Source organism: Podarcis muralis, chromosome 5 (genome assembly GCF_964188315.1).
Source record: "Podarcis muralis chromosome 5, rPodMur119.hap1.1, whole genome shotgun sequence".
Taxonomy (NCBI): domain Eukaryota; kingdom Metazoa; phylum Chordata; class Lepidosauria; order Squamata; family Lacertidae; genus Podarcis; species Podarcis muralis.
The window spans coordinates 30,003,259-30,147,437 of record NC_135659.1 but is presented as its reverse complement, the minus strand read 5'-3'; the positions used below and the strand labels follow the sequence as shown (position 1 = coordinate 30,147,437).

At 42.4% G+C, this 144,179-nt stretch overlaps 1 protein-coding gene across 13 annotated transcripts; it reads right to left on the bottom strand.

Moving 5' to 3' along the window:
- Nucleotides 1–47,932: 47,932 nt before the first annotated feature.
- On the bottom strand, nucleotides 47,933–108,715 carry ZNF644 (zinc finger protein 644). Of its 13 annotated transcripts, none has more exons than XM_077928481.1 (9): nucleotides 108,608–108,714; nucleotides 107,375–107,434; nucleotides 93,314–93,370; nucleotides 88,309–88,452; nucleotides 65,033–68,042; nucleotides 64,232–64,834; nucleotides 61,651–61,773; nucleotides 50,757–50,859; nucleotides 47,933–49,618 (listed from the first exon to the last, which is right to left on the bottom strand). In XM_077928481.1, the coding sequence occupies exons 5-9, from the start codon at nucleotides 68,004–68,006 to the stop codon at nucleotides 49,426–49,428; spliced, it is 3,996 nt and encodes a 1,331-aa protein (XP_077784607.1). In that variant the 5' UTR covers nucleotides 68,007–68,042; nucleotides 88,309–88,452; nucleotides 93,314–93,370; nucleotides 107,375–107,434; nucleotides 108,608–108,714; the 3' UTR covers nucleotides 47,933–49,425. The 13 variants fall into 13 exon arrangements, with proteins under 13 accessions (XP_077784607.1, XP_028588659.2, XP_077784609.1 ...); XM_028732826.2 differs by lacking the exon at nucleotides 88,309–88,452 and having other exon boundaries at nucleotides 65,033–65,579; nucleotides 66,006–68,042; XM_077928483.1 differs by lacking the exon at nucleotides 108,608–108,714 and adding an exon at nucleotides 108,398–108,496 and having other exon boundaries at nucleotides 107,379–107,434.
- Between the last annotated feature and the right edge of the window lie 35,464 nt (nucleotides 108,716–144,179).

Here is a 144,179-nt window from a genome sequence, read left to right as displayed (position 1 = left end):
TCTCTTTCTCTTTGGTCCGAATCCCACATGTTTAGTCATCACTTACTTTCCCCTTTCCACATGTTCACATGCCCATATGCCACTCATCAAACAGGGGTGCCCACATGAATAAAACAGGGAGGGGCAAGTAAGCCCCACCCCACATAATCGATCTCAGGATGCAGTACACATACATAGGATTGCCGTATTTCCAAAAGTGAAAATCCAGACAAGGTTGTGGATCTTTCTTTGGGGGGGGGGGGATGTTTCTTTGCTTTTTAAAGAATTATTATTATCATCATTTTTTTAAAAAAAAAATCACCCTACTTGCCATACATTCAGGTTTCCCCGGACATTTTGCCGATTCAGCAAAAATCCGCCTAGACGCCATTTTGCTGGCAGATTCCCAGACATGTCCAGGAAAACCCAAATGGATGGCAGCCCTACACATCCACCATTTGAATGGCAATATCATCAGCTTTGGGGCGACCCACCCCCCTCAAATATTTTATGGGGGGGGGCAAAGAGACCTTGACCCCTAGGAGTTGGCTCCTATGTCACCAAGAATACAGAATACTTGATGACTGGCAGTTGAGTGTGTGAATTGACCCCACTGAAACACATCTGTGGCGATATGCTGTCTAAGTGGCGAACATATATGTGTGAGCCACTTCATGACAATTACATTCTCTTTTAAACGCACAGCAGATAGCTGGTTGCAGGCTTGTGTAATTGAATTGTATGTTCCTGGTAAGTTCCCTTTTTATCCCTCTTAAAAGAATAAAAACACGACAATCTTATTTGAAGTCAGTAAAAGAAGTTTACCCACATCATCAGTTCAGAGTTGGATCCCTAAAGGCAGACTTACGGTAGTTACAAGGTTGATACATGCGGATCTATCCCATATGGGGATCATCCCAGTGTCCTCTATTGGCTGAAAGCCAACAGAGCATTTCTAGCTAAAAAGCTGCTCCAGTGACGAAGGTAAGATGGAAGAGACAGTGTGGCAGCATGCCTTGCCCCTTTGTTACCTGGACAGGTAAGGTCACACCCACCTCTAGTCACATGCAAAGGAAGTATGTCCCAGCCAGGAGGAAACAGGAAGTTTTTGACTGACTGGACTAAACATTCCCCCGCATGTCCACTCTAGGAAAACAAGGAATGTTGTACTTGACTGCCACTTATGTATCACATCCCACAGTTTGGACAGCACAACCCAACGCAGAGTCCTCGCAAAGGACAGTCCCACTGAGTTCAATGGGAGTTACTTCTAGGGAGGTGTGTTGAGTAAGGATGGGAAAGCTTTGGCCTTCCAGACCAAAGGTTGGAATGTCACTCCCATCATCCCTGAGCATTAGCCATGTTGGCTGGGGCTGATGGGAGTTGGGGTGTAACAACATGCGGAGGACCCCATCCCTGGTGAAGGATGAGAAATCCATTTCTGCAATCCTCATGAAATTGCTGCTCAATGCAATTTTGGTGATGAGAGGCTCATCTTCTCTCCACCCTCCTCTCAAAACATGTCACAGAATGGGGAGACTGCAATGGGACTGCTATCTATTGTGTTTTATTCTATGTCATTCAACATCTCAGCACTTCTGCGTCTTGAATGGAAAATAAGAACTAGAGCACCAAACCTGCAAACACGCCATGACTGACCCTCACCTTGAGTTTGAATTTGCATGATAAGCCTTCAAGGAAAGGACTTCATGAAGAGCAGTACTGTGCCTGTCTTCTGAGACGGCACCGAGTCGTGTTTTCCTAAAAGATAATGTTTGTGTTCTTAGCCCATATATCAAGCCAAGGGAATCAGGGGGAGAAAGATTTTAAACCTTAAAAAGAAGTACTGCTCCTATTGTCATTGCAACTCTTGAGGCCAGCTATCATAGCCGCAGTCATTAATTAGATGAAATATTTCAATTAGCATGAATTATTAAAATCTCAGCCAATTAGCCAATATGGCTGCTTTGTCAATAGGGGATAGGAAATAAGCGACTCTCCAGGTTTTTGTCAGAATCCTGGGCTACGATAGTTTATCTGAAATGTTAAAAGCAGACATCTGTCTTGAGCGGCTTTCACGCCATCCATTTAAAGCGTATCGCTTCCCCCAAAGAATCTTGGGAACTGCAGGTTGTTTCTGGTACTGGGCATGTAGCTTTATGCGGGGTGAACTACATTTCCCATGATTCCTTGGGGAAGCCATATGCTTTAAATGGGTGGTGTGTACACACCCTGTGTGTGTATTCCTTAGCGCACTTGGAGTTGCTTCCTTCACTTCAGTCCAAAAACACAGGAACTCCTTGCACATACCGGAGTATCTGTGGACAGGAACATTGGAAGACACCTTTATGCATGTGCAAAGAGATGTTCTGCCCATGAAATAAAGGGCAGCTCACAGGACATTTGTATGTACTTTGGGAGCCTTTGCATCCGCAGGAAATTTGCTAGAACGGGGCAAAGGCCTCCAGGAAATTGCTGTTGGGAAGGGTAGGGAAAATTCACTGTTGTGGAGAAATATTTCCATACCTAATGGTGAAGGGCCAAAGCTTGGGGGCAGAACATCTGTTTTACATGCAGAAGCCCCCAAGTTCAGTTCCCAACATCTGGGAGAGTATCCTGTCTGAAATCCTGGAGAACTGCTGCCAATTAGATGGACCAATGGCCTGACTCAGTGTTAAGGCAGCTTCCTCTGTTCTGATGGCAGCACCTCAGAAAGCACTGAATAACATGTGATTGGTGGTCGACTGCAAAGGGTATTTATTTCTGAAGCAGCCTTGGGATCCCAAAGGGATATTTTGTTACTTGGAACATTTCCTGCTGCAGCAGTGGCGTAGCGTGGGTTGTCAGCACCCGGGGCAAGGCAAGTAATTTGCGCCCCCTAACCCGTGGATTTGCGCCCTCTAACCCGTGGATTTGCCCTAACCCCAGATGTTGCGCCCGGTGCGGCTGGCCCCCCCTGCACCCCCCACGCTACGCCACTGTGCTGCAGGGCTGGGGTATTGTAGCGGGGAAGGTTGATTTCTGGCAAGTTTATTTTAGATTTTGTTGTGAATTATGTGGAAATTTGTCAGTTTGGCTTTGTGTTTTCTAATTCTCCGTTTAGTGTTTATGACTGCTTCTGTTCCTGTTGTATTTTTTTCATGCTGGAAGCCGCCTTGAGCATGGTTTGAACTGTGGAAAGGCGGCATACAAATAAAATTACATATATTTTATGTAATTTGGATGCTTGGTGAAGTTGTTTCTGTGCAGCCTGCATGAGTTTAAAGCGTTGTTAAGAGTCCAAAGGCAGAGAATACAACCTGCCGTTCATCGCTATCTTGCCAGAGGATGATGAACTGCTGTTCCACTTGGAGTGAGGGACCTGCACTGTTCGTAACAGGAGGAGCAAGATCAGAGAATCTCCACAGCTGGAATTCTACAAGTCTTTGAAAGGAGACTAAAACATGGAAACCTGGGGGCAGACTAAAACATGAAAACCTGAGGTGCTGGTGTGGCTCCCCACCACATCAGCATTCACTTTCGGCAGCATACAAGGTGCCTGTATTAATAAATATAGGCGAGTTGAAGTTGTGATCTCTATTGTCTCATAGAGGGCTTGAGCTGGCTTCATTAAATCAGCCCGAGTCCGGCCACTGAATTCAGTGGATTAGGGACTGCTGGAACAACAAGGCCTAATCCTGGCCTCCCATCAGAAAGGGCACAAGGAGCAATGTATTTGTGCACATCTGCCAGAGATGGATTTAGGGCAGCATGACTGGTTCCGACGCAATGGGTGCCGAGCCTAAGGGGCGCTGCAGGGCATCGCAGCGATGATGTAGTGAATTGAGGCAAGAGGTGAGGGGGCATCAGTTGTTGGGCTTGCAAAGGGCACTGCTGAAATTTGAAAGACCAAAGTCTGTCCCTGCATCCACAAGCTTGATAAAGCCTCCATTAGGGGCTGTAAATTTATACAATACATTGAACATACTGACATTTAATCAACCAAGTACCTAGCTATTTACCCCAGGAAGTCCACATTCTAAGGCAGTGTATTCCAAATGCGGGTCTCCAGCTGTTTTTGAACTACAGTTCCCATCATCCCTGACTAGCTAGGGATGCTGGGAGTTGTAGTCCAAAAACAGCTAGAGACCCACATTTGGGAAACACTGTTCTAAGGCAAGGATAGAGGAATCTGTGGTCCTTCAAGAAGCTGTTGGGCTATGGCTCCCACCATCCCTGACCATTGACCATTGGGTGGAGCTGATGGGAGTTGTATTCCAGCTGCTTCCTCCCTGCCCTACGTTCTTTAACACAACTTTATAAAGCTTGGTTGGAGCCGTGGAGAAGGCAGCTGCATATACAGTTCCCATGAAGATTTGGGAACTTCGTGAGCCTGGTTTGGATGTCCAAGAGGTCTTCATTTCTCACCTCCGGAATTCGGCCCACCATCCAAGGAGCTCAGGGCAGCATCATACACAAACATATCACTTTGTGCTGACAATAGTCCTGCGCCAAAGAGAACCAGCCCGTGATCACACAGTGAGGCTGCGTGGTTTCTGGGAGATTTTGAAGTTAAGCCTCCTGGATCCAACATTCCTAGCTACCAATGCACCACAGCCATTTCCCTTGCCTCACGGTGAAGACCCAAGCAATGACGAAGTCACAGCAAAATCACAGGAAAGACTCAAACAATGATTTTTAAAAAATCAAGGCTCATAACAGCCCCTCCTATTGTCCCAGTTTCTGATTTGATCTCAGAATGTCCTGCTTTTCCTGTATAGGTAAAGGGCCCCCCACCATTAGTTCCAGTCGTGGCCGACTCTGGGGTTGCAGCGCTCATCTCGCTTTATTGGCCGAGGGAGCCGGCGTACAGCTTCCAGGTCATGTGGCCAGCATGACTAAGCCGCTTCTGGCGAACCAGAGCAGCGCACGGAAACACCGTTTACCTTCTCGCCTGAGCGGGTATTTATCTACTTGCACTTTGACGTGCTTTCAAACTGCTAAGTTGGCAGGAGCAGGGACTGAACAACAGGAGCTCACCCCGTCGCGGGGATTCGAACCGCCGACCTTCTGATCGGCAAACCCTAGGCTCTGTGGTTTAGACCACAGCACCACCCTCGTCCCTTAGGATGTCCCTATTTTCATCGGATAAATGTTGAAGGGTATGGATATATGCAACTGGCCGAGCCAAGGAGATAACTATACAACCGTTAGAAGACACCTGAAGGCAGCCCTGTATAGTGAAGCTTTTTAATGTTTTAATATATGTTGGAAGCAGCCCAGAGTGGCTGGGGCTACCCAGTCAGATGTACAGGGAATAATAATAATAATAATAATAATAATAACAACAACAACAACAACAATAATAACAACAACAACAATAGAATAGGATGTCCCTATTTTCATCAGAGAAATGTTAGAGAGTATGCCATAACAACATTTAAAACATTTCTCCAGAATTATGACCGAGTGTCAGATAAGGCTGACTGCATTAGAAAACTACAGAACAATGTACAAAACTGCAGGCTCTCCCTGTCAGATGTTATTCTTCCAAAGCAGACATGATGGGAGTTGTAGTCCAACCCATCTGGAGGGCACCAGCTTGGGAACTGCTGTTCTAATTCATTTTTTCCTCTCTTTATGGCTGAGGCCACCGGACCTCCCTCATTAACACCTCTCAATTCTGTAGTTGTTTCTGTTTAAGGAGTCTTTGGGATGAATTGTTTCTTTTGTTTACGATCTAGCAAACGAGCCTTGCTAATCCTTATATTTTATCTCCCTAACATATGGAAAAGCTATTTATTCCAGCCAATCACAATAAAGTGAAAGAAAACCCCATTTTATGGAAAGGTATATATCACAAGTTTGTTCATCATTAAAGATATGATTACCGGGGAAAAGCTTCCAAAAGTGGCACATTTATGATGCTGCGAACAGATGGGGACATCCATTTTCCTTGCAAATACTTTGGAAATTGCTCTACTGGTAGCCGTATAAAAATGATATACAGATGCAGCAGCCGCTGGGCTGGGACGAGAGCTCCAGATTTACACCGTAAAAGCTTCACATGCACCCTGTCAGCTTTGATTGATCTGTCCTCTACTGCTGGGGAAACTTGTTGACAAGGGGAAGAAAGCGGGCACATAATTCAAGGCCCCAAGCCAAAGCATTCACCTGACCAGGCTGGCTCCAGGCAACAAATCCTCATCCCTACCAACGGGCGGTGGCTAATTGTTCTCAGTAAAGGTTGAATAGTCAAAGGTTAATTTCTAAAGGGGGGGGGGGAATGTGGAATGCTGTGCCCTATGACTAAAGCCAGTAGTGGAGACAAAGCAATCTGCACATGCTCTAAGACACTCCTTTTTATCACCTCCAAGGATGAGCCTGGTCACTTAAAAACAACACCCCACATAGTTCTAGGCTCTTGGATGGTGTTTTGCACCAGGAATTGAAGCACTGGGAAATTTTGGTTGGTGCAATTGAAATTATTATTATTATTATTATTATTATTATTATTATTATTATTATTATTATTATTAATACCCCACCCATCTGGCTCTGCTTCCCCAGCCACTCTGGGTGGCTTCCAACAAAATATTAAAATACAGTAATGCATCAAACATTAAAAGCTTCCCTAAACAGGGCTGCCTTCAGATGTCTTCTAAAATTCTGGTAGTTGTTGTTCTCTTTGGCATCTGGTGGGAGGGCATTCCACAGGGCAGGTGCCACTACCGAGAAGGCCCTCTGCCTGGTTCCCTGGAACTTGGCTTCTCGCAGTGAGGGAACTGCCAGAAGGTGCTTGGCACTGGACCTCAGTGTCCAGGCAGAACGGTGGGGGTGGAGACACTCCTTCAGGTATACTGTACCAAGGCAATACTGTATACAGCTCGCTTCAGCGCCGCAAACCCACTTCAAAAAAGAAGGGGCCTTTTGCAGTTAGGCAAGCAATGAGAAATGGAAGAGGAAAGTGTGGAATGATGGAGGGGAAGACATTTAAACACCCCACAACATAATCAGAAGGAATGCTCCATAAAGGCCAGCTGTAATCTAACCTCTACATAAGGTGCTTTGCGCAAGCAAATCAGAATGAAAGTTCAATGAAACAGGTTGCCTGGAAGTGGCAGCAAGGAGGTTCTCAGAGCATGTGTGAAGCGCTCTGCCCTCACTGGTTGACTAACCACAGCCAGCTTCTCATCCAAGGGTTGCCAATGTGATGTCCTTCAGATGTTGGATTACAACTCCCAACATTCCCAATTGTGCTGGTTGAGGCTGATGGTAGGCTGATGTAGTCCAATGGCGTCAGGAAGGCGCCCATTGGCTACCTAGTCTGAGGGCAGGGGTGCCAACTTGAATAAAATATTGTGGGGGTCCAGGTAAGCCCCGGCCCGCATAATCGATCACATGATGCAGTGCACGCACACCATTTGAATGGGAATGTCCATCAACTTTGCGGGGACCCTGCCCCCTCAAATATTTTATTCTGGGGGCCAAAGCCCCCACAGCCCCTCAGAGATGACTCCTATGTCTCAGGGCATAGCATTCCATATCAAGTCTCCAGCCTCCAGAGCGGCAAAAGTGTGGCAGTTCCATCACCCCCTGTATGAGAAGCCATCTTCAAATATCTCAAGGGCTTTCACACGAAAGATGGAACAAGCTTGTTTTCTCCTGCTGCGGAGGGTAGGACTCGAACCAATGGCTTGAAGTTGCAAGAAAGGAGATTCCGACTAAACATTGAGAAAAAACTTTCTGACGGTAAGAGCTGGTTGACGATGGAAGAGACTCCCTCAGAAGGCCGTGGACTTACCTTCCTTGCAGTATTTTATGCAGAGGTTGCATGGCCGATTCCTGCACTGCAGAGGGTTGGTCTAGATGCCCCCCGGGGTTACCTTTCAACTCTACAATTCTATGAAAATCTGGGAGAGCCACACATTTCGTCTGGAACGAAATGCTCAAGGGCATTTCAGGAGCGTTTTCGCTGCTACGTTGCCTGTGCCAAGCCTGAAAATAAGGGCGGCCAAAAAGATTCTTTCCAAAATCACCAAGGAAGGGATCTGGTGAAGGGGCAAGGACACCACCTCCTGAAGGGAAAAAAACCCAAATAAATAAAAACCAAGAAAGGCAAGCTAAGCAGAAGTTAGCAGGAACAATAAGTACAAGTCACTGTATCTGGTTTTCACAATGCACGTTCCATTCTCCTATGCATGCACAAAAACCATGCGCATACATCCAGGACGGCTATCGAGCCCCAATTGTCATTATCATATTGATGAAGTTCATCAGAGTGCAATTTTGGGTTTAACACCAACAGACTGGGGAACAGGAGCAAAGAATTATCTAAGAAGAGCCCCGCATTCTTACCGCAGGGACGCTTCCCTGTTCCAGTTCATTGATGGAGTTGATTAAGTTTAAATGAAGCAGACACTGGATAAAAGTAAGGGTATTGACCACTGGGGCAGCGCCGGGCTGTGCTTGAAAAGGCCTGATACATGCAGAAAAGCAAGATTTGCTAAATGCTCTAATCTTCAATCAAATCTTACATCAATACAGACAAAGTTTGGTAATGAGAGATTCAATGAAGCATGCGGGAGAAAGAATTAATCCTCTTGGTCTAAACTGGCTTCAACTTTGAAGCTTGCTCCGAAAGGCAAGGCAGTTATCTAAATGCTAAATAAGAAACTTATTGTACTTTTCAGGGCAGGCCTAATCTTTTGTCTATTTCATCTCCATGATTTGTATGCTCATAGATGGCAAGTTGTCATGGTGATTATATCAAGCTTCTCTGCAGCCCAGAGGTCTTTAAAAAAAATAAAAAAGGGAAGCGAAGCACAAGGGCAGCCCATCTGGCCAATCCCTCGAGATCAGCTGAGGGGGGGAGGCGGGACTCTCTAATCACCACAATAGCTCCCGATACTCCCCCAAGACCACCATGTTGCCCCAAGGAGGGTATCAGTTGCCAGCCCACCCCTCTAGCCAAGTTCCTTTAGGGCGCTTCTTGTGTTTCTGGGGGTTATCGAATGCTGGCTGCAGGAAGCCGCTGGTTGTAGAAAGCTGACAAGAACCAGCACTCACCCTTTGATGTCACGGTCCGGATGCAAAGAGGAAGTCGCTCCACTTTGGACTGGAAGGCGATCCTGCCTCATTCGCGCTGCCCAGACCGACAAGCCGGCGAGAAACAGCGATCCCTTGAAACCTGGGCTTCACTGAATTTTGCATCGCGCTTCTCCGGACAAGTCTTGTGTACGTAAAGATGCATGTTCATAAAGTGTGCGTAAAACAGCATATATTTGTGAACTTAACATACCATTTGGCATTAGGCAAAACTACGCACAAATTGATGCACGTATTAGGATAATTTTGCAGTGAAATGCTGGTGAATTTTCCGGGTGTTTTTAAATAAATAAATCAGCAGCATTTGTTGTTGTTTAGTCGTGTTCGACTCTTCGTGACCCCATGGACCAGAGCATGCCAGGCACTCCTGTCTTTCACTGCCTCCCGCAGTTTGGTCAAACTCATGCTGGTAGCTTCGAGAACACTGTCCAACCATCTCGTCCTCTGTCGTCCCCTTCTCCTTGTGCCCTCAATCTTTCCCAACATCAGGGTCTTTTCCAGGGAGTCTTCTCTTCTCATGAGGTGGCCAAAGTATTGGAGCCTCAGCTTCACGATCTGTCCTTCCAGTGAGCACTCAGGGCTGATTTCCTTAAGAATGGATAGGTTTGATCTTCCTGCAGTCCATGGGACTCTCAAGAGTCTCCTCCAGCACCATAAGAGCATCAATTCTTCAGCGATCAGCCTTCTTTATGGTCCAGCTCTCACTTCCATACATCACTACTGGGAAAATCCTGGCTTTAACTATACGAACATTTGTTGGCAAGGGGATGTCTCTGCTTTTTAAGATGCTGTCTAGGTTTGTCATCGCCTTTCTCCCAAGAAGCAGGCGTCTTTTAATTTTGTGACTGCTGTCACCATCTGCAGTGATCATGGAGCCCAAGAAAGTAAAATCAGCAGCATACTGAGGAGGAAATGTGAAAAGCTGACCCAAAGACTGGAAGAAAAAGAAAGAAATCTGAATTTCCTGATTCGCCCATTCCTAACTCATGGTCCTAGCCCACAATTGAGAAGGGAGTGCTAATTGCAATGGCTCTAGCAGTGAGTTCTCAGCCCCAAAGCCTCTTTTTACATCCCCAATTGCTGAAGACTGCAGCGGAGTCTAGAAAACTGCATCTTCAGAGCTATTATATTACATAGCAGCAGCGTTTTCCAAACTTGGGTCCCCAGATGTTGTTGGACTACAACTCCCATCATCCCTAGCTACCGGGACCAGTGGTCAGGGATGATTGGAGTTGTAGTCTAACAACATCTGGGGACCCAAGTTTAAGAAAGACTGTCAGATAGCCTCGTATTATATAGAACTGATGTTTTATTCATCCAGTTCATACACATACCCATATCAAGATTAAATTATCAAATAGCATCCAGTTTTAAGGACTATTTGTTATTTTGGGGAATTCGGTGGCATGGATAAGAATTCAACTGAGGTCAAACCAGTATGCCATTCAAACCAGTATGCCAGTTCACCAGCATTTTCTGACGTGGTTTTCAAGACTGATGTGTTTGGGAAAGAGCAAGTGATCTCTCCCCCAGATGTCTCATGTTTGCCTAGATGTTCTGTGTGCTCTTTTCTGATGAGAAGCTCTAGAAAGGCATTTTCCTTCCCGCTCAGGCAAAGCTAAAGGTTCTCAAATGGGAGAGAGAGAACAAGAGAGGGAACGGAGGATGGTGAAATCTCTGAGTTTTGGTTTCTTAAGTCCCATTCATCACATTTCAGCACCAGTTTGCAACATAGGTGAAAACCACCAGCATTTTAATGTGTGTTCCTTTTCATATAGGCATTTGTGCACAATTTTGTGCATATTTGCATGCATTTTAGTAGTAGAAGTAGTAGAAGAAGAGTTTGGATTTGATATCCCGCTTTATCACTACCCTAAGGAGTACTTGACTACTACTTATGTATCACATCCCACAGTTTGGACAGCACAACCCAACACAGAGTCCTCGCAAAGGACAGTCCCACTGAGTTCAATGGGAGTTACTTCTAGGGAGGTGTGTTGAGTAAGGATGGGAAACCTTTGGCCTTCCAGACCAAAGGTTGGAATGTGACTCCCATCATCCCTGAGCATTAGAAGAAGAAGAGTTTGGATTTGATATCACGCCTTTCACTCCCTTTAAGGAGTCTCAAAGCGGCTAACATTCTCCTTTCCTTTCCTCCCCCACAACAAACACTCTGTGAGGTGAGTGGGGCTGAGAGACTTCAGAGAAGTGTGTCTAGCCCAAGGTCACCCAGCAGCTGCATGTGGAGGAGCGTGGAGGCGAACCCGGTTCACCAGATTACGAGTCTACCGCTCTTAACCACTACACCACACTGGCTCTTTTAGTAAGCAGTTATCCAGACATAAGGCATCTCTGTATGCTGTTTTTCACACTTTCCCCCAATAGCCCCCTCCCCCCTTTTGGTACACATTACTTTGGACAGAGAAACAGCATTGCAAACTTCAGAGAAGCACTGCTTTTTAAGGACACCCAAGTTTTAAGTTTGTGTACTGTTTTGGGAAATGCACCCTGGAAGAAGGTGGAGCGCTTGCAGTGGTTGGAAGCAGGAGCATGTCAGAGGCATGGAGGAACTGCTGCAATCAGAGTTGCTGAGAGGCAGCGTGGTATAATGGATAGAGCACTGGACTTAGGCCACAGAGACCTGGATGCAAATGTCTGCTCAGGCATGCAGCTAACTGGGTCACCTTGGTAAGTCACTCTGTCCCAATCTAATCCACCTAACAGGGCTAGCTGCTGTGAGTCAGAGCAAACAGTACCAGGCTGCATGGACTAATGGTCTGGCTCCGTATGAGACAGCATCATATGTTCATAATTTTGCCACCCACAGACAATCTTCCACTGGCAAATAATCCCAAACTAACCAAGCACATGTTCTGCTTTAGGGATGGAAAGATCTGTCAATGTCAGTTCTCTCCTGTTTTCAATTTCTTTCTTAATTTCAGTTCACCACATTTTCTCGACGATTAGCGATATTTTTTTTTTAATTTAAGAAATCGCAATGAAAATTCATCAGCACTTAATATGAATTTCACCTAATAAAACCTGTTTTTGTAAGCACTTTCGGGTGATGTCCACATTTTTGCAAGCAACTTCTAATAAAATGCATTTTCATAGGTTATTTTCACTGATACATGCATTTTTACACCCCCTCCCCCTAATATATGCATTTGTTTGGTTGGAGAACCACATTGCACAATTCAGACAAGTGCGAATTTTGACGGATGGCTGCATTTTGCCCCTCACGTGGTTTCAGAAAGTGCAGACTCGATTTTGGTATTTCAAATTTCTCCAGCCATCCCTGCAGCACACTGCAAATCTCTGGATCCTGGCGTTATATCTTAGAGACCACTTGGGGAGGCACGGAGCCTGCCTTTGGCGAGTGTCAACATTTCAGGGCCTGGTGAGGACTGCTTACAACAACAGGCCTCGAAAACCAAATCTGAATGGAGGAGAAAAGGGGTTGGAGGTGGTGGCCAGGGAGATAACCACATGCAGAGAGCAACATTCCTTCCCTCTTTGCGTCCAAATTCCTTTGCAGCACAGCCCTCTCTTGGAGATGAGGAAATTCCTTCTTTCTCACACACCCATCATTCAAAGAAATCGATATAATGTAAACCGGACCCTCTCCTTCGAAACCCAATGAAAAATTAGCCGGCTAGACTGCAACGGGATCTTGCTTGGGGCGGTGGGGGCAACAGAGCCCCTTCCTGTGGGTCCGCTTGTCTCTGATGGAATCATTTGAGCACACAAAAGTTGCACAGGGGCTTTTATGTGTTTTACAAAAGTTGCCAAATTAAGCTCGGATTAAGGTCAGATTCCATCCAGAAGCCATCGCTCTACTAGCCAGGGGGACAGATCTGAAAAGCCTGACCAAGTTAATCAACGTTAGGGTTTTTTTGGGGGGGGGCAGGGGAGAGAAAGAGAAAGTAACATGTATAACTCTTCTTATTAAAAGAGCAGTGAGTGGGGCCCGTCGCTGTGAACTTGAATAACAGGTTGAACTTTAATTTGTTCATTAACAGGATTTGCCCCTCACTGCGAAAGTTATTAGTTCCCTTAAAAGCAGAAGGGACAAGCGGCAGAGCTGCGATGAAAGTGCCTGGCAAAAAGTTAAACGCCTCCTAATTCCACTCGTCGCCAAGCAAAGAGGCCACTGTGGTTTCTTTTCTCTCCCCCCCCCCAAAGGAGCCAGGAGGCCTCACCCCCACATCTCCGAGCTGAAAGCTTAAAAGGCCTCCCCCACCGGAACCTCGTCAGGGTTCAAAAGGAGCAGACAAAGTCAATGCAGAGAGAACAAAGGCTTTCTCCAGGGCAGGTGAGCTCTGATCACCTTGGCTATACAGAGACACGCAACGGCTCTATATATTGTGGAAAGTCACTCGCCTGCTCACTACACGTTTGGACACCTCGTAAGGTATCATAAGCATGTTTCGCAGGGTGGTTCCGGAGGTCAAGCCAGCAGGCTTTTGTCTATGTTTGGATACAACTGGACGCCATTTTGAATCAAAATGGCGGGAGGAACCTTTCAAAGCTGAGCTGATTTTAACCACCCATTTCAAAACTGAGCTGGCTTTGGGGGGTTTCTTAGAAGTCACGATCAACGCCAGATACAATGCTGCTAGAAATAAATATGCAAGGCCAATTGGGTGGGTTCTGATTACACCATTCAGACACCTTGTTCATATCTTCATTCTACACCATTAGGCGCCAGGCAAAACCGTTCCTTTAACCAAGCCTTTGAGCTAATAGATACTCAATGCCCTTTTAAAATATGTTGGGGAGGAGGGATTATTGAATTGCTTTTGTTTTTATTATGTATTTTGTGTTTTTATAGTGTTTTTATGTTGCGAACTGCCCCGAGACCTGTGGGTATAGGGTGGTATACAAATAATAATATTAATAATATCTTTATATGGCTTATTCATAGAGGCAAGTGTACACTGCGCAGCTGGGGTCCCCAATGTAACACCCATGAGTACCGTAGCACCAACATACACCCCATTTGTGTATACCAATGCCCTCTCTCCCTACTAATTTCTTTTTTTAAAAGAATGAGATTGGGGTGGTGGTGCAGGGTTTGGTTTACAGGGCTATTGTGTGCTTTTTTGTCTGTGTTTTAGGATGTCTTGCCAAGTTTGGTGGCTGGTCTGAGTATCACCAATTGTTTTTTCTCCTGTGAAGTGGGTATTATGTGGCACCCATGGCAGTTTCTTAGATTTCCAAATGTTCTTCCAGGCCCCGAACAATTGCAGATCAATGCTGTAAAGTCAAATGCACACATCTATAAGCACTATCACCTTTGTACAGGTGAACTCCAACTGCTTTTGCAGGTGGGTAAAAATAAAGGACCCCAGTCAAAGGCGACTATGGGGCTGCAGCGCTCGTCTCACTTTCAGGCCAAGCGAGCCACTGTTTGTCCACAAACAGCTTTCCAGGTCATGTGGCCAGCATGTCTAAACCGCTTCTGGAGCAATGGGACACCATGATGGAAACCAGAGTGCATGGAAATGCCACTTACCTTCCTGCCGCAGTGGTACCTATTTACAGGGAACCAGGCAGAGGGCCTTCTCAGTAGTGGCGCCCGCCCTGTGGAACACCCTTCCATCAGATGTTCAAGAAATAAACAACTATCTGACTTTTAGGAAACATCTGAAAGCAGCCCTGTTTAGGGAAGTTTTTAATGTTTGATTTTTCATCGTGTTGTTAGTATTCTGCTGAGAGCCGTCCAGAGTGGCTGGTTGAAACCCGGCCAGATGGGTGGGGTATAAATAAATTTATTATTATTATTATTATTATTATTATTATTATTATTATTATTATTATCATCATTATTATTATCATCATTATTATCATCATTATTATCATCATTATCATTATCATCATCATCATCATCATCTACTTGCACTGGTGTGCTTTCAAACTGCTTGGTTGGCAGAAGCTGAGACAGGGCAACACAGATTTGAACCACTGACCTTCTGATCAGCAATCCCAAGAGGCTCAGTGGTTAGACCACAGCACCACCCACGTCCTTTGCACATACAGCAGAGAGAGAGAATACAGATGTTTGTGGAGTGAGTGTATTTTGGGAGTTAATGGTCTTTTGAAAGCAATGGGCTAGCTTTTGGGGAAACTATTGATTAACACAGTAAGTGGTGGTTTAAATATCATGCTCATAACATTTAACATTACAGAGTTTTTTAGATTATAAATGAGGTTCACCGGATTTTAATGCAACATTTTACCACTTAGTCTATCGGGACCTGCCTCATGCCTTGATGACAGATCGTACTATTGAATAAAGGAAATGCTATAAAACTCAGCTCACTTTGTCTAACGTTTGTTATTTACTTAATACAGAAATATCTATAATGCCCTGCAATAAGAATTTATGCGTCGGGTTGTTTTTTTAAAAAATAAACAAAACAAAACCGCAGACTATCAGGGGAAAAAAACCATTTAAATATGTGAATAATAGAAATAAAAAATTATTATAAAATCACAAAGACTAAAAGGCAACATGGCATTATAGGTAAAGGAAGATCGTCATTTGGGTGTAAATTAAGGCTAAAAGGCCTGAGAAAATAAAGAGGTATTTGTCTGCTGCAAAAAGGACAGCAAGATATTTCTGCTGGCAGACCTCTCTGCAGAGAAAATTTAATGGCTGGGGCACCATGTTCTCTGCCCCACCTCAGAGCAGAAGAGCTTAATGCAGAGATGGTGAATACCCAGAAATTGCTGGACTCCAACTCCCATGGGCCCCAGCCAGCATGGCAAATGGTGAGGCATGATGGAAGTCGTAGTCCCAACATTATATGGAAGGCCGAAGGTTCCCACCTACAACCTTAATGTATGGGTAGGAAGGCACATCTGGAAATAGGCAATTCTATATAGGTACCCATGCTTGGCATACCCAAAGTCTTTGTGCCATAGGGTATACTTACAGCATTTTTCTTGCAAATGTATGTTGATAACAGAGCCAGCCCAAGACATTTTGCCACCTGAGGCAAAGGAGAAGATGCCCTCTCCCAATTGCATGTACAGCAATTGAATCTTATTGCAGTCCTGCTGACAGAATAGCATACTCAGCTGCAGATATAGGAAGCAGGCCATGGAGAACACACAGCCCTGTCTTCCAAATATCTCAGCACCACTCTCTGCCTACTGCTGTCTGAGGTCACCACCTCCCTCTGCCTAATGGTAGGGCCGTCCCTGCAGGCGGACACATTTTAGGTGCAAATGGCTTGAAGGCTGCAATCCTATGCACATTTTCTTGGCTGGCAGTAAGTTTCATTGAACTGAGTGGGTTCTTTGTGTAAACACACCTAGAACCAGCTGCTAGGTTGCTCTCTCTTTTTTAATGATCACAATCTTTCCCCCTTTCTCTCTGCCCCCCCCCCCTGTTTCCACAGCAGGAGAAAGCCTGTATTATTCCTGTTTAAAGTCCTGAGTGAAACATGATGTCAGATCTCTCATCTCATCTGCATGTTTATATCCTAAACTGGGCACATTAGCTTTTCTCTTCCCCCAGCTCCCTCCCTCCCTCTCTCTTGCCCATCACACAGACAGAAGATAAAACTCTGGAGAGGCAGAATAAAACAAACTCCTGCTCCCTACAGAAAGCAGGTGACTTTGTACTGATGTATTTGCCTGTTAGCTCAGCATTGGCTGTCTTTTCATCTGTCAGTTATTTCCTTCCTGGTTTTGTCAACTTCAGATACATATATATATATAAAATGCGCTTGTCATCGGCATCCTCCCTCAACAGGAACATACAAGCGGGTCGCAATTAAATATACAGATCTGTGCATTGTTAGCAAGATCTCACCCTTGCGTCCCAATCAGAAAGCCGCAGAGTTGGACGGGTGATTGCCACATCTCTGGGTTTTTTTATGTTTAAAGAATAATTCCCTTCGCATAGAGCGTATTTGCTATTCCGCTGCCTTCTTTTGTCGGCGTCCCTTCTGCCACCATCCTCTTCTGTGAAGTATTAAACTTTACCTTCTTCTTCTGTTCATAAATCTTTACAAATAAAAAATGAGTCGCAGAGCTTCCAAAGTAATAATTTTTTTTTGGTCTTCCAGCTGCTCATCCTTACTCCTTTTTTTCTTCTTTTTGCAATAAGGAAACAGCGTTTTCTCAGAATCAGAATCCGCACAGTCAGAGGCTGGGCACAGGGATGTCAGGATTCATGTCTGGCGCTGGATTTTATTTAGTGTTTGTTTTGAATCGGGGTGGAAGAAGCTTTAAGGCAAGCAGCATATGCAAAGCCACACACTGTGATACGCACATCCAGAATTGGGTGCATGGAGTGCGGCTCATCGTTAAAGAGTTTCATATAAATGTTGCTACCCAGATGGAATCCGGTGCGGAAACCAGCACTCCAGTAGGAGAGCCCCACAAACTAAGTTGGCTGCGTACGCTACTTTACAATGGACGGTCCTATGCCTGAAAGAGTCCTCTACTTCAAGGGCTGCCCATCAGATACAAGTCTGATTTAAAGATGAAGACCATAAGGAGGGAGGGAGGAGGTGCCTTGAAGTTCCCCATCAACTGTGATTGCTTAAGGCACCAGACTGAGCAGACACACAGGGAGGGCTTTTTTCAGCCAGAACTCACCATAGCTCAGTTCCGGCCCCTCTCAGGTGGGCACTATTGCCATTATAAGAGAACGAGGGAGAGGTTCGTGGTGAGTTCTGGCACCTATTTTTCTAGGAAAATAGCACTTCAGCCAGGTCACCTGGTCACAGTCTTCTCCTTGATGGTGAGATGCATTGTATATCCATTCAATCTATCATCATCATCATTTATTGAATTTATATATTGCCCTATACCCAGTGGTCTCGGAATAAAAGATCTCAAGAAGGTCTCAAAAAGGTCTCAAGATATAAAACCACAAAATACATAATAAAAATACAAACAACAACCCAATATCCCCCTCCACACCCCCACAAAAAGAACCACATTTTACAAGGGTACAGGGTGTCAATCAGATCAACCAAAGGCCTGGTTAAAAAGGAACATTTTTTTTGCCTGGTGCTGAAAGGTGTATAATGAAGGCACCAGGCAAACTTCCCTGGGGAGAGCATTCCAGACGGGGAGCCACTGCAGAGAAGGCCCATTATCGTTTTGCCATTCTCCAGACCTCTAGAGGAGGAGGCACATGAAGAAGGGCCTCAGAAGATGATCTCAGGGTCCGGATAGGTTCATATGGAAAGAGGCGGTCCTTGAAGCATTGTGATCCCGAACCGTTTATCTGCAATCTACTGTAACTGCTTTAAACTGACATATCAGTAGTGGCCCGACCTTGGCATCACTGCAGCTTACCTGGTTGAGTTTGGGAGGGTGATAGTGAGGCCTGCCCTGCTAACACCTCTCTGTACAGCTCTACCCTTGCTCAGGTTGACATTTGGAGTGAAACTGAGCACTGACTATCCACTGGAGAAGCACACTTTACCTGGGATATAATCTAATACTCCCGAGTTTGGGGGAATGAGGTTGTTGTTTAGTCGTTTAGTCGTGTCCGACTTTTCATGAACCCATGGACCAGAGCACGCCAGGCACTCCTGTCTTCCACTGCCTCCCGCAGTTTGGTCAAACTCATGCTGGTAGCTTCGAGAACACTGTCCAAGCATCTCGTCCTCTGTCGTCCCCTTCTCCTTGTGCCCTCCATCTTTCCAAACATCAGGGTCTTTTCCAGGGAGTCCTCTCTTCTCATGAGGTGGCCAAAGTATTGGAGCCTCAGCTTCAGGTTCTGTCCTTCCAGTGAGCATGAGGGGGAATGAGGAAGCTACATTTATTGCAAGAAATACGTGCTTGATAGGAAAAATCTGAGTTCTGACTAAGGTAGGAAATGCCTTGAGCCAGATGTCTCCTCTCACAAGGTTGGCATGGAGAAGAAGTGAGGTCACCACCCCTAAGTAGATCAGTCTAACACTGAAGGCAGTTTAATGGGGGGGGCAGCCCTGAAACACCCACCCAAGACACTATAATAGAGAGAAGACTTTTTTTTGGCAGCAGAGCATCAGCAGCTAAGGAAGCAGCTCAAAAAGTACAGAGCAGAGGGTCTGCTAGAGTAGCAGATGGTGTGTTGGAGCTGCGCTACTCCCCTGACCTCCCTCCCACTGGGATGCTGCGACACACCAGGATGGAGAGGGAGAGGTGGCAGGTGGCAGGGAGGTTGGCACGGTGAAAACTTGCCAGCGGAGCTGCTGTTGGAGCACTGGAACTACAACTTCACTACTGCCTCACTGCTCCCACTGTCTATCCTGGGTTGCTGCAGAGACACAGCCGGAGGGAGGTCAGGTGATCAGTGCAGCCCCCAACTCGCCATCTGGTACTTGGACTGGGCCAGCTAAGGTCTCCAACTCTGGGGCACCAGGAGCCCATCAATATTATTTATCATAAAGGTAAAGGGACCCCTGACCATTAGGTCCAGTCATGGCCGACTCTGGGGTTGCGGTGCTCATCTCACTTTATTGGCCGAGGGAACCGGCGTACAGCTTCTGGGTCATGTGACCAGCATGATTAAGCTGCTTCTGGCAAACCAGAGCAGCACACGGAAACGCCGTTTACCTTTCCACTGGAGTGGTACCTATTTATCTACTTGCACTTGGATGTGCTTTTGAACTGCTAGGTTGGCAGGAGCAGGGACCGAGCAACGGGAGCTCACCCCATCACGGGGATTCGAACCACCGACCTTCTGATCAGCAAGCCCTAGGCTCAGTGGTTTAACCCACAGCGCCACCCGCGTCCCATATTATTTATCATAATCATTATTTTTTAAATTTGTACGCTGCCCTTCATCTGTAGATCTCAGGGCTGTTCGCAACATAAAAACACAAGGTAATAAAAACAAGAGCAAACCAACAACCCCCTCCCCCAATCCATTCCCACAAACACATCTAAAAAGGTGTAGGATGTTAATCAGCCAAAGGCCTGGTTGAAGAGGAATGCTTTTGCCAGGCAGCTAAAGGTGTATAATGAAGGCACCAGGCGAGCCTCTCTGGGAAGAGCATTCCACAAACAGGGAGCCACCACAGAAAAGGCCTGTTCTCGTGTTGCCACCCTCTGGACCTCTCATGGAGGAAGCACACAAAGAAGGGCCTCAGATGATGATCACAGGGTCCGGGTAAGCTCATATGGACAGAGGCGATCCTTGAGCTATTGTGCTCCTGACTTGAGCCATTTAAGGCTTTGTGGATCAAAACCAGCACTTTGAATAGGGCCCCAAAACTAACTGGCAGCCAGTGCGGTCGGGCAAGGATCGGTGTAATATGCTCAAACCTCTGGCCCTGGTGTGTAACCTGGCCACTGAATTCTGCACCAGGTGGAGTTTCTGCACCATCTTCAGAGGCAGCCCTACTTATAACACATTGCAGCAATCTGACCTAGAGCTTACCAGAGCATAGATGATGGAAGTTAGGCTCTCCTTGTCCCAAAAGGGCGCAACTGGGCCACCAGCTAAAGCTGACAGAAGGCGCTTCGTGCCACTGAGGCCACTTGAACCTCAAGCAACAGCCAAGGGTCCAGAAGTAACCCCCAAGCTGAGTCCCCACTCTTTCAGAGGGAGTTGTAACCCCATCAAGAGCAAGCAAACTCCCACGCCACCCCACCCGGTCTTGGGAACCACCCACTAACAGTGCTTCAGTCTTATCAGAATGGAGCTTCAGTTTGTTGGCTCTCATCCAGTCCATTACCGAGGCAAGACAACAGTCCAACACATCCTCTGCCCCACCTGCAGATGTAAAGGAGAAGTAGGTCTGTGAGCTTCTCTGTTAGAGGGACTTTTCGTATAATACAGTGGTACCTCAGGTTACCTACGCTTCAGGTTACCTACGCGTCAGGTTACAGACTCCGCTAACCCAGAAATAGTGCTTCAGGTTAAGAACTTTGCTTCAGGATGAGAACAGAAATTGTGCTCCGGTGGTGCAGCGGCAGCAGGAGGCCTCATTAGCTAAAGTGGTCTTCAGATTAAGAAGTTTCAGGTTAAGAACAGAACTCTGGAACGAATTAAGTTCTTAACCCGAGGTACCACTGTACATGACACTGTGGCATTAAGATGGCGGTGAAGCTTGCAGCAACATACTGTTAGCTCACTTCTAGCCCACCAGCTGGGACTGCACTCTGCCTTAGGAGAGGAGGGGGAACACAGGCTGGGGACTCACCATTCCTGAATGAGGGGTCTGGAGGGAAGAGATCAGAGGTTGGGATGGGGATGAGAGAGAAGCCTGAATAATTTATTTCGAAGTGCCTGAAACATCTCCCAATCTTTGCTCCAGAGGGGAGGGGTGTGTGGAATAGCTTTCACTCGACGTAAAATAATAATCACATTAAAAAATCCTATAATTACAAAAAGAAATTTTAATGGCTCAGCGGCCAATTAAAGCAATTAGTTCCCATCAGCCGTCTCTGCTCACATCCATTAGGAAACGCCTGGAAAACAGTCTGCTAGCATGATACACCCCGCAGTGAACAACAGGGGGCGCCAGGGGTGCTGTTTTGTAGGATGAAAAGGCAGGCAGCCTGGCAGAAAAGCTGGGGTCTGGCTCTCAAGTTATAAGTTCTCTGGGGCTTTCTAGACAGCCATGGTCTCTTTCTGGCCAGGGGTTAGAAGAAGAAGAAGAGTTTGGATTTGATATCCCGCCTTTCACTCCCCTTCAGGAGTCTCAAAGCGGCTAACATTCTCCTTTCCCTTCCTCCTCCACAACAAACACTCTGTGAGGTGAGTGGGGCTGAGAGACTTCAGAGAAGTGTGACTAGCCCAAGGTCACCCAGCAGCTGCATGTGGAGGAGCGGAGACGCGAACCCGGTTCCCCAGATTACGAGACTACCGCTCTTAACCACTACACCACACTGGCTCTCAGTGTGGGGCACAGAGGGAGATTTCATATATATGTGAAATCTATCCCACCTTTCCAGGGCCTCTGCACCACTCAGGCCAGCTCACCACTCAGGCGGGGAGTATTTTGCAAGAGAGAGATCCAAGAAACTTCTTCCTTTATGGACTTTTTGCAGTTAGGAATGTGACAGGGAAATACACTGGGGAAAGTGTGGGATGAACGATTGATTGACAGTAAGATGTATCAGCACTGTGCAAGCAAAGAATCCAGGACAAATGTTCATGGTTGTACAACCTCCCCACAAAGCAATATGAATGAATGCTTAATAAAGTCTAACTTCTGTGTAAGCTCTGTGCAAGCAAACAAGAACAACAAAAACAACAATTTTATTATTTATACTCCACTCATCTGGCTGGGTTTCCCCAGCCACTTTGGGTGGTTTACAGCATATATAAAAATCAGTATGAATGCTTAATAGGCAGGTTGTCTGGAAGAGACCATTATAGCCTAAGCTCCATATAGTATGTGGTGGGGTCAAGAAATACTAAAATCTACATCAGGGTTGGCTAATCTAGTGACCTTCAGATGTTGATGAACTACAACATCCATCACCCCTGACCATTGGGCATGCTGGCTGGGGATGAAGGGAGTTGGAGTCCAACAGATTCGCCCTTTCTGCACCACCAATTAACAACCTGTGTAAGTTATGTGCATTTGGATAGCTTTGCTTCTTTTGCACAAATTATTCTGCTTCCATGGCTCATGGAAAAGGACACAGAGCTACAATAAACACTGGAGCTCCCCGATCCATAGAAAATCTTGATGCAATTTCAACAGAGCTTGGGAAGTTCATTTTTAGAAGGACCTTTTTCTAGCTCAAGTATAACATGAACCAAAAGGAACTCATTCCAACACACATTTGCAAAATGAACTAGTTCAGTGTACACACAGTTTATAGTTCAATTCATATTCATTCAAACAATCCTTGCCCAAATAAAAATTCCACCATTCAGAGCATTACAAGATGCTATGCTGAAGTATAAAATCTACTTAGGAAGACAAACAAAACATGAGCATGGAATACACACGTGGAATATTAATTGTTTAGTTTATTGTTCCCAGCTATTATAATCTTTAAACTTAAAGGCCCAAAGAACCTAAAGAGAGAGAAAAAATGTAAATTAATGAACTACTACAATGGGAGAGAGTGAGGCTCTTTTGACCCAAATATTTTCTTACAGGTCAACGACTTCTTACATGACCTGAGTTACAACAAATATTGGCTAGAGTGCCAAGTAATTTGTTTGCAGTGTACCAGGTCCTGCATTTTCTAAGGCAATTAACAATCCAAATTCCTTTTGAAAAGATAGTGTCCATTCACTAGGTAAAGGCCTTGTCTCCCAAATCTACAAAATATTACACTTTCTAATGCTGCCGCCTCTCGCATCTCTAAAGGCACGATGGGAAAAAGAGATGAGTGAGCCATTAGCTGATACATTCTGCAACAGAATCCGTTTCAGTAAGAATCTAGGAAAATGCACTCCAAGTTACATATTGATGGTATATATACCCAGTATTATCGAGAAAGGCAACTAAAAATGTATCAGCTATGCATTAGAGAAAATGTAATGTTACTATCTCATTAGTTCACATGTGGTGGCAATGCCCCAAAGTCTTTTTGTTTTGGAAAAAAGTTTTTCAAGAAGCATACCTTGTTACAAAACAAAGTATCTCTTTGGATCCTAAAATACCACTCCTATTGTACTATTCAGAAACTGTTCAACAACTTTCCCACAGGGATCTCATCACTCATCCAATGACTGCAGCACAGCTTACTATTGCAAGACTCTCAGTGCAGACCAGCTTGAGATCTGGATCTCACAACTTTGGGACTTAATATTAATATTGTCTATTAATATTATGGACAACTGACAACTCACGTCCAGGAGAGTTGGCCAGGTGAGAAAACCACTACTCAATCAACCTAGTGAAGTTTTGTTACATATGCAACATTGATGGCTATGCATCTCCAAGGGGACATGGCAACTTGCCTCTGTTTAAAAATTGAAATGAATTAAAAGTTTAATGTAATTAAATAGACTTTTGATGCTTCTCATAGGAGGTAGGGATTTCTGAATGTTGATTGATGCAATAAGTTTTGTAATCAAAACTGTGCACATGTTCAGTCAGATAGTTTTTACAAGGTCTTCTACAGTCCCTGGAGTATAAAAGTGGATTTGGGCTTCTGCAAATCTCTGGCAGAACAGAATATTCTCTACCAATTTAAAGAGGGTTGAAAACAGATTTCACTGTTGTGGCTTCCCACAAAGAAACAATGAACTGTAGTTTTGCAGGAGTGCAGAGAATTCTTTGTTAAGAGATCCCCAGGATATCAGCCAAACTATATCTACAATAGTAGTACAGTAGACATTATAGCCGTTTTCCAGGCATCCCCAACCTTCAGCCCTCCAGATGTTTTGGACTACAATTCCCATCATCCCTGACCACTGGTCCTGTTAGCTAGGGATCATGAGAGTTGTTGGCCAAGACATCTGGAGGGCCACAGGTTGGGGATGCCTGCGCTATACAATGCCTTTTTGGGAAATTGCACACCTATTTATTTATTTCTGGTTATTTCAATGTTTTAGCATTATTTTTCTAAATTTCAGATGCTCTCCATGTCATCGATATAACTGCATGTATTAACTAGCTGGTAAAAAAAATATAAGCAAGGGAGAGGTATAGAAGGTGGGGCAGAAATCTACTTCCTATTGGTGGCGTTGCAATAAATTTTGTGCTTATCATAGGATCTCCTGCTAGCTCCTACAAAATGCAAATTTCGAAGGATGCCTGTGTTTCACTTCACATGTTGTTTCATGAAAGTGTGAATTAGGTAGTGTGAATTGGGTAGATTTGCCTTTGAATGAGAGCAGAATCAATTTTCTGCTCCATCCCTACACAGGCATAACACCCCAGAACAATATTATGCCTGGGACAATTTGGAAGATGAAAAATGGTGGCCAAGTTACCAATAGAGTTGAGGCTTGTAGCAGCAGAAAAATAGTATCTTGGGAAATAAGAGAGAAGCTGTGATGCTGTGATGCACAATAGGTGGTCCTATTGTCAAAAACAAAACCTATTGGAGGTTTTCTTCTCCCAATGGAGAGTATTCAGAGAAATACCCCAACCTCACTGCCTGCAAACAGAATAGAGAATTTCAGAAGGCCATGTTCACTCAGTTTATATTGTAGCTTCAGTTATAATGCAATGAAGAGAAATGAGAGCATCTCCTTCCTTTTCCATTCATGCTCATATGCATATCAACTCTTAAAAGGTGTGATTACAAATGTCTAAGGCTGCAAACCTATGCATGCTTACATAGGCGTAAGTCCCATTCAACTCAACAGGGCTTACTTTCACATAGGATTTTATACCATAAGTCTTGATCTGCAAATCTATAGTAAATAATAATAGCAATAGCAATTATTATTGGGCTTACTCCTGAGCAGACACACTTAGGATTGTACCATAAGTCTTGATCTGCAAATCTATAGTAAATAATAATAATAATAATAATAATAATAATAATAATAATTGCAAGGTGTTATCCAACAAATATGAAATCATCCCTATCCTATAGATACAGATATAGCTAGATATACACACACTGTGTCAATATTAGAAATAGATAGAAATGTCTTGCTATCAGTTTCAATCAATCTATGAAACATACAGAGCTACATGGGTTCAATGACAATGCATCAAAATGCCTCCTGTCTCTGAGTGGGGAGAATCTACTGCCACCAATCCGATTTCTAAATTTCCCTCTTCTCCAAACAAGTCTCATTATGCTTACACACACACACACACACACACACACACACACCGTGTAAAAATGTTTGGATTTTGCAAATGCAGATTTGATGGCTGCAAAATTATATGCATATATGTCCTTTCATCTTCCGGGTATTTCACAGGCGTAAAACCCTGCAACCACTGCTCCGCTCTGGAGTTACTGCATTCTAGAGAGAATAATTTCTCATTAGCACAGCACGAATGATCAGAGATGGAATTATGTATCTTGACAATACATACAGATAACAACAGCCTTTTGACTGAAGTACATGTCAACACTAAGTCAACGAGCATGTCACCTGAGTGAAAAGAAGAACTAGCGATGCACTAAAGATTATCCCTACCAGCTCAGGCGGTCTTTTTTCTGGGTATCGGCTCAAACGTATAATATGGGTCTCGACGCATGAGAGGTCCTATCCTGATACTCAGCACATACATTCAAGTACGTGTGTGCCCCACTCCTATTTCTGCTGCAAAGAGTACCCTTTGTGTTATCCAAGAGAGTTGAGGGATCAACACACACACACAACCTCCCATAATTCAGGCACTGCTTTTCACCCCAAAGTGTGCAGGATTAGGCACCATGGTCTTAACAGATTTTCCTAGATGTGATTCTGGAGGGAGTAGGAGCAATGCAAGCAGGTGGCTGCAGTGGCAGAAAAAAACTTTTGCTTTAGCATCTGATTTGTTTAGGGAAAGCTATATGAAAAAGTCCTCTTGGGGGGTGGCAGAGTCTTCTACTGAATGTGGGTACCAATTATTATTATTTTTCAAATGGAAGAACTGTCTTTACAGGTACTTGCTTGCAAAGCTGTCTAAAACAAACGCCTGAAATATTCATTGGTCAACTTCCATCATCTCTAGCACACCAAAAACCTTCCACTTCATCCCTTAGCCAACAAAATAGTTCTTCTAATTCCAATATATTCTTCAGCTAGTAAAACGGGAGATAGACTAAATGTAAAACACACACGTATATCTGATAAATGTACGCTTCATTTGAAACAATATTTGCATTCATTTTGTGATTTTTCAATGAAATCCTAGGCTTCCCTACTCAGAAGTAAACCTTACTTGCTCCCAGGAAAGTGTGTATAGGATTGCAGCCTTAAGAAAGGAATGATTTCTCCTAAAGCCTTTGGAAAGAAGTAACTCAGCCCTTTTACTTTCTTTAAAGAAAGAAATTAGTTCTTCTGTACTAATAATACTGTTATTATTTTATTATTATTTAATCATCATAATAAAAGAGTGTTTGATGAATTACCTATAAGTGGAATACATCTCATCACGTTTTATTTGAGCCTTTGATCAGATTCAGACATTTTCTCAAAACATAGGCTGTTGGTTTGAACCAGGTCATATCTTGATGGTGTTGTTGTTGTTATTGCTGCTGTTATTACCATTTATAAAGAAATTAAAGAGGACTGGAAGGAAACAAAAAAACCAGTTTCTATTTAAAGGGCTTACCAGCTCAGGATTAATCTCTTACCCACTTGCCAGCTCTTTGATCGCTCAATGAGGAATTAAAAATTGAAGAAGGAAAAAAAATCTCATAAAAAAAACATTTTTCTATGTATTTTTCCCCCTCCTGCTAATTTATAAAATAGTGGAGCACAGCCAGTAGTCACACTGTCTTGCATAATCCAGCCCATCTACAAAAGAACCGGAATCTGATCAAGGTAGGTTTAAGCAGGCATGGCTTGCCAAAGGATGCAAATCGAGCGCCCCCTTGTGGCTGCGCGCAGATCCGTCTGAATAGTCAGATTAATAACAAGCGCATCGGATTAATGTGGTTTATTCGACAAAAGATGAACAAGAAGCGACACAGGCACCATTCTACAAAAATGAACTGTGATATCCTTTTGATGGCTGTAATTTATTCTGCATAGTCCCTGGACTGAAACGATCAATTAGCAGCCTGAAACACACTGTGAAGTAAATTGTCACACTCCCTATTACAGGGTGGTTATCATATATTTATAAGGTGCGTTTTCTGCAATCAGAGCCAACAAGGTGTTGAGTGATCAGTCATAAAAGAAATTCTTCAAAAAGCGGGCAGGGAGGGGAGAGAAAGCCTCGCATTGTGTACAGGCAGGCGAAATCTTTGTGACAGTCTGATATTACACCTTCCTTCCGTGGGTGTGAGATTTTTATCTGTGGAAGGCAAAAAGTGAACTCAAAATGGGAGCCCAGCTACTGCCAAACAGATAGTGTTGCCATATTTATTTCAAAAAGTGAAAACCAAGACCCCCCACAATAAACCTCGTTGAGCTTTTTTTAAGGAAACCATCCAAATTGTAAATTGTTGAACAACCCACAAGTTGTTCAGCATTTTTTAAAAGACAAACCCCAAAACGTGATTTTTCAATTGACACATTTCAGTAATTTCCCCCAGACATCAATCCTGCCCTTGAAATGCCTATAATGTCTGGGAAAATCCGGACGTATGGAAAAGTTGTTGCTTTTGGAAGAAGTTCAGCGGACCCATGCCTTCGGAAAAGCCTCTCTTGAGTGACTTAATACCCATTCTCTTCCTCTCCTGCCCTGGACCCAGCAACTTTGGCATCTATTTAGTCTTCTTTAAAAATGAGGCAAACTTGATTAACTAAGCCGTCAATCATTGGTTCAGATATTATTTTAAGTATTTATTCATCAGAAAGGTTAACACAATGCAGAATTATGCCAACAACAAAAACCTTTTTTTTTTTTTTTTTTAAAAAAAAGGGAAATAACTGTCAAAAAATAGTCTGTAATAAGGTATGATCAAACCTCTCCATTCTGAAGGAAATCAGCCCGGAGTGCTCACTGGAAGGACAGATCGTGAAGCTGAGGCTCCAATACTTTGGCCACCTCATGAGAAGAGAAGACTCCCTGGAAAAGACCCTGATGTTGGGAAAGATGGAGGGCACAAGGAGAAGGGGACGACAGAGGACGAGATGGTTGGATAGTGTTCTCAAAGCTACCAGCATGAGTTTGACCAAACTGCGGGAGGCAGTGGAAGAAAGAAGTGCCTGGCGTGCTCTGGTCCATGGGGTCACAAAGAGTCGGGCACGACTAAACGACTAAACAACAACAATTTGCAGCCAGCATAGGCTATGGCACTGGCTGCCAGTCTCAATCACCTTTGTTGCCATGATGCCCCAACAGAACCAAGCAGGGAGGAGGATGGAAACAAAACTAGAATTAGTTGGCTCTCATTGGTCTGGCAGTGCCAGATTCAGGGTGCTGCGAACACTTCCTCCTCAAAGGCTGCCAAGGGGGTACCTACTAAAAGTTGGGTGTGGCGCCAAATTTTGTCCTCACTCAGGACACCACATTACCAAAGTTCACCCCTGGCTCTCACTCTACCTACTATTGTCCTCCCTTCTGCCCTGCCACTCCCAATGGACACCAGCCACTACTGCATATGCATCATTTGAGATCAGCATCACGGCAACTTACCTGGATAATGAGTCCACCACAGGCCGAACATCACAGGTAGACCTTCCATGGCTGCTTCTACCCTGGGCATTTACTGTAGAATAGTCATGCTTTGTTCACTTACTTTTTTATAAGACATCTGCATGACATCAGGTTCAAAACATGCGCCTATGCTTTCTCTGTTCAGCTACCCTCCCGACCCCACAGGTAAGAAAATGTGGGCTTTTTTAGCACAACGGAACCATTGCATAATTTCCTCAGGTGTAGCTGATCCATTGTGTAGCTATTCAGCTTTCCTGGCTGGTTATGGCCAATACAGAATTTACTCTATCCTCTGTGGGTCATTCCTCCTCTCTAGGAATCAACTCTATCTCCTTAACTTTTCCCTTTCTAAGTAGCATTGCCATATCGGTTTCTATTCCTCTTCCCTAAATTGCAGTACAGGGGAAGAGTGAGAGGGAATATTGAACCCTCTCCTTGGGTCTGGGTAAGGGGCGAGTGTCCAACTTGTTACAGAATGTTATTTGGATTCCAGAAGTCTGGAAGCGAAGTTGCTATTCCACTTCCAACTTAAAGCAGAACAGCAACGGTTGGTCCATATAATCTCAACTCACTCTTCAAAGGAATGTGTTCGTTTAGATGAATCAGTATTCATTTTTCAGATGATGTAACCACAGGCGTGAGTGAACTGGTCCTAGAAGAGAACAAGGAAACTAGAGAACAGAAACTTAAAATGGATAAATGTGAAGTAATCCTGAGCACACAATTCACATCCTCCGTTCTTGCTAGACTTGCATTGTTCTCATTCAACAAGTGGTGTTGGCAAATGCCCAACTCTACCTTCATCTCTGATCTTGCAGGTAACTTAAGGAATAGCCAACTCCTTTCTGCAAGAAGTGGCATGCAGCACAAGAAGGGTCCTTGTGGACCAGACCAGTGGGAATCTAGTCCAGCCTCTTTCACAAAGTCACCAACCAGATCTCTCAAGGGTGTCCTCAAGTAAGGCTTGACAGCAAGAGCTCCCTCCTACTGCTGTTCCCCAGTGACTGCCATTCAACTGAACCCTGCCTCTGAACATGGAGCTTCTATTTAGCCATCATAGCTATTAACTATTGACACACCAATCCTCAATGAATTTGTCTAATCCTCTCTTAACACCATCTAAATCAGTGACTACCACATCTTTATATATGAAGGACTTCCTTTTGCCTCTCCTAAATACACAGGCATTATATTCCACATTCTCCATGGTATACATAATTTCATCAAACTATTTCCTATCCCCCAGAGCAAGAGACCCTCTTAGAGTGTCATGCTGGGAAACTCTCCATTGTAGACTCAGATATATATGTGTAAATAAACCATATATCATAAAGGCACCACAGTCTCTGCTGTGCCTCATTTCCAAAAAGGAGAAACGAACCCTGGGTAAGCACCTGGACCCCTGAAATCTCACACTGCTCAGAGATTGAAGTGGTGGGCAACAATATATTGTTGTTGGCATCCGTCTGTCTCAAGAAACAATGAAGGGCGTGGGGAGGGCGGGGGGAGATCAAACCACTGTGTTAGCAGCACCCAAGTGACAGTATGTACTGCATAAAACAATGTGTAACACTTAACTACATTGTGCCACATTGGCCATCGTGTTGCCCATTGACACGGAAGAAAAACTAAGCAAAGGAGAAGAGGCAACAAGCTGTCCGGCTACAATGCAGAAGGCTCAGAATTGCTGGTTATTCTGTGTACTGTTATGCCCCCTGGTGGTGGGAAGACCATGCTTTGCCACGCATGCATGGAGGTTACGTAAATAGTAGCAATGTGCTACCTACAATTGTACTACAAGTATGTTGTGATAACCCTTGGCGTGTACAATTGTTGTCATCATGTGCTACGTTGGGGGCGGGAGAGAGGGAGAATGTGTTTTTTGTTTCACAGAGTCTACTGATATTTTCTACACTTTTTTTTTTACTGAGGGAGGGAGGGTTAGCAGGTCCATATCATTAGCTATGTCAGAAGATACCTATGGCTTTCTAATGGATATGTCTTCAACCACAGTTTGCAGAGGTTCGGCAGAAATGTTATTAAATGTTATTTAACCAGTGTCACGGTTAAAGTGCCAGACTAGGAGTTAGAGGAGAACATGATTCAAACCCCCACTCAGCCACGAGACTCACTTAGCAAACTTGGGGCACTCACTGTCTCTCAGCCTAGCCTACCTCACAGGGTTGTTGTGAGACGTGGGGCAATGGAGAACTCTGTGTGTCACCTTAAGACTTGGATGAAAGGGTGGACTATAAGTGAGGAATTATAGGAAGGTGCTAACAGCAGGCATTGAGGGGACCCCAAGGTTTGCAGTTTGAAAAAATAGAGAGAAATCCTGAGAGGAAACCAGGATGGCTCAGTGTCCGTAGAATACTGACTAGTGAGGTGCTAGGAGAGACAACCATAAAGAGGGATAGAAGAATTCTGGAAAAACTGGAATCCTGCATAGGACCACATACCCTCCAATGTTTCTCCAGTGAAAATAGGGTCAAATCAGAAACAGGAACGGCTTCTCTAAATCAGGGACGTCCCTGGACACTTGGAGGGTCTGAGATCACTCCAGACTATAAGGTTTTGCTGCAGGCCTCACTTGTAAACTACTTGCAGCTGCTGTGAGGAACTCTCTGCTGAAGGTATCATGAGATCCTTGACCTTTCAATGTCCCAAGGCAGCTGTGCTACCTGGCCAGGCCATTGCTCTGCAGGACCTCTCACCACCCTCCTCCATGCCACAGCAGGCTGCGTAGGAAGCTTGGTGAGTTAAGACTGCTGAAGAAAGAGGCCCATGAGATGCTCCTTCTGAGGTTCATGCACCACCTGCAGGAAAGGGCCTAGTGAACCACCACCAGCGAACACATGAAGGCCCCAAATAATATTGCAGAGAGTTTCAAAGCCGGCTTTCCTCAGCCTGCTGCCCTCTGCAGCCAAAACGCTCACATCTCTCTCAAGTGAGCTCTCCGACATCTCTGAATGGCTACCAAATTACCTGCACCGTTAAACTCTCTCCTAATAGACTCGTAAAGAGCCGCTTTCCTGCGCTACCTTGTCCTCTCTCTCCCTTTCCATCCCTCCACTCCTTCCCAGTTACCCGCCCCCTAACTCATTTCTCTCAACTTTGTAATCAAGAGCCCAATTTTGTCATTTGGAAATACTAATTATCTAATCACGCCATGCTGCTGAAACGCACTTGTCTGCCCAATTAGCTAGGACAATTATTAAAATTCGGAGGCCTAATTATGTCTCAATTTAATGCTGGCAAAGCCTGGGCTGGAGCAGTAATTAAAATCCCTCTCTTTTGCCTCTGCCTTTAGGGCAGTGGCTGATTAGGAACCTGTCAGAGGCGGCGCTCAAGCAAACCAGTGAAGCATGCGGTGCAACATGACCCTACATTGTTAAGTGTGTCAACATATTAACCTGAATTCCCTTCAGCCCACAGACTCACATGGGAGAAGAGGAGGCGGAGGATAGATATGGGGGAGGTGGAGGGGGCGTCTAAACCGTGCATCATTTTATTTAAAAAAATAAGTTCTTTTTAATTAATGCTATGAGGGATCTGATAGGGGTTTCGAGCTACCAAATGCTGCAAGTCAAACGGCAACTTTTCATCTCATTATTATTATTATTATTATTCCCAAGCAAGGCGGCTTCACTCAGCTCTGCTTTTCCCTCTTTACCACAGGAAAAAAATTAAAATCCACAAGATTTCTTTTTGGAGGAGTCCGGCCTCCACCCCAGCTAATTTTGACTTCCAGTGATGACTAGGGAGTTGTGTATGCTTTTCCCCTCCCCTCCTGTTCCTGTTTCATGAGAGAACACAACTGAACGTTGAATTCTGGAAGAATCAAACAGAACCAAAGGCATAAATAATGTGCTAAGCCTGGGATTTAATACTTGAAAGGAGCTAATAAAAGGTTGAAAATAATTAATATCTTAATATTGGGATGATCTCTCAACATTTTTTAAAATGGTAGCTGAGAAGCTTGGAAGAGCGTGTTAAAGAGTGGGGCAAAAATTGAGATGTCAGACCTCATGGGCCTATGGCCTGCGGGTTCACTTGCTAGCAAATGTCTCTATTTGAATCTTAGCTCACCTATGCATAGCTTGCATCAGACGAGGATTTTATTCCCTAGAAAGGTTACACCATAGTCTCTCCCAGAGCAGAAACTCTGTGTGCCCTACATCTCGACAATGGCCTTGCTCTGAGCCTCTTTCGATGAAGTGCAAATCTGTGTTCTGACTTGTTCTATTGGCTGTCAGCATGTTTTCCTCTTGTCAGCAGCAATTGACTGGTCAGGTTCACCCTTGTACGCCAATTGTAACAGCTCATTGACAGACCAGTGACCCAGCCAGACCTGATAATGGAAAACTATTGATTTTCATGGGGCTCAGCAGATCTGAAACGAACAACCGATGTAATGTCATCAATTGCCTTGGAGTCTGATAGACAAGAGTACCAAAGATCTTCTGCCCGGCCTGACAGTTTGCTGGTGAAAAACACAAACTAGACTTTATCAGCTTGTCCCAGACGTAAACCACGAGCAATCAGCCCCCAGTTAAACAATCAGGGCTGAAGTCACACGCTACTTTTTGCAATAGGATAAGCAATCGAATAGCTGAGGTTTTTCCCATGTTACGTTTGGCAAGTAGAGACACGATCGCTTACTGCAGCAAGCACAAAGAGGGGTCTTTGGAAGAGCATAAAATAAGAGCGCATGGATCCCAAGGCCTATGCAGTCCACCATCCTGTTTCCAGTATTGACCATCAGATGCCCCTAGAAAGCCCACAAGGCAAGTGCCCAATAGCCCTCCTCTGTTGTTCTCTAGCAAGTTCTATTCAGGGACACGATACCTTTGATCCTGAAGGGAACGCATAGCCATCATGACTAGCAAGCCATTCTTACCCTCCATTAATTTGTCTAACCCCTTTTTAAAGTCATCCAAGTTGGCAGCCCCACCATAATAATAATAATAATAATAATAATAATAATAATAATAATAATAATTTATTATTTATACCCCGCCCATCTGGCTGGGCTTCCCCAGCCACTCTGGGCGGCTTCCAAAAAAATATTAAAATACTGTAATACATCAAACATTAAAAGCTTCCCTAAACAGGGCTGCCTTCAGATGTCTTCTAAAATTCTGGTAGTAGTTGCGGACTTCTTGCGGGAGTCTTACTTACATCTTGCAGGAGCAAATTCCAAACATTAACTCCATATTTCAAAAGGACACCACAAAAGTTGTTGCGCTTTTCTTAGGAAGACCACAACATTGTTGAGCTTTTTTTAGACAAATGCCAAAAAAAGTGCTTTTCCTATTGACTTGCCCGACATATGGCAGCCCTAGTCTTCATCAAAGAAGTCCTTCCTTTTGTCTCTTTCTTCACACCATGCACTGCTATCACATCGCCTCTCCCCCCGCCCAAACTCATCTCCCTCCCCCAAAACTAAAAAGTCCAAAACATTGTAATTTTGCCTCCCAAGCCTCCCAATCATTTCTTGGAAGTTTTATTCCTTTGCAAGTCCTAATCAAGTAATCTGTTGGATGGTTATGACACTCTACATTACCCTAGCTGGAAAAAGAGCCACATCTACTTCCTAAGGTCTGATTCCTATAGTTGCTGACATTTGCTGGTGCAACACCATGGCTCGCCTCATTTTCACCATGAAGCCAAGCCTTGCTCCGATAGGCTGCTTTGTTCCTGTGAAGAGGTGACTTGTTGCCCCCTGAAATTTCTGCCCCAGTACTCAAAAGAAGAAGAGTTTGGATTTGATATCCCGCTTTATCACTACCCGAAGGGAGTCTCAAAGCGGCTCACATTCTCCTTTCCCTTCCTCCCCCACAACAAACACTCTGTGAGGTGAGTGGGGCTGAGAGACTTCAGAGACTAGCCCAAGGTCACCCAGCAGCTGCATGTGGAGGAGCGGAGACACGAACCTGGTTCACCAGATTATGAGACTACCGCTCTTAATCACTACACCACACTGGCTCATGCTCAGGGCACAAGAAGTTAACTGCTGCCTCAGTAAGCCCCCCATCATATGCAGGTTAGTGAAGACTTTCAATGTTTGGCATTAAGGATCAACGTGAAACCTATAACCATACACCTGTGTGATCTATACAATGACTGCAAGTTGATAAAGAATGGTTTCTTGGGGGATTAGACGTTTAATGGAAAACAATGCCCGCACACAGCTGCACAATCTCAACTCTTATTTACAAAAGGAGGCAGCAATTCCTTGAGCAGGCAGACTCTCAGTAGTTACTTTTCTCTTACTTGTGGAAAATACCAGTCCTCTCTTCTCTTGGCTCCGAGGATTGGTAAAGGGATCAGATTCTAACAACATTCCACCATGTGGCCGTGGACTGCATAATACTGTCTTAAACTGCTTACTCTAGCCTCTGAGCCTTCAATTGCAGGGATTCAAGTTCATCTTTAGTACGCTCGACAGCTGGTGTCCAGCAGAGGATGAGAATCTAGGACAGAATGCTTCTTTGCATAGATTACCCCACAGAATGCTTCTTTGCATAGATTACCCCACAGAAATTAACAAACAGGATAGAACAAACAAAGAGGGTCCGTCCCCCCACCCTGAAACAATTGGCAACTCAGACCTTCTTGAGAAGGAAATTAGCCTAGGAATCTAAAACTACAGAAAGTACAATGACCTTTATCTCATATGCTATCCATCACTATTAAACTACATGCAAGAAATAAAAAACTTATTCATTGCTGTAAGGAGATTTGTGTCATACCAGTGCATGCTAAGGAATCAGTCAAATTCTAGCAACAAAGTTTAGGGCAGTTACCTACTTAAAATTTGAACATGTGTTACATATTTCAAGGAAAGATAGAGAGGTGGATTTGTCTGTGTTTATTATTCAGCCTTCAGCTACTGTCCCAGGGCAGGGTACATCAAAATCAGTAAGGTAGAACACACTGAATAAAACCACAATAACACTGTGAAAGTGTTACACAGTAATCTCAAGACATGTAAGGGAAAGGAGGTAGCACTAATCTTGTCCCGTTCCCTCTCCAAAGACCTGGCTAAAAGAGGTATGCCTTGACCTGCTGACAAAACAACATACAGTGGTACCTTGGGTTACATACACCTCAGGTTACATACGCTTCAGGTTACAGACTCCGCTAACCCAGAAATAGTACCTTGGGTTAAGAACTTTGCTTCAGGATGAGAACAGAAATCGTGCAGCGGCAGCGGGAGGCCCTATTAGCTAAAGTGATGCTTCAGGTTAAGAATGGACCTCCGGAACGAATTAAGTACATAACCAGAGGTACCACTGTACAAGGTTCATCTCTGACTAGGGACTACCACCATGACGGCCTACCCTTGTGCTCCCACCACTCAATTTTTGTTACGCAGCGGCACCAAGAGCAGTCCCAGCCCTCAGATCTCAACATTTGGGCAGGTTAATGTGGCAGAAGGCACAAGTCATTTAGGGCTTTGTGTATCAGAAAAATCTCATTGAATTGGGTCTGTAAACTAACTGGCTGAGAGTGCAGGTTTTTAAAAACAGATGTAATAGGCACTCCACCTGTGGCACTAGTTGGTATCCTGCTCGCCAACAGTTGTAGCGTCCAGTCTTCAAGGGCAGTGTAATGAGCAGAGCAGGTGGGAGATTTCCAGCGCTTGAATAGCCAAGCTTTCTCTGTCCAAGAAGGCCCATAGCTGGCAAAACCCCAACCCTAACCATGGAGGCCATCCAGGCCTCAAGTGGCAGCGCTGAGTACCCCCAAACTAGACATTGGCTCCTTCAGGCAGTGCAACTAGCTCCCCATTTCCCAGATCCAAGAACCCCAAACGGACAGCACCTGTCTTGCCTGCATTCAGCTTGTTTGTTGGCCCACATTCAGTCCACTACCACCTCAAGGCAATGGCCCAGAATATTTGGAGTGGACAGGGTTTTTACATACCGTATTTTTTGCTCTATAAGACTCACTCCCACCCCCCCTAGAAAGTAAGGGGAAATGAGTGTGTGTCTTATGGAGCGAATGCAGGCTGCGCAGCTATCACAGAAGCCAGAACAGCAAGAGGGATTGCTGCTTTCACTGCACAGCGATCCCTCTTGCTGTTCTGGCTTCCGAGATTCAGAGTATTTTTTTTCTTGTTTTCCTCCTCCAAAAACTAGGTGCGTCTTACAGAGCAAAAAATACGGTATATCGCTTAACTATTACTCATTTTTTAAAAAAAATAGTTGTAACCCACTCTGGGACTTTAGGATGAAGTGCAAGTAATAAATTCTAATGATAATGAAAATTTACACCTGAAAAACTTTATGGGTAGCTGTAGGTAGGTAGAACAGCTACCCGTAGTTTTTCAGAGGCAAGACTTTATGGGTAGCTGTAGGTTGGGACATGGGTGGCACTGCGGTCTAAACCACTGAGCCTCTCGGGCTTACCGATCAGGTCAGCAGTTTGAATCCCCGCGACGGGGTGAACTCCCATCGCTTGGTCCTAGCTCCTGCCAACCTAGCAGTTCGAAAGCACACCAAAAAGTGCAAGTAGATAAATAGGTACCGCTCCAGCGGGAAGGTAAACAGAGTTTCCGTGTGCTGCTCTGGTTTCGGTGCTCCATTGCACCAGAAGCTGCTTATGCTGGCCACATGACCCGGAAAAACTGCAGATAAACGCCAGCTCCCTTGGCTTGTAAAGCGAGATGAGTGCCGCAACCCCAGAGTCGTCTGTGACCGGACTTAACTTTCAGGGGTCCTTTACTACTTCTTTTTTTAGGGTGGTAGAAAGGCCATGAACATGGGTTACATTTATTTACATGAATGTTCTGGGTCTTGCTCAAAGAAAGGACCTGGGAGCAAACTCTCCTTGCTATTGTTCGTCCACATGACATCACTGAAGGGTGTGTTGACATTGGTCTCACTTGCAGAACGTTTATTATTTGTACCCTGCCCATCATCATCATCATCATCATCATCATCAATTACCTGTTCTTTTTACACAGAGCGCTTCTGCAGGAGCCACAGTGGTGCACAATGGAGATCCAGGAAGGAAGAAGGTATCCTTGAAGCATGGCAGAACTCTATGCTATGGGTTGCTTTGAGGGAAGAATCCCTGAACATGTGAATGGGCTACCACACACCAAACACAACTTGAAAAAAGAGACAATGCACGTACTTTTGTAAATCAAGAAAATTCCCCTTCCTCTTACCTATTTCAGAGGAAGGAAAGATTTTCATGGGGCGGGGAGAACACAAGTTGAGCGTAAACGGAGAATGGGAGAACCTTCCTGCATGAGAGCACAAACGAGGTGCTCTCATCTTGAAGTGGGTGGGCCAAGCTTTCTTTGGGAGCAATGTCAGGGCAGGTGCACTAGACATCCATTCCCCACGTCTGCCAGGAGAATACCAAGTTCTTTCCCTTCACAGGGTTTGGTGGGGTCCCCCCACAAATCTGTAAGAAATATTGTGTGTAATAGGGTAACTGAGGTAATGCTTTTAGAGTTACTAAGGGAATGTCAAGCAGGGAGGGAGCGGGGAAGAGAGTGAGTGGAATTCTCGTGGAGAGAGAGTAGATTGGAGGAGGCTTGAAAAGGGAGTGTGAATGTTGGGGAGGAGGCAATTGAGTCGGTTGAGAGCGGTGGGTTCGGGGGGGGGCACTTGGTGGGGGACTTGAAGCTGGGCTGGGCAGCTATTCAGCTTAGGATCATTAGGGCAGTCCCATTGCCCTCGTTTGACGCTGGCCAAAAAGGAATAGAGACGCAGAGAGGGACTGCGAGTCTCCTGTGGAGGTCAGGTCATGTGGCAGTCCCATGCCCAGCAAAGAGGGGCTCTGCCAGCTGCACGGGAAACAGAATTCCCTTGGTTTAGGTGGGTGACAGAGCCAGGGCTTGGTTAGCATTGCTAATGCCCAGATGCCTTGCACCACCCCTTCCAAGCACCTGAAAAGCAGCTTCACAAACCTGGGCTATGCCTGACTGTCTTCCAAAGCAACTTCAAAATGGAAAGCTGGTGGTCAACAAAAAAGGTTTAAAGATTCTCTTAAGGCAAATTAAAAAAAAAATAGTATAAATCCTGACAACTGGAAAACACTGGCCTGCAAGCGCTTCAGTTGGAGAACAGCCTTTACGAAAGGTGTCATGGACTTTGAAGACGCTCAAACTCAGGATGAAAGGGAGAAATGAGCTAAGAGGAAGGCATGTTTGGCAAACCCTCACTGTGATCGACTCCTGCACGGAAACCTACACCCCCACTGTGGAAGGACGTGTGGATCCAGAATTGGCCTCCACAGTCACTTATGGACTCACTGTTAAGACCATGTTCATGGAAAACAATCTTACTTGACTACAAGTGATCGCCAAAGAACATGAGAGATTTGGGGTCTACAGCCAATTTCACAGACTTCATTAAACTCTCTTGGGAAGGTGCCTCGCATATCCTTGCCTCCCCTCCCCCCAGTTGGTCCAACACTTCCACTCTTGTGTTCCCCGAAAGCCGGCACCCATCTGGCAGGTGGAGGGGCACCTTGGGGCAGGGAATAGTGTCATGGGACAGAAATCAGCTTCACCTGCTGAACAGCAGCCTTAAGGGGGAGAAGGGGGAGTGACTTCTCCTGCAGCTTCAAAGACTCCGAGGAGAAGGCGCTGATGAGAACCAGCTGGCTTCAGCCTTCTTAAGCAGAGCTCCCAGCAGCAGGCGGAGAAGGCAGAGAAGGAAAGAAAACAGCTCATTATTTTTATTACAAAATATTATTTGATTGTTGGCATATCGAAAGCAAACAGTTCCTCCACTTTCTTTATTTAGTTGAGTCAAATGGATAACTTTAAACACTAGAAAAGTGTTTTAATGTGATCAAATTGAAATATATATTAATCCAGGAACACTGTGGCTTAGGTTTAATGTACACTTCATCACTACCTGAGAGAGAGATATCAAAAGATGTCAAGGAGACTCAGGCTGAGATTCAACCTTCTCCAGCCTCCAGGGCAAAGGCTGTTGCACTAGTGTAAGCACAAAAATAAAAGGTTGTGCAATACAAAATGCTGCATGACAATGCTGCATGACATGGTGGAAGCTTCAGGACCACAGCAGCAACCTGTTGCACAACCAGTGACAAGAACCAGGGCGGTTTTCTGCACCTCCTCTTGCGCAAGACATTCTACTAGCTGCAACTAGAACACCACTAAGCGACTTTAAATTAGCATGACGTTGAATACCTCCCTTAGGCTCCTATCTGGGTTTTAAAACAACTCGGGCACATAAGGCCATGAATATTGCTTGACCATCTGCTCCATAAATTTCCAGTAAGGCTCCTCACAGCAAACAGTAAATGAACTGCAGTTGGTCAGCTGTTGCTCCCAGTCCTTGAGTAACTTAATACACAACGGCTTATTCAGCCCAAGCTATCAGATTTCATTTCCATGGAACTGAAACAAAGGGAACTTTAATTCCTCCATCACCTCTTCTTATTTATCCTAATTTATTTTTAAAATGTCAACAGATGCCTAACAAGAGCTGCAGTTTATTTTGAACGTTGTGTTAACTTTGTAGCAACACATCAGATTTCTAATTATTAATTTTAAGAGGGAAAATCCAAAGCAGTGTTAAAACAAAGCATGTATTGTTGGCGATTGTGATAACAATTAGGATAGGAAATATTTGTTGTGTTTGGCATTGCTTACTGGAATATGATCCACTTGAGGTGGATCTACTAAACTAATTCCCAAAATGCAGTTTTCAAGTTACAGAAAGTGTTAAACTTGCTTCCAGGGCAAAGAAACAAAACTCCCAAGTAGTTTCAAATATGCTCCTTTTGCTCAGGTTCATAACAATGGCTCTCCAATTCTGAGACTGGCCTCTCTTAAGGTTCTAAACCAGAAATGGGGAACCTGTGACCTTCAAGATGATGTTGGGACTCTGAACTCCCCAAAGCCTGAGTTAACATGGTCAGTGGTCAGGGATGATGGAAGCTGTAGTCCACCTTTTGTGCAGCTATTGTAAGTCTCCCTGGAACCATTACTGATGAAGGGCAGCAAATCAATGAGCCTCCATCAATTAGATCATACCATCAGTGGTAGACGTTTTTCAACTTCTGCTGCCTCACTGGTCCTATCTGCCTGCCAATTCCGTAGCTAGAGACCACGGAAAAGACCTGGTCTGCACCTCAACTTAGCGATCACAATTGGCCCTGTAACCTTGCTTACGTGGTTGGTATCACTGGCCATCTTTCAGACCTCACTCTAAAAGTGCAAGGGCAAAGCCAGCTGCTCCTGAGTGTGTTGGAGTCAGGTTGGGGGTGGGGTGCATAATATACTTGCATCCTCTGGCTAAGCAGAAACCAGAATCAACAGCAGTGCTATTCTTACCGAGGTGTGTTCTCTGGAGAAGTTTCATGGGTGTTTCAAAGACTCCAATGTGCGGGAACAACTAGATCAGTTTTGAGAAAAAATTCAGCAAATGATGCCCTTCAAGGATTTCAATTCAAGCTGTTAGGACTGCAAGCAACACGGAAATGCAGGCCAAATGCAACAGCATGACTATGCTGGAATTCTGCATACTGTGCATCTCTCAGGAGGAATTTCCTGCGCTAGGGAGACATGCACTAAGAATAGCATCTCTCTTTGGGACAACCTACTGCTGTGAAGCATCGTTTCCGAAGCTGACGCAGGCCAAGAACCATCTTTGTGACAGATGACAACAGAAAGGCAGCAAGAGTGACGTCAACATCCACACAGCCACGCTTGGCAAGGCTGGCAAAGGAAAAAAGGGTGCAATCAACATACTAGAAATAAAAGAGGACTGGAGGATAGGAGAAAATAAAACAACACAAAACAAGCATGTCCATTATTTGCATCAAAGGTGAGGATTTAAAATTTTAACCCACCCACTTTGCCTCTGGCCCTCCCATTTGGCCCCCAAAGGGCAACTTTGTGCATCTCTGACCCACAGGCTGAAAGATGTTCCCCATCTATCAACTTCCAGAACTGAAACCCATGTAAGGCCAGAGACTTGAGTTTTATATTCCTTCTGCTTGCAAGGCCAGAAATTTCCTCTAGCCAACAGCAAGGAAACCCCATAGGAGAACCCAGGGGTTCCCTTTCTCTGTCGGAAGGTGTCCTACTTCAACAGAAGAATGAGAAAACAGTGGTTTTTACTGACAAGCAAGGAATGCTTTTTTGGGTTTTGAAGAACACTCCCAACGCAATATAAAATTGGAGATGCGTCCAGGTTTTTATTATGAGCTGATTATATGCTTATGTTTAGGCAAATTTAGTACACCCCCCTGGGTTACATATCACTCACTGAACTGCGCTTATTAAATCTGGGCCAGATGGCTGATGGTAAAGTAGTTTGTAGGACTGTGTCTCCGTGGAGAATAATTTTACGCTGTACTTGGTGACCAGACTGTTGCTGAATGCAACTTCATCATGGTATTTAAATCACATTAAAGCCCTTTAAAATTTATATGCTGCCTCCCCCTTGTGATTTTTGTCTGACTACATGCTCACTGCTAGTTTCAGGGCAGTGGTGTGCTTTTACCAGCTTCCTTCTTTTTTGTTCTTGGAAGAACCCGACTATCTATTTACTGAAAAATCTCTTACAGTAGGCAAGACTGAGCGGGATGAGCCAATCACTGAAACGCCCCATCATCCCTGGCCATTGGCTTTGCTGGCAGGTTCTGATGGGAGCTGGAGTCTATCAACATCCGGAGGGCCACAGGTTCCCCACTTGTGGTCTACACTGAGCAGCATCTCTTTGTAGTTTGATAAACGAGTCCTATAGCAACCCAGATACGTCAGGGTTTGAACCTGTGACCTCCTGCATTCAATGTATGTGCTCTATAATTGCACTGTGGCTCTTTTCTGTTTGAAACAGATGGATAAATCTACAGGTACGGCTTCTCATTCACCCCCGGCAACAACGAACTCTCAGGGGCTTGAACTTGAGCATAACAGGCAAGGTTGTGTGGTTGCAGCCTTTCAGCAACTCTTTCATCAGGTATCTCCTCTCTCTCTCTCTCTCTCTCTCTCTCTCTCTCACACACACACACACACACACACACACACACACGATAAACTGCATCAGAAACTACCTAGTTTGGCATTTCATCAACAACACATGGATCATCATGTTAGATTTGCTCTCTATGGATGCAAATATTGCAAGAGATGGGTACAGTATTACAAATATTTCCCATGATCCCATTTTATGTTTGCTATCTGCATTCCCTGATCATGCGAATGATCTCCATCCAAAACCGATGGTTAATTCTGTTATAGTGGGTGCAAATTTAATCATAACTCAGAATCAGAAAGAGGCACAAACAAAACAAAATTGCACCTGGAAATGTAGTATAGAGAACATTATGGCAGTTTCTAAAAAATTACAAATCGCTTACAAAGTACAATGGGGAAAAGTTTGTATTAAAGATTTTGCTACTCTATGGCTAATCACCGCCCATAAGTCTGGTAACCCCCTCAACGCATAAGACACAGAGCTATCTGATCTTCTTTGGGACTATACTTACCTTAGCTTTCTGCTCAATAACTAGGAATTACCCCTGAACTGGATCAAACTATCATACTTTATATTACCAGATGTAATGAATTATTTTTTAAAGGATCTATTTTTACCTATGGATAATCCTATATCAACCTATTTTATTTTGGTACTGGTTCTATAGATATAGAGCATTATAGCAAGCTGCTAATGAAATATATGATCTACTCTCTCGTGCTCAAATGGAGCTGTGCAATGTAAAACAGCCTACATCCAGTGCAAAGACCCTTGCTGACTTGTATATATTGTACATTGTCTAAACCTGTGACTCTCCAGTGTTAAGACAAAAACCCAGCTGCCTAAGAGAATCTTCATGGTTCTCTGGATTGCACTGAATAAAGTAGCAACACTGGATTTGTAGGGATGGTGTGTGTTTTTTATGCTGAGTAGTACCATAGCAACACTGCATTCAGCACCCTGCAACAGATAGTCAGCACTGTTAGAGGGGACCACAGTACAAGTCAGCAACAGTTTTAGAATATGTCAGAGGACCTATGGCCCTCTGGATGCAGTTTGATGCCAACTTAGATCAGCCCCAGCCACTACGGCTGAAGGTCTAGGATTAGGGGATTTTCAGATACGCTTTGTAGAATGATGAAAGCAGCTTATGCAATCCACCCAAATCAAAGTGCTTCAGAATGTGTAACTTTGCAAGATAACCCCCCGGTTTGCTCTTTTTACTAAAAGAAAAGCTAAATTAGATTTTACGTCTAATAGCTTTGAAAATTTTGCTCCAAGAACTCTTACAGAACTGTGGAAGCAGCAGATCCTTGTGAATCCAGATGGCTTATAAACCATGGTGTCAACTAACTTCTATAAAACTTACTAAGGTGGCAAGTAGTCTAGACTAAACTACATAATTGCTCCTTTGGGCAGATTTTTTATTTTTTAGAGACATGTCTTCCCATTTTCTTTTTACTCAACACCAAGGTCTAAAAACGCATTAGTTTGACATCACACCATCCATAGTCTGCTCCATAGAACGAGACCTTAAAGCAAACTGAAATGTAAAGCCAGCACTTTTTTCACCCCTAATTAAATCATTTGCCATCTGCTCCATACTGTGAAGAAATCATGTTAGCCTGCAGGTTGCTTAATTTGTTTGCTTCTAGTGGTGGTAGTTTGAGCTTATCTGGCACGGTTCCAGTTAAAATCAGAAACTGCCTTTTAATTTTGTATGGAAAGTTTGGTGACATCTACTGCATTCACTATTAACCAGAACTCCCTGCAAGTTTGTACAGGAGTTGTAAAAAAAAAGAAAAGAAGGAAAGCATCTTACCTTCGTTATGGAACCTAACCAGCTGTGCACTTAAGGAGAAACACTCACGCCTGATGCTTTGTCCAGGGCAAGACAGATGCTCCAATGCTTTATTGCCCTGGTTCTTCTTCTCTTAAATCACGTCAACCAACATATTTGAAGCTACACGCAGAAGAGAGAGAATTCCCACTCACAGGCTTACTCAAAAATAAATACGTAAACAAGAAATTCTGCTTATCTGCTATTAAGAGTTGTTGCTACAATTTTACACTTTTGTCAACTCTATTGGTAGCCAACATCTTCCAGCAACTTTCAGCATTCACATTCAAGAACATTAACAAGAAGATGTGAACTCTATTCAGCAAAGAATGATGACAAATTGAAGAGGCTCCGAGGTAATAGAAATGCACACAGATCCTTATTTTCTGATGCCATTCTCGTTTCTTATACAGTTTTGAGCTGTGTTCCCTGGAGTTTCTACAACCTAGAAAGTAGATATGCTATTTTATACATTATTTTTACATGATATAATTGGCTTCTTTGTGAAAGAGGCAGATGAAAGGCATTTCGAGTGAGTGGTATATATACTATGTTGACATGCAGATCCTTACTCAGGTAAAATACAGTTTAATCTTGTTAACTCACACTCTACTTTGTCAGTCATTCTTTTTACACTCCAGTCAGAATGAAATGAGAAAAAATCAGATTGTAGCATTTGGTACTGCGGTACAAACTTAAGGTATAAACAAGTTGCACTGGGTTGCGTTTCACAGACATATAGACACATGATTTGTGTCTGTACCCGTTTTAAGAGATACAGCAGGAATACTAATAAATGCAGCTACCTTAAATATCCAAAGAACAATCACAATGGCAATATGATTCCAGTGCATATGTTTCCACTTTTATTCCAATTTTCTTCAGCACAGCATTTTGCAAATGCGAAAGATATAATTGAACATTAGTTGGCCCTTTTGTACATCTTAAAGCTTTGGAGTGTTGAGGAATCAATAATTCAGGTCCTGCAAATCGTGTATCTAAAGTGATGCATACCTGCTCTACGATGCATGCTTTATGTTGTGATGTTCTGTAGAACTCTGGGTCTTTGCTTCTTTTTAAATCCACAGCACAAGAGAGATGTTACAATAGGAACAATTACTCTAGGTTTGACACTGATCAGAAAGGCAATGATTGTTGAAGACTTGTCCATAGGATGTAGCATCTTAAAGAAATAAATCCATCACTCTACTAGCATATCATCTCAACTCACTGGGTATGTTTATTCAAATATTTGAATAATATCAAGTAGCCATTTCATAAGTAGAGAACAACTGTAGTTATATAAAAATTCAAATATGGACACTCCTTGTTGTGTAGCCCATGAAATGAACCCCCAAAAGGATTGAGCTGGGAGCAGATCTCATTATCTGTTAAGTCACCGTTCAAGAAAAACATTTATTCCAATGAACAAACGAAGGTTGAGTCTGCTGTGAGTCCATAGGAATAGGACTGAGGTTGGGGAATAACCATGGGTAAATTGCAGATAAGAAGCAGAAAGGCTGAGAAGAGGGACCTATGGGTCTCCAGCTGTTGTTGGACTCCAACGCCCATCAGTCTCAACCAGCATGGTCCATGGCAAGGGATGATGGGAGTTGTGGTCCAGCAACATCTGGAGGGTCACACATTTCCCATCTACTTAGAAAGAAAATGATAGGTACAAAGTAGAGGCCAGCAGTAATGCACAAAAACTTTATACCGCACCACCCACCTTTAGATTAAAAGCTCAAGATAAAAGTGTACAGTTGTGTAGTATGTTGGGCTTTGGCTAGGAAGTCTTGGGTTAAGAATCCTGGTTTGAAAACTCGGCAAGTCAGTGTCTCTCAGTCAGTGTCTCTTTTTGTATGTGACAGAGATGGTTGAGGAGAGCTCAGCAAAGGTGGTCTGCAGTCAGCGAGAGCAGGTTTCCTAATTGCTCAGACCTGCAAAAAGCAAGTCTCCCTGCAGTTCTTTCTTTGGGCCACAGATGGTTGAAAAGTAGAGACTGAACCTTAGTTTGGCATTCCTCAAGCTTTCAAGTGCAAGAATCACTGCAGGATTGAGTATGAATTATGGATTTTTAGGCTATTGAATAATCAGGTAGAACACTTTATCTTTACTTCTGCCATTTCTAAAAGAAACACCAAATGTTATACAGTTTTGATGAAGCATTGCCATCGAGAACAGGGGTGAGGGACCTCCCAGCCCATGGATTTAATTAAATCCACCAGGCCTTCCCATTGGGTCTATGAGGCCATTTTGGCCAAGCCACACTCACCTGCCTTATAGTTAGAGTCATGGCTGAGCCCAAAGGCGTTTTGGTGGAACCGCCCATCAGTTGATCAACATATCTGCAAAGCCCTCTGCAGTATTGAAGCCCTGGCTATCAGCTGATGACCAGTTGATTGTCACTGCTTGAGGAGAGCCCTGCACAACCAACCGTCAGCTGATTGACCAGGCTTTGTAGTACAGCTTCGATGATCAACTGGGATTGGCTGCATTAGAAAACTCAGTTTTGAGGAGGCAAAAACCATTTCCCTCCCTGGGTGCAGTTGTGGTTTCCATTTGCTTACGAATAAGATTTTTTTTGTTAAGTAATACCAACCATGTACAGTAAAGGAGATCCTGGTATGAATCTCTTCCGTCTCTATACATACACACAAAAGACTTGCCTGCACTATATTTTCCTCTGGTATTCCTTGACTGCTCTTGAAACCATTGCCAAATTATAGAAGTTTCTATGCATTTAAGTCAGATGCATTTTACCTGGGAACTAATATTACATTTTCATCACAGGTACTTTGCTTGAGATCCTTCAAAAGATCAAAAGAGAAAAATCAACTTTGTATGCCACACATAATGTAAAATAATAGTTCACATTACAGACATTTTAATGTTTTCTTTTAACCTTTTTATTTAGAGAGATATATTCTTGGTAAGGAGATATACCATGAGGAAAGCAATTTCACTGGCTGTGAGGTATGTATATTCTCCACCAAAATACTCCTCACATCTCAACTGCTTTTATAACTTTATTTACACGCAAAACAATATCAATGCTTTTCCTTGGCTTAACTACAGTATTAGTCACCCTACATGAATAAAATGAAACATTACTTGCATTACAGAACCAGTTTTCAAAAGAGGAATTTGCTTATTTGTTGAAACGTGACATTTCATTTTTGTGAACAGCCAATACTTATTTTGACCAAGACACCTGCACCATATTTTTTCCATCCTCACAGCACATTTATTTCAATAATTCTGTAAATAGGTCCTTAGCATGAGCATAGTGTTACAGTTTTCATACATATAATTACATCCAAAACAAGTTTTAAAATTCAAATTGTAAACATTCTCTTCATATGTAGAAACTTTTTTTTTTTTTTGTCCAAGGGTGTTATGATTTCTTTAAACAATTGTAAAATGAAAAGTCTAGGCTAAGTCATGTAGTGAGCAATGCTTCTTAGTACATTTCTACAGTATTAAATAAAAGAGGTGGCAAAAAAATGTCAAAAATGAACTGTAAGCAACTCATACTTAAGCTAGGCATAAAAAGAAAGACTTAACAAAATTGTGATTAAAAATAAAGAAAACTGTGAGTGCTTGATGCAACAAATGGAAAGGGGAAATACCATTACTGCTGACAAAGTTGGAGGTAGCATAGATGCACCATTTTATTGTCAGTGAGAAATGCAAGTGAAGTAAAGAATATTATTTCCTTACCACAAATAGTTTCCAGTACTATGTACATTATTTTTAGAAATTTGTTTAACAAGTTTCCCTCTACTTTTAGTACAAAAGAGTCTCGTGTGATTAAAAAAAACACTTACACAGCTAGATAAGAGTAGTACTAATTGCCCTATTTGAATGGAACAGTCTCTTGAACTATGAAGTACATGATATTTAATGCCCTAAATTGAGTTAATTGCATTAGCATTTCTTGGTATTGTACAAAACACTACATACATACAAACAAAATATAATATTTTACTAAGCAAGGGTTTTTTGTTTAATAAACAGAGCATTGATTCTGGTAACACTGTAAAGAATGTTTTCATTTCATAAAACCTATCTTAAGTACCCATGTGCAACATTTTAAAAACGGCTGCTTACGTGTAATGGGCTTGTATCAATAGTGAACACAGTAATTGACAAAAAACATAGTAAACTTTAAAAACACATCTTCCACCCTATATAAAATATAAAGACTACTTACGGTAACTGTTTTAAGTACTCAATTGTTTGGATGTTAACTGTCACTCTTCTCCCCATTTTCCGGCTTCAGATTTTATAAACAGATAATTTATTTTAACCTTAAAAAAACTAACAAAGATATTTAAAATGTTCATTCAATGCAATATGAAGTGTTTCCAACGTTCTATGAAGCTGCTTCCGCCATCAGGAAAGAAAATGAAGTTTCAGAAATTGAGGCAGGTTTTTTAAGCAGTGACGTTACTTCCACCATGCCAGCCCCAGTTCGAGGAAGATTTGCGTTGACAATGTGGCGCTGAAGGTGTTTTATCCAGTCTTCTTGAACAGACAAGGGCCCCCGAAACACCAGACCACAAAACCTGCACAGTTTTTAAAATCATCCAAATAAAGCACATTAGCATTGCAACTGAACTTTGTGTTAGGTGCAGTAGATTCACAAAATAACAACAGAAAAACTAAGCCTGAGTATGCATATCACTGATAGATTTAAAAAAAATCCTGGGTGTTAATTCAGCTATCGTTTATCCCAGGTATAGGTAACTCTAGATACAAAAAACAGAAGCATACAACTTTATATCACAAATTATACCTATAATTCTAAAATGACAACTGTGAATTAAAAACTGGCGTCTGTTTTTCTTCTTCCCTCCCCATCTTTCTTCAATTTGTGTTGTGTTTTTTAGACGATAAGCATGAGGGAAGGAATGATCTTATCTTTTAAGCCACCTGCTTTATGCTACTACTGCAAAGTGTTTTGTGAGTCCCAACTCATAATAGGGGGAAGGTAAATAATCTAATGTGAGGTTCTCAGTCCAGTTCAAGGTGCTAGTTATTACCTAAGTAAAGTCCTAATTAGGTAGTACAGTGGTACCTTGTTTTGAGTACTGGAATGGGTTACTTTCGGGTTTGCTGCTCGCACACGTGCAGAAGCACTAAATCGCACTTCGCACATGCGCAGAAGCACAAACTGCTCTATGCACGCGCAGAGAGCAGCACTTTGCCGTGCGCCCTTTTCATCTAGCATCCGGTGCTCCGGAACAGATCCCAGTTGCAAAACAAGGTACGACTGTACCTCTCCTCAAATTAGGTTACCCTTCCTTAAAATCCTAGAGTGTGGGGAAGCCTTGCTAATATTCACTTTCATTAGCAGTGACTTATTTGCTGGGATGTAGGGAAGTAATGAGGGCCTGGGGGGGGGGGGTCCAAGGAAAATAAGGCTTTCTCAGTTTTCCCCCAAATGACTTCCCCATTTCCCCCAAGGGACTTCTTGAATTATCAGCAACACAACTGGTTAGTTAGTTAAGTATTTTCATTTATTTACTTGATTTGGGGGGCAACTACCGGCTACACTCATGCATGGTGAGCATCATTAGGTCCACAGGTCACTAGATAACTATAATTTTTGTACATACATGACGCTCAAATACAATATGCATTTCTACAAATCAGAAACAAGCTATAGCTACTCCAAATGACCCAATGCAGTCCCACATATACCTGCACCGGAGTATGTAAACTTCATCAGCACCATGAGGTAATGGCAGAATTTTTTTCTTGCTCCCAGATCTTGATCTTGATTTTTTTTGCTTACAATCTATGGCTATGAAGAGAAAATAAAATCATGTAGATAGATATAAGTTTTGAGCACTTTACTGGATAATTCCCTCCCCCCGAAATATGTTAAAGGATACTTCTATTCTCACTTATTTTCTATACCATGTTAAATTATGTAACTTGAAAATATGCACTTTCCAATTCATCATAAAGCTGAAGTGTGCACACCATTTTCATGCACAAATGAGCTTACATGCTTGACACCTACAGTTTAAGTTTAATTTTAAAACATGTATATTTGATGACCAAACCACATTTCAGACTACTAAGTCATTCTACCTAACTGGTAACCCAAGCATCATGCTTTGCTTGTAAATTTTATCAATATAGAGGCCTTCAATATCATTTGTTTTCATCATGCAGCCAACAACCATAACTCAAAAGGACCAATGATTAAATATAAAGTATGTTTTGACAAACTTCATAACTAGAACTTTTGTATATATTACACTGAAACGTTTTCTGTTCTGTATGCTAAAGGAGTCTTATGATAATGGTTTTGTTTTGGTTTTAAGTTATTAAAGCTGAAGAGTATCAGGATCTCCAACCATTGCTGATTGACCCTTTAATAAGGTGTACTGGAATCAGATGTGCTACAGAATTATTACTGATTTGTGTCAGGGTGATGTGAATTCTTTTGAGGTACAAAAGGAAATAAAGCAATGTAGGGAATTCAAAAGGAAAAGCCTAGTCTGACAAGAATGCACTGTTTAGTTCCTAATGTAATTGAACATGAAACACTTAGGATATTTTGGAAAATGAATGCATGCCACTTTATCCAAGCACATGTGCCAGCAGTACAAAAGAGCTGGAAACAAAGCAAGAATTCTACTTGCAAATACCTACTTAAGTTTGTGATTAATGTAACCCTCTTCTACAGAGAAGGATAATGTCAGAAACTGTGTAAAGTAAAATGCTCTCAATATAATATAACCTCCAAATTCCTCATCTAAGCCAGTGTTTCCCAACCTTTTTTGGGCAAAGGCACACTTGTTTGATGAAAAAAATCTTGAGGCACACCACCATTACAGCCCCGTGACGTCAGCGCGCAGCGTCACGCCGGGAGGGAAGGGCGCCGGGGCGCTGCTGCTGCTGCTGCCGCCACCGCTCCCGGCAGGCATGGGCCCAGCTGAGGCGGCGGCGGCTGTTGTGGTGGTGGCGGCGATAGCGGGCGGAGGAGGGGGCGGCGGCGGGGCCGAGGTGGCCGGCGGCGGCGGGGGAGGCGGCGGCGGGTGGAGCAGGGCGGCCGAGGCCGGTGAGGGAGTAGGGTTGCCCGGGGCTTGAGGAGCCGTCGCCGGGAGTTGCTGCTGCTGTTGTTGCTGCTGCTGCCCGGACATGCCGGCCTCCTCCTCGTCCGCTGTCTCGCGCTCCTCCCTTTTGCGCGCGCTGCCCCGCCGCCGCCCCATTGGCCGGGTCCTGTCAGCTGATCCTGTGTTATTTCCTGTGTGTGTGTGTGAGGGGAGAATGGAGAGAGAAACCTCGGCACCACCACCGCGGAGCCGCCCCCGGCTCGACGCGGATCCTCGCCGCCGCCGCCGCCCCGCCTCTCGCCGCCCGACTCGCCCGCCTCCCTCCCACGGCACACCAGGCAACGCCTCGCGGCACACTAGTGTGCCGCGGAACACCGGTTGGGAAACACTGATCTAAGCTACTTATGGCATGAAGAAGATAAAAGGCAGGACAGCCTGCAGTTTCCATCTGACAACTACTACAACCTAATAATCAGAATATATGCTGGAATCCAGTGAGTCAAGGTAAACTTTAAAGACCTTAACAGCAGCAAGCTTTTGTCCATACCTCAAATCAAATAACATAACATTTTCAAACAAAAATCCACAAACTATAGGATGAGGTGTTTCCTCCTATCACCTAGATAATAATAATAAAATATAGAAATGGAAAATGTATTGTATTGCTGCACTTAAAAACCACTGAGCATCACCAAGGAAATTCTCTCTTCGGAATGAAACTATGATAATTGTATTGGTATTGGAGATGCCATACCATCCATTACAGCATTTTCTGGCCACTATTTAAAGGACATTGGCAAAAAAGGAAGAATGCACAGTTCCAAATAACACCTATCTCTGCATGTCTGTCTTGGATATATAAATGGCAAAACTAGGCTAAAGAATTATTAAAGACCACTATATGGACAGCAGGACCAAGAATAGCGAAAAGCTCACTATTGCTTAGTTCCTCACATTTTCTTAGATTTGATTTCCCAAGATAAACAGTTTTCAGGGGGGGAAATAAAATCTACCTCTCTTCCCAATTCTCAAATTCTTAGACCTGCCATCAGCAAATGCTCTAGGGGTCTGAGATTACACCAGCTATTTGCTCTAAAGCTAGCTCTTCTCTTGCACAGATTACTGAAAGCTAAAATAGTCCTGGGACTTTGATTTAGAATGTCCTCCTGGAGGCAAAAACTCTAGATGTCACAGCACACTAACCGTACCAAATGACTGAAAAGCTTACATAGGCTGTAGAAGAAATGCAACCATGATGTGGAAAAAATATATGCATCTGCTGATAAACACCCATTACAACCACAATAACCACTCCCTGGATTTCACCTTTTTGTAGCAGTCTGTATAACAAAGCATGGGCATAAGATTTGATCAACTAAGAGCTTAAACAAGAACAAAATAATATACTACAGGCATTAATATATGCAGAAATTAGATTAATTTAACAACTGCAGGTTAATATATTATTAAAGATAAAACGTTACAACTTCAAATGTTATGCCTTATTTCAACTTGGCATAATTGCCATGGAATGTGGAATGGAATATGGAATCTCCTTTCCCTATTTAACCTTCTATTTAAATTTAGGACTTAATTCCCCATCCTCCCTATACCAGCCAGCAGTCACAAAGGAAGACTAGCGTCCACAATGATATCTTCTCTCAGTTCCAACCCTCACTTTGCTTCTCACTGGCCTGATAAACGTTCATTCACAGCAAATATGCTTTTCTGAGGAAAAAGTTCTCACTTGAATCAGAACCACCATCTTAAAGATTCCAAACTGCCTGTTTGCTGGAGCCTATCTGCTTCCTTAAGCACATATCTTCCAGAAGTGTCTACTTCCAGCTGCTTTCTTCTTCCTCTTCTAGGATTACCTTAAGCTATGAGTCTTCATCTCATGACCACTTGGCACACCTCAACTCCACTAATCTTTATGCCATCTCTGCCTTCTCGTCTTTATCCTTCTCTGCCTCTGGACTTGTATATTTTGCTGGCCAGTCAATAGTGCTCCCTTCCATTGGTCTTTACCCAAGGACCAATATGAGTTTTCTGATGAGTAAAATTCTCCAATGCAAAGCCACATGCACTGAAGTTCCCAAGTTCCCAATAACCAGCTTGCCTGGGAAGTGCTGTGCTGTGACTTTGACAGGTGTGTTGTCTTGATTACGAACACTCCAAAATTGCTAAGTTTTTTTTTAAGAAGGCATTTTCTCCCGAAAAGAAAACATTATTTTTCAATTGACTTGCCTAAGATCTGGACAAAGCACCGCCAGCCAAAATTACTCAATGGGGATGGGGCCAGATGAGGTTCTGGCCTGCTGGGCCAAGATGTTCCCTTCCCCTGCTATAGAGTTTCCTGCATTGGCAGGAAATTGAACCGGATGTACCTTCCAACTCTCATTTTTAGAGCATTATCTAAGGAAGCAGAGTTAAATAAAAGAAAGTTGCAATAGAAGGTAAATGCTGGACTAAGGGAGAAGAATCTCCAAGAAACACAGCGAAGTACAACAGGGGAAAGATCTCAGAGAAACAAGAGAAGTCTCCTTGCCATTCCTGAATATGGCAGGCTGATGACAGCTTGCCAAGGAATCACCATTTAAACACTTTCTACCAAACTTGTAGAAAATAAAGCTAATTCCAATGGTAAAAGAATATAGCATGTTACCAGATCACCACTGACAGCGAGCCATATAAATTCTTACAAGAATGATAAAAGCTGCTTGTTTCACAACAAAGTTTTATGGAAGCCAATTATCAAAAATAAACAATACTGAGCAACATAAAATCTGTAAGCTTCTTACATAGCATTTCATGTGTTAGCTAATAATACTTGAACTCGGATTAACATTAAACTATTTGTTAACAGGAATGATCTTCCCTAGCTAGCAGGAGCCAACCCTACAAAAATAACCAAGAAATATGCCACAGAAAGTTTAAATGCTGTATTTTTCCTGTACTTTAACATGTGTGTCCAACACAACAGTTCTGCAACCTCAAGAAGTTATATGTAAATTTATTCTCCATCTGCAGTCATATACATAAACAGCTAATGTTTCACGGGCAAACATCAAACTTATGGTAATGTTTACTGGAAACTGTGGAAAGAAAGTTTTCCAACAAATGATCTGTGACCAACATAGCATGTGGCAATTTACTGACAGACACATACAAACAAATGACTCCACAGCAAGATCCTGCACATGACACTTGCAGGTCGTCCATGTGGGATGTTGCAAAACCTGCAAGAATTAACACTTGGTTGTAGCAACACCCTAATGATTTGTTTCTTTTCAAGTGAACATTTATGATCATCTGCAGGGAAGACAAATGTCAGGGAAGTCTCCTTTTTTAAGAAGAGGTTTTCATATTCAAAGATCATATTGCCCATCACTTGGCCGACAAATTTCCTTTTCAACTGCCCTCTCTCAAATGCAAAAATAATGAAGTTCCCAACTGACACCAGTACTTTGGTGACTCTTCCTGCTTCTGTGCTTTCTTTTGGAATAACATTTCCCATGGTGGCATCAGCCTAGCTAGCAGGAGCCAAGCAGGAAGGGCCTGATATACCTGAGTGGAAGCGGGTAGAAGCTTCTACATGCTTCGATAAAGTGGGGTGGGGGTCTAGTAGAAAAATATGTTTCTACACTTTTCGAAGTCACGTCCAAGTTGAGGTTACTGATAACCATTAAAATCTATCTATCTACTAAACATATTAATGTGCAATTCTATTATCTTTCTTCGAGAAGCGTTTCCGAGCACAATTCAAAGTGCTGGTGTTGACCTTTAAAGCCCTAAACGGCCTCGGCCCAGTATACCTGAAGGAGCATCTCCACCTCCATCGTTCTGCCCGGACGCTGAGGTCCAGCACCGAGGGCCTTCTGGCGGTTCCCTCATTGTGAGAAGCAAAGCTACAGGGAACCAGGCAAAGGGCCTTTTCGGTAGTGGCGCCTGCCCTGTGGAACGCCCTCTCATCAGATGACAAAACGATAAACAACTACCTGACATTCAGAAGACATCTTAAGGCAGCCCTGTTCAGGGAAGTTTTTAATGTATGATATTTTAGTGTTTTTTGGTTTCTATGGAAGCCGCCCAGAGTGGCTGGGGAAACCCAGCCAGACGGGCGGGGTACAAATAATAAATTATTATTATTATTATTATTATTATTATTATTATTATTATTATTATTATTATTATTATTATTATTATTATTAAAAGGTAAAGGTAAAGGACCCCTGGATGGTTAAGACCAGTCAAAGGCGACTATGGGGCAGCACTCATCTTGCTTTTCAGGCCAAGGGAGCTGGCGTTTGTCCACAGACAGCTTTCTGGGTCATGTGGCCAGCATGACTAAACCGCTTATGGTGCCAACGGGACACCATGATGGAAGCCAGAGTGCACAGAAATGCCATTTACCTTCCCACCACAGCGGTACCTATTTATCTACTTGCAGTGGTGTGCTTTTCAAGTGCTAGGTTGGCAGGAACTGGGACAGAGCAATGGGAGCTCACTCCATCATGCGGATTCGACCTTCCGACTTTAGACCACAGCTCCACCCACTCCCTGAAAGCAGTAATGTATGTTCAGCCTCCCCTTGTCTGAGGCTCCATCAGTACAGCATGAGACTCTTAATCTCAGGGTGATGGGTTCAAACCCCATGTTGGGCAAAAGATTCCTGCACTGCAGGGTGTTGGACTAGATGACCCTCCTGGACCCTTCCAACTCTACAATTCTATGACTTGTATTCAAACTGTAAGCTTCAGGAGGTCAGGAAACACTCTCTTTTTGTAAAGCTCTGCAAGTTACCCTACAGTGATGGTATAGTACAAATAAATAATCATTGAAGTTGTAGGGTAGGAATTGTGACAGTGCTGAGACAAGTTTAAATGACACACCTGACAACACATTTACACTACGCATTGTGGTGTCATGGTGGTCACAAGAACTGTTGTATGTGAAACCAAAATTTCAGCTAACATCACATTTTCTTAATGCTAATAAACTCAAAGAAGAAAATACATGCCCATTTAGGGCAGGATTCCTCTAACCAGCTCAACCAGCGGAAGCCCATTGCAAGAGCTTCTGCTTTTTCTTCTAGTTTTGCCACACAACCAGATTACACATCTTACACTAACTGGAAATAAATGAAAGATTACAAAAAATAAAAGAATAAACTTACACGCATTTTGATTCTAAATGATTTCTAATGACTTCAGAAAATAATTCTCAAAATATCAGTGCAATAAATTTTTTGGGGAAAATATTTAAAAATCCAGCCACAAAGTATGCTGTAATACTGTACCACAGATCTGATCAACCCACTTCAACATGCATAAAAGAAAGTAAAAAAAAGGTAAAATCAACCAAAATTATTTGGGATTCATAATGCCTTGCAAATGCAGTTAGAACTAGAAACAGCCCAATACGTTTTGGTGATAGGGGCAGGGAATCCAAATCCCTTCCAAAATATAAAGTTATTAACTATGCTGTTACCATCTGAGGTGACCCACCTCAGTTTAGGATAGTCCTGATCAGAACTTTAAATAAGCTTAACATTTCGGCCTTACTATTTTATCTTATCTTAGGCCATACAACCCACCTGTCTTTTGTGCTATAGAATCTAAAGACAGTTTGGAAACTTTGGCTGGAGCAGAATTCAGTGGTCAGGTTGCTCATCGGGGCAAGTCAGTTTGAGCATATAATGCCAGCCCTGAGCCAACTTCCCTGCCTGTTAGTTTTGGGGCCCTATTCAAAATGCTGGTTTTGATCCACAAAGCCTTAAATGGCTGAGGAGCACAATAGCTCAAGGATTGTCTCTGTCCATATGAGCCTACCTGGACCCTGTGATCATCATCTGAGGCCCTTCTTTGTGTGCCTTCTCCATGAGAAGTCTGGAGGGTGGCAACATGAGAACAGGCCTTTTCTGCAGTGGCTCCCTGTTTGTGGCTTACGACCACAACATGGTTCAACCTCAAGGAGCAGCTCTCCGCATATGAATCGACCCGGACCCTGTGATCATCATAGGAGGCCTTTCTTAATATGCCTTCTCCACAAGAGGTCCAGAGAGCGGCCACACAAGAATAGGCCTTTTCTGTGGTGGCTCCCTGTTTGTGGAATGCTCTCCCCAGGGAGGCTCGCCTGGCCCCTTTGTTACATATCTTTAGGCACTAGGAAAACACAATTCCTCTTCTTCTAGGTCTTCAGCTAATTAAATAATCTATATACTGTTTTTGTTTGTTACTAGGTTGTGCATTTTTGCATTTTTATATTGTAAACCGCCCTGTAATCCTTGGATAAATTTAATTAATAACAACAACAACAATAATAATAATAATACAGTAATAATAATAATAATAGAATGAAAACACAGTTTCTCTACGAGATGGAAAGCAGTAAAGAAGGTGCATTTCATTTAACTGGTAGACTCATGAATTAAAGGCTGTCTGTTGGAACTGAACATATTGCAGAGTTTAGGGAGCTAAAGCATTAGATAGAAGTAGATTATGTGTGCTCAGTGGATAATCCTGGTGCGAAACAGAATAGCATTACCTGGATTCTAGAGCCTATGATGACCTTCTAGTCTCTGACATCAAATATCAAGACATAATATAAGCATTATGTAAATAGTAGTACTAAATCTTGTGATGACTAGCCTCTCAAATTATATAAATTCAGTTTTAAGACATATATTTGCATGAAATTAAGACTTCATTTTAAAAGTGCACCTTGTTATAATTGAAACTTACTATATCTGATTTTTTTTTAAAAAAATTACTTTTAAAACCATGTCTTTTTATACACCTTGAAATTCACAGACTAAATACAATTATTAAGAAGATAAAGAGTATTCACTCTTCATTGTAAACTGCTTATTTACCATCAAGCGGTATATAAATTTTGTTAAATAAAAACTAGGGTGTCCCAGACCAGACTCAAGTTGCAACTGACAGTTAAGGGTAGAGCGATCTAATGATACCAGGGATGTCCTGGAACTAATCCCTAAGCAGTTTGGTCATGGAGAATGCAATGTTCCAGGCTGACAATGACCATCACTATCCTAAATCTTACCCTTTTCATGGTAGCATCTGTATCTAATCACTGGGCTCAATTGACCATTAGAGGAAAGGGCATGCTCGTGTTCTCCACAAGTCATTAAATAAACAAAGGCAGAGTAGTGAAAAATGCCAATGTCTTGACCAGAAGCTCATGTAGCCCTGGGAAAAACACTCCTTTCAGCTTCAGTGAGTTTGATAGTTGATAGTTTTTCTCCTATTCAAAAGTAAAATACAAAAGGTCCCATAGCAATTGTCACATATAAAAATAAAGGTCATTTATGCATACAATTATGCAACTAGGGCACAAAACTGAAAAATGCTCAAAGGAATTTATGGCCATGGCATTTCCTTCAAAAATATGTAACACTATGAAAAATACTAGTCCTAGGTATTAAAATTAAGCTGAAATGAAGAAAAATAATTACATAGTACAGCAATTAACATGACCTTTGAACACAGGGGCATTATATTTTTGTCACAGAAGAGTAACCATTTAATATATTTTCTTTCCCTAAAATGCAGCTTTCTCATCTAGGGAAACTGCTAACAGAAATAAGAGGAAATAATGAAATTTAAAGAAGTGGTGTCAAACTGAAGATGAACACCAGGATTTTGCGCTCAAATTCTATAGGAAACTTGGTAGTAGAATTCTTCAATCGAACTGACAATACTAAATAGCCAGGCACAGTCTACAACTGAAAGGGATTTATTTCCAGATCACACACACAGAGTTAGGAGACAGCCGTTTATGATTTGCAAAGCATAAAAAATTGTGACAATATCCATTGCAATCTCCAGGTTTGCAGATAAATTAAACATCTGTATGGAAATGTTGCAGGCTATTTATGTATTAACATTCCACCCCTTCAGTGTTGCCAGAAGGTAATTACACAATTAAACCTATGAAACTAAGCAATAAATTAAAAGTATTCCAATTCATTTTGAATGTGTATCCATTTGCAAGTGTTATGGCAAAGTATGACATTTACAATAACACAAGCCTGATATTAAGAACCTATCATACTTCTAAGGACTAGACAGTTTATGATTAAGTGCTTGATCATTTACAGTGTTTTTATAAGCCACCTCGGAGCCTAAGCCAATGTAATGTTACCACCCCATGAAGGAAGCAAGAACAGATCATGGACTGAGAATGCCCAGCCCCAACTCTTAAGCACTCCATTTCACTATAGCAGCCTTAATGGAAGTCATATTGGTGCAGACATTGGTCGTGGTGAGCATGATCTAGGGTTTGCTTTTGGCTAGGAATTGAAAGCCAGCTTCAAACCCGATTTCAAATTCTGGTATAAAATGAGCCCCGGTTTGTGCTATCCACGGATAATGGCAGTCCCAACATAGCTCAATTATGGGTTAGGAAAGGAGAGCACGCTTCCTTTATCACACTTAAGGATCACAACTTTATAGCCACAACAACTCAGACGGCTTGAAAGCTAGGAGACAGATTAGAACACTAGTTTGGTTGGCTGTTGAATGGAAATAGTAGCTATCAAGCTACTTTGAGGACTAACCTGTATTTTAAGGCTTTGACTTAGAAATAGTGGTTTTCTTAAATATCATGCTTCCATGTAAGCCATTTGAGCCCCACTGAGGAATCTGATTTTTCCTAAATTGTGCTGGCCTTGGGCACCTGCACATGAAAGGAGGGGATTGTTTATACACTGAAAGCTTGACTACCCCACAAGTAGTCTGATAACATCTCCTTTTGTTTGGACCAGCGGTCTTCAGCATTTTCAATATGAGAACCCTCATGCATTTGTGGGGCCCATTTCTTAAGTATTTGCATTGTGGCTGCAATCCACCTTAGATCAGACTGTGACTCAATAGTGGGTCAGGGCCCATCAGTTGAAGACCACTGGTTTAGACTACTGCAGTTGGGTGGATCTGATTTATATAAAAGTCCCATCACTGTCAAAATCCAAGTACAGTATAAAGCACCAAATGGATACACAAAACACAGCGGCACTTTGTTGTTACTATTTCATTTTGTGGAAGACCAAAGTAAAAAAAAAAGTAACTGATAATAAATATATGGGAGAAAATAAGAGTAGCTTTTGTTGAACATGATGTGCTGAAAATTGTACCACATATAATTGTCTATGTTTATCCGAGCTTGTTCTCAATTCACCTAACAAATAATTGGTGAAAATCTCCCTCATTTATAAAAGCAGCTCCTTTTGCATTTAGCCAGAAAACAAAAAGGCATTCCGCTCTCAACTATTTGTACACATGAAAATAATGCTGGATCTAAAATGAACCAATGAAAATAAAAACCAGGCATGGAAAAAAATGGACATTAGCAACGTAAGTTTACAAGTTGCTAAAAGTTCTGTTTCTCAAATTCAACTTCTGTTTCAGAAAATTTTAAATGTGAACTGAATTAGCATATGAATCTGTCAAGTCTGATGAGGAAAACGTATACAGACAGACTTGATTTTACATCTGTAACAAACATACCTGTCCCAGTCAAAAGTCCAGCACTCTTCTTTCGTGCATAAGCGCGCAAATGGTTGGACAGGCTAACAGCACTTGTAAACGCCGTATTGCAATGCACACACGTTCTAAGCTTCACAGGCATACCTATCATTCAAAAGAAAACTATAATCCAGTTCTCTCTTTAAAAGTGAAACTCTCAAAAGCGTTTTGGAAAATTCTGTATTAAAAGTTGCTTTTACGCAGGTTCACTAAATCATCAACGTAATTATATCATATACTAGAAAGAGCCAAGCTCATGGCAATTACTTCTGCATGTGACATTTAGCATGAAACATGCTATTTTGTACAAAAAAAATGGAAGGCATGATTTGAATTCCTAAGCTTCTTTGAATTATCACTTTCCTCCTTATCTTCACATTGCACAGATTATTTCCTAAACCCAAAATACAATTCTGCAATTTGAATAGCACAGTTCTGTTAAGAAGTTTCAAGGCTTCTAATGTTCCCAATAAAGAGAATTATAAAGTCTAGTTGACAAAGTGGTAATTAAAGTGTTTTACCCACAAGACTGTAAAAGGCTCAATACTAAATTAGGTTGCTGATGAAGGCTGGGAGGAAAAGGTGGTAAAACACACCACTGCACAGCTGTTAGACAAAACATTTTATTTGGTGCATTTTATCTTCATTACTCTGAATGCGCAATCAATAATGAAAGTTAATGATTTGTAGTTTTTGCTAAAATCTTTGTGCTAAATAAATGATCAACAAACATCGCAGGAAAGAACACACAGTCAAACCATACTACACTGTTTCAGACAAATAAACCAGTAAAAATGGTTTCTTCTCAACTCTACTTTCATAGAGGCACAAAATTTTCACTGTCCTCAGAAATATATTGTCTTAGACAACACATTCAACAAATAGGGAAAAGATTTTTTCATTTATTTGAAAGCTTTTTTATCAAAACAAGAATCCTGTCAGGTAAGAAGAAGAAGAAGATTTATATGCCACCCATCTGGCTGGGTTGCCCCTGCCACTCTGGGCTGCTTCCAACACATGAAAAAACCAAAGTTTAGATTTACTGCAATATACACTAAAACTGGGTTTCATAATATACTTGAGAAAATATTTTTTAAAAGACTTAAAATTATGAAAGTTTAAATAACTGAAGTAGGAGAGTGAGTTAATTGTCAAATGCTATGTTAACCACAATTAGCTTAAGGGCTCTATTCATGTAACTATTAGTATTATGCAAGCAGCTTTTTTTAGTGAAACCTAGAAGGTAGGCTACCTAACATTAAGTAGCACATGACTTCCAAATTTAACAAGCTGTAGTTGAACATCATCTTCCAAGTTTATGTGAAGCTTGTCCAAGAAATAAACTTTATTGGAGGAGCTCCGATCTTAAAGGAAAGTTTCTCCCTCCCTCCCTCTCTCTTTCTCTCTCTATATATAGTTAACTGATATTTCCAGTCCCTATGATCTATGACCATGGTCACCTAAGGCAAAATTTGGTGTGAAGACAGAGTGCCTAACCAGACAAAAGTAGAAGACAGAATTAGTGGCCTCATGTGCTGTACCTGTTGCCATATTAAGGAACTTCAGACTGCAGATAGATTCAAATATATGAATGCTTCCCCATGAAAAAAACCCTCACTTATCCAAGGTTTTTATATGGCAATATTAACATTCAGTCCTTTACCTACAGACACAGCAACAGGTCGATCACATGGGTCTGCAAATCAAGTAATGCTCAGTGAACAAGACTTTTATCAACCACACTGTAATAATTTTAAGTACCAGCAAAACGATAAAAGGGTATAAGACAAGATCAAGCACTTTCATCGCAGAGCAGTTTACATAAATCGTTCACTCAAACTAGACTGAGAAAAGATAGCTGCAATAAGGTCTGTGCAGAAGTGTTGGAGGAGATGAGCAGAGCTTTCCGGAGCCATGACAGCCAAGACTGAAAGACACCTTTCAGAAGAGCATTCTAAAACTATGCTAGAATAGGGGGGGAAGTAGTCTAAAGGAATAAAATTGTTGGCACGATTTCTAAGAGATGTATCTAAAACTTTTAAGGATTTTGTGTTGACGGCAACAGCTGTGTTCAGGGGGTATGGCCATCACAGTTACTCTGACAGGGTATAAAATCTAGGCATAGATCAGACAACACATCACCCGGTTAACCAGTAAGTCGTGCATTCACTTACACCAGATAAAAGAACAATCCTAACACTATGAACCGATTATATATCTGCAACACTTACAGTATAAGAAAGATCAAGGGGCTCTCCCAGATGTGTCTGCTATTTAAGTGATACCATATTTTGCTAAGTAGACGTTCTCGTTTCCTCTTTATATGCATCTTCAAGAGCCATTACAGAGCAAAAGCCACTCTCTTTTCAGAACTCAATTTGTATGCAGAAAACTAAGGCAATTTTAATGTTAAAACTAATTTCATTAATATTTCTCTGTCTAGAACCTTGCAAAGGGGAAAAACAGTCTCAAAGAAAATAATTACTTTTAGAATATTGGGGTGGCGGGGGGATTTATCTTGTAATGTATTTCCAAGTTATTAAAATTGTAACAAGCCTCTTACCTGACTGCATAGTCAAGTCCATTTTTTGTGGCTGATACATCAAAGGACTGTCTTCATCTAATGGAAGAACACATTTTTGAACAAACCTCTTTCTTGCAGTTTGATTATGGATCTTTTGAGGAGAGGTATCAGGGTTTCTTTCTTCTCCTAACCTCTTATTTTTCAAAAGTTCTATCAGTGTGACTGACTGGTTTTTTTTTTCATCACGTAGTACTGACTTTGCTTCATCACATTCATTGAGGAAACTCAGCCCTTCTTCCTCTGATGCAGATACAGATATATCTTCAGTCTTTAGGCCATTGCGGTATGCTTCAAGAGGTATAACATTTTGAGATAAAAACTCATTTGATGAAAGTTTCTGAGCGACAAACGGTCTGGGAATAATACGCCGACTGTTCAATGCCTTCAGGATTTTTTCATATTTTTCTTCATTTTGCATCATCTCATTCAGAACACAGATTGGAGATTTGTGTGCATCCCATTTGGTTTTGCCAAGCCTTTTCAGGTGTCCTCGAACATGATTAGATAATCCTATTTTAGTGTCAAACCAACCTCCACAGAGTTGGCATGTGTGTTCTGAAGAACTTTCTGATTTCTCAATAGCTAAAAAGAAAAATCATCCATTTATCAATTTGTCAGACACTAAGGACCCAGCTTGCTTAAACCGTAGACATTAAAAGTTTCTACCATGAATGGAGATAAAAGCTATTATGAGAGACAGGATGTAACATAGCCAGACCTGCAACCACATTATTATACACCCCGCGCCCCCTGCATAGGATAAGGAAAGAAAAATCTTACCTTTTCTAACGCGTTTAACGGGAGTTCCTGTTACAGTTCTTTTGAAATGCTGCATTTTGTCGCTTGTTGCTATCTGCTCAGGCGAGACAACATGACGGGCTTCATAACTTAACCCAGCTCTGTGAAGATGCCCACGGACATGATTAGACAATCCAACACCTGTTTCAAAAGTTGCTGGACAATATGGACAGTTTTTTTTCTCAAGCGATAAGTCAGTCCAATGGAAAACTGAGTTATGCTTTGGCAATGTTGTGCCTATGTTTTCTAAATTATGAGGGTCTTGAAAATCATGCAGGTAATTGCTACCTTCGCCATCTTCATAATACTCAAAATAAAATCCGTCATTTTGCTCATATCTAAGAGAGGATTTACCACCAGTTTCTTCCTCCATTTTACCTTTAAATAAAGGGAACAGGTTTACATGCTCCTGATTAATATCACTGTAAGAGTCATCCTCCACAGACCGTGTAGTGTAATCACACAGTTCAACATTATCCCATGAACTTTCATCCTCCGTTTCATAGCTGTCTTTTTTCCCAGCAAGTTTCTGCAAAACAACAACAGTCATTTTATGTAGAAAGTCTGGATAACTGTCCAAATCATCTCCTTTTACAGAGCCTTCACTTTTGGATCTTTTAACCAACCTTTTTACAGTTACATGCTTATCTTTATAGACTCCTGGTCTTTTTGCATCATAGTTAAGAGAATCCATAATAAATCTATGAGAATTATTTGTAGATAATAAAGGTAAGGACCTGACAGATCTTGCAGCTTCCCTTTTTAAGTGTAAAAGATAAGGGCTGCTAGATTTTTTAATCCTATTGTTTTCATGTTTGTATCTATATAAATAATTATTGCTAGCTCTGACGCTAGTCTTTTGCTTTCCTGAATGATGCAAATATTTAGGTTTTTGGCCAGTGCTATTTCTATTCAAAATAGGCTTGTCTGTAGAGCTATGACCATACACACTTACAGCTGACTGTGCAACGCTTTTCCGAGCCTTCTGTATCCTGGGGGGTCTCTTGTGAAGTTTTGCAAAGTTACTGGACTGGAATGCAGAGCCAAATGGTCTTTTTATATCTTGTTTTAAAACAGAGTTCTTTGGAAAGGCAGATGATTGTTTGATGAAATGTTTAGTCCTGCTACCAAAATCTAAAGGGTCTTCTATAATATGACCTTTTCTTTTTTCTAGTCTAAGTCGGCTACCGAAAGGGTCTATGCATGATGTTGGGTGCAGGTATTCCATGTGTTTTTTCAAAATGCTTCTGGCTGATGTAGTGAATGGACACATTTTGCACATATAGTCAGCTGGTTTTTTGGACGATTCCATGAAGGAATCTTTCGCTAATGCCTTTTTCTGTGATTTTCTCTGAGCTATGTCTGCAGTGATCATTGAACATTTCACCACTGCCCCATGAGCAATCCCTCGATGACATTCAAGTTCACTCTCTGTCACTGCCATAAAGTTACATTCTTCACAGCAGTAGTACCTTTTGTCCTTCTCATGGGTTTTAGCATGCTGCACAAAGGTTTTGGGACAATTGGTACCAAATACACATTGTGGACACTGTAACCGTGCACTCCTACCCTCGTCCTGAAGCTCTTTCAATTCACGAATTTCCTCCATCAGTTTCTGTCTTCTTTCCTGGTGAATTATCATATGTTTAAGAAGGGAATTGCGGTCTCGAAAGGTCCGACCACATTCCCTACATGCATAAGGCCTTGGAACATTTAAATGGCGAAAGTGGCTATTGCCATCCAAGTGATACATCATGTGCCTGTGCAGGTGCTTCTTTTCCCTAAAATTCACATTGCACTTTGTACAGGGATAAAATGAAGGCTCATCAGTACTGAAATTAGTTGGTGGTTCCAATTCATCTTGTTCACATTTGTTTAACAGAGTATTAGAAAGAAAAGTGCTAGTGTGAATAGGAGAAGTATCACCTGCACATTTATTACTTGGGTTATAAATCAACTGTTGGATGGCATCTACAACTTCCAATTCCTCATCTATTGATTCAGGTTTCACTTTTGCTAAAGAAAATTTATGAGATTCTATCACTTGTAGAGTCTCACTCTGCTCCAAAAACTCAGTATCTAGTGATTCTGAATTGTCATGAGTATAATTTGATTCATTAAAACAGTCCTCAGTGTAACGTGTGATTTTGCTAACATCCATCTTTCTTTTCCTCCTTTTTGGTACGCCCACTTTAGGCTGGACTGGTGACTTCTCTACAGGTTCTTCATTTGTCATGAGAAATTCTATAAACTCTTTCTGTGGGTCCCAGTTTGCATCACTTTCAGTTCTGAAGTCACCTGTACCTGAGGATGTGGCTGTTAGTGATTTGCTACCGCCATCTTTTTCTAGCGAGCTTTTGCTATCCTCACACATGTCTACTTGGCTTACTAAAGTGCTATCTGGTTTTATGCTTTTTCGTATAGATGGCTGTGTGTCACAAGCAACTGAAGCAGAGGGAGGTAGATTTTTTATGGAATGTGTCAGGTTCTTAGCATGAGCTGCTTCAGGTAACAAAAACAAATGTTGGTGTGGACTTGAATTCTGGGCTGAAGTCTTTGTGGGAAGTTGGTGATCATGTGCCACCGTCCCAGCTGAGCAAGAATCTGCTTGATGGCCCACAGTTTGTGCAGTGGTTAATGAAATGCTGCCTTTCTTCATAATGGAAGTGGAGTGTGAAACTGGTCCATTAACAGCAGTTCCTGTAGGCAGAAGAAAGTTTTCACTTGAAACAGTAGGAGCACTAGAGTGTATAAATAGAGACGTTTGGCCTCCGCTTAAGGCTTTTTCAGACTTGTCCCTTGATAGCTCTTCAGGCAGAGTTAACGTATTTTTCTGAAATGATGTTTCACTCTCTTGTGATTTGAGAATGCTGCTCTGCTTCTCAGAAATGAAGCTGCTGTCATCTAGCAGTCCTTTAGCACCAATGATCTGAGTATCGATCTCCGTTTCATCCATACTGCTGGTCTGCTCTGCCCATTAAGCACATTTATGCTAGAATAAAAGCAAAGAAATCCTTATTAGAAATTTTCTCTATGTATCTGAGACAGGCAGTTTTTATAATATATTCAAACATTTTTATGTTTAAATCTGGATCAGTTAAAAAGCATTTTCATTACTAAGCTGACCATTCACTGTAAGACCACTAATATATAACACACACTATTAATTAAAGAAGCTGATTTCAGGAGAAATTATGCCAAATTAAAAAACCCATGTCTCAAGAGTCATGGAAAGTTATAAATGTTACTTCTAATGAATACTGAAAAAGCAACAATTTTTACAAGTCTCCTAAAGGAAAGCAGAAAACATATTAGGTTAGATCCAGACATACAGCCGACTTGCCAAACTACATTGTGACTTATGCCATAACAATCTTTTAGCATGCCACAAAACTCTTGGTTATTACAGACTTGTATCTTGGCCCCATTGATTTCAATGGGTCTACTCTAAGTAAGCCCAAATTTTTATTCCCACCACTAAATCAGAGACAGATCAAAGAAAACAGAATTTCAACTTTTTTGTTTTTACCCTGATAAAAACCAATTTCTCTATCATGTTTTAAGTATAAATATAGTTGAAATCTTTATGTGTATGGTTTAGTGTTTCAGTACACATCCAGCACCTACAGGCACAGACTGGATTTGCTGAGGACCTACATGTGAAGTCCAGTGTTTGAGGGTGGGGGCTGAATATTCTGATTCTGTCCCTAATTTGATTTTTAAGCAAGGCTTTTTCGTGATTCCAAACCTGCCCCCAACTGAAAACGAGAGACAAGCTGCCTGAACTTTTAATTTTGGCTGTTCCTTATTTATCAGTATCCAGTCTACCTTCTTCCAAGGAGCTCAATGTGACATTCATTAGTCTCCTTTTCTGCATGTTATCCTCACAACCCTGTGAGGGTGATCAGAGTGAGTGACAGTGACTGGCACATGGTCATACAGTGAGTTTCATGGCTGATTTTAACACTGGTTTCTCAGCTCCTAGTCCACTTAGTCTCACTCCACCTTATTCCATATTCTCCACTGTGGCCTACAGATTCTTAAAAGTCTTGCTGCATCATCTAGACACCAATTCCTGCATCTATTCTTTCCTCATGGTGCTGCATAAGGAACATCGCTTCACCCTGCTACATGCAAGTGCCATCCTTGCCTGACATGGCTCTCTGGTTCTCAGCCCACAAAACTGTGACTTAATTCTTAGACATTTTTAGATAAAATCTTCCAAGATAATAGGTACAGATCTCTCAATATATTTTAAGTGAGACATGTCAGCAAGGAGTCCAAACAATAAACTGTCTTGCTCCTAACCTGCTTTCTAACCAATGAAATTGGCACAACAATTATCGCACAATAAAGCAATACTTTAACGCTACTAAGGTTAAAGTTTTTCAGTTACTTAACAGGCAAATCATTTATGGTTGGCAAAACCATTTTAACTCATTTTCCAAATACAAAAACATTTAAAGGTTGTTATAATATTGTTATAGTACTTAGCATTCTTGCATTTGATTAAATTCAGGCCAATACTTTCAATTTATTTAAGTATTGAATAATCAAAATTTCCATACTGATGAGAGGCTGAAAACAAAGTCAAATATTTAAGGATCTTGCACTGAAATATCTTGAAATTTATCTACACTCTAGTCTTCATTAAGCTTTATAAAGCTATACATAAGTTTTAATAACTTTGCTTTTAATATTCATTGCATTTGTATATTAACAGGTTTACAAATGAATAAAAGTAGACTCCTCTAATAAATTGAACTAAATGTTATCACCCTAAAATGGTGATAATGCAGCACCCAGTAGGAACTACAACATCACATAGACAAAGGTTAAAAATGGGCATGAAAGTACTATTAAAACGCAGTATAAAATGTTAGAGAAATGAAAGCAAAAGTCCAAGGTATCTTGAAAACTTAAGTACAGGAATTAAGTTTTAGATGTTTGATGTTTATGCAGTAGAAAGATTTGTATTTTCTCCAACTTATTACACTCACAGAAGTAGACAAATGTATGCTCAGTCAATTTGAGAGTCTATATTAGCTTTTCTCAACAGGAAGCAACGTTGCTAACGAAGTGGTAAATTCAGTGTTAATGAGTGGCTTCACTGTTGCCACCTCTGAGGTAAAACCTTTCACGTTTCATGTTCTATCCATCTGTTCTGGTGTTAGGGGTTCAGAGAAAGAACAGACGCTTCCCATTTAAAGCAACTTTGTTGGTACCCCCTGAACAGCAGGGTGGTAAACTAAGAATATCATATTTGCTTGGAGACTGCAATTATCATTATCAGAAAGGTTTCAAGAGAACCTGAAGCAAGTCTGCATGAAATGTTGTTTCTCCTTATACATACAAAAAGTATGACTATTATAGACAATATTGTCTGAGGTTAATAACTAAACATAACCCTTTTGTCTAAACCACATAGAATTTTGTTCACAAGCAATGGGGCCTTTTCAACTGACTCAGATTTTTAATTTAAACCAACTTGTAGGCACAGAAAGATTTTAATATCAAAACAGATTTTATCTGTCAAAAGAATCCAGAAGTTTTTTTTAACAGAGAGATGTTTTCCCATGTGCCAAAACCAAGTCAGTGCCGGATCTGATGCAGTACAGTAAGCCCACAACTGACATGCATTTAACTGGTGCGCATTCAGCTTTACGTGCTTGGCAAAAAAAAATTCTATAAAAATAAAAGGGAGAAGAATGAGGTGGGTGTCCAGGCTAAAACATTTTGACAATCCCAGCCACCACTGAACCCAATGTGTTTTGACGATATGGGATTTTGGCTTTAGACGGGATCCCCAGAATGTAACCCCCACTTAAGTTGCAGGCTTACTGTACATCCAATGTGCAGTCCATATAGGTCATGATAGTTCAGTTCATAGTCACTCAACCTAAATGGTTGAGAGGGCAAGCATAGATTGTGGAATTGACATGATGGACTTCATGGTGTTTATAACTTTTTCAGGGCACTTCTGATGTCAAATAGTCTGCAGTACGGACTTGGTAAGAAATTAAAATTGTGATTGTAAAAGTCACAAACTGCCCTTTTAAATCCACACAAATTATGAATTTGGCTTCTTGGCCCAGGGTGCCTTTAGTTTAATTTTAACTCTAAAAACCCCCCAATACTAAACAGTATTATTTTTTGACAATTTGTGGAGCAAGAGAATAATGAAATACAGATTGATGGATTCACTTTTAAATGTGCACTCTGTATTATTGCAAGCTGTTGTTCAATATGAATATTAAATTAAGATTAATAAAGATTATTTGTGTGGAAAAACTCTGTTTGAGAAAATAAGAAATAATGAGATGCCAGCCGAAACAAGATTCTGTTACTACATAGAAGAAATAAAGACGTGAAGTTATGCAGACATTTCACAAAAGCCAGGAACGAGGTAGTATGCTATTGAACCCTATGTATCGAAGTAAGTCCTGCTGTGTGAAATGTGGCTTCATGTTGGTAAGATTGCATTAAAAAAACAATCCACCAAACTCCTTTTATAAAGGTACAACTTGCTTGTTTTTCAAAATAGTAGAACTGACAGATGCTTATCTTTCCTTAGCAAGCATTTTATCTTAAAAAAACAACAACTGAATCCATTAGAAATTTATAATACACTTTGGCTAAAATCTTATATGACAACGCACCACGTTAAAAAAAAATTTTGTTTATCCCAGCGGAGGAAAGGAAAACACAAGTAAAGTCAGATATAAAATACAGTAGGAAAGTGAAAGGGGAATAAGAGGGAACCAGAAAGCACCAGAAGCAATCAGTAAAAAAGAATATTTGAAAGTAGAACTTAAGCTTAAAGAAAGGTCAGCCAGAAATGGGGGAAACGGATCTGATCCATCAGGCAAGAGAAAGAAATTGGAGGGCCTGCCTCCCATTGCTCTTCTGCCTCTGTCAAGTGATGAGGGATAATACCCAACCCATTCAGGTCATCAGCAAATGCCTTGAATTGTCACATCAACACATTTCAATATTATTTTCAGCCTGGAGGGAAATACATCTAGTAAAGATTTATTTGAGTAAAGCATGCTTTCAGCCTACACTCTTCAGTTGTGTCCGCCTTCATTGGCAAAAGGTTCTCCAATCCAGCAGGAAGGCTCGCCCATTCCCCCTTCCCTCCTGCAGCCTCTTCCATCACCTCCCATGCCGTTCAAAGGGTCCCCTCAATGATCTGGAGCAGGGGTAGGCAAACTAAGGCCCGGGGGCCAGATCCAGCCCAATGGCCTACTAAATCCGGCCCGCAGATGGTCTGGGAATCAACGTGTTTTTACATGAGTAGAATGTGTCCTTTTATTGAAAATGCAACTCTGGGTTATTTGTGGGGCATATTTTTTCCCCTTCAAAATATAGTCCAGCCCCCCACAAGGTCTGAGGGACAGTGGGCCGGCCCCCTGCTGAAAAAGTTTGCTGATCCCTTATCTGGAGCATATAGGGGGGCTGCAAAGGAAAGGGGGGAGCATCAAAAATCCAAATTCCACTCATGGAAGCTTCTATTGGATCTATTGGATCTGAGAGCCTTCCATCAACTGGGGTTCTTTTGCACTTTGAACACTGATAGGACGACACATTAAAGAGTAACTGTAACACCTGAGATGTGCTGAATATGTGCTAGCTATTCAAAATCCTAAAGAGAAGGTAGCTCCAACTACAAACCTAGATTTACTTCAGATTTCTATAAATGTAACACTACTCAGTGTTGCAATGCTTGAATAACCATTTCTCTATTTTCTCCTTTTCAAAACCTAAAAACAAACTTCTCTAAAATATCCTCGTTTTTTGCATAAACATTTCAATTTTAGGGGGGGGGGACCCTTAATGAGTTCTGCAGCTATAGCTGCCTGTAGCCATATAATGTAAGCTTTAAGAAATGAAGCACAAAGGTCAGATCTGTCTTCAAGATGACAGATCATCACTTAACCGCCTCAGGCTAGTCTCATTGTCTCGGAAATCTCAAACATCAGTATTTTTGCAAACTATCAGCACTTGCTATAACACCCTTACTACACTACATCTTGAGGTTACTACAGAAGAAATGAGGTGATAATTGCATATTAACATAATTATTCTGTAATCCCCTCTGAGCAAACTTCCTAGGTCACTTCGTAATTCAGATTAGATTCAACCTTCCTGTCATATCTATGCTGCCCACTTTCTGTTCATTAAGAATTCTTTGTAATAAAATGCACTTAATTTTATTCTTTTATGTACATTATTAATTGTATTTATTACAAGTAGGTTAATATTCACTGAATACCTATTTCATAATGGCAACCTTTTCCGTGTAATATGGTTACACAAATGATAACAGTGTCCTCATTCAAATGCTAGCTCATTTAGCCACATAACCAAATTAAATGTTATGCTAGTTGCCCACTAGCAGTTACAGTTAAAGGTTTGTCATATTCAATTAGAAAGCACCATGGGTTGGATCCAAAGAACCATGAGCAGAATGAAAATAGCCACTAGCGCAGCTATGTAAATGCTTGTGCAAGTGCTAGCAAAAAAGTTGATACAATGCTATAACAGGCAGGTTCTGTTATTGTCCTCATGCTTCCATTGTTGTCCTCATACAATGCTCTAACATGAGGAGTACAAAAGCCCCTCCATGAACATAACACACCTGCTGCCTCTGTAAGGACCCCTTTGAAACCATGCCTACATTTAAAAAGGTCAAAATATAAATAGACCACAGGGAACCACCCAGCAGTACCCAAATTTTAATGTTATGCTAATGCTACCATGGGCCCAATTCAAATTCAACACTAACCCATGATTTGCTATCACAAGAACGAGCTTCAGTGGTTTAGTTTTACTTTTCTCAAACAATGCTCTAATATAAAGGATGAAGTAGCTGCTGAATGGGCAGAAGGTATGATACTATCAGTCCTATTCAGACACAACAGTAATCTGTGCCTTAGTGTTATGAGAACCAAACTTGGGCTCAGAAACAGCCACAAGGAAGAACTTGAAAGCTTTCACTTCCATCTTAAATTAACTGTAAGTTGTCCAAACATGGACAAAATGCCCTTGATCTTATTAAATATGATTGGTTTAAGAAAACCAATTTCAGAGCATGGCTCAAGAAGTTGATTTGTGATGAAAGTGCACAGAGAGTGAAATAAAACTGTATTTTCATAATATAGTAAGACAAATTACTCACTTTCCTTTACATCAGGGTGGCCAACTCCCAAGAGACTGTGATCTACTCACAGAATTAAAAACTGGTGGTAAACTACCCTCGTTTTCAGGTGGTTCAGGGCAAAGTTGTTGAGCTTTTTTTTAAGGGAGGAGAAAAGCCCCATTTTGGGGGAGTTCAAGGCTGTTGGCCATTTGGCCATTTTAGGAAGAGAGGGAAACAGACACTCACCAACAGATCGCTGAGGAGACAAACAGCCTCTCTGAGTCTTCCATTTGGCAGATCGTGCAACAATGGACGGCGGGGCAAGGGGGCGGGCCCAGATTCTAGTTTACCAACACTAGGGAAAGGGACCCAGCGATCGACCACGATCAACCTGTTGGACATCCCTGCTTTAGATCACTCACTACATTTGGCGTCAGGAATCAGTTGAGCCAACAGGTTTACAGCACCCCTTTACAAACATTCAATTCATTGTTTTTCCCATCACATAAAAACTAACTTTTATGTGCACCCACCCCCCTCCCCAATTCATCTTTGTGATTTGCTGAGTGTCTGTTCAGCAATACTTACTGATTTGCTCTGGGGGTCATTTTCACCCTAACTGCATCTGCAAATGCTTGTGTCCTCACCTCAGCAGGTGGCCAGGCTTAATGGCAGCTCTCAATCAAGAACCTTTAGATGACCCCTTCCCTCTGTTTACAGTAAGAGTTTTCCAAAATATGCAGTTGAGAGTTGCATCTGTCATCTTTATAATCAAGCAGCCCAACAGCTCTTAACCCGAGGCACGTCTGTCGCTAATTTTCTTTTCTTTTCAGCACCAGATCAACACCTGGTTGGTCTCTTAGGTCATTGTGACTTGTTGATTGTGATGCTGAACAATGTAGTACAACCACTCTGCTGTTTTAAAATTATTGATGTATATTTGTAGGAGAGGGGTTATCCCTTCTCAAATTGTTTAATTATTAGGTGCCCCACCCTTAGATTGGCCTAAATGTTTTTAGTAAGTAAATAAGAAAACTTAAGAATGGACAGTGGTTGAAAAACTCAGGACAATGGTTGAGATACCAACACCAAATTTACAGGGTTCTAGATGGAAAGTAACAATTGCTGACATTTTAATTGTCCATGGGATTAGCTAAGAGAAACCAGACTATGGTTGCCACATCAAAAAGGAAGGAAGGAAGGAAGGAAGGAAGGAAGGAAGGAAGGAAGGAAGGAAGGAAGGAAGGCCTAAGACATTCCTTGCAAATCCTGAAGTCTCAACAGCACGCCATTACTCAATGGTGGGTTAAGTGCTTTGTATGTAGAAGGTCCCAGGTTGAGACCACGACATTTTCAAGTAGGACTGGGGAAGATACCTGTCTGAAACCCTGGACAGCTACTATGAATCTGTGTAGACAATACCAACCTAAAGAGATCAACAGCATGACTTGGTTAAGCAGATTTGTAAAATCGGACATTTTCTTCAAAACTGTATTTTATGGCTGATTTTAATTGTTGTTCACCACTTTAAGAGGTACACAGGTATCAGAAGGTTGGGGTATATATTTATACAAAATAAATGAAGCAGCAGCAATCTCAGACCACAAACCTAAGCCTGAGATCATCCTTTATTATACTGAAACTAAAGGTGGTGTGAATACCTGTAAAGATACGCTTCCAAATATATAATCAAACAGCAACCAAAGTTCATTTTTCCAATCTATTAGACATTGCCTGCTCAAATGCCTACACTGTTTGAAACTGCTTGGAAACGGAAACCACAACAGAGTGAACATCCCCAAATGCCTCTCTCTTCCTCGCAGACCTGGGACTTGAGTTCATCAAATCCTAACTGGAGTCTAGAAACACAGCCAACTGGTCTTGGACAAGTTGAGAGAAGACACCTCAGAAATGATAGGGCCTGCCATCAAGAAAAGGGGCAGGTGTCATCTCTGTCAATGACATGAAAATCACAGTAACAATGCATTTTATGTAACTGTTTTGTCTGACCAACTCATGCATATGGTGATTGCGCATATGCTGCTTAATACAGTTGGTATGCAAAAAATGTTGCAGCTGTTGTTGTTACAGGTAATTCACTACTCAAGCAGGTAATTCACTAACAAAAGCACAATAATCTTTAAGAAATTTGAGCTCCAAATTATGCTTGCATGGGTGGGGAGATTTGAGGTTGATAGTAGCTTTGGTGACTGACTATGCAGAGTGTAGTCAGAAGAAAGAGAGTGTCAATAGAAGAATCCTCAAAGGCTGCTTCTAGAAAAGGTTCAATTAGTGGGGTAGGAGAGCTAGAAAAAAAATCACATCTAGTAACCAACGCACCCCTTTAGTTTCAGAAAGTACATGGGCAAACGAGGCTTCATTTGGTCAAAATCGAGTATACACTTCCAGAGTTAACGCTAAATACATTATTTCTGGTAAATGAACCAACCATAAAAGCTAGAAGGCCGCAAAAATTGTGTCCCAAGCTTTTCAGACTCAGCTACCCATGTACTTATCTGAAATCAAAGGGACGCATTGGTTGCCAGATGTGAAATACATTGACAATATTTTCAGCTCTCCTACCCCACTAAATATGTGATGGCTCACAGCACTCAAGCACATTATCGATAATGGACTAAGGCCACTAGGTTTAAAACTGTTAGTGATTTGGTGCAATTGGATTAAAAGTTCAATTTCAAGTTATCAGGGCACAAAGGATTAAAAAGTTGTAATGTCTTGTTTATATGAGAATACTTCCCATGGTGTTATGGTGTTCATGCAACTACAAGTCAAAAAGGTCTCAAATCTATGAAAACATGCCAGTTTCTACTGCAAACTTGAATCAGGAGCAGCTAACATAAGGAGGGCAGAGTTCCAAGTCAGTGATTAATATGCAAGGAAGATTTTGAACATAAAGTAGTATTCGTTTTCGGAAGTAGTTTGGCATGAGAAATATATATAGTTCACTTAAGAATCCCTAGAGCATTTGTCAAATTAATTTTTCTCCTTTGAGCATACATGAAGTATTTCCATGACCTCCAAAAATGAGACTACATACTTCTAATTGCCAGAGATGTTATCCAGAAAACTTCATTTGATGTTGTAGCATTAAGAATAAAACAAAGTTAAGCACTTCTTAACAACAGGTACAAGTACTTTAAAACTCAACATTACCAGAGCCTTTAAAGTTTAACTATAAAAAGATGGGTTCTTCTCTTTGAACTTAAGTAGCATGCATTATGTATGTTCCATTAACAAAACCAACCTATTTGTAAAAGGTAAAAGTGCCTCAAGCTAAATTAACACTATAGAGTTTTCCATTTAGAGTAGTGAAATGTCAAGAACTAAAAAAATTGTTTTCTGAACTAAGAACTTACTTAGTATGCACCTTTGTCACATGACTATATTTAAAATGAATATCTTTTCAGTGGCAAATAACCAGCAGTTTCCTCTAGCTGCGATTCAACACTCATTAAAGCTGCTAACAAGTTTTTGCTTATTACATACTCAATTTTTGTTGCACTTACTATTGCTGAGAGATCCGTTTAGTATAAATTTCAATAATTTAAGGCCACATCCCTAGATGTTTCTGTAACATCCATTCTTTATGTTAATTTTAAAACATCCAAAACGGAAGCGGCATTTTCAGTATCAGCCGCTGTTAAGATCAAAACAAGAGATACTTATATAGTGCCTATATAGTACTAGTTCACAAAGAATGAAAGAAAAAACAAACATGATCAGTGATAAAAAAAACCCTCAAATGTAGTAATGTTCCAAAAACTCCAGTAGGGCAATACAGTGGTACCTCGCAAGACGAATGCCTCGCAAGACAAAAAACTCGCTAGACGAAAGGTTTTTCCGTTTTCGAGTTGCCTCGCAAGACGAATTTCCCTATGGGCTTGCTTCGCAAGACGAAAACGTCTCACGACTTTGTTTCCTTTGTCTAAATAATAATTCGCAAGACGAAAAATTCGCTAGACGACAAAACTTGCGGAACGAATTAATTTCGTCTTGCGGGGCACCACTGTACCTTTATTAGACCAGCCAAATGTGTAAGTAATCTGATCTGCTAAAAAAGAAAGCTGATTGAAAATAGAAGTTTTAGGTTTGTATCCAATGCAACGCTAAGAAATATTCCTGTCAGTGCAGAGATTTATGCTTCTGCAAGGTAACTTCCCTCCCTCCACATTTCACAATGGTTATAGAATAAATAAGAAGTTGAATGAGGTTTCATTCTTGTAAAAGGTTTTTTTAAAAAACAACAAAAACACTTTATACATTGTAAGCTTTAGTCTGACTTCTAAGAGGCATAAAAACAACAGTTTTGATATAACAATATAAACTGTTTACTACCTGGTGAGCTACCAAAAGCAACCTAAAACTATTTGTGTAGCAAGGCATCCCCAGAAGCAAGCTATTTTTCAGTTCAGTAAAAGTGCAATTGAGCAAGGATCTTCAGGTTTTTCACCATGGTCCCTATCCAGACCATGCAATCTTCTCTGGAGGCTTTTCCCTGAATGCCTCCACTAACTAAGATGTGGCAAAAGATTATAAGAGCAGGGTTCGAAATTAGCAGGGCGCCAGGCACATTTTGCGCCTGAAGGTTCTCCATTTGCGAGCATCTCCAAAAGTATGGATGCCATTTTTTATGCCTGGCTGACACTCAACAATTAAATGTATGTGCTTTGAAGCCTCAAAGTATATGCTAAGGGTAGACAATATGTTAAGGAGTTTAACAATAAAGAGTAGAGTGTTTTGAAAACTGAAGTATGGTACCAATATTTTTATTGTAAACACCAATTTAAGCATGTGTAAACAATTTCCGTTAAAAATGTGATATTAACAATGTGTCACTTATGTGAATTGCGTATTAGTTCATGCTTATCAAAATAATAAATAAAGAGCACTGCCAACCCCCCACTCCAACAAATGGTGACTACACATTCTGTTTTGGCACCACAATCCAGGTCACAAGAACCATTTGGCTTCTAGCTTTTCTATTCCAGTTTCCAACACTGTATAAGACAGAGGCCTTTTCAGTGGTGGCTCATGATAGAATGTTCTCCCATGATACGTCTGTCAGATGCTACTTCCTGGGTATCATTTCAGCAGCAGAAAAAGGTCTTTTTTATTTTCTCTGGCTTTATTAATCCGCTAGTTTTAAGCCGTTTATGCTCTCTGAATAATTTTGTGCTGTGTTTATCCTTTTGCCATTTTTTTTATTGCTGTTCGATTGTAATTTAATTTGATTTTTACTGTAAGATCCCCTGAGAACTTTGTAATAGAGAAGCCTATAAATACAGTAAGTAGATTAGTAAAGGGGGAGAGGAAGAATACATAGACAAACCAAGCAATTGCGCATGTTGATGGCCTCTGCTGTTCAAATCTGCATCCTGACATCTATCTTCCAGAAGTCTTTGCTTAAATTATTTCAATCCAGGAATGTATATATTACTGTTTACTAGTGGGTCAAGAGAAAAAAGCCCTCTATACTCAAGACAAAATTAATTCTGAAAAAAAGTTTCTGTGGACTGGAGTCCACTTAATCATATTGTGACTGATATTCTAGTACACAAAAGCTTGTCATAATAAAATGTGTTAGCCTTTAGAGGTAGCACACATCTCTTTGTTGCTTTTGCTACAACAGACTAGCACTGATACCCACTTGAAATTGTATACTCAAATATTTACTGATAAAAATTTATGAAGAAATGTATGAATGGCACTGCTGAGATTCAAATTAATTATTTTTTCCTATCAAAAAATATCCTTACATTTTAACCTTATCTTTGTCAGATACTTGTTTCACATGAAAACTGAAATTCACGATAGTGAATTTCTGTAAACAAAGCCAACCTCTGAGTCTACATAGAAAACAGCAGAATAGACGCTGCTCCCCACACAAAAAACCTGATTCAGTGCAAAGCTCTAGTTTTGAAAATGGCACACAAAAAACAAGACTACTAAAATGAAATCCCATTTTTATCTATTGATAGACTTAAAAGTCAACCTTGTTTTCGGAAGTAAACTCAACTGAGCTTCAGACTCATTCTTGGGTGTGTATACATAGCAAATGTACGTATACATTCTGTTTTTATTGGGCATATCAAAAAATCTAAAAACATTTGTTCTCTCCATACTAAAATGTCTGGATATTGACGAACTGTAATTATTGATGAAGTGCTACTTATTCTAGAAGACGCCCAGTTTTTCAACCTCTTCCTCCTGTCAGTGGATCCAAACTTAGGGTTGCCATATTTTGAAGTGCAAAAAAGAAGACACATTTGCAGACTTCTACTTTTAACTATGGACCACTATGACGCTTCTACCCATGAAAAAGAGGACATGTCCTGTAAAAAGAGGACATATGGCAAACCCTAACCAGCAGCAGTGACAGGCAGTAGCAGAGTTGATTGGCTAGGCTGCCATTTTAGATTTCCACATAGTCCCAGACTGATGCTACATAGAGGCACTGTGAGAAATTTTACTAGTAGCTTGACCCAGCCACCAAGTTCTTCTCAGTCAGAGGGCAGAGCACGTGCTGCAACACTGACAGCTGCCCAAAGATGCTAAATCAGCAACAGGCAAGGGGAAAATGTGAAGTATCTTTGTGATCCCTCAACAGACAAGTAGGTGGGGGTTATTATGGTGGTGGTAGGGAATGCTTATAACTTTTATGGACTTATCAGTTCTACTACCACCATGTCCAAATTAAATGTTTCTTGTGAAACAGCCACTGCAAAGAATAGGGGGAAAGAACATGAGAACTGCTTTTAGTTAGTGCTGTACTACAATACTGATCACAAACTGGCTTCCAAAGGAGGGAGGGGTACTGAAAACTTATTGCAGGTGTGATTTTGCCTGTTACCACTAGGAAAGCAGCCCTTCCTGCATATGCAAACAACCCAAACTTCCTGCATATGCAAATAACGATTTCTCTCTAAACGTTTAATCAGAAACGGAAAATCAGAAAAAAGACTTGTAAGAGGTATGAATGTTCTGGTAGGTTACTTTTAAGCCTCATTTGCCAGACATACCCAGACAAGAGACTACTTGCTTCCCAATTTTATTTAATTCATTCATTTTTAAAAAAGTTATATACTATTTGATTGTTATATTTCTTTAAAAAGCACACCTCTAAGCAATTTACAAAAACTTGTCCATCTAATGATAGTAAAGCACTAGCAGAAATGACCATGCTGATTATTAAGTCTTTGTGGAACATGAACCAGTTCCTTATCATGGCAGTTCTGGGCAGCAGGGGGGCGGGGTGCTGTTTCTTCAGATAGTTCTATTTAGTCAGATACCACACCTGGAAACCATATGAGGTGGACTACCAAGTCAGATAAGCCACAAATTCCATTATACCTAGAAGTGGGGTTTGTGTATGTGTGTGGCCATGATGCTGAATGTTCAAGGCCATCTCTGAATTCACAGAATTCTGCATATATTGGTTTTATTTTAACCTACATCTAACTCCCCCTTGCACAAATCACTACTCAATTCCAGAATTAAAATGTTAATGAAGACTTGTGTCTTGAAGCAAGGCACTGCCACCAAGTGGTAGTCACATTCTGTATCCAACATTCAGTTCAATCCACCTCACAAAGTGGAATTCACCTTCTGCAAATTACGTCTAAAAATGTTTCATCATCAGTCTTAACAATCTGACATCAAACAGCCATACATGTCAGATAGACACACTAAGTTAAAACATTTATTTAGAAGGCCTCTAAGGGGAAAGCCAATAGTTAAATAGATGCAAATAGATGACATTTCAGTAGCTGTTACAAAAAAAAAAAAACTTATCAGGCTCATTCACTCCAAAATTATTTTTTTAAATGCCAACATTAATTTACATATTATTGTGGCTAATACTCTTCTCTATTATTATTTTCTGATTGTTAAATAGCTTTTAGAGACTTTTCATAAGAAAGTATCAATGAACACTAGAAGGCCCAACTAAAATGTTCATAACATGACTGATCTCTAAATGTGTCAGTAACTCATTGGAATAGATGTTAACTGTACCTAAAACAAGAAGCAGGGTATCAGTCTTTTAGCATACAAAAAGGTATACCAAAATTTGGGTAGGTTTATATTTCAGTCAGTTACATTTGATAGTATCTCATTGCTGAAAATTTTAATTCCTGTTCCATATCACAGTCAACAGCTAAATGATGCAAATTTTACTAGCCAACAAAAATTTCCACTTGAACACAGAATAATCAGATGAATGTACAGTCGTACCTCGGAAGTTGAACGGAATCCGTTCCAGAAGTCTGTTTGACTTCCAAAACATTCGGAAACCAAAGCACGGCTTCTGATTGGCTGCAGGAAACTCCAGCAGCCACTCAGAAGCCGTGGAAGCCTCATTAGATGTTCAGCTTCCAAAAATAGTTCACAAACTGGAACAGTCACTTCTAGGTTTGCAGCATTTGGTGGGAGCTAAAACGTTCAAGAACTAAGCTGTTTGAAAACCAAGGTATGACTGTATTTTCTACTCTTAACAGACAATCTTACTTCTAGTATCTGTTTCCCTCATCCAACATATTCTATAACTGCCAACTCTGTTCACCGCCTCTAGCTCAAGGGGCAAGTATGGATGACTGGATCAGCCTATTTCCAGTCTCTGTCAATTTTGCATAAATCTGTTCAGTACCTTTTCTCCTTTTAGCTGCAATGATTTTTTTTAAGTCCACATGAACATTCATATTTAAATATCTATCTTATCTCAATATATTAATTTCTAGACATATTGTACTCCAAAATAGTTGCTTTATGCATTTTTGAACTTTTTTGAGCTGAGTGTAGTTGTAGCTCAAAATTCTGAAGGAAAACTGCATTCCAATCCATGTTTGAAAAATGCAAATTAAATCAGTTTGTTTAAACATCCAAAGTGAAAAAGATGACATACCTCATCCCTAGCATAAGCTAAATTTTCTGTTTACATGTTAATCCTGTCCTTTTACTACACGGCTAGAATCTTTCTACTGACACTACTACTTAGAATCTTTGACAACTTGGTTCAGGAAGAAACACAAAGGGAATGTTATGACACTATTTCTCAAATTCCAGCTGTTGTTGGACTACAACTTCCATCATCCCTAGGGATGAAAAGAGTTGAAGCCCAACAACTGCTGGGGACCAAATTTTGAGACACACTGCATTATGACATATTCTGTACATTATGACATGTTCTGTACTATCACCATTAAACTATAGCACTGTAGGCTGATTTGGTACTAAGTGTATAGTAAACCTAAATCTGGGAACATAAGTTGAGATCCATCCTCAGATATCGGAAGGGCTGTCACATGGACAATGGAGCAAGCTTGCTTTCCCCCCCTGGAAGGTAGGACTCAAACCAAAGGTTTCAAGTTGCAGGAAAGGAGATTCCAGCTAAACATAAGGAAACTTTCTGACATTAAGAGCTGTTTGACAGTGGAACAGTCTCCCTCAGGAGGTGGTGGACTCTCCTTCCTTGGAGGTTTTTAAGCAGAGGTTGGATGGCCGTCTGTCATAGATGCTTTAGCTGAGATTCCTGCATTGCAGGGGGTTGGACTAGATGACACTTGGGATCCCTTCCAACTCTACAACTCTATTATTCTATCCAAATAACTACTTTAAGCAGGTCAAACAGCTTGGGCATGACCAGAATTATATTTGACCTCTCTCTCTTTTAGTAGCAGACTCCTCAGCCATATCAAACAGCTTTCGAGAGTCCCTTCAGCTTCATGTAATTTGCCCAGTGCCATGAAAAGGGTGACTGATCTTTGAGGAAAAATAACCCCCAAGTTTTCTGAAACATGCAGAACTAATTGTGTGGATCTTCAGATCCAAGTCATTGTGTTCAGAAGCTGGAAGTCAGCTGACAGAACAAGATATTCTCTTGAAATTACCCTATATTTCATACATGTGTAGTTCCTGCATTAACTACACTGAAATGGTTACTGCATAACTTCAGTGCTTGCCAATAAAGTATACTGTTTGTTAAGCACCACATACATTGACTGGCTTTTCAGTTCTCAGATATGAGCAGGGCTTGCGATGAACTAATTTAGATTAACTAATTCACTGAATTCAAAAATCTAATATTTACACCTGAAAGTAGTTCCTATAATTTCCAGGTGAATTAAGTTCCTTTTGCAGTGGAAGTTTGGGCAATTTTAAATTAATTTTGATTTCAATTCAATAATATTTATATGTAGGCCTCTCATCCAACTCAACGCTGCTTTTGCTTGTGGCCACTGCATTTTACATTTTTTCCTATCTGTAAAGTGAATCTGCTTTTTAAACTTAAATGTCATAATTGTTGGGGGAAATAAATAAAACAATCATTTACAGTATACTCTGTGTTTTGATATTATCTTAGTCGTCTTAAAAATATTTTTTATATATTTACTATATTTAGCAAAGTGGCTCATAAAATTTACCAGACTTTCAAGCTTTCTTTGGAAAGATTTTTTCCCATTTTTTAAAGGAATATCTTCCCCACTGCAGATGCTTCAAAGGAGCTCCCCTCCAACCAACAATCAACTGCACATCAGTTAAAGAAAGATTTAGCCTCTTCAAAGGTACACTTCCAGCACCAATCCTGATTGAAGACATGTTTTCAGCACCAAAGGAAGTTGCTCTAGATGACAATCAGTTGACTGATTAGTTTTAAATATTAAACGGTTTCAAATATTAAACAATATCTATAAAGATTTTCCAAAATCGTCTCCTTTTTCACATATCCACAATTGAATAACGTTCCCTTTGCTTTTGGAGCAAGATTAACATTTACCTTCTGTCTCTGTATATTTTTATTTTTCCAACATGTAAGATACCGTTGGTAGATCATGTTATAACAACTCTCTTAAATCTAAATAAAACTGAAAACTACACTCTTTTGGAAAATACATATGTTCATAGCTTTTCTTGAACACATTTCTATTTCGTTTCATTTTAAATATTTCATCATCTCTGCATTTCATTCACATCAAAATGTGTATCTGAGTGGCTCTTGTTATGATTTGAATTCATTTAGCTTTCAAATTTGGATTTGGTGTGTAAAACAGTTTTACTGCAAAATCTTTAAAAAGTGATTTGAAAATTACCATATATACTCGTGTATAAGTCGACTTTTTCAGCACATTTTTTATGCTGAAAAAGCCCCCCTCGGCTTACACTTGAGTGAGGGTCCCATTTACTGTTGGCTGCCACCGCTTGTGCCACCGCCGCTCTGCCAAGCGCAGCTCCTGTGCCTGCCCTTGCGAGCGGCAGAGGCTGTTGTCGGCAGAGGAGGAGGAATGAGCAGCCCGAAAGCAGCCCTTTTGGGCTGCTCCTTCCTCCTCCTCCACCTTTGCTGCTGTCGGCATTTCCCGCCCTAGGCTTATACTCGAGTCAATAAGTTTTCCCAGTTTGCTGTGGTAAAATTAGGTGCCTCGGTTTATATTCGAGTATATATGGTACTGGTAAAAGGGTTTTTTCCCACATTTCTAGAAAGGCAAACATATTTATGGAGAGTCTTGTTGCTGTGTAGTTCTGCAAGTGATTGCAGTGGTTTACCATGGATATGTTTTATGGTGAGGCCGGGTAACTAACTATACAACTAGATACTCTGGCTTCCCCAATGAGCTCAATGAGGACCCAAGGGACGTTGCACTTTAGTTAATGTCAGCAACAAAATAGTAGCAGTTACAGCAGTAGTAATATACTGTTATAAATGCCCTCAAAGAATTCCAGAGATGTTTGGTGTTAACAGGATAATGAACTGGATGGATCTTTGTTCTGACTGCTAAGGTTTTATGATGCTTCTTGAGACAAATTTCTTACAAATTAAACTAGCAACATTTCAGAAATAAACACCCTAGAAAGTGAGTTAATGATTTTAACACCCACCTAAAATTGTTTCTGAAAAAGAGCAGCAGTGTGAATTTGATATAACAAAGCATTCTAAACTAAAAAAAACCAGAAATGTGTAACATAAGGCAGGCCTTCTCAACTTGCAACTTGATCTTAGACCTTATGCAAAGGTTTAAAGGAAGAAAGGGTGGTACAGTAAATAAACACATAAATGTTGCCATGTAGAATGGAAAGCAACAAGTATTTGTGACTATTTTCCAGCCCCGTAATAATATATAAAATAGTAGCAGTAATGCTAAAGGTGATCATCCAGTAGCAGGCAATATCAAGCTGTATTGTGACATCTACTAATCATCTTTCTCTCTCTCAACCACATCCCATTAAGTTAAAAGTCACCAGTTGTTCCATTAAAAAACCAACTACATTCATGTAATACAGTGGTGCCTCGCAAGACGAAAAGAATCCGTTCCGCGATTCTCTTCGTCTAGCGGTTTTTTCGTCTTGCGAAGCAACCCTATTAGCGGCTAAGCAGCTTAGCGCTATTAGCGGTTTAGCAGCTTAGCGGCTATTAAAGGCTTAGCTGCTAAAAGGCTATTAGTGGCTTAGCGGCTTAGAAAAAGGGGGGGAAGCGGGGGGGAAATCGCAAGACTAGCAAGACGTTTCGTCTTGCGAAGCAAGCCCATAGGGGAAATCGTCTTGCGAAGCAACTCAAAAACGGAAAACCCTTTCGTCTAGCGGGTTTTCCGTCTTGCAAGGCATTCGTCTTGCGGGACACCACTGTACAGAGCTTTTCAAACTTCAAGTTGGTTACATACTTTTTGGGCATGTACCATTTCACAACACAGTAATTCAGTTTTGCATCATTTTGCGATACAGTGATTCCGTTTGACTAGCAAGCTGGATGTTAAGCTAACCCTTTCCAGCCCCGGGAAGAGCGTGGGGAGCATTTCTGCGACACACCTACACACTGCAGCCAACACACTAATGTGTCACGACAGTTTGGAAAGCTCTGATGTAACAAAACTCTTCATGTAATCACTTACAATTTGTGTACACACTCCCAAAGTAGTTTCCTTTTGGATGGAGGTCTGCTTGCATGTTAATTCTGTTTTCAATACTTAATTGAAGTTCACCGATGTTCACAAATATCAGAACTGTTATTTCCCAAGCACTGAGATAATCAACCAAAACGGATCTTGCAAGACCTCATGATTATGGAGACTCATGCTCCAACACTGGACGAACAAATCTTCACCAATAGTTCTTCTCAACAGGAAAGTTTATTGCCCTCGCCACATTTGAACATACAGTTTAAGCCATGCATGGTGTTAGATGCATGTTAGAAAAGGGGGAAATAAACATAACTGGAGCACATTCTATATGAAAAACAATGCTTTGTTTTAGATGGGAGAAAAGGAACAAGGAGTGTGATACATACAATGGAAGGAAAAGAAAGGAATGTATCCTTCTCCACCAACACATCCCTTAGAATATCATCCTATGAAATAGGTGCCATGAAAGCAAGAATTACTTGATTACTTTTAATTACTGTATTTGTTTACTTAACATACAGAATTGCCCACCACAATAGCCCTATTCGCATATTACTTGCAAATAGGAAAATCATAGTTTCAAGCTCCACTCTAACTATGCCATGCCCTCAATGACCACGTTAAGAATGGCTGTATGCAGTGGAATCGCTATGCACAAGCAGTATCCCACAGACAGAGGCTTGATGCATTCCGGACACCAATGTTCCCAATCCCACAGATTTCCTACGTGTGAGAAGCTGCTGAAGTGTAGGGGGTTTCCTTGCAGACAGCCATGCGCAACACAGTCAGAGGACAGAGCTGGCAAGGCAAAATGAGTAGCTGCACTCCACCCTGAAACCGTGAGAGCCCAACACATTAATAATGTGTGAAAAGGACTAATGTGGAGATAACCATTAGCGTACGGGGCTTTACCCCTTGGACAAGAGACGGGGCTATATACATCGCAATAGCACTGGAAATTACTTAAGACTTTTGTGTCTGTTCTCCACAACTCCATATTCCAAGTAGTCCTCAACTATGTGAACCTGGGAATTACATGTGGTGTTTGGGGGGGGGGGGTGGAGTCTCCATACTTCAGTGAAATACTGAAGCTTTTACTTTTGTGATTTTTGAGGTCAATTTTACCCCTGTGTACACCATGCACATCAGGTGCTGGGTCAAAGTGATGCTCTGAAATGTATTTAAAGTTTTTATTTACTTGTAATCTATACCTCAGGGACGCGGGTGGCGCTGTGGGTAAAACCTCAGCGCCTAGGACTTGTCGATCGCATGGCCGGCGGTTTGAATCCCCACGGCGGGGTGAGCTCCTGTCGTTCGGTCCCAGCTCCTGCCCACCTAGCAGTTCGAAAGCACCCCTAAAGTGCAAGTAGATAAAGATACCGCTTTATAGCGGGAAGGTAAACGGCGTTTCCGTGCGCTGCGCTGGTGCAGGCTCGCCAGAGCAGCTTTGTCACACTGGCCACGTGACCCGGAAGTGTCTCCGGACAGCACTGGCCCCCAGCCTCTTAAGTGAGATGGGCGCGCAACCCCAGAGTCAGACACGACTGGCCCGTACGGGCAGGGGTACCTTTACCTTTACCTTCTAATCTATACCTCACGGGTTTATAAAACCTGTTACAAACCTTTTTCCAGTTACAACCTTCCTTCTGACCCAGCAATACTGGGGTTTATTTCATCATGGCTTTCATTTTGTGCAAAACGTGCTGATCCAGGTTTTGGAATCCTTAAGAATGTAACTGTATCTGCAAAAATGTTTTTGGGCAACCAGCACACTCACCTCAACTGAAAGCCAGACCTAATGGCAACTTCTAATACAGTAAAGGATCTTTCTCTGTTCCACACACAGAAAGATCATTGCAAAATGTGTTGTTGAAGGTTGACCTCAACACTTCTGGGCCAAATGTCACTGGCATCCTGAAGGAAGCATTAAAGTCCTCATATTTTATTAGAATCGTCAATGCCGAACTGCCAATGCAGGAGACTAGTTTGCCTGTGTGCACAAGGTGTGCACTCTCCCACAATGCTTTGCGAGTTACCGTTTATGAACAGATTTGTTCCATTTGAATGAAAATGATGGTGTACATACCATCCAAACCCACAAAGTACGTCATACATGTGTTGTGATTGTATCTTGAACATAACTGGTTTACAGACATAAACGTGAAGAAAAGTGCCCCATAAGCTCAAAAACAAGGCCATACACAGGCTAAGAATCTAACAGCAGATTTATTATTTTCTGAATAGAATATAGCAACTGATAACATCACCAGTATGCCAGAGGCTTAGCAAAGAAAAACCTAACTCAGCACATCAAAAAAACAGAAATATCCCCAAAGTTCCTTGCCCTCAAATCCTAGTGCCAACTACAACCTTTTTGAAGTTCAAAAAGATTTGACCGTTTTAAGCAATATAGCAAATAAATAAAGGGTAGTGTATACAAGCAATCTCAGATTAACTTTTCTGTAAACCACTTTGAGTGTTCTTTTTAACAATCAAGTGGTGTATAAATTTTATGAAATAAATATATCAGAATTGCCTACTTCTTTATTACAATAAAACTAATGGTGATATGGACTCATGCATCCAAATGGTCTCCACAAACAATTCTAAGCTCATGATCAAGCAGCATATTGTTTTAATATTTACTTATTTATTTATTCAACTTTTAAACAACCCTTCCTCAAATAGTGACCCAGTACCATATATAAAAACATTATAATCTGAAGAAAACACAAATTATGAAATTATGAAAAACTGTAAAACAGCACCAAAAGCTTTCAAAAGATAAAAATCATTACACACTATAAATACAGCAGCAGCAACACTTGAACAATGGTAGACAAGGCCTGCTTTCATGCCTATAGAAGCCAGACAACACACAATGTGAAGATCTCAAAAGAAGTCTCTTTCCAGTAGATCTACGGTAGATCAAAACCAGATTGAGTCAACACACATAGCTTTCTTAGGGTGTCAAGAGAGATAGCCTCAGAACTGGTAAAGTCTGCTGCTGCCGCCGATATAAAGGACAGGGGTAGATGATGTCTCTTCAGAAAATGCAATGAGAAGATCACAGCAATAATGCATTTCATTTAACAATTCTGTCTACCCAGCTCAAACAGTCATGGTGATTAGACAATGCTCAGGTCATGTGCAATAAGTTTGCAAAGTATGCTAGATTTGCTGTTGTCACTAAAAGTTTACACTCAAGATTACTGCACTGTTATACTTTTGCAGCTGCTATAACTATCTTATATGCATGGTTTATGGCACAATATGTTACATTTTAACAACTGAGATAACTAAGACACCTCCATAGTTTGTGTATGTTTTTGTACTTTACTCTGAGCCTTGTTGACCACAGTAACGTATTCATAACTAGACTGTTTTATTGGACAAAGGAAGGTCTCAATAAAGGGATTTTTAAAAAATGCAAATGGCTTAATAACTTCCATCAATTATTTTATTTGGATGGCCCTCCTGGGTACCTTTCACTACAATACCAAATTGGTACGATCAATTTTCTAACAACAGTTGGTAAAACAAGGGATTAGAGAAATTCCTGGATGGCATCAATAACTATTGGCTTTTATAACTAAGGTGGGGGGAGTATGTTCAAAAGCAGACTACTTCAGCAATTCCAGGTTAAAAGGATTTATGGGTCCACTGATGGGTCAGTGCCCAAGCAAAGCACAGAGCAATATGTAACTAAATGCTATCTAGTAGAGGTCATTCTGCTGAATGCATTGGTGTCAGGCCAAATATTATTTTGGGGCGAACACCCCAGTTATTTATTCTTTTCTACACATTTTAAGCACTGCTGGCTTTTAATTTTATTATTTTGTTTTATCACATTAACTATTGTTGGAACACCTCAGAACTTATAGCTTGAACTAAGTTTTATGGAAGCAGGTGTCATGGTTAATGAGCTTGAAAGACGATGCTGCAGAAGGATTTGCACTTGCCATCCAAATGCAAATTGCCATCTTGCTGTGAGTCCTGGATGACCTGCTCCTTGCCTGGGGGGGGGGGGCAGCTACAAAAAGTTGAAAAGTGGCTGAACAGGGGTTTTTGTTGCAGGGTTCTATTGCTATTTTTATTGCCCTCTTTAAAATGTTTTAAATTGTTTTTAACTGCTTTTAACTTGTAAGTTGTTACATTTGAGGGTTTGCTGTTTTTTAAAGTAAGGGAACATAAGATCTGCATGGAAAGAGAGGAGCTAGAAAGAGCAGGAGCAACCCCAATCACAGTGGTTCTGGGGGGAAGGTATGGTGTGGAGTGTGGGAAAGGGGCACAAAGCACAGGCAGTTAGTGACTGTGCTGTGTGCCAGTCCCTTCTCCAACATGGGGAATTGTGGTTGTCCTATCAGCCAGCTATTGGATCAGCGACTGGGCTGTTGTTGCTGAATGACAGGTCAGCTCAGATTTGGTCTGTATCACAGAGACCTGGGTGGGTGGAACAAGTCTCACTCAGCTATGCCCACCTGGGTACTCAACGCAGCATCAGGGTAGGCTTGAAGGTTGGGGAGAGGGAGTTCTTGTGGTCTATAGAAATTCTCTCTCTCTTTCTCTTTCCACTGTCCAGTTGGGTAGTGGAGGGGAGGCAATCTGGTGTGTGTGTTCCTGGCATTGGGCAACTGGAACAGATTAGGGATTCTGCTGGTTTACAACCCACCCTGCTGTTTAACAATCTCCCTGCCTGAGCTGACAGAGCCAGTCTCAGAGGTACTGCTGAGGACTCCCAGACTGCCGGTTTTGGGGGACTTCAACATTCATGCTGAGGCAACTGGCTCTGGGGTGGCTCCATGGCTGCCATGATGACCATGGGGCTATCTCAACATGTCACCAGCCCAAAGCATGCAGCAGGCCACACTCGGGACGTTTTCTCAACCAGGCAGGAAGGGGGTGATCTGAAAGCGGGGGATATTGACATCAGTCCCTCGGCATGGTCAGATCACTTCTTGCAAGATTTAGGCTTTCAGCACCTTTTCCCCTCTGCAATGGGCCAATTAGGCTATTCCACTCTCAGAGGCTGATGGAGCCAATGGGTTTCCAGACATCTTTGTAGGGTTTACCTGCTGATATGACTGGCACTCCTGTCAAAGCCCTGGCCAACCTCTGGAACATCCAAATTGCTCAGGATGCTGACACAATGGCCTCTGAGCGACCTTTTCCACTTCACGGAGCCCGCTTAGCTTCATAGTAATAGTCCAGAGCTCAGGGCAAGGAAACAAGCTGGGAGACAGCTTGAACACAAGTGGAGGTATACTCCAGTCAAATGTAACTGAACACTGGAGAGGGCTCATTATAGAGTCCACTTTAGAAGGCATACTGTGCTGCCTCCATAGCATCCTCTTTGTGCCTTCTGGCACAGCTTTTCCAGGTAGTGTGGACCGCTTACAGTCTGGTCTGAAGGAGGTGGCAGAATTGGAGGTAGCGTTGTGACTTGTTTGCAAAGCACTGTGAGAATTAAATCGCTTGCATCCACTGGGATTGTAAATCTGCTGTGACAGCAGATTAATCTCAAGGGGTATCTGGAACACTGTCTAGTCCTGTTGTGTTGTTTCAAGTTTTAGTTAGCAAGGCTCAAGGATGTGGACAAGGTGCTTGAATCAGTCAGGGTGACTGATGCGCTCTGAATCCCTGTCCCTCATGACTGATAAGATCTAACAGCTGGCTGGGCCAGAGAGGTGATTAATGCCTCCTTGCAAGAGGGGGTGGTCCCTGCCTGTTTGAAGGAGGCAGTGGTAAGACTACTGCTCAAGAAACGCTCCCTGGATTTGGAAAATCTAAGAAACTAGTGGCCAGTGGCCAATTTCTCTTTCTTGGGCAAGGTTCTTGAACAGGTGGTCGCAGACCATACCCAGGCACTCTTGGGAGGAAACTGATTTTTTAGATCCATTTCAATCAGGGTTTAGACACCATTTTGGCACAGAAACTGCTTGGGTTGCCCTGTATCTTCATAAAGGGCAGTATACAAATAATCACATAATGAAAACTAATGGCTTTCTTGCAGAGATGATCATATGAAGGACATTTGCTTTAATGAAAACTTCATGCATTTTGATTTCTTCGCTATGGTTTATTTATGAAAAAGGGGAAATCTGTAAACCTAAAATATAACATCATATGAGAGAAAAGAAATTAGTTATGATTCTGAATAATCATTAGTTATTATTCCAACTGAGATACAAACCTGTAGAAGTTTTTACTGCTTACCTGTGTTTGCCTTCTCCCTCTTCAAGCTGCAAGTTTGGATCCAATACCAAGACAAACCTACAAGCAGTAAATAAAAGACTATGATAAAGTTGTCTGAAAGCAAATTTATTATACCCCTGATAGGCACCCAGGCTGTACAAATGGATATGCAATCATTCAATCTCACCAACAATGAAACACCACATAAGTTATTTTCTTAATATTTATACCTAATCATTTATCCCATTATTGAAACCTCTATATACACGTTTTTCCTCCAACTCTCCAATGACTACATTTTATAGAAGAATATGGTGATTGATGCTCAAGTATCCTGAGTACCCATCAGTCTTCAGCCCTGTTGAAGTACATACACGTTTCTTTACAAACAGAAGTACTTCTTTTCAGAGTTTTTCTGAAATTGAAACCTGTTAACCAAATGCTAGGACGAAAAAACCCAAAATGTTCCAGAATGCAACAAAGGAATCAAGATACCAGTGGCAACAACAGAATTAAAATCCTTTCAAAGCTTTATTCAGTGAATCAGCAATAATCCTGCTTTGACACAGAACATAGAGGATCGAGACTGAAGCTACAGATCAGGGACAGCTACTGCGGTATACGGCATATGTTTTGAACTACAACTCCCATCAGCCCCTCCAGCAAGTCCCATGATCAGAAATGACAGGAATTGTACACCAAACTGGCTACTCCCGATATACATGGAGAATAAAGAGTATGCAATACAGTTGTACCTTGGTTCTCGTACGTTTTGGCTCCCGAATGCCAAAAACCCAGAAGTGTTCCAGTTTTCCAACATTTTTCGGAAGCTGAACGTCCAACACGGCTTCCGCTTGAGTGCAGAAAGCTCCCACAGCCAACTGGATACCGCACCTTGGTTTTTGAATGGTTCCATGAGTCGAACAGACTCCCAGAACAGATTAAGTTCGAGAACCAAGCTTCCACTGTATAGTATTCTCTCATCTTACTGTGCCCATTAAGGCAACACTATTTCCCGTTGGCTATGACTTAAAGGGATCTATTTAGGTAACTTAGCCATAGACATTGGCCATGTTTGGCGGCAATGCTAAATCATGGTTTGATGCAGCAGCTGGTTAGACTTGAAATGTTATATATTTTACATACATTTCCCTCAAGACTAAACATAAAATGTATGTATTTCTTTTGGCCCCCCAGTTTCCATCTACCATAAGAATGCTACCCACAGGTTTGAATCCAGTCCTCCATCTGAAAGTTATCTTTACCTGCCCCCCGTTTTGTTCTACATGAATTAACCTACTATCAATGTCAATTTACCTTCTCCCTCCACTCCTCCTTTTTTTTTTTTTAAATATATTTTTATTAAGGTTTTTCAATACAAAGGCATATTTAATAAAACAACGTTGGTTATTTAGCATCTTTTCATCATTACTTTGGACTCCCTCACACCTCCCGCACACACTTACATCGTTATGAAATTATTTCCAGACAAATTATCATTTTGTTCATAGTCTTTAGATTCAGTCATTAAAATATAATTGAACTTAAATCTAGTTTAGTGATAGACAATTAATTCTGCTCTGGCATCCCTGTCAACATTCAGCCAAATTACAGTATTTTTGTAAATAAGTCTTAAATTTCTTCCAGTCTTCTTCAACTCTCTCTTCTCCCAGGTCTCGAATTCTGCCGGTCATCTCAGCTAGTTGCATATAGTCCATCAGCTGCATCTGCCATTCTTCCAGAGTGGGTAGATCTTGAGTTTTCCAATTCTTGGCGATCAGTATCCTTGCTGCCGTTGTTGCATACATAAAAAATGTTCTATCCTTCTTTAACACATTCTGGCCAACAATGCCCAAGAGGAAGGCCTCTGGTTTCTTGGTAAAGGTATACTTAAACACCTTTTTTAACTCATTATATATCATCTCCCAGAAGGCCCTCACTCTAGGGCAAGTCCACCAGAGGTGAAAGAATGTTCCTTCATTTTCCTTACATTTCCAACATTTATTATCAGACGAATGGTATATCTTAGCCAATTTAACTGGGGTCATGTACCATCTATATATCATTTTCATTACATTTTCCTTCAGAGCATTACATGCAGTGAAGTTCAGCCCAGTGGTCCACAACCTTTCCCAATCTTCAAACATAATATTATGCCCAATATCCTGTGCCCACTTTATCATTGCCGATTTAACCATTTCGTCTTGTGTGTTCCATTTCAGCAGCAAATTATACATTTTTGAAAGTACTTTAGTCTTAGGTTCTAACAGTTCTGTTTCCAACTTCGATTTCTCCACCTGGAATCCTAACTTTTTATCATTCTTAAATACTTCTTTAATCTGAGCGTAGTGTAACCAGTCTCGCACTTTATCTTTCATTTTCTCTAAACTCTGCAATTTCCAATTGTCTCCATCTCTTTCTAATATCTCCCAATACTTTGGCCATTTGGCCTCCATATTGGCTCTTTTTCGGGCCTTAGCCTCCAAGGGTGACAGCCACCTCGGAGTTTTATTCTCCAGTAAGTCTTTGTATCTTGTCCAGACATTAAATACTGCTTTCCTGACAATATGGTTCTTAAAGGCCTTATTAATCTTAACCTTATCATACCATAAGTATGCATGCCATCCAAATGCATTGTTAAAACCTTCCAGATCCAGTACATCCGTGTCCTCAAGAAGTAGCCAGTCTTTTAGCCAGCAGAAAGCTGCGGCTTCATAGTACAACTTTAAGTCTGGCAGGGCAAAGCCCCCTCTTTCTTTCGCATCCGTTAATATCTTAAACTTAATTCTGGGCTTTTTGCCCTGCCAGACAAATTTAGAAATGTCTTTCTGCCACTTCCGGAAGCACTCCGTTTTGTCTACAATCTGCAATGTCTGAAACAAAAATAACATTTTTGGCAATACATTCATCTTAATGGCAGCTATTCGGCCTAACAATGAAAGTTTTAATTTTGACCAACTATCCAAGTCTCTCTTAATTTCCAACCAACATTTTTCATAGTTATCTTTGAATAAACTCAAATTTTTTGCTGTTATGTTTACCCCTAGGTATTTCACTTTCTTAACCACAGTTAATTCTGTCTCTCTCTGAAACCGTTCCGACTCAGTATCTGTCAGGTTTTTTCCCAAGACCTTAGTTTTTTGTTTATTTAGTTTAAATCCCGCCACTCGACCAAAATCCTGGATCAGTTGTAATACTCTTTTCGTACTAGATTCTGGCTCCTGTAGTGTCAAAACTAGGTCATCTGCGAACGCTTTAAGTTTATATTGTTTCGCTCCGACCTGGATCCCTTCCACCAGCCGGTCCCCTCTAATCATATTCAGGAGCACTTCCAGAACCGAAATAAATAGTAGCGGGGAAATCGGGCAGCCTTGTCTTGTACCTTTTTCAATTTTAAACTCCCTCCACTCCTCCCATCACCTCTGTGGTCTAGAAAAATTCAAAACTTTTACCGCTTCCCCTTAAGTGTAACTTCTTCATTGGCAAAACCAAGGACCATGGTTTAAAATACTAACCAGTTCTAGAAAAAGCTAACTTCAAACCACAGAGCGGAGATCACACAAGTCATGTAGCACTAAACCAAGGCTTAGCATTATATCCAAAGATGGCCACTGTCTATAGCAAGAGTTACCTAAACCATACTGTAATTGATTCTTCTAAAACTAACTATATGTAGTGTTAAATCACTACCCCCAATTTGGACAACATGAGAAGATTCTTATAAAGCAAGGCAAAAGCTTACAAACTCTTGGCTAAGTGGGATGAGAATGCCAGAGCCCAGGAGACAGCTAATTTCTTCACAAAATATGAAACTATGGTTTAGTGTTATGCCCACATGTAGCCACTGTTGATCTGCACAAAGTCAGCTTACCTAAGCAGATGCATCTATATGTTTGTGCTTAAAACTCTTAAAAGTGGCATATTTTCTTGGCATCTCCCTTCTTAAAACATGCTTATTTTGCATCAATAATGAAAAACTTAATTTGCAAACAGAGAGATATCCAGTTTCTTGCATAGTTGAATTTAAAATAGAATGGATTTTTAAAGTGGTAGGGAGTTTGAATTGGAAAATTCATAATCCTAACATGTTCATCATGTGACTTATAAAATTAGCATGAGGTAATTCTTAAGTTTTTGAATCAACATATTTTATCAGGCACATTATTATACTTAAAAGTGGTTTAAATGTTAAAACAAAAAAAATTCCTTCCAGTAGCACCTTAAAGACCAACTAAGTTAGTTCTAGCACAATTATTTTGGTGTGCTAAAATTGTTGTGTTAGTAGTTTTCACTGCCTTCATCCCTCCCCCTCTTAAACAATGTAAGGGAAGTGCAAACTATCATCTTTATAATTTTTTTCAAGTTATTATTTCCTTGTAAGGTTTTGAGTTTCTTTAACATTTAAGTTACAGATGGGTAGCCGTGTTGGTCTGCCATAGTCAAAACAAAAAAAATTCCTTCCAGTAGCACCTTAAAGACCAACTAAGTTAGTTCTAGGTATGAGCTTTCGTGTGCATGCACACTTCTTCAGATACGTGTGCATGCACACGAAAGCTCATACCTAGAACTAACTTAGTTGGTCTTTAAGGTGCTACTGGAAGGAATTTTTTTTGTTTTGACTATGGCAGACCAACACGGCTACCCATCTGTAACTTAAATGTTAAAGAAACTCAAAACCTTACAAGGAAATAATAACTTGAAAAAAATTATAAAGATGATAGTTTGCACTTCCCTTACATTGTTTAAGAGGGGGAGGGATGAAGGCAGTGAAAACTACTAACACAACAATTTTAGCACACCAAAATAATTGTGCATGATGTATCATGGTTGTCCACAATTCTACTTCAGAGTTATAATCCACAGTCGCTACCTGCAGAATTACGTGCATGGCCACATAGCAGTTTCTGTACCAGGCATCTAAGTGGAAGGCTGACTTAACAGTGGAGGAATGAAATATTAAGCAGAGCTAAAGGGAATGACTGGCAGGGAGTGGCAGGCAGGAATTGACAGTTAATTAGTGCTGGCTAGCACAAGGGCTAATTAAGGGAGAGTTGGGGTAACTGGGGTAGATATAAAATATATGACAACAGCTGCTAGCGTGTTTAGTTGGTTAAATCAGAAAACTAGAGCTATAAGAATGCTGCATTTAATGACTGCTTATTGCATTCACTAACTGAATAAATGTTTGTTTCCTGATCTGTGCTCTAGTCCGGGTAGATTCTAAACCAAACTATGTCTCAACTTATGTCAATAGTTCAAAGGGTATATGGGTAATATTACAGAGTGAAAGTCCTGGAGCTCCCAAAGTCTTTAGGTGGTGGCAGCAAATATATTAAAGGGAAGTCTGGGGACAGGCCCTAAAGAGAGACACTGGGAATGTCAATTTCTTTCCATGGTGTTTGCTGAAAGTGAAAGCAATAGCAATCACAAATTTAGTTTCAGTTTTGCTTTCACTTGTAGTTAGGAAATGAAATAATAGTTTCCACTTGGTTCTCATTTTATCTGCACAGCCAGTCCTGAGAGTTCGTTACTTGGTTTGGATTATTCTGTGTATCTCATCCCTGCTTAGATATCTACAAAAAGTACACACACACACACACACACACACACACACACACACACATATACATACGTACTTTCTCACAAAATTCCTAAGAATAACTGCTTGGGAATTATTAATTTGGAAGCTGCCAAGCTTGCTAATATTGTATTGGAATCCATATTTATTGTTATAGATGGATTTCATTTATTTTTAGAAATGGGCATATTTCAGGGGGGGAAATGAATCAATGGAAAATATTCCAGAAAAAAATCCTCAACAATGAGGTGGAAGGAAGGCACTGAACGGTAGGTTACACCATTTGCAAGAGGATATTTCATTGATTATAGTAATGTAAAGAAACTTCATTTTCACCATCAACATTTTCTAAGCTTAACTATATATTTGAAATAAACTAGGTACAGTGCCACAGAAACTTTATGATGTTCCTAAGATGCTTAAATGTGTCCAAAAGATCAGCATCCAGCTTTGTTTCAGAGCAATGGATTAAAAATGGATATCCAGCATCTTTCAGGGTTGAGACTTAAATCCTTGTACTTTATGTAAATTAATGAATCTGAATCAGATATTTCTACAGTAGAATCAGTCATTTATTACAAAATTCAAAATACCAAAACAACATATGTAATTCTTTTCAAATGATATCAGAATTTACAACTAAACCATCAGAAAGATGTAGAAGCAGCACATAAAAAACTACAGCAAGCCATGTTGCTGCACCAGCACTCATTTCTGGTAGCCATTTTCTTTTTGTATCAAACACTGACGATTCTGCATTTCTTACTGCACTCTCCCTTTAAACCTGAAGGTGGCAATAATTAACTTGTGCTCTTTTCTATTTTTCTATAAAGCTTACACCAAAGAATATTGCCATCGAACGCAACTTTCATCTGCATTTCAACTACGCACTACTGCAGAACAGAACTACTCCAATTTTAAAATGAACCCACTTTCCTTCCTTCTGGTAAACTAGGAAATTTGAAGATAACTATTCATTTACCCTATTGTAGGCTACAATTACCCCTCAAAAATCTGACTTACAACTGGAAGCTTGCAAAAATCCATAGAAGTTTCCTATGCTTTCAGGCCTTCCTGCTTCTCCAGTCATCTTCCCACTAGCCATAAATAGACCCATCAATCTCTAACTGGTATGAGATTTCCGCAGATTGTTCTGACATGTTCCAACAGCTCAGCCAATGTCTTCAGGATGCCTACAAGTCCCAGCATATTTGCAAGGTTGAGGCCCCACCCCTTCCCTCTGAGTTGAAGAGAATGCTTCATCCCTTTGGAAATGCTTGTAGCATGCCCAAGCCCAGCACAATTGGGGAGAGGGGACTGGCAAGCAGCATTTTATGCAAGTCTATGCCATATTTGCTACCACATTCAAGGTCCTACATTCAAAGTAACTCCTCCAATCAACACCCAGGAACAACACAAAAACTCAGTATTAGTATTTAGTATTACCAGCTAACTAACACAAGATACAGATCTCTCCAAATTACAAGGTAATGTATCTTGAGTGCTATGAACACTCCAATGTGCTGTAACAACAGTAAGATTATTAATCATATGCATTAACTGTACAGCACTTTGCATTTGAATACAAACAAAACTGGTATATTTTGCCTACAAACTCACTACCCAAGAATAACAGAAATCAAATAAAGGGAGAATGATGGAAGAGAAGGGAGAAGGACAACTCTGAGCAAAGATGGATAAAAGCAGCTCTTTAAAATATAGAGACCAAGGGAGATGTCTGTTACATCAGGAAGCAGGGCATTTGAGTGGAAGGAAACAGCGAAAAGGATGGCAAGAAGAAATATTGGGCTTTATAAGTAGAAGAGTGTCAGCAGAGTGAAGGGAATGTGATGAACAAGGTGGTGAAGAGATGAGAAAAATGCTTTATAAGTTTGATCAGAAGGTAAAATAAAAATATAAAAATGAAAACCAAGCAAGAGAACAAAGTGGAAAATTATGAGGCAACCAGAAGACACTAAAGACAACAGGCAGCGGATCTAAAAACTGTAGGAAGCTTGAGACAAGAGTTTGTAAAGTTTGAAAGTAATTCATTACAAAATCAACAGAAGACAAAGCAAGATTTAACTAATGTTTTATCTGTAGTAGAAGAAAACACTTCATGACTTTATTTTGCTCAAAATATTAAAATTCAGCTTCTCTCAACTGAATTACCAACTTGGACTGCTGAAAAAACTACTACAAAAATGTTCTTTTTCATTTCCAAAAGGCACTCCACCTTAGATACTGCTGAGCTGTGAATAGATTCTATCACCAGTGCTTATTCTGTATTAAGCTTTAGTTTGATGTTTATCCCTTCCAAATGATAGTATTTTTTTTAAATTCAACCATACATGCGATATCTGATTAAATAAATCCTAACTTATTTTCTTTTCTATCCTTGTACAATTCCTGACATTTTAATGCCCAGAAGATTTCAATAACTATATGATTAACTTAAACATAGATTTCAGAGTTCATTCCTACTTAGCTATAAAAACACACCAATATAGTATGAAGAAAGGATATCATGATGAATTGTGTACCAGGCTGCCAAAAGTGGGCAGGCCACACAAGCAGGTTTCTCTGCTCTGGCAATCAAACCAGGCCTCCATATATCCATGTATCATAATGAAAGCACCATGATGCCAAATACGGTACTATGTCTCCTGAGGCTTCCCAGCAAAGGCCTGATTTCACCTTTTCCTAGGTCAGGCACATTTAAATTTTATCCATTTCAAAGATGAAATTCTGCAGTCAAAATCTGAATCTTGAAATCAATAGTATTTGTAAATGTCAAATCACCTCTGGCCGCTAATGATCAACAGAAAATGAATGGGCTGAAGAAGAATTCTTATTTATCCACACTGCTAGTTTACTGGGCAATTAGTTGCTGACATTTATCAGATTTTTATACTATCCTTATATTGGAAAAGTTTCCAAGATTTGTCTATGGTAGAATACTAACCTAAGGTTACCAAATGTCCCCGTTTCCCGGGGACAGTCCCCGGATTTACAAATCAGTCCCCTGACAAAATCCATCTATTTAGTAGGAAGTTGAAAAGTGTCCCTGGATTCATTGAAAAAAATCTGGGAACCTTAGACTAACCTGCAATTACAGCTTATGCAGAATTAACTCACTACATAACCAAGGTCTGACCTCTAGAAGAAGTAAGCAAACTGCCTTCCATCAACACCTGTACAAATGCTAGCAGTTGGAATTCACTTTCAGCACTCACCCATCTTGCTGTCCTGCGTAAGACAGCTACTACAGCTCTGCCACACACCCAACAAATAGCTGCTGCAAAAGCCTAGGTGAAAACTAAGTGTGCAATGATGAAAGCTCAGTGTTTGCAGGGTGAGAAGACTGGTAGGCAAGTGCCATCTCCAACCACTGTCATCTATATTTACTACCACTGAAAGGGAGACCTCTTCCCAGAAATATATACAGGTAAAAGGATGGGTGTTCCTGAAGCTGTATCTTCATTAAAGGATTCAACAAGGATTCTTCATTTCTAAAGTGAATAAGGATGCCAATATAATTTTCCACAGCTGACATGGGAACATTAAGTGAGATTCCTGCATTTCACGGGGTTGGACTAGATAACCCTCAGGGTCCTTTCCAATTCTACAATTCTAGGAGGCAAACCCAGATCTCTTTTTGGCACCCCATCACAGATCTACAGGAGATAGTCATTAGTCATCCTGTAATTTATAGTGTGGGGACGACAGGACGAGATGGTTGGACAGTGTTCTCGAAGCTACCAGCATGAGTTTGACCAAACTGCGGGAGGCAGTGGAAGACAGGAGTGCCTGGCGTGCTCTGGTCCATGGGGTCACGAAGAGTCGGACACGACTAAACAACAACAAAAAATTTAAAGTGTAGATTTATAAACATAAAGCAGTGGTTTTCAACCAGTGTGCCATGGCACCCTCGGGTGCCTTGAATGATGGTCAGGGGTGCCACAGGCAATACTATCCCTCTGTCCCTCTTCCTCCCCCCCCCCCCATTTCTCTGATGCCCTGTGAGGAGGCACCTCTCTTTGGGGTGGGATGGAGCAGCTCAGACACCAGGGACTGCCCAGAGGACTCCAAGGGAAAGGGAAGAGGAGGCTGAGGGAACACACAAGGGAGGGTGTTTGAAAAAGGGCGAGAGGCTACCAGCTCTGCAGACAAAGGGGGACATAACTGGGCTCCTGAGCCCCACAGGGGTGCCACAGAAAGAATGCAGTTCATCAAGGGAACCGTGGACCCAAAAAGGTTGAAAACCTCAGGCATAAAGAACCACAAGTAACCACTACAACTGGTCATAGTACCTACAGAATATGCAACGACTAACACTGTAGCTACTTCTGAATACACAGCCATGGCTTGAAATTTTCAAGAATCAAGACAATCACTACAAATACTATCAGAAACACTGCCTAACTCTAGAGCTATTCAGTGAATGGATATTTACACAGAACAGGGCAGAAAGTGGTACAAGAGAAAATCATTCTCCTCCTTTCCACAAAGCAGTCATCTGCAAATTGTGTGATTTTTGAAAATACATTTGCCATCTATTAGCAGCAGCTGGGAGACAGAAAAAAAAAACATAAAAAGCTCCATTCCAGCCTCCAGGCAGGAGGTAACTTACACTTTGACAACACAACAGCAGATAAAATGATGGAAAGTTTGGAGATTAGCTATTCAGCTTTTATATTTTGGCCTAAGAGTATAAAGCTTTATATTTCATTGCAACTTAAAGCAGTTTGTTATTAACAGTGGGATGTTCCTGGACAATGTATTTAGTACTTTTTATAACAGCCAAAGATTTTAAAACAGTCTTATAAACATTAAGCTCTGATGAGCGTGCAGCAAAACCAACATGGCACATGCATGTATTCAAGTCTCTGGCAGAGAACCAAAGTCTCTGCACACAGGAAAAGCACTTCCATACACGAGGCAGCTTGCCTGTTTTCCTGTGATACAGGCCCCTCACAGGGCCCTCCTTCAGAGGGTCTCAAAAGCTCTTTTCAGGAGGTGCAAGAGGCTACTGTTGAAGGGGGGAACCAATGAGCCCCCAAAGATAAGAGGAGACTGTGAATGGCACTTTTGATCCAAGCCTCTCTCCATGGTTGCCCTGCTTTGATGACATAGATGCTTCCGTTATTCTGGCTGCCACTGCCTTACCACAGCTGTGGCAGTCATTTGTCAATGGCGAAAAAGAATTGTCCCCAGGCAATCAACTACTGTGTCCCAATTCTTCCTCTGAACCTTGAAGAACTCCTTGCTTGCATTCCAGAAGACTACATCCCAGGCTCTCTCCCTTTCTGTGATGGGGGGGGAAAAGTCCTGAGCCCTACCTACAAAACACACCCCTTTATTACAGGTGTATAGTGATTCTTTCTTCCTACCAGTCCTAAAACTGGAAGTCTAAGCCTGAAAGTGAAAGGCTAAGAAAGTAAAAGGCTAAGTTTCATACACAGAGGAACTATTTCAGGTAGAAAAGAAAGTGGCAACACGGAGGCTAGGAGCTGCCTCAGCATGGAGTTTCTGGCTGGCATCTCTTGTCCCCTCCCTCTTCCTGATAAAGACGTAAGGAGACAGATGCCCAGCAATGAATTCTACAACCATTTCCACTTCTCTATGCCTTCTAGTCTTAATCTGGAGAGCACGGAGACTGCCAAGAAGGCCACCATTGGTGCTTGGGCGTAGCAGCTGCCCAAGTTCTTCTGCACTGGATCCTCAGCAAATTCCCCCCCCCCCCTCTACATACAGAAGAAAAGCATAGCTGCAGAGTGCATGGCAAAGGTGTTCAGATGGCTGCTAGCCAGGATGGAACTGGGCCAAGGTGGTGCTGCAACACGTAACTGAATACGTTCTTGCTACATGCCACATAATTTTGTCCTCTGGTCCCATAATTTGCCCCAACATGGCCAAGGATTAATATTGAACAAAACTAGTCAGCCAACAGTATGTCCTAAGTATGTGGGATACCAATTTCTAGATAGAATTTTAAATGTGAATTATCAGTAACTTCCTAGTTTCCTAGATATGTCAGCTTGTAAAGTATTGGCTAAATTTCACTAAGCAAGACTTAAGTCCACCAGCACAATACAAAGTTGACCAAAAGTATATACCATGTCTTAATATTTTTCTCAGATCCTTCACTGAAATAAAAGAATCAGTGTTATATTTGTCATTTGAAGTAATACTTTAGCTTGAATTCTAAATGTTCAAGTAAGCACCTATCAGCACTAAAGTCACTGTTACATGAAAGAGTGTTTATTTTTATCTTAGAAATGCTAATTGACTTTTTTTAAAAGCCATGCAAATTTGAAAACATGTTCTGGTGCGCCTCTTTTTTTAAAGAAAAATCACATGACTTTAACCAAATCCTGACTTAATGATATGGAAAAATTGGTTCACAGTCCCATAAATGTAATGAATGTTCCAATGCTTCTGAACACTAGGGATAAATAATCAATAATTAACTTATGAGGAAACGAGGGATATAACAAACACTAACAAAAACAATGACTCCTAAACTGCTTTTTAGTTTACCTTCTAGAGGCAGTATCAATACTATTAGTACTAAGCCCATCTGGCCATTGCGCTCACTAGTTCTGCGGTTTGGTTTTTGCTAATCCCAACACATGCTAAAGTTATTGGCCCCGTTCACATGTAACACTAAGCAAAATCATGGTATAGCGAGAACAAGCGAATGTGGGTTCCCGGACTAAAGATCACAGTCAGTGCACTCCTCCCTCACTGATGTGAGCTAAGTAATGGTTTAGCTCAGCATTACATCCAAATTCAGGCCTATGGCTTATCTCACTCAAGACAAACCATGACATTTGTTTTTTGTGTATCATTTGTGGTTTTTCTGAAGGAGCAAAACTACAAGCCCAGGAGCAGACAAAACACTAAGGCAAATCATGACCTGGCCGCAAATAGCAAGGTGGCAGCAAACCTCGCCAGTGACGACTTTTCCTGGAATAGCAGGTTTCAAATGTATTTGTCACTTTCGTGGAATATTCAGGACAGATCAAAGAAAGTACTTCTCCATGCAGTGCATAGTGAAAATATGCCTCGGGAGGCAGTAACAGCCACCAACTTGGATGGCTTGAAGATAGAATTAAATTCATGGAGGAGAGGGTTGTCAATGGCTGCTAGTTATGATAGTTATGCTCTACCTCCACTGTTGGAGGCAGCAATGTCAGTTGGTGAAAACGGGAAAGGAGAGTGCTTGTGCGCTCATGTTGCACTTATAAGCTTCACACAGGCATCCGTCTGGCCATTCTGAGAACAGGATGCTGGACTAGATAGATGAGCCACACACTGGCCTGATCCAGCAGGCTGTTCTTACATTTGTATGTTAAAAGCAAAGCAGGCTCTGTTCACATTCAAAATGAATAATTAGTAAGTAAAAGTGTAATTGAGATGTACGTTTTCCCAATCTCTATGTATCTAATCGGGAACTCAAATCCAGACCTTCCTAGTCTATCTACCCTACTTCTGGACAACTCTTCTTACTTTAAAAAAAGCCTTTCTGACACATCAATGCTGCACAATGCTATCTCTTTTACCTGCCCAGACCAATTAAAAAATAAAAGCATCATCAAGTATGGAAAAGCGTATGTAATCTGAGGTACCACTGTAACTGAAAAGCTACATATTAAGACTGTTTTTCCTTTCTTGAATTAACTTTTGAAAGACTGGCAAATTTCATGTGTCATTCCTGATAATGTGGATGTGATTCAGGTTCATGTTTTCAGACCCTTTTTTAACTTTTCCCCTTCTTATCTTACACCTTATATTACTTAGGGTAAAGTAACATACAAAGAAAACAGTAACTTGCCCAATAGTGTGTCCAAGCCCATGAAGTGACCTGAATATGAACCAGATCTCCTATGTTAAAAACTCTACTGATCCACTAGTACCATCTCTACTGTTGTAAAAGGATTGTCGTATTAACCTTTTCTTTGTACTCTGCATTGTTTTGGTGAATTGACAGCTTTTTAAATTTACATTTTAGCTTATTTTGTTTTGTCAAGTGTTTTCAAGTCCTCCTTGCCGTACCACTTTCAGACCAGGAAATACATAGAATCAGTGATCAAATGTCCCATTGTTCTGGGCACATTTTGCAACAGGGAATTTCTTTAGTGCAAGCAGCTTCTGAGCTCCAGAAGCAGTACTGCACCTAAAATTTCCGATTAAAACCGCAGAGTGGAAGGAAAGGAGGACCTTTTTCTGCCTCCTAACTGCCAACTACTCTCCAAAGACTGGAGAAGAGACCCTCTTAAGAATATTAGGGGGGTGGGCAGGGAAAGGACTAGACCATGTGAAAAATGAACGTAAGATTTTAGCCGCCGTTCATTCATTTTCAGCTTTGTATTATTAAAAAATGTGCCCAGACATTCCATTGCTGCGCCTGCAACCTCGGTTTAAGGTGTCCTTTAGCTCCTGGCTTTCATATCTCTGTTTCTAATTCTGCGTAGAATCGTAGTCTCCTGAAGCCTTACCTACGCTAAAGCAGCAAAATTCTTCCGCCCAAGTTCTTTCACATCTTGAAATTCATCAACCTGGGGACAAGGAATTCCGAACGTTAGTTCTCCCATCAAAACACAATGCAGGTGATTTACACCCTCACACATTCCGGTAGCCTAACAGTTACCGGTACATCGCAAGTGGCTAGTTAAGATTTGCCGGTGGAGGCATATTCTCGCCCTGCAATGTGAGCGCCAGACCAAGAGAAGAGCAACAAGTGTGTGCACAAGAGCTTGGAAACATTTCAGGCCACCATCCATCCCTAGGCAACTTGATATTGCAGGGAGTCCGCTGCCGATTAGTACCAACGGTTACTATTGTCCCTGTGCGTTTTCACACGTTCCAGTTCCAGAACTTCCCTGGCACGTTTATAGAAGTTGCCGAGCTGGCGGGAGGAGGCGAGCCTTACCGACCCAGCGAGCTGAAAGGGGAGCTTCAGGGGAGAGAAAGCACTCCGCTTCCACCGGCGAGAAGCCGCGGAACTCGGTCGGATCGCGAAACTCAAGGGCGCAGCGGGGCTAGAGCCTCGGCGGCCTTGTGCTGGTGCCGTTTGCAACGGGGACCAAGCTTGGGGGGGGGGGCTTGAAAAAGTGGCACCCGGGAGGCCCAGGTACTTTCACCTGGCCTGGGAGGGGGAAACAAACAAAAGTAGCCAAGGCGCCCCATGGACGAGAAGGAGCCCCTGGTTTCACCTGGCCGTTTCCCCCACCCCCACCCGCTGCCAGGGTGACCTCGCTATTTCCACGGCCTTCCCGACCTGGAGGGTCGCCTCGGCTTCCTCTCCCCGCGCCCGCGGCCTCCTCCGAGCGAAAACCCTCCTCAGAGGAGGCCCCGGCTCTCCAGTCGGAGACGCGGGAGGACGAGGAGGCCGGAGGAGGAGGAGGCCGGCGGCGGCTTACCCCGCCCCCCCCCCCCCCCCGTCCGAGGCTTCGCTCTGAGGGGAGAAGAACGAGCCCATCTTCCCGCCTAGCGAGGCCGCCTCTCCTCCGGCCACTCACCCCGGCCTGGCCGCAGTCCCTTTGCCGCACCGGAGGCAGCCGCCATGTTCCCTGATGCGACAGGAGGGAGACGAGACCCCTCCCCCTCCCCTCCGGCCCCCCTCCCTCCTTCCCGCGCGCGCCCTCCCCGCCCGTTCCCAGACCGCCCCCCCCTCCCCTCTTCCCTCCCACCCCTCCCGTAATGAATAATAATCATAACGGAAAACTCACGGGCTCGCCAGGGCGTGCGTCACGCCGAGGGAGGGAGCGGGGGGAGGTGGGGGCTCTTGCGTGCGGCGTCGTGACGGCATCACGCCGACCCACCTAAAGGCGCATGTGCGGAGGCTGCTGCTTCTTCCCGCCCCTCGCCCGCCTTTGCCCTCCTTTCCCGAACTTGCTTCCTCTGAGCTGCCGGGTTCCGGCCTGGCTCGGGCTGCCACCCGTCCGGGTTTGGCCGGACGCCGCTGGGATCCCGAGTCGACGTCGGGGAGAGGACAAGGTCTGTTGTTCAGCCGATATCCTGGGTCTCAGCTGATGCAAACGGAAAGAGCTGAAGGAAGGAATCTGGCCCGTCGCTTTCTTCTGACACCATGCCATCATCTAGTTTTCGCCCTGCATTGGGGCTGCCATGCTTCCGGATGTTCCCGGACATCGCATTTCAAAGTCAAGATTGACATTCAGGGGAAATTGCCCTGAATTTTAGGCGAGTTCATCGAAAAAGCAAGGGTTATTTGGTGTTTTTGTAAAAATAAAAAAAAATGGTGGATTCCTTAAAAAAGGCTTAAAAACAACTTTCAGGGCTTTCTGGTTTTCATTTTTCAAAATATGGCAACCCATCCTGTTCAAGCGGATGTCAGACAGGCCCACAGCCCTCCCCACGCCATAACTTCTCAAGGATCAATTGCCTGGTTTGGCGCTCAGGACCAAATTCTCAGCTGGATATCATGGTCCGAAAGGAGCCGGAAGCAATTTTCTGAGCTGCAGTGTGAGCATGCCTATGAAGCACACAGACAGGGAGTTCCACAGATCTCACTGTTGCCGCAGCGCCTCCCACCTGAATAGTAAAAACACGATAAAACATCAGACATGAAAACACTCCCGATACAGATGTCTTCCCAAAGTCAGATAGTTGTTTATCTCCTTAACATCTGAAGGCTGTCACTATGGAGAAGGCCCTCTGCCTGGTTCCCTGTAACTTCGCATCTTGCAATGAGGAAACCAGAAGACGACGTTTGGAAGTGGACCTCAGGCTGAGCGATGGGGGTGAAGATGCTCCTTCAGTATACTGGGACAAAGCCATTTAGGGCTTTAAAGGTCAGCACCAACACTTTGAAGGGAAGGACAGGAGGGGTCCAATGGCACTGGAGAAACAGGGACAGCGGCGGCTTCTGGGTTCCAGTGGTATCTTGTGATGCTCTCACAAGATCTCGGTGCTGCCAGCGGATGAAAACTCTTCACCACCTATCAAGGCAATAAAACAATTAAAGTTGTTTACATTCAAAAAACCCACAAACAAGCAGCAGATGAAGCGTCACACCACTTATGGAAATGTAAGAACACCACAAAAACACCCCCAGTTCCAAAGGCTGGGTACCTGCTGAGAAACATGGCTTTTCGAGAGTAAAAACCATCAGGGAGGAAGCCAACTGGGCCTTCCTAGGAAGGATATTCCATAATCTCTAGAGCAGGGGTCGGCAAACTTTTTCAGCAAGGGGCTGGTCCACTGTCCCTCAGACCTTGTGGGGGGGCGGGCTATATTTGGGGGGGGGGGATTAACGAATCCCTATGCCCCACAAATAACCCAGAGATGCATTTTAAATACAGTGGTACCTCGGGTTACAGATGCTTCAGGTTACAGACTCTGCTAACCCAGAAATAGTAACTCGGGTTAAGAACTTTACTTCAGGATGAGAACAAAAATCGTGCCGCCGCAGCATGGCAGCAGCGGGAGGCCCCATTAGCTAAAGTGGTACCTCAGGTTAAGAAGAGTTTCAGGTTAAGAACAAACCTCTAGAATGAATTAAGTTCTTAACCCGAGGCACCACTGTAAAAGCACACATTCTACTCATGTAAAAACACCAGGCAGACCCCACAAATAACCCAGAGATGCATTTTAAATAAAAGGACACATTCTACTCATGCAAAAACATGCTGATTCCCGGACCATCCGCGGGCCGGATTTAGAAGGTGATTGGGCTGGATCCGGCCCCCGGGCCTTAGTTTGCCTACCCCTGAGTTTCTCTCATCAACTACTCTCTGTTGTTAAGACACAAGGCAAGGCATCCCCAGAGCAGATCATAATACAGTTCATATGGAAGGAGGGAGACTTCTAGGTAACCTCGTCTTAAGACATTCAGGGATTTAAAGGTAATATTAACCAGCTCGTGGAATTGGGCCCATAAAGTCATACCTTGGGTTGAATAGGTTGTGGGTTGAGCGCTTCGCCACTCGTGCATGCGCAGACGCTCAAATGACGTGCATGCGCGGAAGTGGCAAAACGTGACCTGCGCACACGCAGACATGCCATCGCGGCTTATGTTGCATTCAGGATGCGAACGGGGCTCCAGAACGGAACTCGTTCGCATCCCGAGGTACCACTATGTATAAATCTTTGGCTGTCATATGTCACTGGCTGTCATATGATCAGTGAAAATGTTCTGGCTCCAGTATGTTTGGAAATATTTCCTGGCAGTGAAATGCCAAACTATCCCAGAAAGAAAATTTCATTGCATACACTCTTATTCTGGGTTCTCAGGGAATGTCACCACATGTCTTTGAACTCCAGGGCAGTGTACAACGCATTTGGACGAATCTACATAGCCCGGCACATGTTGAAATGACTTTAGACATGGTAAAAGTTGTCCACACCTCATATAGTTCTGGCATCAATGGCGCTGCATTACACGATGTGTACAAATTACTACTTGTGATAACTCAAGTTATTCCGCTAACCTGAGCAAATCGCAGATAACGCACTTATAATCCATTATACATATGAACATTATCATTGCCTCTTCCGTCATACAATTATATGGTAAAGGAGTTCAGATGGCAAATGATCAGCCTTTCACACATCAATATTAGCGTTATTATTATAGACAGCATTTCCACTTGGCACACCTAGCACTGTTACAAGTCCCACATCATTTGTAAGGAATCTTTAAGTGGAACAGCACCCATACTTCTTCACTGTGCTATTATCTGAGCCTCCTAAAAACATTTTTTTTTTTTAGACAAGCCTGCCTTTATATGTGGAATGCCTGCATGTGTTTTAATCTTTGTTCAGCTTATTACAGATTTTAATTATTATTTGCAGTGTTTTTTTTCTTTAAAAAAATGTTTAGGGGTACTCTCATTTCCCTACTCATATTGAAATACTGCCCCTCAATGAGGCCAAACTCAGGTTCATAAAATGTTTAGGGGTATGCATATCCCTACATCCCCCCCCCCGAAAAAATCACTGGTTATTTGAATGTTTTAAACAGAAGTTTTGAACTCTTTCTACTGATAATTCTATTGTTCTCCTTTTCTTGTAAACTGCTTTGAGATTTTTTGTTTTGTTTTACAATCAAGCAGTATATAAATGTTAAGAAGTAAATAAATAAATAAAATAATTTGGGGCATGTTGGTGACCAGGCAGTAGTTGTCAAATACCGCAGAGTCCAGCAAGAAGGAGGAGGAGGAGTTTGGATTTGATATCCTGCTTTATCACTACCCTAAGGAGTCTCAAAGCAGCTAACATTCTCCTTTCCCTTCCTCCCCCACAACAAACACTCTGTGAGGTGAATGAGGGTGAGAGACTTCAGAGAAATGTGACTGGCCCAAGGTCACCCAGCAGCTGTATGTGGAGGAGCAGGGAAGCGAACCCGGTTCACCACATTACGAGTCCACCGCTCTTAACCACTACACCACACTGGCAAGGACTTTTCCAGGAGTGGACATACTGCCACCTCTTTCAGAAGGGAAAGGATGGCTCCTTCCTGCACGGATGCGTTAACCACCACTCGATGTACTCACCTCCCCACAACCTGTACAAACAAGCCAGGATGGGGGTACAACTATCACAACCAAAGGACTCACACTGGGTCTCGTGCTGCTTTCGCGCCAACTTTAATTTGACCATTAATCTGTGCCATTGAGGGTTGCAATAAACTTGTGATTTGAAAGAACGGAAGCCCCTAGCGAAAGCAGCAGACTACATTCTGAACCTCCACTTCTTTAGAGTGTAGTAGCAGAAACCCAAGTAAGCGCTAGGGATCCATAATCAGCTTAGCTTAGCAAACAGTACTGAAAGTAGCTTTGAAATTCACTAAATTTCAAAGATGATCTGGTTATATAATATAATCAGAGTATACTCTCATCCCTAATACACCGGACACAGCATGGGGTTCTCTCCAGACTCTCCTGCTACATCTTAATATGCCCAGGCGCCGCAGCTCTTTCTGATAGTGCAATAGTACCACTGTCAGTCTATCAGACAGTACTCTCGCTGTCAAAGGACAAAAATATCAAAAGGAGCAGATTCTTTTTTATGTCTTTGTTTAAAAATCTTTGCAATTGTAGTAAAACTACTGGGAAGAAATAACGTCCCTGTTCCAAGATAAACCTTGGGAAACCAACAATATAATGTACGTGTGTTTATTGTAAATAGGAATGTTAAAATGCTTTATATGTATATCTTGTCTCTACTTTTTTTAAAAAAAAAAATTAGAGACATCACCTTGCCAACAAAGGTCCGTATAGTTAAAGCTATGGTTTTCCCAGTAGCGATGTATGGAAGTGAGAGCTGGACCATAAAGAAGGCTGATCGCCGAAGAATTGATGCTTTTGAATTATGGTGCTGGAGGAGACTCTTGAGGGTCCCATGGACTGCAAGAAGATCAAACCGATCCATTCATTAAGGAAATCAGCCCTGAGTGCTCACTGGAAGGACAGATCGTGAAGCTGAGGCTCCAGTACTTTGGCCACCTCATGAGAAGAGAAGACTCCCTGGAAAAGACCCTGATGTTGGGAAAGATGGAGGGCACAAGGAGAAGGGGACGACAGAGGACGAGATGGTTGGACAGTGTTCTCGAAGCTACCAGCATGAGTCTGACCAAACTGCGGGAGGCAGTGGGAGACAGGAGTGCCTGGCGTGCTCTGGACTAAATGACTAAACAACAACAACAACAATGTATATCTTAGAATTGTAGAGCTGGAAGGGACCCTGAGGATGATCTAGTCCAGGCATCCCCAAACTCGGCCCGCCAGATGTTTTGGGACTACAACTCCCATCATCCCTGACCACTGGTCCTGCTAGCTAGGGGTGATGGGAGTTGTAGTCCTAAAACATCTGGAGGGCCGAGTTTGGGGGTGCCTGATCTAGTCCAACCCCAGGCAATGCAGGAATATGCAGCTGGATCAAACCTGTGACCTTGGTGTTTTCAGCACCAGGCTCCAACCAACTGAACTATCAAATGTAAAGGAAATAAACAGCAATCTGACTTTTAGAGGACATCTGAAGGCAGCCCTGTTTAGGGAAGTCTTTAATGTCTGATGTTTCATTGTATTTTTAATATTTTGTTGGAGGCAGCCCAGAGTGGCTGGGAAAACCAAGCCGGATGGCCGGGGGGGGGGGGGGGATAAATAATAAATTATTATTAAATTATTCTTATTATGTCAACCCAGTCCTCTCCTTTAAGCACAAGCCAGGTGTCAACAATTTTGGAATATAATGATGACCAACGAAACACGCAGCTCAAATAAACTCACTTTGCACCTATAACTTTTCAGAGTGACGTTTCTTCGATTGTGACTTTTCCCAGCCCGCACTGAATGCAGAAGTGGTCAGCTAAACACTCCATAATGGAGACCAAACTCCAGTTTTGTGCATCAAACTTCTTAAAAAGTTTAACCGCTTTACCACTTCCACATTTGCTCTAGGCTGACCATTTTTTAAAAAAATCTGTGTGAGCCAACCAGCATAACGCTGTCCAAACCAAGTTCCTGCCTTATTTATTTTTCAAAGATGCGTATATACTCCAAATTTTAAAACGTTTTCTTGAAACAATTACCTTCTAGGGATTATTTTCAGGTGAGTTTGCACAGGATTGAGCAAGACTATCACCTTCTCTCTCACCACCCAACATTCCTTGCTTCCCGGTACATAGATTTTATTTTTATTTTTTGCAGAGGTCTAAACTGATCACAGGCAGGTTCCTTCTCCCCCTTGCCCCACCACCTCCTTCAATTTCTCCATCCATTTTGGCTCTCCCCTCCTCTCACTTTCCTCCTCCCCTCCCCTTCTCTACCTTCAGATTCTCCTCATTAACATGAAATTAAGCCAATGACCGATGGCCACAAGTAGCTCTGGAGCCAAAGGTTGCCCATCCCCATTTTATAACAATACCCACACAGAGCCAGAGATTAATCATCGTATCTGCTCTGGAAAGTGGCACCCAGAATAGACCTTTTTTAAAAAGCATATAGACAAAGAAGTGGAAAGCATCCATCACAATTGCTAGTGAAGGATGTTACTACAGTGGTACCTTGGTTCTCAAGTGCCTTGGTACTCAAACAACTTGGAACCCAAACGCAGCAAACCTGGAAGTAAGTGTTCTGGTTTGCGAACTTTTTTCGGAAGCCAAACATGCTCCATTTTGAGTGTTACACTTCTGTTTTGATTGTTACACTGAGGTCTGTCTGTTTTTGCTATTTATTTTGCATTTTTGTTTTTGTGGCTCTTTTTTCGTTTTTGTGACTGTGTGGAACCCAGTTCAGCTACTGATTGATTGATTGTGTGACTGCAGTACATTGTTTATTGCTTTCATTTTATGGAGCAATGGTCTCATTAGATAGTAAAATTCATGTTAAATTGCTGTTTTAGGGGTTGTTTTTAAAAGTCTGGAACGAGTTGATTCATTTTCCATTACTTTCTATGAGAAAGCGCGCCTTGGCTTTGGAACGCTTTGGTTTTAGAATGGACTTCCGGAACGGATTAAGTTTGAGAACCAAGGTTACCACTGTAGTGAATTGCTAGTGAAGAATTACTAGTGAAGTCACCAGGAGGAGTGAAGACAGCACTTATTCGGGTCACTTACAATGTTGCATTCTATTATCATAAACCATTCATTTCACCACTAAGCCACTCACTTGCCAAGCCCTTTTAAATCCATTTACAAGCCTGCTCAGGTTAATGTCATACCCTCCAACATTTCTCCGAATAAATTAGGGGCAGTCCCATTCCATAAGGATAATTTTACTATTTATACCCCACACATCTGACTGGGTTGCCCCAGCCACTCTGGGCAGCTTCCAACATATATTAAAAGCGTTTTAAAAAATTTAAACTTCTCTATACAGGGTTGCCTTCAGACAGCTAGGGAGGTTGGATAATTCCATACCCTCCAACATTTCTCCAATGAAAATAGGGACATCCTATGGAAAAGTGGGACATTCAAATAAAATAAAATTAAAATCAATTTAAAAAACCGGGATGGCTTCTCTAAATCAGGGATGTCCCTGGAAAACAGGGATACTTGGAGGGTCTGTGATGTGGTTTATACACTTTAATTTTTATTCCTGTTTTTCTTTTTAAATCCACTCAGAGTTAAAAGCACAAAAGTATGGTGTCAATGGGTGATCAAAAATAAAAAAAAATGTAAGCCCACCTATAGAAATGAGCTTTCAGAATAGACGGACATACAAATCAGAGGACACAGATACACACATACATGAAGTTACTGGTAACATGTACTAATTGTTTGTTTTTCAGCTCCTGTATCAAACCTACATTTCCTGTCAGAGTATAATAATTTACATTTCCCAGGTTTATTCCTTCCTCCCATAGATGGAGAGAAAGAGCTATGTTATACTTTGACTGAATGAAATGTAGTTGTATATTTGTGTTAAAGGACATAGCTTTGTAAGAAAAAGAAGATTCCCTGAGCAGATTTACTAAGGGTCTTCTATTTATAGCTGGTGGCTATCATCAGAGAAAACCCTCCTATATAATCTTTATAATCTCAACAATAACCCTTCCTTCTTTTTGATGAAGTGTTTAATTTTCTTGAAAGATTTTCTCTGTCTTTAGTTACTACTGGAGAGGATTTTAATTTTACCCCAACACTTTAATGGCTAAATCTTGCATATCCACTATTTCAGAAAGGGATATATCCATTCATCTAAGTAAATAGTTTGAGGATTTCATCTTGCTAGGTGACTGGAAAATTTCAAATCAGAACAGTCAAAACTGGAGGCTTTCTTTGCTGTTTCAGAGGTGCATTTTGAGTTTCTCAAAGCAACCTGTGACTGCATCAGGATAAGAAATTAATATCTTATTTGAATGTCTTTATAATTTTATCAATCCAAATGACAAGGCTCTGTGCCACATTATTTAGATAGTTATTTTATCTACAACTGATCAAAGATAAAAACATATATAAAAGAAAAAACAAAGAGATTTTAAAATAATCGCTTCTGTCTTATTGTTTTCTAAGTCTGGGATGAAAAGTATATATTGCACCTAAATTCTCTTTAATTGGCATGGTAGAATTTGAAACAGTAAATCAAATATAAAAAGCTGGAAGAGTGTGTGGCTTTTAAGGGTGGTTTGAACAAACGGCAATAGGAATATATCAAGTGCATTAGGTTAACGTTCAATGCAGATCAGAGAGGGAATTTGTTAACTTAATGAACCAGGGGAATTAATTTAAACACCGTAACAATAACATCGATTAATATAATCAATTGATAATAATTAATTATGTGATACATTTTTTAAAAAGAGTCCCCTGCACTAAGACAAAGAATTTGCCTCTGTGAACAAATGCTCTGAATTCTATAAATTCAGGCATCCTTTAACACATGCACACAGCACACTGGAGACACTTGGACGTGTCTCTCCTTATTCCCAGCATTTCCTTAATGCATATATAGTCTGGGGCTAGATCTACAGTTATAAAAAATGCTCTGAAACCTCTGAGGGGAAAACAAACCCCTTTTAAAGCTTACAGTGGAAAATAGAATTGAGTTGCGATCTCAGCTCTACAGCACCATCTGGTGTCACCGTGTTATAACACATTTATAACGTCGTCACTTGACTATTGTAGCTGAGTCCTGAGAGGTTTAGATTACACCATATAGGTCACGAGGCATACCTTGGGCGGAAGATTGGGGGGGTAGTGGCGCGTCACACGTCCAATGTACATCTGTGATGTCACACTTGTGACAGGCATGCATCGTCTGAAGGAGGCATGTTGTTATGTATTGGGTTTAACACTTTTTTAAGTTACAAGGCGCGTTCTCACCAATTGTATAAGCGTTGGTAGACAAATGTTCTAATTGCAAGTAAGCGCATGGACGTTCAACTATCCACTGTCAACGGCCAGTTCATGCTGCAGTTTTTCATTGTGTAGTCCTGTGAGTTTGGTTCTTGTTTTCATATCAGTGAGCTGTTGTCACTGACAAATGTTGAATAAACGAAGCTGAGAAACTTATACTGCCTTGGGCTTCTGACTTTTTCCAAACATTTAACACACACCATTGGGAGGAGACTACTAAGGAATATGGAGGGGGCTGACAAACACCTCCGCCCCCCTAGAGTTGGTGCACCTGAGGCATACCTAGATACCTTGCTGAAGCTAAGTGGGTCTGAGCATGGTCAATGTCTGCACTGATTTCCTTCAAAGAAAGATGGGGTGTAAATATAAATATAACTAATTCGCACACGTTAGGTTCTGCCCAATTTGGGGGGGGAGCAGCATGCGTCTTGACATCACACTGTGGGCAGAGAACTGATGGGGCCAGCTGCGGGTAGACCCCGCAAGGCTTATCATGACTGCAGGTAAACCTGACGGGGCCAGTGTTCGAAACTCCCATTGTTCTAGGCGCATTTTGCAACAAGGAATTTAATTAGCACGAGCCATACTGTGCCTAAGATTTCAGATTAAAACTGCAGAGTGGAAGGAAAGGAGGATCTTTTTCTGCCTCCCCACTTCCGGCCACACTCCAAAGACTGGAGAAGAGACCCTCTTAAGAATATTAGGGGGGGTGAGCAGGGGGAGGACTAGAACATGTGAAAAATGAACATGATATTTTAGCTGCAGTTCATTCATTTTCAGGGACGCGGGTGGCGCTGTGGGTTAAACCACAGAACCTAGGACTTGCTGGTCAGAAGGTCGGCGGTTCAAATCCCCGCAATGGGGTGAGCTCCCGTTGCTTGGTGCCTGCTTGTGCCAACCTAGCAGTTCGAAAGCACGTCAAAGTGCAATTAGATAAATAGGTACCGCTCCAGCAGAAAGGTAAACGGCGTTTCCGTGCGCTGCTCTGGTTCGCCAGAAGTGGCTTAGTCATGCTGGCCACATGACCCGGAAGCTGTACGCTGGCTCCCTCAGCCAATAAAGGGAGATGAGCACCGCCATCCCAGTCGGCCACGACTGGACCTAACGGTCAGGGGTCCCTTTACCTTTACCATTCATTTTCAGTTTGTATTCTTGTTATAAAAAAGCGTGAATAGACGTTCCGTTGTTGCGCCCATAATCTTGGTTTAAGGTGCCATTTAGCTCCTAGCTTTCATCTCAGTTTCTAACACTGGGTGGGGCCCGTGTCAGCCATAGGGTAGCCCTGACGGGTCGCAGAATGATGAGGGGACCTGGCCCCCTGCCTGAAAATTTGAGGGGACTTGCGCCCCCCCCTGCATGGCACCCCTGTTCACATATATCAGGGGTTCGGCAACCTGCTGCCCTCCAGATGTTGTTTGACTCCAACTTCCATCAGCCTTAGCCAGCATGGCCAATGGTCAGGTATTATGAGAGCTGCCGAAGACCCTCCAAGTGTCCCTATTTTCCAGGGATGTCCCTGAATTAGAGAAGCTTTCCCAGTTTCCAATTTGATCTCCTATTTTCATTGGAGAAATGTTAGACGGGAAGTTATGGAGTTATCACACCCCCAAGTCTTATGAAGGCCATCCTGTATAGGGAAGGGTTTTTTTTAAATGTTTAATGTTTTGGTATGTTTTTATATATGTTGGAAGCCGCCCAGAGAGGCTGGGGCAACCTGGTAAGATGTATGGGGTATAAATAGTAAAATTATCATTATGGAATGGGACATCCCTATTTTCATTGGAGAAATGTTGGAGGCTATGCTGCAGTCTGACAGTATTCCTAATATACTCCATTCTATACTTCTGGGTATGTGTGTGAGGGAGACCATAGTCTGAGACTTCTTACAGGATACATGGATCTCTAACAGCACTGCTGGCACCCTAGCTAGAATGGGGTCCTCTGGGAGAGGCTATTGTAGTTAAGATGGAACAAAGCCCATTTAAAATTGCACTTAGCTGTACCTTTCAAAGAGGCACATACTCATCCCCGCTCCTCCACATGCAGCTACTGGGTGACCTTGGGCCAGTCACACTTCTCTAAAGTCTCTCAGCCTCACTCACCTCACAGAGTGTTTGTTGTGGGGGAGGAAGGGAAAGGAGAATGTTAGCCGCTTTAAGACTCCTTAAGGTAAAGGCAGTGGCGTAGCGTGGGGGGTGCAGGGGGGGCCGGCTGCACCGGGCGCAACATCTGGGGTTAGGGCAAATCCACAGGTTAGGGGGCGCAAATCCACGGGTTAGGGGGCGCAAATTACTTGCCTTCCCCGGGTGCTGACAACCCACGCTACGCCACTGGGTAAAGGTAAAGGGACCCCTGGCCATTAGGTCCAGTCGTGGCCGACTCTGGGGTTGCGGTGCTCATCTCGCTTTATTGGCCGAGGGAGCCGGCGTACAGCTTCCAGGTCATGTGGCCAGCATGACTAAGCCACTTCTGGCGAACCAGAGCAGCGCACGGAAACGCCGTTTACCTTCCCGCCGGAGCGCTACCTATTTATCTACCTGCATTTTGTGCTTTCGAACTGCTAGGTTGGCAGGAGCAGGGACCGAGCAACGGGAGCTCACCCCGTCGCGGGGATTTGAACCGCCAACCTTCCAATCAGCAAGCCCTAGGCTCTGTGGTTTAACCCACAGCGCCACCCGTGTCCCTGAGACTCCTTAGGGTAGTGATAAAGCGGGATATCTAATACAAACTCCTCCTCCTCTTCTTCCTCTAGCATGAATGTCATCTGCACCTGCTTTTATATTAGCAGCTGCTTACCTTCACCCTGTCCTCACAAGTTCCTGACAGCTTTATAGTCAATCCCTTTTTGCCTGCACCCATCTAAATAACTCCTGACAGGCCTGACACTTTAAAAAAAAAACCCCACACGAAACCACACTGGGTCAGTGTTATCACAGGACGAGCTTCCTTCACTACTTCATTTTTCTAATCTCCAAGGCTCAAGCAGAGGATGCGCAGAGAATATGTTTTGTACTGTCCTTCACACTTGAATTCAAATTTTCTATGCTTTAATGAGCTGCAGGCCGCCGCTCCCAAACATAACATTAATAGTTGGGGGAGGGGGGAGAATCCCTCACCGATTAATCATCTTGCACCTTCATGGGCCAAATTCCTATCAGCAGGCAGAGTGGAGCTCAGCGTCTCTTTTGCATGCAATGCCTGATGGACTAGGATATTAGTCATTCACAAAGTTTCACTTTGACAAATGCCTGGAGTTTGGGCCTTTTGCTGTTAAACGTTCCCCACGCTACCCAAGGTCTCCATAAGTTAATGTTGTCATGAATACTGACAAAGTATGGGTATCAAAGGGAATGTCTTTGTTTCCGAAACTGCTGTCAGTCTCAAAAGCAGCTTCCTTTGTCTCTCCTTGCCATGAGAATTACCGTATTTTTCGCTCTATAGGACGCACTTTTTCCCCTCCAAAATTTAAGGGGAAATGTGTGTGCGTCCTATGGGGCGAATGCAGGCTCCTTGGCTTCAGCGATAGCAACGCGAAGCCTCCGAAGCGCAGAGGGAGTGCTCCCTCCGCACTCCAGAGGCTTCACATTGCTTTCGCTGAAGCCTGGAGGGCGAGAGGCATCGGTGAGCACCGACACCTCTTGCTCTCCAGGATTCAGGGATAGCCCCCTGAAGCCTTCGGAGCGCAGCGCGAGTTCCCGCTGCGTTCGGGAGGCTTAGGTTCCTTTTGCTGAAGCCAGGAGAGTCTTGCTCTCCCAGCTTCAGCAAAAAGAACCCAAAGCCTGAGGAGCGCAGCAGGAACTTGCGCTGCACTCGGAAGGCTTCAGGGATAGCCGTGCGCAGCCCCTCCGGCAGGGAGAGGTTGCGTGGGGCTAAAGAGGAAGCCAAAACAGCGAGCGGGATCCATCCCGCTCGCTGTCTTGGCTTGTGCCATAGCCGCGTGCAACCCCTCTGGCAGGGAGAGGTTGCGCGCAGCCTGTACGCTGCTCTTTGGGGCTGGGGGGTAAATAAGTTTTTTTCTTGATTTCCTCCTCTAAAAACTAGGTGCGCCCTATGGTCTGGTGCGCCCTATGGAGCGAAAAATACGGTATATTGCACATATAACATCAGTTCTGGCTACCAGTTGGTTTCCAGGCTCAATTCAAAGTGTACATCTTGATCTTAGGACCCTCGGAGCTCAAGGACCACCTTTTCCCACATGGCCCCATCTAGAACATTCAATCATCCTCCGAGATCCATCTTTGTGTTTCCCGCTCCATGGGAGAGATTCAGAGGGTGATGACACAAGAACAGGTATTTTCAGTGGTGGCCCAGCGCTTGGGGAATGCTCTCTCCAGGGCGGCAAAGACAAGGCTATAATACAACTGCTAAATGGCCTCGGCCCAGTATACCTGAAGGAGTGTCTCCACCCCCATCGCTCAGCCCAGACACTGAGGTGCAGCTCTGAGGGCCTTCTGGCGGTTCCCTCACTGTGATAACTGAGGTTATAGGGAACCTGGCAGAGGGCCTTCTTGGTGGTGGCACCCTCCCTTCAGATATCAAGGAAATAAACAACTATCTGACTTTTAGAAGACATCTGAAGGCAGCCCTGTTTAGGGAAGTTTTTAATGTTTGATCGTGTTTTTAATATTCTGTTGGAAGCCACCCAGAGTGGCTGGGGAAGCCCAGCCAGATGGGTGGGTATAAATAAAAAAATTTTATTACTACTACTACTACTACTTCTACTACTACTACTACTACAGTGGTGCCCCGCAAGACGAATGCCTCGCAAGACGAAAAACTCGCTAGACGAAAGGGTTTTCCGTTTTTTGAGTCGTTCCGCAAGACGAATTTCTCTATGGGCTTGCTTCGCAAGACGAAACGTCTTGCGAGTTCTTGCGAGTTTGTTTCCTTTTTCTTAAAGCCGCTAATAGCCGCTAAGCCGTTAATAGCCGCTAAGCCGCTAATAGCCGTGCTTCGCAAGACGAAAAAACCGCAAGACGAAGAGACTCGCGGAACGGATTAATTTCATCTTGCGAGGCACCACTGTACAGGCAAAAAAAGGAAAAGGGGAAAAAATTAAGCGGTCTGCCAAAACCCTCGGATAGTTTCAAGTGGTCCATCGGAGGGATCGTTTGGGAGCCCCTGCTATATAGGATTCCTTTATGACTATTCCAGAACCAACAAAGCTGGTATAAATGTGTTTAGTTTTTAAATGACACCTAAAGTCTCTGCCTACAGCCTTCTCAAGCAATCCAGGCCCCCACCACCACTGCCTTCAATGGCATGCAAAGAGTATGTGCTACACTGCTTAAAATGGGATGAAAATCACATTTCCGTCGCTCCCGGAACAGGTACTGCGAAAGATGAAAGCAACTGTCTCCGAAGAGCAAGTGTGACATCTGGTAAGTAGTACCAAAAATAAATCTTTAACTTCCTCTCATACCTGCCAACCTCGCTCTGGAAACAAACCTGAGAAACATTACAAATACCTGCTCGTCTACAATTTCAGATGAAGGGCTGACCTATTTTTTTCCCCTTGCCCCTTTCCTTTGAAACTGCTTTGATGTCGCTACAATAGGAACAAATAATAATAATAATAATAATAATAATAATAATAAGCTACAAATAAGAGAGGGTAGCTGTGCCATTTTAAAGAAGGCATTTAAAAAGAAAAGCCATTAGTTTTGTTCAGCAGTTGGGGTGTTTTGGGTGATGCTCAATAGCGTTCTAAAACCAAGGGGCGCTTTCCCATAGAAAGTAATGCAAAATGGATTAATCCATTCCAGATTTTTAAAAACAACCCCTAAAACAGCAATTTGACATGAATTTTACTATCTAACGAGGCCATTGATCCATAAAATGAAAGCAATAAACAAGGTACTTCAGTCTCACAATCAATCAGCAGCTGAACTGGGTTCCACACAGTCACAAAAACGGAAAAAGAGCCACAAAAACAAAAATGCAAAATAAATAGCAAAGACAGACAGACCTCAGTGTAACAATCAAAACAGAAGTGTAACACTCAAAATGGAGCATGTTTGGCTTCCGAAAAAAGTTCGCAAACCGGAACACTTACTTCCGGGTTTGCAGCGTTTGGGTTCCAAGTTGTTTGAGTACCAAGGCGTTTGAGAACCAAGGTACCACTGTAGTAACATCCTCCACTAGCAATTGTGATGGACGCTTTCTACTTCTTTGTCTATACAGTGGTACCTCTGGTTACGTACTTAATTCGTTCTGGAGAGGTCCGTTCTTAACCTGAAACCGTTCTTAACCTGAAGCACCACTTTAGCTAATGGGGCCTCCCACTGCTGCCGCGCCGCCGGAACACGATTTCTGTTCTCATCCTGAAGCAAAGTTCTTAACCTGAGGTACTATTTCTGAGATAGCGGAGTTTGTAACCTGAAGCGCATGTAACCTGAGGTACCACTGTGGGTTTTTTAAATAAGTCTATTCTGGGTGCCATTTTCCAGAGCAGATAGGATGATTAATCTCTGGCTCTGTGTGGGTATTGTTATAAAATGGGGATGGGCAACCTTTGGCTCCAGAGCTACTTGTGGCCATCGGCCATTGGCTTAATTTCATGTTAATGAGGAGAATCTGAAGGTAGAGAAGGGGAGGGGAGGAGGAAAATGAGAGGAGGGGAGAGCCAAAATGGATGGAGAAATTGAAGGAGGTGGTGGGGCGAGGGGGAGAAAGAACCTGCCTGTGATCAGTTTAAAAAGATAAAGGGACCCCTGACCATTAAACCATTAAACAAATTAACCGAAAAAGCCCCAAAAACACAAAATAAAAAGCAAAACCAAAAGTGTCAAATAGAAGCTCCAAATATCACCTCCGTCTTGCATTTGGGCTCAGGACTCGCCAGCCGACAGACCTCAGCATAGCACTCAGAAGGGAAGTGTGGCACTCAAAAGGGAAGCGTAACACTCAAACTGGAAGCGTAACATGTTTGGCTTCCGGAAAAAAATCGCAAACCAGAACACTTACTTCCAGGCTTGTAGCGTTCGGGTTCCAAGTTGTTTGAGAACTAAGCTGTTCGAAAACCAAGGTACGACTGTAATGAGAAATCACGCTGGTGAAAGAGGGGACTCCACAGCGCCACCTGGTGTCACAGTTGCAACGCATTTAAAACACCTTTTCTTTGCTGATGTCACAGTCCAGTCTAAGGGCGATTGAAGTCCCGGCTGAGGACGTCGGAACTGGGAGCAAGATGGTGGGGTGGGAGCAGGAACAAGAGTCCAGAGGCCAGGAGTTAGGAAGCCGAGGGTCCGAGAGCCAGGAGTCAAGAAGCCAAGGGTCCAAGGGTCAGGAAGCAGGGAGTCACAAAGTCAAGGGTCCGAGGATCATGAAGCAAGGAGTCACGCAGTCAAGGGTCCAAGGAGCAGGGAGTCAAGAAGCGAAGGTCTGAGCATCAGGAAGCAAGAAGCCAAACGCAGCAAGGCAGGAAGTGTGTTGCTGTGGCAAAGAGCCAAAGGGAAAGGCTGACCTTATATCCCTTCCTGGCTCTTGCCACCAAGTGCTGTGAGTTACCAATTGGCCTCACCTGTGTGGCCACACCTTGCCTCTTCAAAACAAACTTAGGAAGGCCCCAGTCCTGCGAAGCCCTACCAGTCACAGGGCCTGGCTCCTGCATGCACTCCTGACAGCTGAGTCCTTACAGTTAAACTGAGTTCCAGTGAGTTCCAGCTGGAAAAAAAAGCCCTGGTGATATGTGTGTTTTAAACCCATTTTTAAATTTAATAATATTTAAACCTGAAACGCGGCATTCACTGCGTGGTTTATACGAGTAGCTACAGAGAGCACTGTTGTGCCTTTATTACCTTCAGTTGCAGTATAGAACCGAGGTACTGAGGTGGCTGTTGAGGGAAATTACTTCGTTTCCCACATTTCTTTGCCTTTTGATGCTTAATTTCTTCCCAGCATGTGGTATTCAGAGGCATACTGCCTCCGATAGTGGAAGCAGAACATAACCATCATGGTTAGAAGCAACTCCTCCGTGAATTTGTCTAAATTCCATTGACAGCCATAAGAGTTGGTGATTATCACTACATTTGATGGAAGCAAATTCCACAGTTCCAGCGCTTCTCAGGTGGCCGCCATTGCAAATAAGGGAGGAGTATTTGGTCACTACCGTGGTACCTCGGGTTAAGTACTTAATTCATTCCGGAGGTCCGTACTTAACCTGAAACTGTTCTTAACCTGAAGCACCACTTTAGCTAATGGGGCCCCCTGCTGTCGCCGCGCCGTCAGAGCATGATTTCTGTTCTCATCCTGAAGCAAAGTTCTTAACCTGAAGCACTATTTCTGGGTTAGCGGAGTCTGTAACCTGAAGCATATGTAACCACTGTACTGCAACCCTTAGTGAGATTTCGCATGAGAACTACAGCCAAACGGGACAAGAATGAAGTCAAAATAATGCTTTTGTTTTCGCTAGATTTCACATTATTTCCTCATGTAACACATACTGTCCCTCACGATACGGAAACTGCTGCTCCAACGGGGATGCCTCATTCTATGAGCTACATTGGCAAGCTGCCTCTAATTCACTGTGTAACCTGCCAGTTACAAAAGCATAATACAGTCGTACCTTGGATCCTAAGCACCTTGTGAGTTGAATGTTTTGGCTCCCGAATGCCGCAAACCCAGAAGTGAGTGTTCTGGTTTGCGAACATTATTTGAAACCCAAACGTTCGACGCAGCTTCCACAGCTTCCCATTGGCTGCAGGAGCTTCCAGCTGCCAATCAGAAGCCGCCCCTTGGTTTCTGAACGTTTTGGAAGTCAAATGGACTTCTGGAATGGATTCCGTTCGATTTCCGAGGAACCACTGTAATACGCCTCTCAAATAAACATCCAGGATAATAAACAAAATCCAGGCTTATCACCCACATAACACTTTCACACCAGCAGATGGCAGCTCACTATTATTTTAAGCCGGGTTCTTTGTTACACTGCTGAAAGACCAAATCCACAGCAATTAATTTTTTAAAAAACATGCTTGCTTCACACACAAGGAGACAAATAAATAAAGACAAATCCTGGATCTCGCCATGAATACCTCCCTTAAACCAGATGAGACTATTGAGAGCATTACCTACTCTGACCTGCAACACCACCAGATCTTCCATCACCCCCTCCCTGATTGTGGTGGGGTTTGGTAATTTTGGACTCTGAACTCACTGTTCTTATGGCAGGAGCACCTCTAGACTTAATATTAGAATGCTCCTCCCCACTTTTTAAAGGTTGCAGTGTGTATTGCTTCAGTTGGCCTTACAGAGAGCTGGGTTCCGGTTAGATCAGGGTTTCTCAAACTTGGGTCTCCAGCTGTTGCTGGACTTCAACTCCCATTTCCCCTAGCTAGCAGGACCAGCGGTCATGGATGATGGGAATTGTAGTCCCAAAACAGATGGATACCCAAGTTTGAGAAACCCTGTCTTAGCCTTATTTCATGTCCTGGGGGGTTATGGGAAAGAATTATTGCAGAATATCCAGAACAGAAATGATAGTAGCCTTGATTTCATGCATTCCCTGTGCAGTTAACTGAACTGTAGGATATCCGAACAGCTAGGAAAGGAGTAGGAAAGGAGACAGCCATGAGGATCGAGGGCTTGGAGAGAAAGCAAATAGACAAGGAGATTCTTCAGGTCACCTAAAACGTGGGCAGGGGCTCCTTCACATAAGTCTTAATTGGTTTATGAAATCCAAGATGTGGCAAAGACTACTAGCTGCAACAGGGTTATGAGGATGACAACAATTCTTGGAAGAGAAGAATAAGATTGACAGCGATTGCATGGGACTCGGGTGGCGCTGTGGTCTAAACCACTGAGCCTCTTGGGCTTGCTGATCAGAAGGTCAGTAGTTCGAATCCCCACAATGGAGCTCCCGTTGCTCTGTCCCAGCTCCTGCCAACCTAGCAGTTCGAAAGCACACCAGTGTAAGTAGATAAATAGGTACCGCTCCGGTGAAAGCTGCAAAAACAACAGCTGCAAAAATGACTCTGTCCCAATAAATAACCTGTTTTCACAATTTTCCCTCTTAGCCTGGGAAGAAAAGTAGTCTGCCGAACTGCAGATGACTCAATAATGAACCTTATCAGTTCCTTGGCAAGTTCACAGACTGCTTTCAACCTTCTGTCCAACTGAAGAAAAATTAGCAATTATGCTTCCAATTAAATTAAATTCCAAGCCTCTTAGCGTTATTCAGTTCACAACTGTAAATAATAAAGGATAGGGAAGTGTCAGCTCTAAGTTTCCATTGTAAACCTTTTGCAAAATATAGCTTCTCTCCCTTTTTCCTTTTTTTTTTTTACACAGACAGTTCCGTCTAATGTTATATTCCATATCTATAATCCAATTTCTTCCATCCTTGCTTGTACAAATATAATTTGAACTAAACATTCGCAGAAGGGTTGCCAAATCATAAATGTAGAGAAGAAAACTTTAAATAAATAACCATAGGCTCTCCCCCCCCCCCATCTTTTGCACCGAATGAAGTTCTATCTCAAATTCAAACCTTAAAATCCTTGTGGTTGTTTATGTTCCGCAGTTTGTGATCTCATCTTTTCTAGAACGTGCCTGTACTTTAGTCCAATTTAACTCTAATTAACAGGAGAGCCTCTGCTTCTTAATGGCAGTGTTGGAGGGTGTGACGAAAATGTTGGTTTTGCTGGACAGGTTGGATCAACAAGTGTTTCTCTTTTCTTTCCCTGCCAGCAAATGGTTAACGAATGGCAGCCTCTGATTGGCCGTGGTTCCAGGAGGGTTATTGAAGAGTGAGAGTTGGTTACGGTGGGTTGGAATTGAGGTTGGGAGATAGGTAGGGAGATAGGTTAGAAGACAGCTTGAGGTATTAAGAGTGAATGGGGAAAATAGTTGGTTTTGGAAAAACAACTTCCACTCTGAGCGTACACTGTATTGTGAAGGACAGTGTGTGGTGTCCTGTAGGAGGAATTGACCGGAAGTTGACTGGAAGGCAGATGTTGAACCAGGAGAAGTAGGAGCTGGAAAGGAACAGCCTACTTGGGACTCAAATCTAGTCTGGAGGGGAGAGATTCTTCTAAGGAAAAGAAGATACTCCCAAACCCAGTAAAGGGAGGGGTGTGGAGAGCCCTTTGGTCTATTACTTAAAGTACCTCAGGAGCAGGATTGTTAAAGAGGTGGATAACTGAAAGAAAGTATCACCATATAAAGGAACCAAACCTATAAAGCAAAAACAAATGAGGACAAATTAAAGTGAAATTGCACTGTATTCCTGAAGTAACCTAAGTTTAATCCATTTGTGTGATATACAGTGGTACCTCGCAAGACGAATGCCTCGCAAGACAAAAAACTTGCTAGACGAAAGGGTTTTTTGTTTTTTGAGCTGCTTCGGAAGACGATTTTCCCTATGGGCTTGCTTTGCAAGACGAAAACGTCTTGCGAATCTTGCGATTTCCCCCCCGCTTCCCCCCCCTTTTCAAAGCCGCTAAGCTGCTAATAGCCTTTTAGCAGCTTAGCCGCTAATCCTTTAATAGCCGCTAAACCGCTAATAGCGCTAATCCGCTTAGCCGCTAATAGGGTTGCTTCGCAAGACGAAAAAACCGCTAGACGAACAGAATCGCGGAACGGATTCTTTTCGTCTTGCGAGGCACCACTGTACTATCTTGCCTTGAATAAATCTTTATTGTTTATTTAAAGAAAACGTATCTGGGACTCCAACTTACTAAATATCCCCTCACAAAGGTCCCCCGCAGGATCATCTGGGTTAGAATTTTAAAGAGGAAAGGAAAAGAAACATTCGGGTACAGGGTTGTACAGTGAGGTAGGGGCAAGTTATCTAAGTGAGAGCGGATCCAACAGCGTGAGAGGGAAAAGAGCCATTGCGCCCGTTGAAGAGCGTTTTCGGCAGGTGAAGTGCTTTTGCATTCAGCATCTCCCTGTCTCTCACAATCCATGCCAGAGCGAGACGAATTGTGAGTGAAGCCCATTCCCCCTGTCCCTGGGGAAAATTTGCATGGATAATTCCCCTCAATCATCCTTGTTTTTCCTTCGCCAACGGTCTCCCGCTGTCGTGGGAGCTGCTTCCCTTAAGACAGGAAGAACCGCAAGCCAAGGGGTGCCAAGGCTTTGACCACGCAAGGGACCCCAGACCTTCACCCCCAGGAAATAAAGAGAAGCAGAAAAACCTACTTACAGTTTACACATGGTGGACAATTCTTTCATGAAGATCCTATCCACCAAAAATGCCCACCGAACCTTGTACATAACCCTGGTTGTTTCTCTATATACAAGATATGCAGAAAGACACTTAAAAAAATAATACTAAAATAAAAAGCAAAATATTAAAATAACCAAATCAAAATTAGAAAATGCAAAGTCAGAAAACAAAAACGAACCAGAACAGAGCCTGCTTCTCTCACGACTAATACTCCACACTTCCCTTTCTCCTGCTTCCTAACCCACAATGGACACCTGCGGTGGTTGTTTTATAGGCCATCAACAAGAGATGTCATAAAGGAGGGTGGGTCATGGTTTCCTTGGCAACCCACCCACCTTGACCCTGGGTCTATTGTGCCCCTCCTGAACCAGGATGTTTGTCCAGAACTTTGAGGCGCCTGCTGTCTGGTCGGTAGCTTTGCCGAACCATCTCTCTTTGTGGTCACCTCTCCTGTCCTCTCACAGATCAGATTATTCCTTATTCAGCAACATTTCTAAAGGGAGACCATCCCAATGTAGAAAGCACATAGCTCCCAAGCTTAGGGATGTCCACAGCACAAAGTGATCGGCTGGGAATGCCCCTGTGTGAAAAACCCTGGAGAGCCACTGCTGGCCAGTGTAGAGACCTGGGATCAAAACCTCACTCAGCTGTGAAGCCTACAAGAGCCAGAAGAACCTTGATTTGCATCAGCCATGAGCCATAGCAAGAAAATAAAATAAAAAATGTATTGAAGCTAGAGGTAAAAACTTGACTAGACAAAAAACATTCTGGAGCTTTACATCAATAATCAAATACAGTGGTACCTCGGGTTACATATGCTTCAGGTTACAGACTCCGCTAACCCAGAAATAGTACCTCGGTTTAAGAACTTTGCTTCAGGATGAGAACAGAAATCGTGCTCTGGCGGTGCAGCGGTGGCGGGAGGCCCCATTAGCTAAAGTGGTGCTTCAGGTTAAGAACAGTTTCAGGTTAAGAACGGACCTCCGGAACAAATTAAGTACTTAACCCGAGGTACCACGGTATTAGATATTATTCTAATTGCCCCTGCTAATTTTTTTGCAGTTTTTGCTGTCACCTGGTTATCTTGCTAAAAGAAAGGATACTGTAGCAATGGTTGAGTGGAAATGGATAAAATAAATGTCTGGGAAATTCCGGACGTATGGAAGCCCTTTTCGACGGTGCTGTTTTCCATAAAAGCAGCTCCTTAACAGCTTTGTGGGCAAAACGTAAAAAAGCTTAACAACGTTTCTGTCCAGAAAGCAGTTGTTTTTAAGTTTTTTCTTAAGGAAACCCCAAAAATTGTTGAGTTTTTTTTTGTTTTTTTTACAAAAACACCAGGACAAAAGTGCCACCTTTCAGAAATTCCCTCCAGATGTCAATTCCGCCTTTCAAATCCCAGTAATGTCCGGGGGAATCCAGACGTGTGGCAGCCCTAATGTAGGGTGAAAATTAGATGACAGCATAATGTTAGAAGAGATATGGGCCAGATTCCCCTTCAGTTCTTTCCCTTTGCATCATCTGAGCCCCAGGATGCAGCTGGTGAAAATGATTTTGTTCTTCTTAGAAGAACGTGCTTATTAAAACAAAAGAATAATAATAATTGTGGTGTAATCCTAACAGCCTGTGTGGGAACAAATGGAAAATGAAAAATATTTATGAATCACGTAATGACTTTAGAGTCTTTGATACTTTCAGGAAGAATCACACCGGCACAAAAACACATTTGAATAAACCTGTCTTGTTAATATGTGCAACTGCTTAAACAAAGCAGCACCCCAGCAGATGCTGACATGGCCCTGTCAATTTTTGTTTTCATCCAGGAAGTATTTTAAATAATATTCAAAGTAGGCTTAACATCTGTGATTACTTGGTTTGATTACTGCATTCCTAAGATAATGGTTTTCAAAATTGCATTTTCCAGCTGAAGATTAAAGAGTTACTCCTGAGTTACTTTCTCCATTCTTTAATAAAATGCGACTCAATCTATCCTCAAAAGGAGAGCATTAATATAGAAAAGGCTTACTGGCATTTGATTAAGTGTTATTAGTAATCATTTAGTATTCTCGTTGCTTTCCCAAGCTAACCACCTCTGTGTATACTGGGATGCAAACTTGGCTCGCAATACGGCTGTACTAGAGGAGGGTGGAAAGCAATGTTTTACTTGGGAAAAGAAAAGGAAAGATATGAAAACATCCCTGTGGAAACTTTTATTGTTTAACTTTATCTCTGTTCGGCTTAACACAGCCTGTACTTAAATTTTGGGGACGGAAATACATAATTCATATGCACAGTGCTTTTTTTTTCCTGGGGGGACACATACCCCTAAACATTTTATGAATCTAACGAGAGAAGAAACTAATTTTTTTAAAAAAATAGTTTCTTCTCTAGCACAGTGAATCATCAGTTCCGTTGCTACCTCCAATGGCAGCCTCATTTCCTGTCATGGTGTTTCCTGAGTTTCAGATGGAAGTGAGCGTTTAATGAGAGTACCCCTAAACATTTTTTAAGAAAAAAAGCACTCCATATGCATGTCTGTATATATCGCACTCATGGGTATCTGTGGGGGTGGGGGGACACAGTCCCCTACCCACCCTACGCCAATGAACCATAATACCCAAATTCCCAGCTTTCATTTTAAAAAGAGAGTAAGTATTCAGAACCTATAGGAACTTTGCCTCGCAGTGATGACTTTTCTCACGATGTATTGCACAGGAGAAAGCGATGAGAAACAAGTCTCGTTAAAGTCGTTAACAAAAGAATCCAGGGAAATCCTGCATTTTATTTCCCTTGATAAAGGCAATTGCCTGAAGAGCCAAACCCTTAAGATTTATCAGCAAACACCTAATTGCTGAAAAATGTGTAGAATCAACAAAATACCATTTAATTTAATTTGGGAACGTGGGCGACCGATTCACAAGTTGTTTAGTATTTGAGGCGGATGGAGGGGGGGCGTCTTTCTACTTTAATCCCAATGGTTTTAAATATTTCTATGGCTGTTAAAGACCCAAGTGGATAATCTACTAGTAATAAGGACAATTGCTTAGATTTATCACCCCTTTGAGATCTTGTTAAGGAGCTTTTAAAAATTCCTATTGAGATGAAAACAACAATAGGAACCTTAAAAGTCAATGGGGGATTTAATTAAAAAAAAAAGTAGAGAGAGAAGAGAATCTGCATTCTTATAAATTTTGGATTTAAACATGGCTTTCGATGATGGTTTAGTATAAGGATTATTTGAGGAAATAAGAGCTGATTAAGAAATAGTAGGTAATGCTTTTATTTACGGCCATTACTTGCAAGAGTCCAAAAGATTATGTCCGTAGGCTCCTTAGATATTTGTGAGGATTCATTTTGGGCCATTTGGAACATTATTTCAGACATGTGGGCCTAGCTCAGATATTGAGTCACACAATTAAAGTAGACAAATCCATCCTAGACTGGGCAGGAACCAAAGAAGAAGGACCAGTTTCTCACAGGTGCCAATTTCAGCTCCAAACCCAAGACCAGACTGAGAGGCAGGTTACCCAGTGCCTGCTTATGGTACCAGACCTGGGAGGCACCAGGATCAGAGGGTACCTGTCAGAGGCTTTCTAAACTATCCACTCAATAGCCAAAACCAAAAACAGTATGATTCGATCTGAGCCTGCAAAGCTGACAACACTAGCCTATGTGTGACCACTGTTTGCTTTTATTCACAGGAAAATTTACAAGTCAGTGCTCATTCAACAAACGGTGTGACTTGTTGTAATCTACGACTGCAAATCTGTCTTCTTGCAGGACAGGAATCAATCATGCACCACAAGACATGGAATGTGCAGCTAATGCAATTAAAAAACCCTAATATATTCAATACCAATTGACCAAACTGCGGGAGGTAGTGGAGGACAGAGGTGCCTGGCGTGCTCTGGTCCATGGGGTCACGAAGAGTCGGACACGACTAAACGACTAAACAAGAACAACAAATATATTCAAAAGTTGGATAAAGTGGGAAGGAGGGCCCTTCATGTGGGATAGCTTCTCTCATATAACCAACATACTTAAGTCTAATTAATACATGAAGGGGTTAATACCATAGAGTTAAGCTGTCCTGCCAGGCTTAGCTATGTCGACTTTCCTTACCTTGGGAGGAAATGGGTAATCAAGCCTATTGTTCTCCTCCCAGTCTACCTGAGAAGCTCATCAGGTGAAGAGCTCTCACAAGGCACTCTTGAGTTCCTATAGCAATAATTTGAGAACTTTCACCACTTTGCAAGTACGCCAAGTTTTACTGCCTGTGCAACTTTCTGAACATGAACCTGACTTTTGAAGTGTTTGTAAGTAAACCATTTTAAACTTACCAAATGTGTGGTCTTTTTCTATGCTAGGGTAAGAGGGAAACTTCAGAAGGAACTTGGAAGACCATATTTTAAAGGCCTAACAGCCAGTCTTATTTTCATGCTTTACTTTGCTGCATATTTTGTGGTTTTAAATCTGTGCTGGGGTCTTCTCACCAAGGAGTACTCGCCCCAAACCTGGATCTGGGCATCCAGAAATTCTCCTTTTCATATGCAGTGGTACCTCAGGTTACGTACTTAATTTGTTCTGGAGGTCCGTTCTTAACCTGAAACTGTTCTTAACCTGAAGCACCACTTTAGCTAATGGGGCCTCCCACTGCTGCCGCGCCGCCGGAGCACGATTTCTGTTCTCATCCTGAAGCAAAGTTCTTAACCCAAGGTACTATTTCTGGGTTAGCGGAGTCTATAACCTGAAGCGTCTGTAACCCGAGGTACCACTGTACCTACTGTATTTTTTCCCCCACTGAACCAATATTTCAGATGTGTTTCACCTGGAACATAATTCTGGCTATGTCCTGCAATGGTTTCTGTTCCTAATGCCAGAGAGATCTGCTCCTTGGCTCTCCTACGTACTAGCATTTTAATTGTTTGTTTGTTGAAAGAGTTGGCTAATCTTCTTGGCGCGAGTGCAGTGATAATAAACTTTGACCTGGCTCTCATGCTATAAGACACAGGGACTCGAGCGTTTTCAAAAGGAATGTGAGAATTGAGGCTTCGGAGCCAGCATTCCAAAGTTTTCAAAACACAGGAGCAAGCAACCCAAGGAGAGGCAAGGAGCCAAGTGGTATACAGTTCGGAAAAATCATCAAATTGCGTCCACAACTCCTACAGAGATGGGGAAGCTGCAGTGATGGTGGCCGGGTGGTGGTGATAGTGAAGGAGCATCTCCTTGCCTCTCCATAGCTGCCTCAGCCAGTCTCCCTCTTTGGGCAGCTTGTAGAGGTTGCTGGAGAAGAGGCAAGGAGGAGAAGAGGCTGCCATTGCTGAGTCTCAGCTCCTCATAATGTGCTGGCTCTGACGGGCAGGCAGAGGAAAGGGTGGGAAGAAAGGCAGAGCGAAGCGGAAGGAGTCTTGCTATACGTCTGGACTTTCCCGGTGGTTTCCTTAAAAAAGCCTTTTGGGGAGTCCTGGTGTTTACTTTTTGAAACACAGTGGTACCTTGGTTCTCGAACGTAATCCGTTCCAGGACTCCGTTTGACTCCCGAAACCTTTCAAAAACCAAGGCGCGGCTTCTGATTGGCTGCAGGAGCTTCCTGCACTCAGTCGGAAGCCCCAGAAGCTATGTTGGACGTTCAGCTTCCAAAAAACGTTCACAAACTAGAACACTCAATTCCGGGTTTGCAGCGTTTGGGAGCCGATTTGTTCAACGACTAAGAAGTTCGGGAACCAAGGCAACCCAGTGCTTTGTGCATCCGCATCTAACCTTGCCCCTTTTTCAGAATTTATGTATTGGTGTGTGTGCATGCGTTTGTAAATCTACCAAAGAATTAAATAAAATCGGGATTAAGGGTTTTTCTCAGGACAACAGAGGGTGTGTGTGCCTTGTCCCGTCAGTGTAGTGATGCTGGCACTCGCCCTTCTTCTGATAGGAAATACTCTGCGAGAGCAGAGGACAAAAATGGGGATTGGGGGAATCAAGAAGGGCCAGTTGAGGGGGGAGTGAGAAATGTCCCTATTTTTATCTGAGGAATGCTGGAGCATATGGTTTAACTCTCTCAGGGTTCAAAGGTATTTACACACCCACAAGCATGGTTAGGATTGCAGCCATCTGGACCACACAGCTATAAATTCACACAGAGTGGGGGACAGGCCACAGCTGAGAGGTAGAGTATCTGATCTGCTTTGCAAGCAGAAAGTGTCATATTCAGTTCCCAGAATCTCTAGGTAGAGCTGGGACTATTCCCTCCAAAGTTGCTGCCAGCCAGTGTGAAAAATACTAAACTAGATGGGCCAGTCTCATCTTCCAGAAGGAAGCTTCCTATGTTCTGCTTTCAAAAGCGATTGAGGAGCGCTGAACACAACCCATTTTTTAAAAACAGGCTGTGCCTCTTTAAGTGCTCGTATTAGGAATAGAAACAAGGATTGATTGCTTTAAAGGGGGGGGGGGGAGGCTTTTCTGCGTGTGTGTTTTTCCTAAAGCAGATGGAGGATTTTTCAGCGTGCCTCAGGCTGGAGGTTGTTAGCATAATTAGAAGGGGAAAATGTCCAATATGAGACCTGTATGAAAGCCATATTAAAGCACTTAGTGTGCAGTGCATCATGGGGTTTGTATTCCTCCTTGACCTTTTAAATAAATATGTTCTGAAATCTCCTGCTGAAATCTGTATGCAAGCACAGATGTTTACAGATGTTAGCCAGGACATGAAACAATATTACCAATGCCGTTTCCTGGCAAAGATTCATCTCTCATTCCACTTGTGTCGCAACTGGGAATATGAATGCAGCGATGATCTGTTTTCAAAACCTTTCGGCGGAGGAGGGAAAAATAAAGATGCTGCTAGGAAAAAAAGGAGGGAAGGGGCAGGGAAGAGGAGAGGAGGCCTAAGAAGACTGCCCCCCCCCCTTTGCTGCATTTGCCTAATAAACGTTCTGAATGCGCTAGCAACACGGCACCTTGCAGGATAACTAGACCCAAATGTGCATTTGTTTGTGTTTGCAGAATGCTGATCAAAAGCTTTACAAAGCATGCAATTTTTCATAAGTGAGAAATAATGCCAGATGTAAGGAGAAATTATGGTTTTACTCTCCCTGCCTCTCCCAGACATGAGAGGTGTCGGGCCAGCTTTACAGAGTTACTTTTCTTTGGAAGAGAGCAACTGTTGGTGTTTGTGGAGCTTTCACGATATCGGTTTATTTACCAGGCTGAGCAGACCGTTTGCAGGTAGGCATACAGGCACGCAAGGCAAGTTTCAGACAGGAACAACTGCCCCGCTTGGCTGCAGTGGGGGGGGGAGAGTGCACTTGTGCACGCCTGCCCCAGGCACCAGCAAACCACGCTATGCTGCTGTGTTGAACTAGTTTTGACTCTGCATGTTAAGAAAAGAGCATGAAGGGTGTGGCTTTGTCTATTGGAGGTCTCCCTCCCTCGCATAATAGGCGAACAATTCTCTTCTTATCCCCCCTACCTGCCTCTCCAAAATAGCAGCTGAAGCACCCCAGGAACCCACGCTCTAAAAGAATACAAGAATTTGTCTGGCTTAATCCACTCTGAAAGTCAAAGGCCTGCAAATGTCACCCACATCTGTGAAACAGGAGGGCTATAACCATGTGTGTATTGTTAACGGGGTAAAACAGATTCATTTTTAACAGATCCAGTTCAGAAAAACAAGTCATTTCGGAAGGACACAGAGTGGCTCTGAAACAGATCAGGTTGCTTCCCCAAAGCCACAGATACAAAGCGTGGTGTTTGGCCGGTGGACACCCAACTGCATAGTCCGAGAGGTTGGTGCAATGAAATTCAACACAGGAAGGAGATGGGTTTCCATCACACCTTTGGGGCTACCCAGCTTCTAACCCCTGAAAGTTATAGCAGAGTTTGTTCTTCCTTACATTAGTAGCAAGTGGGGTGAGAGTTCAACAGGATAATTCGCCTGGCAAATCATTCAGATCGGATCCCAGCCTCGCAAAGCAACACAGGGCTGGCAGGGCAGCAGGAAAAGGACACAAAAGCCACACGCCCTTCCATCTTAGCCTCAGTCTCGCTTTGCGTGGCTGTCGCGTCCTGCACAACGGGCAGTTTGCAAGTAGGCATACAGGCTGGCAAGGATTCGCCCAAGGGCCATGTTGGCCAGCTCCCCCTTTTATGAGCGAGCAAGCAGTGCAACACAGCCCCATTTGGCTGCAGTGGAGGGGGGGGGGAGTGCACTTGTGGCGAGTGCATTCGTGCACGCCTGCCCCAGGCACCAGCAAACCATGCTACGCCACTGTGTTGAACTAGTTTTGACTCTGCATGTTAAGAAAAGAACACGGAGGGTGTGGCACTGCCTATTAGAGGCCTCCCTCCCTCGCCCCTTCCAAGCATAATAGGCGAACAATCCTCTTCTTATAAAATCCATATGCTACATGCTATAGATCAAATCTAATCATTAACATTGTGATGGTTTGGAATTCGGCAACGGGTCAAGATACAGCGAGCGACCGTGCTTTAAAAAGCTGCTCGGGCAAGCTGTACAAGGCAGAAATATTACAAGTGCCAGAAGCCTAGTACTTTTCTGAACCAGGTTAGACAAATGCACTTTGACTCACTCTGAGCTGCCGCATCCCAAAATGTACATCAGTGGAGTATTTGCAGCCGAATCCAGAAGGAACGAGTGGCTCTAACATCACTCCCATTAATGAGAAAAATGTCAGCCTCCAAGTGCTACATTTTTTTTTGCTCTTGCTTATCAGATCCTTCAAAAAGCTGATAACTAGTCTTTATAGATTGTGAGAGTCAGATATAACTCTGAATCTATTATTTTACAGGAACCCTCGGGGTAAACTTATCACCTGGAAAGCATTTTACATGGACAATTTGACTTTCATGCGGAGTGTCATAATGTACCCAAGATGGAAATCTAAAATAAATTATATGGCATGCAGCCTTCCTGGTGCAGGAATTTATTGTTCCCCCACTACAATATTTTTGAAAACTGTATCCCTTAAGCTACAAAGATGTGAGATATTATTAACTGCCTGAACTTTAAGAACACTCTGATTGGCTGATATAAAATATAGGGGCTGGGATTAATTTCTATGGAACCACAAGCTTATCGCAAACTGTTTCTCAACCATCTAAACTGCCAACTTTATCTTCTTGCAGGACACAATGTCCATTTTATTACCATCCTCCCCGATGTATGCTGGCATTTCGGGAAAGCTGTTCCAGGAAGTGAGAATGTGTCCAAGCCTCTCTTGACAGGGTTGTCGGAGACAATTGTGCCCCAGAGAGAGCAGGCAGCAGTCGCACGCCGGTGCCTTGTCTTTCTTTTATATGGCTTCAGCCTCTCGGCAACTCTCCTGACTCAAGAATGCATCATTTCGGGCTGGCAAAGTTTGAAGGATGTCGGTTTCATGGCTCACTCCTTCCCATCACGAGCGCTTCTGTTGCCACCTAGTCTTCCTACAGCACCGTCGTTTGCAAAAGGAACAGAGATGCTGCTGCAGAGGGAACATAGGAATCTGCCTTAGATCACCTCTGGTTATTTGTCTATCCAGCCAGGTATTGTGGCTGCCCAGAATCTCAAGCAGAAATCTTCACCACCCCCTGTTACTTGATTCTTTCCACTGCAGATGCCAGGCATTGAACATGGGAGATATATATATATATTTAGTTTTCAAAAGTTTGCATACTTTACCCTCAACAACACATTTAATTTATCCATTGACTTCCCCATCCCCCTTCCATGATGTTCTATGTTTATTCTTCAATGCTGTGTGTTTTACCTTTTAACACTCAATAAGGTAAAGATAAAGGGACCCCTGATCATTAGGTCCAGTCGTGACTGACTCTGGGGTTGCAGCGCTCACCTTGCTTTATTGGCCGAGGGAGCCGGCGTACAGCTTCTGGGTCATGTGGCCAGCATGACTAAGCCGCTTCTGGCGAACCAGAGCAGCGCACAGAAACGCTGTTTACCTTACCGCCGGAGTGGTACCTATTTATCTACTTGCACTTTGACGTGCTTTCAAACTGCTAGGTTGGCAGGAGCAGGGACCGAGCAATGGGCGCTCACCCCGTCACGGGGATTCAAACTGCCGACCTTCTGATCGGCAAGCCCTAGGCTCTGTGGTTTAATCCACAGCACCACCTGCGTCCCTTAACACTCAATATGTACATCCTAAATCATTAGCCTCAATGCCTTTCCATGGTTGCTCATATTTCAAATCCTGCTTGTGTTTTCTTGCAGTTATAATAGTTCTTTAGTTCTATAATAGTTCTGCAAAAGCTTTCCAATCCTCAAAGAATGTTTCACAATTTTGATTGCTAATCTTTGCTGTTAGCATGAGCCATCATTTTAATAAGCCCTTCTTCCTTCGCTGGAACCTCATCTTGTTTCCATTTTTGAGCATATAAGATCCGGAACATGGGATCTTGTCTCCGTCACTGAGCTCCCAAAGGGTGAGAGAAGCGCAGAAGGAAACAGATGTTCTGATGTCTCAGCGGAGAGTTCAATGCGGTGGCAGTTCAATGTGGAGCTGAAGACTGCATGAGAGCAGTGCTTAGATGTTGCTTCAGCAACTCTCACCAAAAGAGGGGCTCCGTGGCCTTTCCTGGGGGCCCCAGCATTCTCCAGTCTAATCCAACAGAACAGGGGAGACACCTCACAGAGTCCTCTGAATCTAAGGAAGTCACCAAGACACCTCCAAGCATGGTCTCCACCAGCTCTTCTTGCAGAAGTGCTTTCAGTAGGTGAAGGGGCTTCTGGGGTCAGCCCTGAAGGCAATTTCTCCGGTTCTGAACCCCCAGCCCCTTCAGAAGAAGGGGAGTCAGAGACTGGGGTCATCATGACACCGGGCTTTCTTCCTTCTACCTGCACCTTTCCCAGACAAAATCACTTTGCCAATAAAGGTCCGTATAGTTAAAGCTATGGTTTTCCCAGTAGTGATGAATGGAAGTCAGAGCTGGACCATAAAGAAGGCTGATTGCCGAAGAATTGGTGCTTTTGAATTATGGTGCTGGAGGAGACTCTTGAGAGTCCCATGGACTGCAAGAAGATCAAACCTCTCCATTCTGAAGGAAATCAGCCCTGAGTGCTCACTGGAATCACAGATCCTGAAGCTGAGGCTCCAATACTTTGGCCACCTCATGAGAAGAGAAGACTCCTTGGAAAAGACCCTGATGTTGGGAAAGATTGAGGGCACAAGGAGAAGGGGACGACAGAGGACGAGATGGTTGGACAGTGTTCTCGAAGCTACGAATATGAGTTTGACCAAACTGCGGGAGGCAGTGGAAGACAGGAGTGCCTGGCGTGCTCTGGTCCATGGGGTCACGAAGAGTCGGTCATAACTAAACGACTAAACAACAACACATTAAATATTTCTTATTGTCACAATAATTCCTTTTGGTACAGTTGCTTTTTTATGGATCTTCTCAGTAGGTACCTGCATAAATATAGGTAATATTATTATTATATTTTATTTTGTGCCCCCGGTGGGGGGGGGGCCACCTTTACCATCCTAAATCCAGTTCTGTGCAGATACATAATGACCGCCTTTCTTGAGCCGTTAAAATAAATATCCCTTTGTGTTTTACATATTAGTGTTGAGAGGTATATTCTGGAGATTGAAGAGGCTAGTTAATTTCTTTCTCTTTCTTTCTTTTTGCCTCATCTAAATCACAATGTTTCTCTCACATCACAACCTCTCAGAACGGGAGATAAGGAATATTCACAGTCAGGCACACCCCTCATGCCTGTTCCTACCATATATTTTTTTAAAAAAAGGCTTAGATAGTTGACCTAATTTATTATTGGGGGGGGGGATGTGTGTGCACGCATACTTAAAAGTGATAGTTTAATTAATGCACATTTAAAAATACATATTATTTGAGAGGGTAAAATTGACACTGCCTACACATATTTGGAAGTGTGATCATTCGCTACCACTGACATGCAGGAGTTGGGTGGGGGAGAGACAGAAATCACACAATCTGACCTTAATATGTTTGACTCTCCAGGCTTTCACTGTAGAAATGTATATTTTTCAATATTCCTCTCTGAGCTGAAATCATGTCATTTATATGCAAATGAGTCCACATTCTGCAGCTGTTTCTTCTCTGCTGAAGCTCTGGGAATTATTTGCACTTAATAAAGCCTCATAAATAGGTTTTGCCTTTAAACAGGTGGGGGAGTAGCAAATCTATCATATCTATTTGCCATTCCAAGCTTCTTTCGTATTTTGAAACTTATATGCATCTTTTAATAGAAAGTTTCACAGTTACAAGAGAAACACAATTTCATTTATCCAAACAAAAGCATACTTCCGTCCGTTCCTTTTGCCATCGTCTGTGGCGAGACTTCTTCTAAAAACACAAGAATAAATGTTGTAATGTTTTGCACATTTTACAAAGAAGAACCGGCCTGTTGTGGGTCACAAAAAGGATTTCTCCTAATCCACCTAGATGGTAACCTTCAGGGCTTTTTAACTTCTTTTTGCAGGGCAAGACATGAGCCACCTGAATGGATTTTTCCTGTACTTACTGCTTGTTGCAGAGCTTCAGAATGGGAGTTTTCTTGCAGATGTCTTCTGCTGCATGTTCTTCACTCCATAATAGCGCGTTAGTGGTGGATTTATTCTGCTTTCTTAGTTGTTCTGCGGTTGTTCCCCGATTCAACCACATAATAGCTTTCCAATAGGGGCAGATGGGGCTCAACAACCTGGGAAGGTAGCCCATCTGGGAGAAGGAAAAGTCAGAACCTAAACTTCCACTGCCTTGTGGGATATCTTTGGGTGTAGAATAGGCTAAGGAGTAAACCCTACACAAATCCAAAGTGGAGTCCCTAAGATGGTTGGATGACGCCTTGTATGCCTCCTTCCAGCAACTCTTGCAGCCAAGCTGGTGCCAAATGTATTGCTCTGATTTCCTTTGGACCACATCTGCGAGGCTGAGAGGCGGGTCTTGTTGTCTGGGCAGCCCAGGACCTCCAATCACACTGCCCAGGCTTGTGTCCCAGGGAGGTCGCTTTGGTGCTGCTTTGTTGTTGTTTAGTCGTGTCTGACTCTTCGTGACCCCATGGACCAGAGCATGCCAGGCACTTCTGTCTTCCACTGCCTCCCACAGTTTGGTCAAACTTATGCTGGTAGCTTCGAGAACACTGTCCAACCATCTCCCTGTGCCCTCCATCTTTCCCAGCACCAGGGTCTTTTCCAGGGAGTCTTCTCTTCTCATGAAGTGGCCAAAGTATTGGAGCCTCAGCTTCACGATCTGTGCTTCCAGTGAGCAATCAGGGCTGATTTCCTTAAGAATGGATAAGTTTGATCTTCCTGCAGTCCATGGGACTCTCAAGAGTCTCCTCCAGCACCATAATTCAAAAGCATCAATTCTTCGGCGATCAGCCTTCTTTATGGTCCAGCTCTCACTTCCACACATCACTACTGGGAAAACCATAGCTTTAACTATACGGACCTTTGTTGGCAAGGTGATGGCTCTGCTTTTTAAGATGCTGTCTAGGTTTGTTATTGCTTTTCTCCCAAGAAGCAGTCGTCTTTTAATTTCGTGACTGCTGTCACCACCTGCAGTGATCATGGAGCCCAAGAAAGTAAAATCTCTCATTGCCTCCATTTCCTCCCCTTCTATTTGCCAGGAGGTGATGGGCCCAGTGGCCATGCTCTTATTTTTTTTTTATATTGAGCTTCAGACCATATTTTGTGCTCTCTTCTTTCACCCTCATTAAAAGGTTCTTTAATATTCCTCCTCACTTTCTGCCATCAAGGTTGTGCTGCTAACACAGTGGTTTGATTTGACCCCTAGGTGGGAAGGGGACAGAGCTGTGTCATGTGGCCTGCCGTATTTTCCAGGGACAGTTCTGGATTTACAGAAGCTGTCCTGGTTTCTGATTTGATCCCAGACTGTCCCTATTTTCCTTAGGACATCCCTATTTTTATTGGAGAAATTTTGGAGGATACGGCGTTATGTGACCCCCTAGCCAAGGAGATAAGTAACTATACAACCTTTAGAAGACATCTGAAAGCAGCCCAATATAGGGAATTTAAAAAAAACAACGTTTAATGCTTTATTATGTTTATTATGTTTTTATATGTGTTGGAAGCTGCCCAGAGAGGCTGGGGCAACCTAGTCAGATGGGCGGGGTATAAATAATAACACCAGCACCACCACCATAATGGAATAGGACGTTCCTATTTTCATTGGAGAAATGTTGAAGGGTATGCATTTGCCCCCCGAGCCTGAGGTCTGCAAGCCCTGATGGAAGAAATCACAAATCAAAGGGGGGGGGGGGATAAACAGTAAGATAAAAAATCGCTTCTGAGCACATGGTACA

Excerpts from the sequence above, each read along its gene's own strand:
- ZNF644 (XM_077928481.1), bottom strand. The coding sequence starts at position 68,006 with ATGGATGAAACGGAGATCGATACTCAGATCATTGGTGCTAAAGGACTG. Across the intron at positions 64,835-65,032 it reads CGTTAAACGCGTTAGAAAAG|CTATTGAGAAATCAGAAAGT; the intron begins GTAAGATTTTTC and ends TTTTCTTTTTAG. Across the intron at positions 50,860-61,650 it reads TGGACTTTTGACTGGGACAG|CCATAGATTGTAAGCAAAAA; the intron begins GTATGTTTGTTA and ends TTCTCTTCATAG.